The sequence below is a fragment of the Amblyomma americanum genome, chromosome 11, assembly GCF_052857255.1.
Source record: "Amblyomma americanum isolate KBUSLIRL-KWMA chromosome 11, ASM5285725v1, whole genome shotgun sequence".
Taxonomy (NCBI): Eukaryota; Metazoa; Arthropoda; class Arachnida; order Ixodida; family Ixodidae; genus Amblyomma; species Amblyomma americanum.
In genome coordinates this window covers 133,863,007-134,007,185 of record NC_135507.1, presented here as the reverse complement: position 1 = coordinate 134,007,185, position 144,179 = coordinate 133,863,007, and the positions used below count along the sequence as shown (strand labels likewise).

Below are 144,179 nucleotides of genomic sequence, written 5' to 3'. Positions count from 1 at the left end.
ATCGCTTCACTGACGTACTGATATGCGCTGGCGACCGGGATACACGAATGGCAGAAGCAGACTAGCGCGCGCGCTGTCACAATCTAACTCCCACCATTCCTTTGGAAAGCAAGAACGGGAGGTGCTGCGCATACGCAGGTGTAGTGTCGGCTGCGCTGCCGTGCATGCATAACCCTGACTGCTCATTCTTGCTGCATCGAGATATGCAGATCAGCACAGTGCGCTCCGTTTACTGGTGTCCGCGCCTGTACGAGAATTGCCATTGCAGCGCCCATTTCGCGAGTCTACCGCCCAAGTAGACACTCTTCTCGTCTCTTTTACGTTTTCCGGCACAGATCTCACATAATTACCTTTCTGTAACGAGGAGACGCGTACGGAGGACGGTCGTTAATTTTTTTTTCGGCATTTCTTGCACTCACTACAGCACGTCATATGGATATTAAATACCTACATGCCACACGGGTCCAATTGTGTAAAAAAGTTACTTCCTCTTGATACTAGATTCACACATTTAAAAAAATTATTGGACCATTGTGGTTATGCAAGGAACATTTAATTGCAGCATACACCATCGGCATTCCTGCAAGCTTTAGTGCATTTCTCGTGTTCCACAAAATTAGTTACTGCTGAAACTTGCTTTCTGAAATAACAGAGCTTTAATTGTGTTTAAAATCTCACCCTTCGGCTGATTGCACAAAGAATTTTTCTCATCAATTTTACCTGATGATTCTTGCATACTGGCAGCTTGTGATGAAAAAGAGAGTAATACACATTTTTAAACTTCAGTTCTTCATTATTTTCTTGGCAGGCATCAGTTCCAGACTTTTCGCTGGAAGATGGCAATTGCTCCTGTAAGGCAGGACCAGGTGGACGATGCAAGCATGTTGCTGCTTTAGTGCAGTACATAAACAAAGAAGAAAATGCATCACGTACACGTGGACCAAGAGAATGGGGGAAGCCTTCAGTACGGTCACGGGGGACGTATAAAAAGGGAGCTTGCTTGGATGATTTTCTTGGGAAGACGGTTGAAGACATTGAACCAATGGCACCAGCAGTACCGCCGCCTCAAGATGCAACTGCTGTAGCCGCATTACTTGATGAACTGTGGGACCATAACTGCTCACTCGTTACAGCCATCAAGCATGAGCTATCTGTGAACATCGATAAAGAACCAGTGGAAGAAACAATTGTGTATGGGCCACCAGTGGTGCAAGGCAACTTGCGAAAGTCTGGTCTCTACCGCTGCCTGGCAACCAATGAAAACAACGACGAAGATATGAGTTACTACATGGCCAACATTGTACAAACTGCTGAGCAAATAGTAGAAACTGAAAGAAAAACACGAGAAAAGAGACATTGCAGAAAAGAGACTTTCTGCAATGGAAAAAAATGCGGGCATGCCGTATTTCAGCCAGCAGTCGGCCGCACAACATACTGAAATCAAGAAAGGAGCGCCATTTACTGGCTGAGGAGTTTTGGTCCGAACGGTCATTTTGGTCATCAGCTACAGCGTATGGGAATGCTCTTGAAGAAGAAGCCATAGAGTCATTTTCGAGAGAAATAGAAGCAGAAGTCCACAAGTGTGGGCTTGTGATTATGCTGGAGCAGCCTTGGCTGTGCTGCACACCAGATGCTATTGTTGTACAAGGCCCTACTGCATCGCTTCTTGAAGTGAGGTGTCCCTACTCGTGCAGAGACAAACCTATTGTAGATTTTGAAAACACCATATCTGGTGTTCCATACCTGGTTTTCCAAGATGGCAAGCTGGAGCTTAAGCGTACACCCATGTATGACACGCAAGTTCAAGTTTCAATGTATGTCCTCGGTTTAGAAGTGTGTTTCTTCTATGTGTACTCGAAACAGCAGCACATTACAGTCAAGGTACCAATTGACAACGCCTTCATTGCTCAGGCTGTTCCGCAGCTTGAGAACTTGTATTTTAAGTATTTGTTACCGGCACTAACAAAAGAAGTGATGCCCACTTTCAGGTAAACTGGTGTGTATTCTTCTGTCCATCACAAAGATTTCAATTCAGTGTCGGATATTGTTATAGCGCGTGGTCGCGATGAGCACGCATTATCAGCGCGCTATCAGCCGCGGAAGCGTCGCCACGGTTTGGAGTGCGTGACGTCACCTTATGCTATATATGTGTTCTGTGCCCATGAATAAACGGCTTTTTGTTCCCAGGATGCCAGCGTGATAACTTACTTCAGATATTAATGCAAGTGCGTTAGAGGGACCATGGCGAGAAAACGTGGTGGGGCGGCACGCCAACAACAGTGATACATGGCCACGATGCATGGCCCTGGTGCATGGAAAGGAATAAAGCGCAAGAATGACGGAGGCAGTCAAAACGAAAAGTGTTGCAGAAAAGACAACAAGAAAGTTTTCAACATCATCCAAGCAGGTTTGAAGACATTGGTGACTTTTTTAGGGCTTCTGTCAAGACAGGACAAGAACTAAATCAGCGTGGAAAATGTAAACTAGAAAAGGATTGAGTGCCACTGATGAAATCTAGGGACATAGTGTCAAGACTATTTTCAACACTAAGGAAGTAAGCAAGGAACGAGCACAATGGAAAGGCTAAATAAAAAATAATTTATTGTAAACATTGATCCCTCGGAGAAATGAGATCTTTTTACCAAAAGTTGCATACTTCATCTTCAGCATGGAATCAGCATTGTCTGGTTGCTTCACTTCATAAAAAAATCATACGTTAGCCACGTTTTTTTTATAAATCAACAAAACAACTAATAGATTATCAAACATATACCACAGCCACTGTATTTACAGTCTAGAGCACTGCACATGCAAGTGCGCTTTCCTACAACTGGATAGCTGGCACCACAAATCACTGCCAATGAGCTCATAAGATAGAACAAAAAAAAGGGTGAGGTGTTTTCATTCAATTACTTGAATGTATGGGGCAAAAAAAAGTGGGCTTTTCGTAAAAGCAGTTTGACAAACTCAGTTGCCCTTCAGCTCTCATTGTGCACATACTGCAGAAAAAGTATTTGTACACATAAACTCAGTGTGAAACGCAGAGCACCAAAGAAATGCTTCAAGATGTTCTGAATGCATATGACAGCCTGAAGCGGTGAGTGCTTAAGCAACTCCGAGTAACAAAGCAATCGCACTTCAAGCTGAAACAAAGGAGTGCTCGATGAATTTAAATCCCTACTTTGCATAGTATCACACGAGAGTGATGTCTAGTTTTTGACTACCTGAGAGAAGTTTGGCAACCATGGCAGCTGCATGCACTCTCTCTGCCTGCCCATTAGTTCACAAGTATCCAAAATGTGGCACATTTGTGTTCTAGCTCGAACTGGACGACCCTGCACATATTGTCCGCCTGACTGTGCAATCCACCTGCACAAAACATGCCAAAGTATCTCTTGTATTTAAAATTAAAATCTGTAAATGTTACAATAAAGTCACGCTATAAGTTCAGTCGGGGAATTAAAAGATAGCAATGATTGTTAGTTGCCATGGTCACTCGAAAGTAAATGAAAACAGGATTCTCAACAGGGTAAACCAAAACCTGGATTTTTAAAAATATACATATTGCATTTTGACAAAAAATCTGCTTATTTCCAAATTTGGTTTGTGGTTTATGGGGGTTTAACGTCCCAAAGCGACTCCGGCTATGAGAGACGCTGTAGTGAAGGGCTCCGGAGATTTCGATCACTTGAGGTTCTTTAACGTGCACTGACATCGCACAGCACACGGGCCTCTAGAATTTCACCTCCATCGAAATTCGACCACCGTGGCAGGGATCGAACCCGTGTCTTTTGAGCCAGCAGCCGAGCGCCATAACCACTGAGCCACCGTGGAGGCTGTTACCAAAAATGTAGTTATGGCTGCACTCCAGAGATCTTGCTGAGACATACTCGCATTGCAAGGCTTACCTACTTTTAATGGTATTTTTTTAAATGCCTATATCAGTTATGCAACCTAAGTATAAATGGAAGTTGAGTGCTCATTGTGCTCTCACACAGTCAGGTTTCTAGATTTGTGTAGTAATAGGATCACTGAGCAGCCTAAGTTTTTCGTGTCTCAATCAGATCACTGTTCCCAACAGTCAAACAAGTCCCAAGTTTCTCGATGTTTTTCAATAGATGTTTCAAAATTTTGACAAAGAAATGTATCCTGCAATGCATACCTTTTACTAAACACATCCTGGGTGCAACAATTTTGATAGAGATACATGAAGATCCTAAAAAATTACTGATTTCCTGCAGTAAAAAAAGGTTTTGTGCATTCATGGTAATAACCAGCCCTCAAAAGAATATACTTGCACTGTAACGTCATCTCAGTCTATTTTGTACATGGTGAACATGACAGCTTGCACATTACCACATTACTCTTTAGCTTTAATGATTGGGCTGTGCAAGTTTGTAAGCACACCGCACATATCAATTATTTTTGAGACGTGAGGAAGCAAATCAGCAGACAACTTTTCTGACAATATCCTGAAAAGTTTCATACGTTGAATACATCTTTCAACGTGTATTCTTGCACTTGCCACTTTGTATGAGGTAAAAACTTCCTCACGAGTAAAAGGCTGGTTTGGTTGTGCAAAAGTAGGCATCGGAAATAGCACGCCTCGTTCTACAAGTGCACTTCTGATTTGAGGAAAGCCCTTGTCAGCAAGCACAAGATCTCCTGGGCTAAGCAAGTGCAAAATGCCAGAATCAGTTGTTATGAATGAATCGGTGGCACGGCCACCATAAGGGCTTGATAAGAAGCTGATAATTCCGCTAGGTGTTATTCCTACAAGAAATTTGACAGTGTATGTGCCTTTATAATCAGAAAACATCAGCACTTTCTCATGTACAGTGTTTGGTGCTGAGCAGAAAACCTCAGTGCAATCTATAATGACTCGACATTTTGCATACTCAGGCTTGAAACATTCAGGCATCATGAGCTCAATGGTTGATCGTGAGGGCCAGTAGATAAGACAGCGCATTTTGAGATGTAAAAAATTCAAAATCAGAAAAAAATGTCATGAACAAGTTGTCCTATGCATACCAAAAAAGACTGCTAAAGCCGAATAGGAAAGGTTCAGCTTTAGCTTCATGAGAAAGAGGAGGAGTTTGTTTGATGCATTTACAATTTCCTCTTCCCCACTGACATTAAGCGCCTCCACAACAATGCTCTGCAATTTTGAAAATACTGGCAGTGACACACCAGGAATGGATTTTAAAATGTCAGGCCTTTTCACTGGAGCAGGCAGATACACTTGGGTAGCCTCGAAAGCTACACGTTGATTTCAAGCTGTCGATGTTCATTGGGTCACACGCGCTGTCCCTGACGCCATAGGAAGTGCCCCATGCGGCATCCTTTGTTTCCTTCTTGCTAGGAAAGGTAGCCTGGAAGAAATTATGCACACAATCATTTGAAGCCGTGCTTATTAGAGGGTAACAAAGCTATTTTATGTACACATCTGCATTAAATATTGCTTAAAGATTAATGCAGTGAACAATGACAAAACTGAAAATGTGCTTAAGATAAATACTAACACATAGTTTATTTCCCAAACTGAAGTATTTTATCTGTCATACACGCTAGCTGCTATCTCAAAGCTGTACTTACACAGCCCAACACCCAGTCCACACTTCAAAAAATTGGGGCGCTGCAGAAAGGTATCAACAAGAAAATATATGTAATTTTAGGTACAAGTCTATTCAGGTGCAATGAAATTACAGCAAATATGCATACTAGTTCCCATCCTACCTGTGTCTCAGCATTGCAATCTTGCATGCAGCAAAGGAACAGACTCGGCATATCTGGCTCCATAGTCCAAGTACAGGGGTCTGTTTGTGTTTCTACCTGCATTCATTGAAAGGCACAGTCACTTCTTTTTTGTTCAAAATTTCCTCCCCACATTACACAATGCAGTCATGCAGTGAATCGTAGTGCTTTGTTAGCACCAGTATAAACTGCAATCTTTTAAAGAAAAAATATGAATGACATATATGCAAATGACCTGAAAGAGTGCTGTAATGATTATTGAAGACTTCTGGTGTGTTATGTTCACTGACACGATGTTTTAAAAATGTCTTAGACAACTTTTCTAGATAACAACACAACTGAAAGCACAAAATGTCAGCATGATATGTGCAAACTGATACAAAGAAAGAAACCAATGACTAGAACATCGTCATGTCCATAGACATAAGCATATTAAGGGCAAGGAAACTGGGAGAAAGCATTAAATCCAGCTTGCCAGAAATTCCAAAGCTTTGTTTGTTGTTCAAGTCAACACAGAAATTTGTGAAATCAGCTTAGTAACGTTGATATTGTGAAAGCTTTTCAGGATGGGTATGTGAAGAGACATACACTTATGAGTCCATTTGTGGAATCGTAGCCTTCTTCATCAGTAGCCACTTCCTGCACACAGCTTGATGTGGGTTCTTGGCTCTGTTCACGTGACCACAACCTGGATTAAGACAACTCTTTGAGGATTGCTACACTGTGAATCAATATTCATTGAGAAAAGTCACTACCTAGATAGAACAAGCAAATAAAATTGCTCCACAGTTAATGAATCTTTGGATACTATTGCTGTATTTGGTCTAGCACTAGTTGAATCAGTTTCATACTAGCTGCATAGTTAAAGCCATGACACAATGCGTAGTTATAATCCTACCATCACAACTGCTAGCCACTAGGACCTACAGAATGTAAAACAATCATAACATTTCCAGTATCGCCTTCCCTGTTTGGTTCTCTCTGTCACAGTTCATTCCAAGTTCCGTTCCATTCACATTTAATAATGCCAGCCACAAAGCACACCATTTGATTAAAATATTTTCGCTAGTTCATCTTACATTTCATATCTGTAAGCAGAAGGTGTCTTGGTGCGTCTGTATTCACTTAGAAATAGGGTCGGCAGATATGCTGGACTCCGAGGGTCGTTGGATTTCTCACCATTTACAAAATGGTTGCTGCAGATCCTGCTGTGTTTGGTCCGCTCCCACAGGCTCCCGTCTTTTCTAATAAAATTATGACAGAAGCACACATAAACACAGCCATTACAGCAAAAGGGAATAAATTGTTTGGTTTATGGCTACATGGGCAATGAGGGTCCCCGCAGCGGAAGACTTCAGATTAATTTAGCACCTGGGGTTCAAAACAGTTTGCTGTTGGGCTAGCTGGTACTTTGACATCATATCCATCTAATTTAACAGCACAGGACAGCGTGTTCGTCTTTTATTTTGTCCTGTCCTTTGCGCTAAATTAAGCGATTATGATGTTACCTAAGGGTCTTTAACTTGCGCTGACATCGTACAGCCAACGGGCATTTTTTTTTTTATTTCGCCTGCATCGAAATGCCGCCTCCGGCGGTGGGGTCCAACCCATGTCCTTGGGATCAACAGCCGAATCCACAGGGCTACCGCGGCGGGAGAGACCTGATAATGCAATGTGCTGTCCTGCCTCTAGACACAATTAACTACAAAAAATGGACACAATCACTGCAAGCATGCGGTCATCGCGTCACAAACGAAGCTGAGACCACATCCATGCAAAATGAGCAGAGGTCTTGCACGCGGTAGCAATCTGAAGTTTCAATGCGCGAACACACAGGCCCAAAACATCAACATGCGGAAAATGAAGATCGAGCTTCTAGCGATAGCGAAACTATCTCCATGACGCCGAGGCACAGTCATGCAGGGGACAACATACGCAGCATGCACATATCCTAATCGAAATAAAGCACATTATCACGGAGCAGACAATACCCACAACGAGTGCATTAAAATTATCGCCATTAAAAAAGCAAACGTTTCAACACGAAAACACAGGGGCCGAAAAATATCAACATGCGAAACTTTCGAGCGATAGCGGAACTATCTCGACAGTAACACCAAAATGCACTCATGCAGGGGCAAATTACACACGTATACCGTCAACAACTGAGCGCATAATCACGGTGCAGGCAATACCCGTAACGAGTTCTTTCAAAATACCACCACCAAAGCAACAGCGCCCTGCACATGCCCTAGCTGCGATGCGCAGTCAAGACAATTGCTTACCAATGTGAACTTGAGTTGCAGCAGCATGACGATTTATGATGAGACGACGACTATCCCAAACTCTTCCTAGCATCATTAAAAAAAGAGGCGTGAATAAAAAATTTGACGTTTTAAAGTAAATGGAATCAGTACCTCACCTCTGCCGTCGAACAGCGGCGATCCATTGCTGTCGTCGCTCCCGCTCATAGGGCCGCGCTGGGAACGAGTATAATCGCGTCTCCGGCGTATTTTTATATGTGTTAGAGCATCCAACCACACAACAGTTGTTATTGGACATCCCTTCGGGCTCCTATCGCAATGAAGATGCTCGGACAAACCTTATTTCATCGAAGAAACGACCGAGAAAGATAAAGCCACGTCGCAACAACACAGAAGCGACCGGCAAACGGCGCGCTTCACTCCCGGAAGTTGGGAGCAAAGCCGCCACCTGTGGCGCGGCCGTCGCTTTGCACGCCGCCTATAGAGCAACCTCAGACAGGCCGGCGCCAGCGTGCCGCTTATGTGCAGGAAGGTCGCCAGGCGGGCGGACAGCGTCTCGGCACGCTCCTTGAGCCTCTCCGCGTTAGGAATGAAGGAGAGTGTGCGGTCGAAGACGACGCCGAGCACCTTGACGGCAGGCCTGAAAGACAGGCGGGCGCCACCAAGGTGAACTGCGGGCATGGTGCGGCCCATCCCCCTCCTGGGAGGAGAGATGAGCACACACACCTTCTTGTCGCTCGAGATGGTAATCCTCGCCCCATTCGCCCACGCGGCGACTCGGCCGAGCGCATCGTGCGCCAACAGCTGAAGCTCCTTTAGGCTGGCTCCAGGCACCAGAACGACGCCGTCGTCCGCATAGGCCTAGAGCGACACGCCCTCCGGCATGGGCATCGCCACAAGGCCACGCACTACTACATCCCGCAGCAAGGGAGACAGCGGGGATCCCCGCGGGCTGCCCAGGGTGGGACGCGCTACCGCGTCTCCCGCGAAGGAACGGAAAACCACCTCTCGGTCAGATAGAAATGACCGGAGCAACGCGCAGAGGTTTCTCGGGCACCCCCAGTCGGAGAGAGAACTCAGGACCAGAGGGTGCCACACGCTGTCAAATGCCCCTTGGAAATCTATGGACACGAGCAGTACGTGCAGGCCAGCGTCTCGCATCTGTCCCAATTTTGAGACGAGGGCGTGAAGGGCCTCAACAGCCCCCCGCCCCCTGGTGAAACCGAATTGTGCCTCGTGGTGCAGTCTCCGACGGCTTAGAAAATGGTATAGGCGATCGAATAGCAACCTCTCTAAAATTTTCCCCACGGCAGAATTGATAACAATGGGACGGTGCGACGTGGGGACCTCGGGCGGCCGACCAGGTTTCAATAAAATGATGATTCTTCCCTTACGCCAAAGGCGAGGCAAGTAACCAGGGCAGACCACCGCGTTAAAAACGTACATAAAAAAATTTGGATGCGCCGCCCAAAGCGCACGCAGCATACGGGGAGTGCTCCCGTCGAAGCCCGAGGCCGTTCCCTGCAGTTTGGCTCGGGAGACAGCCAACTCAACCTCGCCAAACCGAAAGGGAACGTCCTCCGGACCACCCAAAACAGGACGAGCCGCCGCCTCGCGCATGGCCACGTGCGCAGGCGCATCAAGGTCCTCGGCGTCACCGGGAACGAGGTGTTCAAGCAGGGTGCCGGTGGTTTCCAATACTGAATTTGGGAGAGCTCCGTCCGGCCTCAATACCGGAGGGAGCAAGGGAGGTCTGCACAAGCGGCCAAACGCCCGCTTAAACTGGCGACCAAAAAGATTTTGTAACGTTGCCTCCCGGGCCAGCTCACGCGCCGCCGCTTCCCTCGCAGCCGCGACGCGGTTCCGAAAACGCGCCAAGGCCGCGTTGAATGCGGCCCTATGAATGGCTCGAAGAGAGTCGTCGTGCGCGCGCTGGTACCGCCTGCGCAGCGCGCGCACCCGTTTACGCTCCAGGGCCAAGTCGTCCGTCCACCAGTACACCCTCCCCCTCCCCGGGGAAGACACCGGACGGGCGGACGAACAACGCCGGCGCTCGCGGTCGAAAATTTGGTGAAATTTGGAGACAATCATTTCGTGGTGTCTCCCCTCGTGTCCGTGTTCGTCTTGCGCTGTGAATGTTAGCATGAAGTACAAACTCGCCCAGCAACTGATTTTAAGCAAAATCATTTCTAGAGCCTTACCAGATTGAAGATTGCCACCGACAACCCTCGGGAAAAATGAGGAATTTCGGACGGCCGTCTCTGCAATGAATGCCAAGGTGACGGGAAGCGGTGCCGCTCACGTTGTTGTGTTCCCGCAGCCGGTCGTTGAGGTAGCGACCAGCAATGAAAGGATGGTAGGCTGCGATAAGAAACACCAAAAAGGTTTTGTGCCACGTAGCAGCAATGTTGTGTACAGGTTTCCGCTTACATGTGGCAAGCACTACACGGGGCAAACTGGTCGTTGCCTCAACTACCGGCTGCGGGAACACAACCACAACGTGAGCGGCACCGCTTCCCGTCACCTTGGCATTGATTGCAGAGACTGCACACAGGAAAGAAAAAAGGACAAAAAACCGCCTGTTATCCTGTTTTCACTCAGTGTCGAGGCTGTCAGATAATAGAACAAAAATCACTCGTGAAATCATTGAAGATCATGAAATCCATAAATTCAAAGATGAATGCGTAAGCGTTGCCTCAATAGCTCTGTCTGATAAAGAACTACGTTTCCTTGATGAGAATAGAAAAACGTGCGCAGCTGGTCTTGTGCCACTGTAGGCCTGTGCTCAGAAATTGTCATTTTCGTCAATCTGTTTTGTGTATCTGTCTTTTCATTTGAGATTGGTTGCCACTGTATTTAAGTAGTGAGAATCACCCCAATAAACCAGTTGTAAGTTCAGCGCCGTATCTGTGCACTTGTCACGTCCTTTGCCCCCTGCGCTGCTGAAAAACCATGTCACACCAACTTGCCCAAGCTTCTACAGTATCAGGAAGATGTGCCTCTCCAAGGAACAGAAGCTGATCTAACGTTGTGTGCCGAGCCAAAAGAGTAGGCATAGGGGCGTTAGTCACTCCTGTGGCGAACGTGCTGTCAGAGCAACCAAATATATAGCAGACCCAGGAGGCTCTTGAGTGTGTTACTCGCGAACAAGAGTTCGGCATCGTGACCCAGTCTATGTGCGCTAACTCTTATGCAGCAGTAAGGGTCGAGGACGAGAAGGCGGATCTGAGTGTGAGAACGTGCTTTACAGTCGATGGCAATCTAGCTGCCAAAAATGAGTTGTCTTACCAGCCGGTACTGACACTGTGCGCACTGAGAGTGACAGCAGACCTGGCTGGAAGTGTAAGGCAGCTAGTAACACCGGAAACACGCGCACTGATAGAGCAGCCAGAAAGGGTGCCGCTGCAGGAAGAAAATGAGAAAGCTGATGTCAAAGAGCATTTCAAAATTCTGCACGAATCTGTTAGCGACAAACCTGAGGCTTCAGTAGAGCAGATCCGCAAGCTGCAAATGTTTCCGCAGCAGATTTGGAGTTAACAGGAACATGTGCAACGAGTTTCGCAACAGTGGTTAGGGCGCTCGACTACTGATCCGGAGTTCCCGGGTTCGAACAAGACCGCGGCGGCTGCGTATTATGGAGGAAAAACGCTAAGGCGCCCGTGTGCTGCGCGATGTCAGTGCACGTTAAAGATCCCCAGGTGGTCGAAATTATTCCGGAGCCCTCCACTACGGCACCCCTTTCTTCTTTTACTCCCTCCCTTATCCCTTCCCTTACGGCGCAGTTCAAGGTGTCCAACGATATATGAGACAGATACTGCGCCATTTCCTTTCCCCAAAAACCAATTATTATTATTATTATTCGCCGCAGATAGGGAACTGGGGGATTCGGATACTGCAACCATCCCTGTAAGCCTAAACATGAAGCATAAGACCTCATTACCAGAAGAGCGGAAACAAGCTGGTCAAGTTAATTGTGAGAAAAGAATTCTTAAGGGCATGGTTTTCTTTGAAGAGAAAGTTGGCTGCCAGCTGTACAGGGAGCTAGCGCTACGTGAAGCGCGATGTAAAACTGCATGTGAAGTAACCGGTGACAGGCCTATCCCAACTGTGAAATTCAAAGAGGGAGAAAATGCAGACGGGATGGCAGCATCAATCTTTGTCGAACGCAGGGGGCTGATGAACTTTGTTGCTTTTGAAGATAACGACGATGTAGACCAGATAGCGGCGGTAACCTTTACAACCGGCGCCGTGCCGGATAAACCGGAATTTTGGTGCAATCTTGTGGAAAAGGCTAAAAAGTAACACGAACTTCTTTTTCGAGATGTAGGCGGCTAGAAATCATTTCTGCCAATTTGGTGCACCGATCTGACATGGTGGATTCTGGAATGTGCAGGTTGGTGTGCGGATTGAATTAACCGCAATGTGCGCGCATGTGTGCGTGTTTGTGGACTGATTGAACAGCCGAGTATATATGTGCGCGTGTGTGTAATTTTGCTGTTCCGGGACACTCTGGCTAGACTTTTATGTCACACTGACAGCAAGTGTCCGCGTGACATTCTTGGTTGGGAAAGGTGGAGTTCGCTGACCTCTCCGCGAACTAGTTGGTCTCGTGTTTGCAAGGAAAGCCACTCCAGTGGGGTCGGAAGTGGCCAACAAAGGGACCCGTCCCGCCCGGGGCTTCCCTGTTTTGCGGCGGACGCCCTTATCTACCCCGCGCCGTCACGGGCATAAGCCGCCGGGAAGAGCCGTAACCAGATACAGCTGTTGACATGTGTGCGCTGCCAGGGGGTTGCCGAGGTTTCGGGAATGAAGGAGATACAGCTGGGTAGGAGCCGAGTGACCATGAAACACATTATTCCCGTAACGACTGCCTTCTTCTCTTTCGATGTTTTGTAAACAACTTGAGTGGTCGTCTCGTCGGCATATGTTTGTCCTGTGTAGGAAAGAGAAAACAAATGACAATGTTAGGAAAGTAGTAACGACTGTGCCATGGGTACCGTGGGAAAGGGTGGTCGCGTTTGTGCTGTTTGTGTATTTGATTGCAACCTCTCCTTTCACAAATGTTTAACCAGTACTCTTCCCCAATCTCTAATTAATTGGCGGAAACCTTATTTTTTTCCCTGACCTCTCATTGGTGAGGTGAGTCGCTTGTAATCTTATCGGCTGCTGTCTCCGCTGAGGACGGAGACGGAGAGTTTGAAAGCAAGCGCCCTGGGTTGAACGAGAGCCGAATTCGTCTGATCAACAGTTTAGTCATGTTGTAAATAGTTTTCTCCTTGCTTTGTATCTTCTTTTTTATTTATGTTTTAAATATACAGTTAACCTGCTTTCTTCGAGTAACGTGAATTTTTGCGAGGGAAACTCAACTGCATATAGAAAGATGAAAATTAAAAACCGCTTTCATCATCTTTTTACGTACACGATTGCATACAACTTTGAAAGAGTTTAAAACCCTTCCCAATAAACTGAATGCAGAGCTGCGGCCCGCGAAGTTTCCAAATTATGAACCAATCTTTGCTAATAGCTCTGAACAGCGCACCAGCGCTGCCTGGAAAGTTATGAATAGTGTTCTAGGTCGTGGAACCAAATATTCGCCGCCAGACACTTTAATGATAAATGGCCGTGAACTTGCCGGCAAGGAGGTCGCTGACTACTTAAATCATTTCTTCGTTAATATCGCTGTCCCAATTCAAGCGCAAATCGACCCCACCGAAAACAGAAATCACCGGGACACCATCACTGACAGCATATTCTTACAACCAACCGATGACTCTGAATTCTACAGTACAGTTATGGCTTTACCAAACCGCAAAGCGTTAGACACCGATAATCTTCAGATAAAACCTGTCAAACACGTCTTGAGCATAACCACGCCTGTACTTGTATATGTATACAACTTTGTAAAAGAGTCCGGAAAATTTCCAGATGCAATGAAAATAGCTACAACGTCAGTTGTCTTCAAGGGCAGAGATCGCAACTTTCCAACAAATTATCGACCAATCACTTTTCTTCCAATCTTGTCCAAAGCACTGGAAAAAATAATCTCTGTTAGAATAACTGGGTTCTTCGATAGACATAACGTTCTGAGTGACGCGCAATTTGGCTTTAGGAAAAACAGGTCGACGGAAATGGCTCTATTAACAATAAAGGAGCGTATTTTCAAAACATAGAAAACAATATGTTCACACTTGCAGTTTTTGTTGATTTTAGCAAAGCATTTGAGTGCCTGAGCCACCGAATTTTAATCAGTAAACTCCAATCTTATGGAATCCGCGCAAAGTGGTTAGATTTACTGAAAACATACCTTAAAAATAGAGCTCAGTTTGTGCACTTAAACATCCACAATTCAGTGATTCTACCTATTAGATATGGAGTCCCGCAAGGCAGCGTTCTTGGTCCGCTATTATTCAAGGCCTATATAAATGATATTAAACACATAGATAGTTCAAAAGATTTTATTATCTATGCTGACGACAGCACTCTACTTAATTCTGGAACAAACATAGATAATTTAGTACCGAAATGTAACGGAGTACTTGAAAAACTGTCTGTTTGGTCGAAAGCAAACCTACTGAATATAAATGCTGCCAAAACAAAAGCTGTGATTTTTCGTGCCAGGAATAAAGAAGTTAAGACGAACCTTATAATTCAGTTCGAAACTCTGCAAATAGATGTTTTTGACGACCACAAAATTTTTGCAGTATACTTCTCTTCTAGCTTAGGCTGGGATACTCATCTCAATTATCTACGCAGAAAACAATCTTCAGTTGCAGGAGCTGTATCACATTACCGCAATATACTTCCTTTGAAAGCCAAACTTCATATATATCAAGCATTTTTATTTATTTCAGAGGTACTGCCAGCCTTCGCAGAAGGCCTTTGGCAGGAGTGAGCATACATGGTGAAGAAAGTACAAAAAAGCGCTACAAGATATGATGATGATAACAGTGGTGTCATCCGCCTGCTTGAGCAGATTAACACCGAGAAGAAAAGAAAAAAGAAAAAATAAGAAATAAAAATGATTTGTACAAGCTCGCGCTGTTCAGGCATATAGAAACAACACTGGCACATAACACAAGAACACTGGCATCAATAGCACGCTTTAGTAAATAAACACTAACGGTAGACATACTCTGATCCATCAGCAATGACAATAATCACAACCACAAAGCGATATCAATAGCGGGAACCAAAAACGCTTAGGTTGAGTTAACTTATGCACTTCAATTTTGATAAGAAAGATTCGACAGTCGGGCATTCCACAGCGTCACAAGGCAAAGCGTTCCACTGACGGACGGTTCCCGGAAAAAAGGAATATTGAAAGGTATCTGTTCGGCACATATATTCCTTTAATTTTTTGGAATGGTTTGATCGTGTACATCACCGTATAACATGTTCAATATAAATGCTACTATCTATACCTACCTTACTATTGTAGAGTAGATGCATGTATTTCATTCGTTCAAAATACCGTCGCAATTGTAATGGTTCTAAATTAGCTTTTTCCACAAGTGCAGTTGCTGAGGTACGCCAACTATATGAGTTATAGATGAATCGAGCTGCCTTTTTTTGGATGCTTTCGAGTTTGGCAATGTTTAATTGAGTGCACGGATCCCAGACTACAGAAGCGTATTCAAGAACGGGTCTGATAAAAGTTTTGAAGTCAAGGAGTTTTATCTCTTGTGTGGAATTGCGCAGGGTTCTTCTCATGTAACCTAGTTTCTGCATTGCCTTTTTTGTAGTGTATGAAACATGTTCATTCCATCTGAGATATGAGGTGAGGATTACACCTAAGTATTTACAGCTTTTAACGGAAGATAAAGGGTGTCCATTGACGGAATAGGGAAATAGGAGGGGTTTTCTTTTGCGTGTTACTGTCATTGTTACCGTTTTCTTCCTGTTTATTTTCATTTGCCACGTTGAGCACCAGTTTTCTATTTGAGCTAGCGAAAAATTTAGGTGAGATTGGTCATTCGAGTTTTTAATTTCTTGATAAATAATACAATCATCAGCAAAAAGTTTTACTCTCACGGGTACTACACTAACAATATCATTAATAAAAACTAGGAAGAAAAGGGGCCCAAGAACAGATCCCTGTGGAACACCCGACTGGACAAACATATAGCTCGAGCACACTCCATCAATTCCCACACATTGGCCTCTACAGGAGAGATAAGCTGCTATCCATGCAAGCAATGTGTCGTTCTTGAGTATGGTTCGCAGTTTTAATAGTAGCTTTGGGTGGGACACGCAGTCGAAAGCTTTTTCAAAATCTAAAGAAATAATATCGATCTGGCTTTGTTTATCGAGAACTGCTGCAAAATCATGCACTGCCTCTATAAGTTGCGTGACCGTAGATACGCCCCGGCGGAAGCCGTGCTGTCGGGAATCGACTAAGTTGTGCTCCTCCAGGAAAGAAGATATGTGTTTGAAAATAATATGTTCCATTATTTTAGCGCTTGTGCTCAATAGAGAACTGGAAGCGCTGCTTGAGATAGGGATATTCTAAAAATAACAGATACGTATTTGGAGCACCACTCTGCGTACCTGTACAGGAAGGCGTTTGGGATCCCGTCAGTTCCGTGTGCCTTTTTTGTATCGATGTTCAGTAAAAGCGATAAGACGCCTTGTTCTGATATGGACACATCACTGATAGCGGAGTTACCATGGCATGCAAAATATGGTCTTTTACCGTCATCAATTGTAAATATGGAACAGAAAAATTTGTTGAATGCGTTCGCAATATGGGACTTGTCAGTCACAGTCGCACCGTCGATACACATACTACAGAATTGGTCTTTTCTGGGTTTAAAATGCCGCCAGAACTTGGCAGGGGATGAGAGAAGGAAAGTTTTCATGGTTACATGATGATAATTATATTTTGCTTTTCTTATGCATTTCTTCAGCTGAAGGTGCATGTCTGAAAGCTTGAGCATATTAGAAGGAGAGGGAGACTTCTTGATTTGTTTTTTAAGTCTTTTTGTTTTCCGCATTAAGCGCACAATCTCTTTGGACATCCAGGGATTTGTGTTATGTACAATTTTTTGAGTACATGGTACGAAATCATTTATACACTTTAACACCAAACTCTTAAAGATTAACCATAAGCGGTCCACCCGACTTGTCTCGGAAAGAGAGAGGAAGTTAGAAAAGGAGCCGTCCAACGCATCCAGAATGCCAACGTCATCGGCACGTGAAACATTTGGCAAAGCACGTTTATGCTTCCTGCAGTTAGGAACAATGTTTAGTTTGAAGGCTAAGCATATCATCTTGTGGTCTGATATGCCTTCCACGATGTGCAGTTCTGGACCACGACGAAGTGGTCCATCGGATCAAAGAAATAAATCTAAAATGGACGCTGAGTCGTTCTGAATGCGTGTGGGCTGCTTTACAAGCTGGGTTAAACTATGGAAAATAATTATGTCAACGAAGGGTTCTGCTGATTTGGACAGAGGTTCAGGAAATTCGCTTTCCCAATAAATGGCCGCAATATTAAAATCGCCGCCGATTAAGATGTTGGGTGAGATTTTTTTGCACTCAGAAAGGAAATCATTTTTTCGAAGAAGATATTATCGGAGTTAGGAGGCCTATAAAATGCTCCTATGATAAGGTTCAGTTCCCTTAAACAAATCTTAGCAACAACGCACTCAATTTCAGGTATGTCAGGCAACCTAACTACTTGCAATGATTCTTTAAACATTATTGCAACTCCGCCACCCCTAGAACTTCTGTCTTTACGGAGTATGCGGTATCCTGGTGGTGTTATTTCGAAATCGCCGACCTCAGGGTGTAACCAAGTTTCTGTTATAATTAAAATATGTGGTTTGTGTGCTATTGTTATGCTTTCTAGATCATCCAATTTATTTAGTACGCTCCGAGCGTTTAGGTTCAAGCACTGAAAATGTAAGGGGTGTCACTATTAGTTCATTGTGTCGGTGATTTCTTGCTGGGGTCTGGGCGTTTACCAACGGGGATTCTTATATTTGCAGTGTCGTCCCATTCAAACAGCTCACCGTCAACCTTTATCTTATCATACACAAATCTAACTTTCCTTCCAGTTTTCCTAATTTCCGACGTGCTGTCCCATAGTTTCTTCCTCTTCTGACGCGTCGCTGCCGAGAAATCTTCAGAAATCGAGATACCATCTTTTAACTTAAAGCAATTCTGCATAATGCGGAACTTCTCGCGATGATCGATAAGCTTTAGGATTATAGGTCGGGCTTTGTCCGGCTGTATTCGACCGATGCGATGTATCCGTTCAGTTGATGACACAGTTATTATGTCTAGCTTCTTTTTAAACACGTCCTCAACTACGCGCGAGGTAAGGTCTTCAGGTGTCTCCTCAGCCACCTCAGCAATGCCAAAAACAAGAACATTATTTCGTCTGGAACAGTTTTCCAAGTCGATAAGCTTGCTCTGGAGATATTGCAAACTTCTTTCAAGGCCAGAAACCCTTGTACCAACTTCGGTTATAGCTGAAGACGTGGCTTCGACTTTTTCTAGTTTTGCCTCAATTTCATCGAGCTTTTCTGAATGTTCTTTTGGCCCTCAAGTATTTCAGTCAGCATTTCTTCTGTCGTAGGCCCAGGGTTGGATTCTATGTCACCACATAGCATGAGCGAGGAGAACAGATTTTGAATTTTGCAAAAAATCACAAGAACACTGTGGGGGCACGTCAGCTGGATGAAACAACGATTATTGGTCCTAACAGAAGTTTGACAACTAACCTGCACAAAAAGGTGAAACGGGTTTTACATGCTGACAGGTGGCCAGCTGGCGTGCCCACTGAAGATCTTCGGATGGGGCGGGCTTTTTATATCCTTCGCTGCCGATGATGATGGGGCTGGACGCAGTGATGCCCAGTGGTCTTGGAAGAGCGGCCAATCTTGTGCGCAGTCTCCGTCGGGGCTAGGCGCAGCGTTGACAAAGCGTATCATATCCTGTGATGCGCTGGACTTCGCTGTCGTGGCTAGCAGAAATATCTGCACAAAAAGGTGAAACGGGTTTGACATGCTGACAATGTGGGCTAGTTGGTTTTACATTTAGTGCGAATAATGCGCTACACACTAGCAAAAACGAGCTTGTCCTGTGTCCCCAGTTACAGTTGTCGTTTTTGTTAGTGTGTAGCGCGTTATTCACACCAAATTATTTAATTCTCATCTAAATTATTGTACTTTAGTATGGGGCACAACAACTAAGAGAAATTTAAACAGGCTTCTAGCAATACAGAAGCGAATAATTCGTCATAATGCGAATATGGAACCAATGGCCACTACAACAATTACCTCCAGATTATTTGAAATACTTCGTACTGAGAATATTTATGAATTTAGACTATTGCAAAACATTTTACTTTTCCTCCCTTACTAGAATCAACCAACTATCATCATTAGCATGTCTGCAGCCCCGTGATGCTAAAAATACAAGAAATAAAGATTTGTGGGATATCCCACGAGTAAATTCAAGATGGTTCTTTTCGTTTCATCGGAGGGGCACAGGACCTCTCCGAACGTGAATTCGACGGTATTGAAGGAGCAGACGATGATTGATGCCAGATGATGGAGACAAAAAGAAAATATACTTACAGGATGTACATTGGCAAACTGCGTTACAAGTTGAGTCACACAGACAGTAAAACTGTAACTTAATAAGGAAAGATCTCACACAGAGAAACTCGACAAGACCTTACTCATCGACCAGAGGTTAGAGTCTATGTCTGTAGAATTACGTGCCATTGCACGGAGCCTCTAGCTCAAATAGACAAGATCCTAACCTCGGGTCGATGAGTAAGGTCTTGTCGGGTTTCTCTGTGTGAGATCTTTTCTTTTAAGTTACAGTTTTACTGCCTGTGTGACTCAACTTGTAACGCAGTTTGCCAATGTACATCCTGTAAGTATATTTTCTCTGTCTCCATCAACTGGCATCAATCATCGTCTGCTTCTTCAACACCGTCGAATTCATGTTTGGAGAGGTCCTGTGCCTCTCAGAAGGAACGCAAAGAACCATCTTGAATTTACTGGCGCATTCACGACAGGATTCGGCACCCTTCCAAAAGCAAGCAAGAAGACCTCGAGCGGCAGCACCAACCAAGGGACGGCAGTGCGAACAACCTTCGAGGACGACCAGCCAAGGCGTGACATCCGGGCTCTAGGCTACAACCTGCAGCGACCCTGGTGCCGGGTGAGTGGGATTTCTCGCGTCTGGTCGAGGTTGGCTTGGCTTGTGTTAGGGATTTGAGGGTGTAGGCGTTTAAGATATCGAGATGCATGCGGCAGTGAGATCGAGTTCCCAGTATGCTGCTACAGATACACTGGGAATTGAAATGCGGCGGCTCGAATTAGAATTCCAGCGGAAGAAACTCGAGATCTTGCGGGAGGAAGAGAGAATAATGAAGGCCGTCAGGCGGCAGCAGGACGGCGGCAGGCAGGCTTCCGCTGCGCCTGACTCAAAGGCGCAGCGCAGGTCAGACCTAGGCCCCGTTGCCGTGCGCTCTACCGTAGGCGGCAACTTGTCTCGCTCCCAGACGGAGGTACAGAACGAGCGTGGGCAGAACATTAGCAGCTCATCCCAGAGAAGAGTAGCGGCTCGCGGCGCAAGGTCGCAGGCGCATTCGGAGAACTTAGTGGCAAGGGGTGCAGCTCAGATAGAGGCCGTGACAGCACTCGAGACACTGCATGGAGGTGGCGGGCAGTCCGACGTTGCATCCTTAACTAAGGAGCAACAGCGGCCAGACATAGGCCCCAGGGCATATCCCACTGGTACGGCAGACAGCGACCCATCCCGGCATTCGACGAATGCACGAAGTCAGGATTAGCGGAGTACGGCCAGCTCTTTGCAGCGATCGATGGATACTAACAGCGTAGTTCCTCAGGCTCAGCTCGAGCAGCCAGCGTCACTAGAGTACGAGCTGAACAGCGCAATCAGCACAGTGGCGCAAATGGCAAATCGCGAGGAACCGACAAAGGTTTCGGAACTATTTCCAGCGATGCCGACCCACCAGTTGCCGCCGTCCTTTGCAAAGACAGTCGACGCTGATGTAACCGCGGTGAGCGCGGAAGAGCAGAAGCCAGGAGCGAAAACGGGCACTCGGGAAGAGAGCCTCTTATAACCGGCGTGTCGCTCAGAACCTGGCAGTTAAGGGCAGCCGTTGGAGGTTGGCGGCAGCGGCGCAGACTCCGCTGTCGGCGGTTACGTTTCTGCACAGCGAGTTCATAAGGCAGAGGGAATGTGCGACGCGCCATTATTTGAGATCCGCGCGAGAACCCCAGGAGAGCTGCTGTGGGAGAAAGGGCGTAATAGAGAAGGCGCAGACGATGCTCTTCGAATTGGCCCCTATTCCGACAACCCAGGTCAGGATAACGGCACGAGCAGCTTCACAGTGCGTAGCCGTAACAACTCGCTACCGCTAGGGGGAAGGTTCGAGTGTGAACTAGTGGTGCCAACGGGGTCGCCGTTAGACCAGAACCAGATCAGGCAAGAATGCGGCAGCGGGATACCGCATGCACCAGAGCACACAATTGTGCTGCAGCCCGAAAAAAGGGGTGTGTGCGCAAGTAGGCGGGCCGCCTTATTGCACGCGAAAGCCAGAGCGTAACCCCTGTCGTGCACTATGACAAACAACTTTACCAGGCAGCATCGACCCGCGAGCTGCCGCGTAGGCCGCGCACGCCGTACCGCAGCACCGGAAGCCTTGCGATCCGTATTTGGGACAGATCCCGATGCATAGCTTGGCCAGCCTCGGCCGGCGTGGACGTTCCCGCTCACCCAAAGGGGGACGTGCACGGAGCTGTTCAGCGCCGCCAAAAATTGTTGTAGAGACACTTTCACGTCAGTGTACTTTGGTGGGTTTCGTGTGCGTGGGTGCCTTGCGTGTAACTGTGCTGTGCGATTGTTAACGGACTTGTGCGCCGCTACCAAATTGTGTGTTTTTTTAAGTGTGTGTTGCGTGTCAGTTATTCTTATGTGACATTTCTGCGCCATGTCCGGATTTGAATGCCGTCATGTTCCAGTGTTGTGTATTCCTTTTTTTTTTTGCTAGTCTGTGTGTCCATAACCCCTGCACAAGCGGATTTTTGTGCCGCGGTGGCAAGAAGTTGTCGCATGAGAAGCTAAGCTTGCAGGCTTAGGTTATTGCGGCCTTTATTTGGTTTTGCGTAAATGAACGGACTCCAAGCTCATTTAGCATCTTAGGGGGGAGGTGTAAGACAGCGCTTCATCAACGCGTACATTTTTTTTATTCCCTTAGCTCGCGGTCACTGCGGGCCTCCGGTCTACGTGGAGAGCTCTCAGTGAAGCTCCGAGCTGCCCCCTACCCGCGTGCCCCCTCCCCCGCAAGCAGTGGCAAAGGCGCAGGAGACACTGGCTGCTTGACAGCACCGCTGTGACGGCCGAAGACACCTGGCTTTGTTAAGCGCACCAAGAAAGCATGCGAGGCACACACAACGAGCACGTGGTGCCGCTTGGTCTTAGGCAGAATTCCCACGGCGGCAGACCCCCTTACTGCACGTCTGCGGAAATATGCAAACCATCTCGCATTCCGCGATGGGCCCTCTTTTTTTTTGGCATTCTCGATGGCACCGAAGCGTCGCGGGTCTCCGCCGTCTGAGATTCCTGCGGAGAGCCAGTGCATTAGTGGTCCCGCCAATTCGCTGAAAAAAAAACTTTTCATCCTTCGAGAGGCGACGCGCGGGTGCGGCAGGGAAGGGGAAAGCATCAAGTAATCAAGCAATAAGGGCGAGAACTCCCCCCGGGGAGAGGGTGTTCAGAATGTTTTCGGTATGTGCTTCTTTTTCTTTTTAGCCAAGCCCCGGGCTCGAAGTTGGTTCCAAACTTCAGGGGCTGCGGCTACCTCTATTGGATATCGAAGCTTAGGGCAGGCCTCGAAATAGGACCGCCCTAAATACTTTGTTCGCAAAAATCTTTAAAATTGAATGTAAAGTCATTGGAGAGCAGCCTTGTCTATTTGAGCTAGAGGCTCCGTGCAGTGGCACGTAATTCTGCAGACCTAGACCCTAAGCTCGGGTCGATGAGTAAGGTCTTGTCGAGTTTCTCTGTGAGAGATCATTCCTTTAAGTTGCAGTTTGACTGTCTTTGTGACTCAACTTGTAACGCAGTTTGCCAGTGTACATACTGTAAATATATTTTCTCTTTGTCTCCCTCACCTGGCATCAATCGTCGTCTGCTCTTTCAACACCGTCGAACTCACCTTTGGAGAGGTCATGTGCTCCTCCGAAGAAGAGCAAAGAACCATCTTGAATTTACTCCACTGTTCCGAACTTTTTATAAATATGAAGCGTTATCACATAACCTCCCAATTATACTAAACAAAAATACACGCACTTTAGGATTGAATAGAAGAGGTTTGAAGTCTTGTTTTTTTGCAATTGCTATCCACTAGTAATACTTTGTTTTGTTATATTTTGTTTTGTTGCACTTTATTATGTTTTTTCTATTTCTGTTCTTGAAATTGAAATTTGAAAATGCCCAGTGTAATGTTTACAGGAAAATAAAATAGTCGGTGAGGGAACAAACACGGGCTAATGACATGCCAGTCGAAATCAAGAGGTAGAAAGGGGCTTGAGTTGGGCACTGTCCTTAAAGGTAGCAATTATGCCCATTCAGAAGTAAGTTGTCAATTCATCTTCTCTCATTAATAAAGGCCACAATAAAAAACATTCCCACGCCTTCTGTGGTCTATAAGAAGGCTGCCTTTTGCACTGCTCCAGCCTCCAAGAATGACTTCTTTGCACCGAATGCTTCCGTGATTGCGCCAATGGCCCGGGCTGCCGATGATGAGGTCAAGCACGCTGTGGCCCGTGAATGCGATGCCGTCGAAATGGCCAACGCTTTCAAACCAACTCAGACGCCGACCGCATGAAAACGGGGACACAGCCGCAGCCAAACAAGCACTTTATTTCTTAGCCCATTGTTACAGAGCGCACTGACGATATTGAAAGAAAATGCATCAACGGTTTGCGGTAGATTCTACAGCCCCTCGAATGCCTTGGTGCAGATTATCTTCCCTTTCGTGGAGTCATTTTCATCGCTTGCCCCATTTCAGGGAAATTCTTAAATAAACAGCGACTGCAACAGTGGCGCTGTGAGATTTTTCTGCGGTAACTTGCTACGGTTCCCTGCATAAATTCACGCATCGCAGGAGAAGGTAAGGATCGGCACAACTGCAATGCAATGCTGTCGCGCATGGCCGAACTATCGGTAAGAACCAGACTGCAGTCTGAGAGAGTAGCGCACCTAAAAAAAATGCACAACACAAGCTCACAGTAAAAGGTCTCGTTTGCTCAACGCTATATACGGCGTGGCAGAAGCGCTCAGGAAATCACTTGTGCCACTGTTAGGAGCCATTTGTGACGCTCCTCTAAGCTTCCTGGACGGATACTGTTCGGAGGATTGCGCTCTTCACAAGACCAGCGGCGTGTGTGAAAAAAAAAAGGCACTGGAATATCCGCGCTAAGACAGCGCTATGGCTCAGAGCTGCGGATGCAAGGCAGTGGACGGGCACTTTTCGCATCCAGTGCGCAAACGGTGCGACACGCTTCGAAATCTGAGCTGCCGACGAAGTCGCACGGAATGTGACTGCTCTTTCAAACGGCGCATTCTCATCCAGCACAGCCTCTCCTACTGCGTCGAAAATAGGGTGTCCCACGTCCCTACTCCATGGGTGTCGGAATGAAACGCCCTCGATGTAAACTGCTCGAACCCCATTAGAGTCGCTGGAATTTTTTTCAGAACCACATTTGTACTCAATCGCACTGCATGGGCACCCAAAACCTGGGCAGTGTGGGGCCGCACCGTGCAGGTCAGACCTGAAGGACCAAATACAGCTGGTTCACTGGGCGCAGCAAACAAAAAAGGAGCCCACTCTTTTCAATAAAACGTTTTTCATCCTCCTCCTCACCATGCCAGCCTACATGGCTATCGCTACCCTAGCGATCGCAGGACAATAAACATATTTGTGGTGCTCTGTGCATATGCATTCGCAACGTCATTACGTGATAACTTTAAAATTATTACACGGCTGCTACAGCCGACTTGGGTGACATCGTAAACACTAAGAATTAAGAAGAGAAAGAATTTTCGCATCCTAGGTACAGCCCATAAAGACAGCAACTCTTGCCTGCAAAATCTGACTGGCGCTGTTCTGGCAACTTGGACTGCGACAGCCGGCGGTGCGAATAAGAAAAAGAATGCGGCACTCTGAAATCTTTTCCAGTGGCTTTATACGCTAGTCTTCCTGTATACGCTCCCCGGGAGAGCAGAGTTGCGCGAAGGCAAGTTCTAAGCTCTGCGGGAAAGCCGCTTCTCGTGTGGCAGGAGCCCTACGCGAAGGCAGTTCGGAGGCACCGCACCGCCTCAGTCGGATAACAATGCAGTCTCCGCTGCTTGGGTTTCAGTCGGCGTGAATTGGAACACTTGACATCAATGGGATGATGTGATCGCCGCTCCGCCAATAGTGTTGTGAGCGGCGCGGGGAAAACAGCGGGTGCACATACAGGAACACTAAACCAGCCCGGCTAACAGCGCCGCGAACGTGTACGGCATGTCTCTCGGACTCCAGTGCGGGCCGTCAAACGTCGGTCTGTCCCCGGTGTGGCTTGTACTCAGGCGTAGGCACGGGCGACGGCGTCTCCGGTTCCCGCACTTTCACATCCTCCATGGAAATCTGCGAGAAATTAAATGGATTTAAAGAATCAACTGGCAGTCCGAAACAGTTTCGACCACGCGGCGTTCTTCAGAATGACACTAGGGACAAAACGAAGTTGAAAAGAACAACTAGGCGGTCGAGTTGGTGATACATGTTAAGAAGTAACAGCGAAAAAAGCGAAGAAACGTGATATATGTTTTAGTTGGTCGGTTATTGCCTGTCACCCCTGAGGTTTTTGTCTGTTTCTGGTGATTAAGCTTCAGTTGAGAGTCAGCGCTTTTCCTGTATATTTCTCCACATTCGTTTTCGTTTGGGCGCTGTTATTTTTGAAAACACTGTTGATCTGTACCCATAGATTACCGCAATGTTAAGTGGAAACGGAGTTTCTATAAGCAACAAAGTTTCACAAAATAAAAAATGAGTGTAGGCACCATCAGCCGATTTAGGAAGCGGTCTTGCTCGTGGGCAAAACCACCTTTTCATTTAAAAACGGTTTTCTTTCCGATGCAGACGCCACGAGTTTGAATCAAATGGGGAGAAACTTTTGAAGTGAAATTTTGTCAGCAATAAATGCACCTTTTACTGAGATGTCGCCGTAATCGAGAAAGAGAAGCACTACGAAGTTATCCTCTGAGTACCACGTGACCACAGCGGACCCTGATGCGTACAGAGCAGCAGTCACTTGGCACTAGCGGTAGCGGCACTGTTTCTATTCCCGTGTATATATACGAAACTATATCCTTTTAATTTGTTCCCTTCCCTTAAACACCTTGCTTTGAAATTTGCCTGTCCTACTTATATTTTGTCACATTTTGTTTACACTTTGTTGAGAACTTCTTCGCCATGACGCCTTTCTTTATAAAAAATAATTTGGTTAGGTAAATGAGTACAAGAAAAACGCCTTTCGATATTTTACGAGCTGCACAACGAAATGAAGGGGCTTCTCTTGACAATAACGAGGACTTGAATCGATGGAGTGCGCAATTGAAAGAGAGATCTGAAAGACCAATGAACGCAAAGAAGCACAGTAGAAATGACAGCAGCGCGTCAGGACACACAGGGAACGACGAGGACGACTTGAAGCTGAAACTTTATTGATCGCCAAAAGATGAATTAAATCACCAAGCAGCAGGCGTGGGAAAACAAAGACCAGAAGAGCCAAGCCCGGTTTGCCACAGGTACCCGAATTAAGAGGCGTATTTCCCATAGTCAACTCCATTGATGCCGTTTTCCTTGCTCGTACCCTCGTCTGGTCATTAAAAACGGCACCGTGTCTAAAAGCTTAAAAAGGCGCAGAGAAAGAAAAACTAACGACCTGACTTGTTTAATGGACGTAAGGAGATGCCTTCCTGGGAATATTTAGTCACAGTCGTTGAGTGAAAAATTATATTTTTCAATGATAACCGAGGAGTGACGCAAAGGTACAATTGCCCCAATTATTGTGACGTCACTGGGTCTAGTGGTTGTTCACGGAAACCTGTGCTTGCCGGCAGCGCCGACGTCATCAGGACTGTGGTAATCCAGGTTGACCGGTGCGCCGTGCCGTCAAGGTGTACTTCAGGACTGGTGCTGACAGAGACCGAAACTGCCGACATGAAATCGTTTGTATTATTGACGCGGCGCACCAAGCTCACTTTCATGTCCACTAGGCCCGTAGGCTCTTTTCAAGCAAGAAATGGACAGCGCCTTTAAGGGCAACGCGGCTACCCCAAGGGTTTCTAGCAAGTTTGTAAGGCGGGTTCAAGCCAAGACACTTGGTAAGAGAACGTCAGGGGCTGCAACGCCACCTTATGGCATGCCACATGGATACCTCCAAGCCACTGCACCAACGAAAAGAATGGCTGCCACCGCTGGCATCGATGTTGCGCTTCAGGTGCTTGCATATAATCAGCAACTGGCTCCTCTCTACTCGATCAAAGAAAGGCAAAAATACGATACTTTTCGACTGAAAGCTGGCAGTTACTGTCTGATTAGCCAACGACCACCGCATACCTGGAAACAAACGACTCTTTACGAAGCCATCATCATCATCAGCCTTACTACACGCACTGCAGGGCAAAGGCCTCTCCCATGTCTCTCCAATTAAACCTGTCATTTGCCAGCTGCATCCACCCTTTGCCTGCAAACTTCTTAATCTCATCCGCCCACCTAGCCTTCTGCCGCCCCTGCTACGCTTACTTTCTCTTGGAATCCACTCCGTCACCCTTAAGGACCAGCGGTTATCTTGCATACGCATTACATGCCCTGCCCAAGCCCATTTCTTTCTCTTGATTTCGACTAGGATGTCATTGACCCGTGTTTGTTCCCTCACCCACTCTGCCGCTTCCGGTCTCTTAACGTTACACCTATCATTTTTCTTTCCGTGGCTCGCTGCGTTGTCCTTAACTTAAGCTGAACTCTTTTCCTTAGCCTCCACGTTTCTGCCCCGCAGGTGAGTACCGGTAAGATACAGCTGTTGTACACTTTTCTCTTGAGGGAAATTGGTAAACTGCCATTCATGATCTGAGAGAACCTGCCATTTGCGCTCTGGTTCCGGCGTCAAACAATGAACACACATCGTGGAAGCAACAAGAAGAAGAGCGTTTATTCCAGATTGCTTCCCAACATGCATAGTCGACAGGCGGCTGCATGATAACAGCCACGTGTTACAGATGGCACGCTGGCCATAGCCCATACATAGCGCGCATGTGCGTCTGATACAATACATCTTCCTGAGTGCAAGATTTAAAAGTCTGCGAGCACAATACGAGACATTTGGTGGAAATTCTGCTCGTAGTGAAGACGACTGGGCTGTCGCTTTTCTCGGGTGGACCGCCTTGACACACACTGCGTGGGCTGGGTTATAGGCTGCGATACTCCGGCGCTTTCCTGGGCTTGCGTGGTCTGTGTTATAGACTGTGGCTCTCCTACGTTTTCCTGAGAAATGTCTTCACTGTCAGAGTCATCTTCTGTTAAGTCATGTCAGAATGGCTCACGTGTGGCTAGAAGATGACGGTGCAACTCATGATCTGCGAGAACCTGCCATATGCGCTCCACCCCATTCTTATCTTTCCAGTTATCTCCCTCTCATGATCCGGATCAGCTCTCACTATCTGCTCTAAGTAGACGTATTCCTTCACAACTTCCAGGCTCTCTCTGGCAGTTGTGAACTGCTGTTCCCTTGCAAGATGTTGAACATTACCTTGGTTTTCTGTATGTTAATTTTTAGACCCATCGTTCTGCTCTGCCTGTCTAACTCATTGATCATGATTTGCAGTCCACCTCCTGAGTAACTCAGCAAGGCAATTTCATCAGCGAATCGCAGATTACTTAGGTCTTCTCTATTTACTCTTATTCAGAACTGTTCCCAATTCATGCCTCGGAATACCTCCTGTAAACAGGCGGTGAATAGCATTGGCGCGATCATGTCTCCTTGCATGACGCCCTTCCTTATTGGAATTTTATTGCTGACTTTATGGAGTACTATAGTAGCTGTGCAGTTGCTATATATATATATATATATATATATATATATATATATATATATATATATATATATATATATATATATATATATATATATATATATATATATTTCTTCCAGTATTTTGATATAAGGCTTTTCTACCCCCTGATTACGCAATGCCTGTATGACCGCTGAGGTTTGCACGGAGCCGAATGCTTTCTCGTAATCAATGAAAGCTACATACAGAGGTTGGTCATATTCTGCGCATTTCACTATCACCTGATTGATAGTGTGAATATGATCTATTGTGGAATATCCTTTACGAAACCCTGCCTGATCATTAGGTTGATTAAAGTCTAAGGTTGACCTGACTCTATTAGCGATTACGTTAGTAAATACTTTGTATGCAACGGATAGTAAGCTGATCGGCCTCTAATTTTTCAAATTCTTGGCATCTCCCTTCTTATGCATTATGATAATGTTTGCATTCTTCCAAGCTTCTGGTACAGTCGAGGTCATAAGGCATTGCGTATACAGAATGGCTAGTTTTTCTAGCACGATGTCTCCTCCATCTTTCAACAGATCTGCTGTTACCTGATCTTCCCCAGCTGCTTTCCCCCTTTTCATTGCTTCTAAGGCTTTCTTTACTTCATCTTTCGTTACTAGCGGGATGACGCATTGCTGTGCACTGCTCTCTCTCAAGAACGCTCTGATTACATTGGCTACTGTACAGGTCTTTGTAGAACTCTTCGGCTATGTTAACTATCTTATCCATATTGCTAATGACATTGCCCTGCTTGTCTCTTAATGCCTACATCTGGTTTTTACCTATGCCTAGTTTCTTCACTGCTTTTAGGCTATCTCCGTTCTTTAGAGCATGCTCGATTCTCTCCATATTAAACTTCCTTATGTCGGCTGCCTTGCGCTTACTTATTAACTTTGATAGCTCTGTTAGTTCTATTCTGTCGGCAGGGTTAGACGCCCTCATGTTTTGGCGCTTCTTAATCAGATCTTTTGTCACCTGAGACAGCTTTCCGGTATCCTGTCGAACTGTCCTACCGCGAACTTCTACTGCGCACTCCGTAATGATTGATGTCAGATTGTCGTTCATTGTACGAACATCAAGATCGTCTTCCTCAGTTAAAGCCGAATATATGTTTTGCAGCGCTATCCTAAACTCCTGTACTTTCTCTCTTACGGCTAACTCGTTAATGGTCTTCCTTTTCACTAGCTTCTTCCGTTCCCTCTTCAAGTCTAAGCAAATTCGAGACCTTACCATTCTGTGGTAGCTACAACGCACCTTTCCGAGGACGGCCACATCCTGAATGATGCCAGGTTTAGCGCAAAGTATGAAGTCGATTTCATTTTGTCTCACCATTGGGGCTCTTCCAGGTCCACTTCCTGGTTTCTCGTTTGTGGAAGAAGGTATTCATGATCCGTAAATTATTTCTATCTGCGAATTCGACTAATAACTCTCCCCTGCTATTTCTAGAACCTATCCTATAGTCACCTACCGCGTGGTTGTTAGCCTGCTTCTTGCCCACCTTCGCATTGAAGTCACCCATCAGTACAGTGCAGTGATTTTTCTTTATTCATTGCCGATTATACGTCCTCATAGAAACTTTCAACGATCTGGTCATCATTGCTGGATGTGGGCGCGTAGGCCTGCACCAATTTCAGCTTGCACCTCCTATTCAGCCTAATTACTATAGTTGCTACCCTCTCGTTAATATTATAAAACTCCTCTACGTTGCCAGCTATATCCTTAATAATGATGAATCCCACACCTAGTTCTCGTCTATCCTCTAATCCGCGATGGCACAGTATGTGTCCGTCCTTTAGTACTGTATACGCCTCACCTGTCCTCCTAACTTCGCTAAGCGCCATCACATCCCCTTTAATTCCGGCTAGTTCCTCCAGCAGCACTGCTAGGCTAGCCTCACTAGATAAAGTTCTAGCGTTGAACGTTGCCAGGTTCAGATTCCAATTGCGGCCTGTCCTTCTATCATGAAACCAATTGCGAAGCCGCCGGCACAAAAAATCGAAAACAGTACCTGTTCCTCTGGATGGACAACTGCCGTGAGAAAGCGAGAAAATCCACCGACCGCCAAGTGTACAGCTTTGCCAATGTGGATAGTCTTTGAACTTTCACGTAAACGAAACCTATGCAAAATCACCGAAAGTATAAGCTAACGTCACACAACTCAACCAAGCCTGCGTTCCACCGCTCAAGTCTGGCACTCACCTTCTTAGCCTGTCTCAGAATTGCAATGACCTGTTCAATTTTTTAACCGTTAGGAATCACAATTTTTAATCGTATGTATTGAAGAAACATGCATATCATACAGCAATGAAAAGTTGTTTGCTGGAGTATGACCATTGTCCTGCTGCATTACCAGGACAGCAGCAGCCGCTAAGCCTAGCAGTTGTCCTCAGCTTTCGACTTTTTTGAAGAGGGTTGCTATGGGCGTTAGCCGGTGACTGCAGCTATTTAAGATTTTCGTGCACAAGCTGCGCACAGCGGTACCTCACTCAGTACTGTGCTATATGCACAAAGCAAGCCTTCATACGCTAGCGCCATGCCATGTACGCTGGTGATATCACGGTGTGGTCAGATTGGCGATCCTTTGGGGAAGAAACTACAAGCTCCAAGCAGCCATGACCTGGATTAGCCAGTACGCAAGGCAATGCGGTCTCTCCTGCTCACCAGAAAAGTCCCAATTTATACGCATGCACTCAAGTAGATACGACTCGGAGAACCTACGACTCAACATTCATCTTGGCGGGCAGGAGATTCATGCACCAGCAAAAGCACGGATCCCGGGAATATGGCTAAAACAAAACCACACAGTGGACCACACTCTCAGACGCAAGTGAGTCGGGTGATCACCGCAGTATCCAGCAGAAGACGACGGTTATGTGGCTACAATCCAACCACAGAGTGAACCACACGTTCAAATCCTCCTCTATATATAGCCCAAATAACACAGATAACCTCACTAACCAGCCGAAGACGAGAATTACGTGGCTACAAGCCAACCACAGAGTGGACCAGACGCTCAGATTATCTTCTACTCTTCAGCCCAAGTGACACAAAAGACTTCCTCAGTAGCCAACAGACGACGAGGGTTATGTGGCTACAATCCAACCACAGATTGAACCACACGGTTAGACCCTCTTCTATCCTCAGCTCACAAAAGATCAACTCAGTAGCCAGCAGAAGACGAGCTTCATATGCCTGCAATCAAACCACAGAGCGAACCTTCATTTAAGACTATCTCTTGCTGGGACTGCGCCCGTCCTGTCTAGCCTTTCTGAGTGCGTTGTGTAAAAATTAGTGCTGTTTTTAATTTTGTTACAGAGTGAACCACACGATCAGATCATCTATCCTAAGCCCAAGTGACACAAAAGATCACCTCAGCAGCCCTTTATGTGGCAACAATCCAACCACAGAGTGAAAACGCTCAGATTCTCTTCTACTCTCCAGCCCAAGTGGCACAAAAGATATCCTCAATAGCCAACAGAAGGCGTGGTTTATATGGATAAAATCCAACCACAGAGTGGACCACACGCTCAGATCCTCTCCTACCCTAAACATCAAGTGACACAGATGATCACCTCAGTAGCCAGTACAAGACAAGGTTTATGTGGCTACAATCCAGCCACTGAGTGAACCACACGCTCAGATCCTCTTCTATCCTCAGCACAAGTGGCACAAAAGATTTCCTCAGTAGCCGAGAGAAGACGAAGTTTATGTGGCTACAATCCAACCACAGAGTGGACCACACGCTGATATCCTCTACTATCCTCAGCCCAAGTGACACAAAAGACCGCCTCTGCAGCCAGCAGAAGACGACCTTTATGTGGCTACAATCCAACCACAGAGTAGACGACACGCTCAGACTCCTCTTCTACTCTACAGGCCATGCGACAATGATCACCTCAGTAGCCAAAAAAAGACGAGGTTTATGTGGCTACAATGTAACTACGGAATGGATTTCTGCGCCCGTCCTTGTCGCCTCGTCTCTGTCCTCGTCTGTTCAGCGCTGCTTTTCCAGAAAACCATGTACCAACACGCCCAACTCGCCGCATTAACAGAATGGACCACACGCTCAGACACAAAAATCACCTCAGTAGCCAGCAGAAGACGACCACTATGTGGCTACAATCCAACCACAGAGTGGACCATATGCTCGGATCCTCTCCTGCTCTTCAGCCCAAGTGACACAAAAGATTTCCTCTGTAGATAACAAAAGATGAGGTTTATGTGGCTACAATCCAACCACAGTGTAAACCACACGCCCAGATATTCTTCCATCTTTCGCCCAAGTGACACAAAAAATCAGCTCAGTAGCCAGCAGAAGACATTTATGTGGATACAATCCAACCACAGGGTGGACCACAAGCTCAGACTCCTTTATAACTCTAAAGCCCAAGTGGCACAAATTATCACCTCAGTAGCCAGCACAACACGAGGTTTATGTGGCTTCAATCCAACCACAGAGGGAATTAAACGCTCATGCCTCTTCTATCCTGAGCTCAATTGACACAAAAGATCAACTCAGTAGCCAACGAAAGCTGAGGCTCATGTGGCTAAAATCCAACGACACTCTCAGATCCTCTTCTACTCTACAGCCCAAGTTACACAGATGATCTCCTCAGTAGTCAGCACAAAACGAGGTTTATGTGGCCACAATTCTACCACAGAGTAAAGCACACGCTTAGGTCCCGTTCTATCCTCCACCCAAATGACACAGATGATCACGTCGGTAGCCAGCATAAGACGAAATTTATGTGGCTACAATCCAACCACAGTGTGAACCACACGCTCAGATATTCTTCCATCTTTCGCCCAAGTGACACAAAAGATCACCTCAGTAGCCAGCAGAAGACGAGCCTTATGTGGATACACCACAGAGTGGACCACATGCTCAGACTCCTTTATAACTCTAAAGCCAAAGTGACACAAATGATCACCTCAGTAGCCAGCACAAGACGAGGTTTATGTGGCTTCAATACAACCACAGAGCGAATTAAATGCTCAGGCCAGTTCTATCCTGAGCCCGAATGACACAAAAGATCATCTCAGTACCCAGCTTAAGACGAGGTTTATGTGGCTACAATCCAAACACAGTGTGGACCACTTGTTCGAATCTTCTACTCTTCAGCCCAAGTGACACACAAGATTTCGTCAGTAGCCAACAGAAGACGAGGTCTGTGTGGCTACAATCAAACCACAGAGTGGACCACACGCTCAGACTCCTTTTGTACTCTAAAGCCCAAGTGACACAGATCATCACCTGAGTAGCCAGCACAAGACGAGGTTTATGTGGCTTCAATCCAACCACAGAGCGAACCACACGCTCAGGCCTCATCTACCCTCGGCCCAAATGACGCAAAAGATCACCTCAGTAGCCAGCAAAAGACGAAAGTTATGTGGCTACAATTCAACCAGAGTTCACCACCGTCTCAGATCTTCTACACTTAAGCCCAAGCGACAAAAACGATTTCCTCAGTAACCAACAGAAGACGATGTTTATGTGGCTACAATCTAACCGCAGAGTGGACCACACGCTGAGACCCTCTTCTACTCTTTACCCCAAGTGACGAAGATTTCCTCGGTAGCCAACACAAGACGTTCATGTGGCACTCTGTGTCCAACAACAGAGTAGACCACACACACAGTTCCTCTTCTATCCTCAGCCCAAGTAACACTGATGATCATCTCAGTAGCCAGCATAAGACGAGGTTTATGTGGCTACGATCCAACCAGAGTGAACCACACGCTCAGATAATCTTCTATCCTTCCCCCAACTGACACAAAAGATCACCTCAGCCGCCAGCAGATCTTTATGTAGCTACATTCCAAACACAGAGTGGGCCAGATGCTGAGATCCTCTTCTACTCTTTAGCCCAAGTGACACAAAAGATTTCCTCAGTAGCCAACACAAGACGAGGTTTGTATGGCTAGAATCCAAGGACAGAGTGGACCACACGCTCAGATCCTTTTCTCTCCTCAGCCAAAGTGACACAAACGATCACATCAGTAGCCAGCAGATGAGCTTTATGTGCCTACAATCCAACCACACAGTAGACCACATGCTTGACCTTTTTCTAGTCTTCAGCCCAAGTGACACAAAATATTTCCTCAGTAGCCTACATAAGACAAGGCTTATGTAGCTACAATCTAACCGCAGAGTGGGCCACATGGTCGGATCCTCTTTAGCCCAACTGACACGAAATATTTCTACGGTAGCCAACAGAAGAGGAGGTTCTTGTAGCTACAATCAAACCACAGAATGGCCCACACGCTCAGACTCCTCTTCTACCCTATAGCCAAAGTGACACAGATGATCACCTCAGTAGCCCGCATAAGAAGTTTATGTGGCTACAACCCAACCACAGAGAGGACCACATGCTCGGATTCTCTTCTACTCTTCAGACTAAGTGACACAAGATTTCCTCAGTAGCCAACAGAAGACGAGGTTTGTGTGACTACAATCTAACCACAGAATTGACCACAGGCTCAGATCTTCTTCTACTCAAGCCCAAGCGACAAAAGATTTCCTCAGTAGCCAACAGAAGACAATGTTTATGTGGCTACAATCCAACGATTGAGTAGACCACACGCTGAGACCCTCTTCTACACTTTACCCCAAGTGACATAGAAGATCTCCTCAGTAGGTAACACAAGACGAGGTTTATGTGGCACTCTGTGTCCAACAACAGTGTAGACCACACGCACAGTTCCTCTTCTAATCTACAGCCTAAGTGACAAAGATAATCTCCTCAGTAGCCAGCCTAAAACGAGATTTATGCGGCTACAATCCAACCAGAGTGAACCACATGCTCAAGTCCTCTTCTATCCTCAGCCCAAGTAAAACTGATGATCATCTCGGTAGCCAGCATAAGACGAGGTTTATGTGGTTACAATCCAACCAGAGTGAACCACACGCTCAGATAATCTTCTATCCTTCCCCCAAGTGACAAAAAAGATCACCTCAGCAGCCAGCAGATCTTTATGTAGCTACACTCCAACCACAGAGTGGGCCAGATGCTCAGATGCTCTTCTACTCAACAGCCCGAGTTAGACAAGATTCCCCAAGGAGCGAACAGAAGACGAGGTTTAAGTGGCTACAATCCAACCACAGAGTGGACCACACGCTCAGATCCTCTTCTATCCTCAGCCCAAGCGACACGAAAGATCACCTCAGTAGCCGGCATAATACGAGGTTTATGTGGCTACAATCCAACCACAGAGTGAACCAGATGCTGAGATCCTCTTCTACTGTTTAGCCCAAGTGACAGAAGATTCCCTCAGTAGCAAACACAAGACAAGGTTTAATTGGCTAGCATCCAACGGCAGAGTGGACCACACGCTCAGATCCTCTTCTCTCCTCACCCCAAGTGAAACAAACGATCACATCAGTAGCCAGCAGAACTCAAGCTTTATGTGGCTACAATCCAACCACACAGTAAACCACATGCTCGATCTTTTTGTAGTATTCGCCCCAAGTGACACAAAATATTTCCTCAGTAGCCAACGGAAGACGATGTTTTGTGGCTACAGTCTAACCACAGAGTGGACCACATGGTCTGATCCTCTACTACTCTTGAGCCCAATTGACACAAAATATTTCCTCAGTAGCCAACAGAAGACGAGGTTCATGTGGCTACAATCCAACCACAGAATGGACCACACGCTCAGACTCCTCTTCTACTCTATAGCCAAAGTGACACAGATGATCACCTTAGTAGCCAGCATAAGAAGAGGTTTATGTGGCTACAATCCAACCACAGAGTGGACCACACGCTCACATTCTCCTCTACTCTACAGCACAAGTGACACAGATGATCACCTCAGTAGTCAGCATAAGACGAGGTTTATGTGGCTACAATCGAACCACAGAGTGTGCCACACGTTCAGATCCTCTTCTACTGTACAGCGCATTTACACAGATGATCACCTCAGTAGAAACAGAACACGAGGTTTTTGTGGGTAAAATCAAACCAGAGTGGACCGCACACTGAGACCGTTTTCTGCTCTACAGCCCAAGTGACACAAATGATCACCTCAGTAGCCAACAAAACAAAAGGTTTATGTGGCTGCAGTCCAAGCGCAAAGTGGACCACACGCTTAGATCCTCGTCTGCCCTACAGCAGACACACATGATCACACCAGTAGCCAACAGATGAGGTTTATGTGGCTTCAATCCAAAAAAAGAATGGACCACACGCCCAACACTTATAGTCCTCTACGGCCGCTTTTCTAACTATTCTAAATGCACGCGCTCTTTTCCAGTCAATTGGGTGTACGCGCATGCAACGCAACTGCGCATGACCGAACAGTTGGTCGCCAGATGTGACGATCGCTGCAGTGAATGTTTGATTAGACCATAGAAAGGGTGCGCGGGTGGATTCCTGCGGGAGCGTTGCTAGACCGTGGACGGATTCGGCGGTCGGCACGAGCGAGAAGGATGTACACTGACAATGGGGCGGCACTGTACCGGGATAAATAGTGCAGATTGAAGTGGCATCTGCAAGGATGTAGCAGCTGGTTGGCGTGAGTGGCTGCTACGCAAGCAGCCAGGATTCACGTAGCATTTTATGTCCTCATAGGTCTGCCTGGCCTTATCCGCGCCTTACTCTATTTTTTTCCGTTTAGTTCTTTTAGCTGCCTTTCCGACTCTATTTTTGTTCTGCCAAGCTCAGGTGTAGCGCCTGTTTTCTTTTTCGAAACTTCAAACACAGATGATCACCTCAGCAGCCAACAAAACACGAGATTTCAAGGAGGAGGACACGGTCAGACTGATAAGAGCTCTCGCTGTCAGTACCCAGGCAGCACAGAACAGTGGTCCAATATTGGGAAGTCATTGGCCCACAGTGGCCCTACATAGGATCAAACTTTCCCGCGGCATGCCAACTTAGGTTAAGCCAGTTCACCGCTTTCTTGACATAGGCCCAAGGTTCCCCACATTCGCCCAAAAACGGCAAGGCCATATAAACTAGGTTCCTACAAATGCCCACGTCGTCCTCTGTAGGCATTGCCGGCTTTTAAAACTGGCCACATTGACCCACGCTGACCTTTGTTCATCCAGCATAGGACTGGCCGGCATTAAAAACTGGCCACTTTGGCGCACGTTGACTTCTGCCCCAACAAAGGAGTAAGCCGGGCTAGATGGTACATTCTTTGCATAGGAAACAGCGCAGCAGACGGGACCAAGAAAGGAAGACACAAGCACGGGAGTGTGCTCATCCAACGTAGGCCTCGCCACATTTAAAGACTGGCCACATTGGCCCACGTTGACCTCCGTTCTTCCAACGTAGGCCTCGCCGAGATTGGAAACTGGCGACATTAGCTCACATTAACCTCAGTTCTTTCATCGTAGGTCTCGCCGATTTTAAAAGCTGTACGAAACGAGTTATGGAAGCACACATTTAATCGCATCATATTTTATTGCCTATGCCATATCGAGAGAGATTAAAGGAGATGCTGTCGCCGCGGTGTCTCAGTGGTTATGGCGCTCGGCTGCTGACCCGAAAGACGCAGGTTCGATTCCGGGCACGGCGGTTCCATTTCGATGAAGGCGAAATGCCATAGAGGCCTGTACGTGTACTGTGTGATGTCAGCCCAGGTTAAACAACCTCGCATATCACTTATCACAGATCACGCGACAAGTGAAGAATGTTCTAACGCACTTTCAAAACTATGCTGAGAGCGGCGCCGCCACCTCGAGACGGTGAGCGCGCACGCATAATTCATTCACAACGCGCTTGAGCAGTGCTTAGTTAGGGTAGCCTAAGTGCGCAATCGTATTTTTTTTCATATTTCGCGGGCTTTTTTTAAATGCTGGAAAAAAAGGCCACGTCGAAGATACCTTGCGACAAAAAACCGGCTTGGTTCTTTCGTGACCGCTCTACAACTTTAGGGAACGCACATGTCTCTAAAGTGAATATTAAGAATTTCTCATAATTATTCTTAGCTAAATAATTAACAGGAATTTAAAAAAGCTCTGTGAGGACTGCCAAAAGGCGGAAAACAAAACGTCGTTGGTTTCACCTAGCTACGCCACTGCACATTTTTCAATCTTGTGTTAAAGTAATGTGAAAAACCCGTCTGGATAGAATAGACGGTGTTAAAGCGGGATTGAGGTTTTATCGCAAATGAAGAACAGCGGATGTGATAGCTTGCTGTACATAAACTGCGTGAAGAGGCAGGTGACGAGGAAGAAAAGAGAAATAGCTTAGATTTAAAAAAGCAAAAACCAGAAAACGCATCGGCCTTCTCAAGCCGTGAAGCTAACGTGGCTAGCTTTTCTATGGTTGTAAATTGTTTCTGTCATTTTACTTTGCTTACGAATATTTTGCTCTTATGGCTCTTGGATACGTTTTTGCTCATACACTTCGCTTTTATATAATAAAAACATCGGAAGTTGTTACGAGTTGCAGTTGCACTCGTTTCTCTTTGCATTTTCTTGGCTACCTCAAACACGCGCGGGCAGGCCGCATGCGCACTGCTGAGGCCGACCTGTCTACCTTGCTGTGCATAAATTTGAAATTTGAAATTGATCGAAATTAAGACAAAATACAATTCGTCTAGGTGAAGAGGGCTAAAGGTGACACAGGAGGTCACCTGACTAGGCCCTCAACACCCTGCATTCATATAGCACAGTGTGGACATGAAAGGCGTTTCAACAAAATTCTCGAAAAATATCGTAAGATATCACATACAGAAAAAAAACAAAAAATTACAACAAAACCCTGCTGGCATACCATATGATTCCGCATACAGCAATTAAAAAAAGACTTAAAAACACACCGTTGTAACAAATCAAAGTAATCGAAAAAAAAAGTAACCACAATGTGTTCCTTTGACAAAACAAAGAAAGATAACCAGAATGGAGGGGATCGCCTGGAACACAGCAGCAAATATACTGACAATGTAGTTCCTACAAACATAGTTCGGATTATAGGAGAGTCAAGAGAAAATCCTTTGCGTGCTTTCGGAAAGCATGCAGAGAAGAACAGGTTTCCATGATGCCCGACAAATTAGGATGAAGGTTCAGTAGGTTAGGAATAAGCCAACTGAATAATTGCTTTCCATAGTTGGTCCTATATTTAGATTTTATAAAAACAGTTTTCTTAAATTCGTATTACGGGTCATGCTTCGTATAGTTCGATATGGATACTTGTGGATCGCTTTTAACATCTAAAAAGGCAGTCTCTTAAAACGCAACTTATACAATGATTCAATATCCAGGATTCTATTTTGCATAAAATATAACGATGTTGAATCGCGTACCTATACCTTTTCAATGAAACGGACACCTCACTACTGTAATAAATATAGGCCTTCCATGTTTGACCTACCGGTAGTGCCCCATACAATCAAACAGTAATGAAGCTACGAGTGAACAGTATTGAAGTAGAGCTCACGCCGTAAATAACGAGGTTACAGCAGACAGAACCTGTTGAGCACACCAATGCATTGTGCAATATTGCGTTTAATAAAGCGAACATGGCTAGACGAGCGAAGGTTTTCGTGAAACCGGACGCCTAAAAATTTCATATCTGAAACTCGTTCTAGCGGTCGCGATTGAAATGTCACTTCATTATAATGAACTGCTCTGTTAACAGAACAAAAAATGTGCTTTGTTTTGCCAACATTTATTGAAAGTTCATTTGCAACAAGCCAGTCAGATAGATTTCTGAGCCATAAATATACAAGAGGAATTATGGAACCAAAATTATCAGCAGAAAAAAAATACACTAATATCGTCAGCATAAAAGATATCGGATGGAGTTTGTGGGATAGATACAGTGTCGTTGATATACAGGAGAAACAGGGTAGGTCCTAGGATTGAGCCCTGAGGAACACCAAATTTGATAAACTCCGGATCGGACGTGCCATTATTAACTAAAACATACTGAGAACGACCTGACAGGTAGTTTTCTAATAATTTAAGTGGTATTCCTCGTATTCCATAATAGGGCAACTTGCTAAGAAGTATATTATGCTTAATTGAGTCAAACGCTTTGCTGAAGTCTACGATAACGCCTAATGTGTACAACTGATTTCCTATGTTTTAGTGAGTTCATCTTTAATACTAAGCAACGCAGATTCAGTTAATTTCCTTTTTTGAAATCCGTACTGGCTAGAAGAAATCAACTGATGTTTATTGACATAATCTTATATCCTAACATTAATCGCTTCCTCTACTATTTTGGAAAACAAGAGAAGGAATTATATAGGTCTACAGTTACTAATTCAATTTGCAGCACCGCTTTTAGATAATACCACCACACGTGCCACCTTCATTTTTTGGGGGCAACTGCCTATTGCCAAGATTTCAATTGTTAGATGACAAAAGAGGTCAACAACAAGTTCAGCAATTGCTTGAATCGGTGTTACTTTAATGCCATCAAAACCACAGGCTTAATATTATATCATTAATCTCTGCAGGAGTAGCGGGATATAAGAAAAGGCTATGCTGAAAATTAGATTCCAGGTATTTTTCAAAATTTCTGGGCGTTGCAGCACAAAAAGCTCCAAATGCCAAAAAATGCCTGTTGAACTCATTCGTAAGAGCTTTATCGCTGAGAATGGTTCCTTCAATCATCGTTTGCATTGGTATATTTTCTTTTCTGGATTTCTGCAGAAGATCTTTCACAGTACGCCAGGTTCTCTGAGGTTCAAAGGAAATATCAGAGAATTTTTTAGCGTAGTAGTGAATTCTCGATTTTTATATTTGCGCCTCATTTATTTCTAATCTTTTTGTACTCTTTGAAAACTGTCAAATCATTGGACTTCACAAACTGGCTGAAGAGTCTATTTCGTTCCTTGATTCGTCTAAGCAGATTTTATATTAAATAAAATAAAAAATAAATAAATAAATCTCGTGTGATCCAAGGCTTCCTTCTTTTTCTGGATTTTGCCATTGTTACAAATGGGAAAGCACGTTCCTACAACTCTATTATTTTGTCCAATAATGCGTCGTACAAAGCATTAGGGTCTTTCTCGCATAGGAGTTTACTCCAGTCGACTGAAGAAACGAGCAGACGAAAATGTTCAATTTTTGTTTGGCTTAGGAAGCGGAAATTCTTGGTCCCACCAGTTTCTTCAGGGATTTGTTTACTTGGCCTTTCTATGAAGCAGAAAGTTGACAGGTGATCACTAATGCCGCTTAGAAGTACACCTGCAGTTGTACCGGGAATACCGCTATTTGTTAGGCAAAGATCAATAAGTGTTTCGCTGGATCCTGTGGTGCGAGTGGGGGCTGTATTATGATAGAGAAACCATTGGCAGATATCATGCCAACAAATTCTTTGACAGAATGCGACTGTTCAAGTATGTTGATATTGAAACCACCCATTATTACCATAGGTTTACGTTGTAACGAAAGCACTCTAGCATAGACACGGTAGGCGGCCGATAAATTGTACCAAAAATAAATGTATTCGTCCCGATTAAAAGTAATTCATTGGAAGGGTTTAAACTTGTGCACTGCGGGAGTAGCTCATAAGGAATGTTGCTTTTATGTACAAAGCTACACCACCTCCCTTTTTAGCTTTCCTAAACAGTGCTTCACACCTATAACCGGGAAAGCGGACAATATCACGCAAATCATTATACCACGTTTTAGTGAATGCCAGTACATCAAATTCATGCTGTAGTGACGACAAAAAAGTATTCACTTCTTTGTATCTAAAGCTACATGCATTGAAATGATAAAAGGAAAAACAACCAGAGTTTGATCTTGCAAGCTTTATACATCTCAGAGAGTTGGCATCATGATAAAAACTGTTATCCATCGTAACTGTCATTTGCAGTGGGATTTCACAACCGCAACAGCACGTCACGTCATCTTATCACGGTCGGTCACTTTAACCTCGGATTTTCGCACAGATATGTGACCATTTTTTTCCCAGACATACCGATATTCTTTTCTTTGCCTTTTCCATTTCTTAGCCAAAGTAGGCGCTCATTGAAAGGGGTAGGCATGAGCGCCTCCGCATCCACTCTTCCTTAAGTCGAAGAGATGCAAACTGAGCAAGAACGATAGACTTCTTTCCCTTTCGTGCTGGTGACCTATGAAGTGCATCAAGGCTATGGTTCTCGAGCCGTGGTAGTTGGAGTCTGAAGGCCAGGTCATTCTTTTTTTTAGGAGAACCTCGTATTCCTCTACTATGAGTCCGTGAACTTCCACGTTGTGTCTCCGACTATATTGTTCTAGTTCACTTATCTGTAGCTTGATTTCGTTAGCGCTCGGTGATGCATCTGATTCAATATCATGGACCCTACTCTCATGGCTGCAATGTGAGTGTCTTGCTTGTCTAATTTATACAAAATTGTATCATATTTTTCAGAAAGCAACTGTATCGAGGCTTCAATGTCATTGACTGTTTTCTGTAGCTGCGTCAAATTGCCAACTTTGGTCACGAGGGGTAGGATAAGGGTAACTTGTTCGTCTAGCTCCTTCAACTGCTTCTGAATATTTCACTCTTCCATTGGTGCGGGGGCGTTGCTAGACTTTTTTGCCCAAGTTCAAATGTTGGACAGCTCCAACTAGAATTCCATGAGTCACGCTTAGTTCGGAAGATGGATGCCTTCACACCAGAGCATTTGGCTAGATGTTACGAGTAGTCGCAAGCAGTGCATGTTATGTACATACCATCATCAGGCAACGAGCCATGACATGTTAAACACTCTATATCATCCTCATTAGGCATCGCAAAGAAATATCTAATAAACTCTTCACGGTGGCAGCAGTGGAAAAAATAAATTTGTGGTTCTAAGAGAACAGGTTAAAAACTGCCACCAACCTGCGAACAAATGAGGAAATGGTTACGATGTGTCTGCGCTGCCATCCACTGCTTCCGCGTGAATGTTGGCACATCCGTAGCTTCCGTCCTTTTGTAGCCAATTTGCGCTCACGTGGCTCGTCTACCAGCATCGATGCGCAGATCGGTACACGACGACCGGATATGAAGATCTGAGCTCCTTCCAGTGTTAGCGTGCTGCACAGATTATAACCCCTCGGCTTCTGTGGTGTCTCAGCGGCTTTCTGCGAATAAATGAGGAAATTGTTACGACGTGTCTGCGCTGCCGTCCACTGCTGCCGCGAGAATATTGGCACATCCGTAGCGTCCGTTCTTTTGTAGCCAATTTGCGCTCACGTGGCTCGTCTGCCAGTATCGATGCGCAGATCGGTAGACGACGACCGGATATGAAGACCTGAGCTGCATCCAGTGTTAGCGTGCTTCACAGATGATAACCCTTCGGCTTCTGTGGGGTCTCAGCGGCTTTCTGCGAAGAATTGTGGAAATTGCTACGACGTGTCTGCGCTGCCGTCAACTGCTGCCGCGTGAATGTTGGCACATCCGTAGCGTCCGTCCCTTTGTAGCCAATTTGCGCTCACGTGGCTCGTCTGCAAGCATCGATGCGCAGATCGGTAGACGACGACCGGATATGAAGATCTGAGCTGCTTCCAGTGTTAGCGTGCTTCACAGATGATAACCCTTCGGCTTCTGTGGGGTCTCAGCGGCTTTCTGCGAATAATTGTGGAAATTGTTACGACGTGTCTGCGCTGCCGTCAACTGCTGCCGCGTGAATGTTGGCAGATCCGTAGCGTCCGTCCTTTTGTAGCCAACTTGCGCTCACGTGGCTCGTCTGCCAGCATCGATGCGCAGATCGGTAGACGACGACCGGATATGAAGATCTGAGCTGCTTCCAGTGTTAGCGTGCTGCACAAATGATAACCATTCGGCTTCTGTGGGGTCTCAGCGGCTTTCTGCGAATAAATGAGGAAATTGTTACGACGTGTCTGCGCTCCCGTCCACTGCTGCCGCGTGAATGTTAGCACATCCGTAGCATCCGTCCTTTTGTAGCCAATTTGGGCTCACGTGGCTCGTCTGCCAGCATCGATGCGCAGATCGGTAGACGACGACCGGATATGAAGCTCTGAGCTGCTTCCAGTGTTAGCGTGCTGCACAGATGATAACCCTTCGGCTTCTGTGGGGTCTCGGCGGCTTTCTGCGAATAATTGTGGAAATTGTTACGACGTGTCTGCGCTGCCGTCCACTGCTGCCGCGTGAATGTTGGCACATCCGTAGCGTCCATCCTTTTGTAGCCAATTTGCGCTCACGTGGCTCGTCTGCCAGCATCGATGCGCAGATCGGTAGACGACGACCGGATATGAAGATCTGAGCTGCTTCCAGTGTTAGCGTGCTGCACAGATGATAACCCTTCGGCTTCTGTGGGGTCTCAGCGCCTTTCTGCGAATAATAACATGGCAGTGGCGACGACGTGAATGCACACCGGCTAAACCGCGCTCTTCTGCCTTGTTGCAGATTGCTTCGCCAACGGTTGCAAGTGCTGCAGCGACTACATAACGTGGAGCATCGGAATCGACAGCAAAACGTCACCGTTCCTATCACTGGTTATCTGCACAGCGCATCGAGCGACGAGAAGAAGCCTATAAAGCCAAGCCGTCACCGCCCACAGCTTCCCATGGCAGTGGCGACGACGTGAATGCACACCGGCTAAACCCCGCTCTTCTGCCTTGTTGCAGGTTAGTGCTTACAGCGTACTGCTGCCGCTTGATTAATTATCTACGTCGTCTCCAATGCCAAAGTTGGAATCTGTTGTTGTTTCAAAGATGTCGAAAGAGCTGACTAAAATGAAGGATGAAATGCGAGCAGAATTTCTTAAGCTTAAAAAGGAGCTCCGACAAGAAATGAAGACGATGAAAGAATCAGTTGAGCGGAGTTTAAGGAATGAAATTCGGGAAATACGAGCTGATCAGATTGAAACAAACAAAGCCCTTACATATGCGAACGAAACACTCGAGGAACTACAGAAAAAACTGGGAAATGAAATTGAAAAAAACTCTAAGCTGGAAAAAGAGAATGAAATTCTTCGTTCCAAATGTGGGACCCTAGAGAAAAACACTGCAGAACTAGAGAAACACCTTGTTCGTTTAGAAATGTACTCACGAAAGGCGAACATTGAAATCCAGGGTGTAGAGCAGAAACAAAGTGAGTCTACTGGAGATAGTTTCCGAACTTGGGAAGGCTATCAGTGAGCCTATTTCCGAAGCTGACATAGAGAGTTGTCACCGTTTGCCCGCTCGACAAAGAAAAACGCCAAACATTCTCGTCCAGTTTAAGTCACGAGCGAAACGTGATGAAACGCTCAGAAAAGCAAAGAAAGTGCGTCTCACAAACACCGATGTAGGAATCGAAGGTAGTGACCCAATATATGTGACTGAACATCTTTGCCCAGTCCTGAGACGTTTGCTTGGCCTGGCTGCCAAAAGTAAACGGGAGCATCAGTGGAAGTCGGTCTGGTCGGTAAATGGAAAGATTTTCGCAAAGCAGGCAGACGGCACTGATGCTGTGCAGATAGAAAATGAAAAGGACCTTGAAAAGATCTGTTAGGGAATGTTTAGAGCAGCACAGCGATACCGCATCAATCGAAAATGCGCTGTCACGAATTTCCTTTTCCCCAAAACATAAAACTCGAACAGTCCACACAAAACCCTGTCTTACATATCAACGCACGTTCTGCTTGTAACAAGGATGAGTGCATTAGTAGTTTTCTAGATGAATTTAATTTCAAGTTTAAAATAATATTGTTGACAGAAACTTGGTATTATGAGCATAGTAATATGCTTTACCTAGAGGGCTATAGAAACCTTTTTATTAATCGATTTGGTAGACGCGGCGGTGGTATTGCTATATATGTCGATTCTGCCCATGACTACGAGATAGTTCCGGAGATTTCAAAATCAGGTAATGATTTTGAAATATTAACTTTGAAATATAAGCAGGACGCGGTTGCAGTTGTGTACCGGCCCCCGGATGGCAAGGTTTCAAATTTTCTTACCTTATTTGACATAATTCTTGACTACATGCGTGTTAATAACCTCAGATTAATTTGCGGGGGTGATTTTAATATTAACATTTCTCAACATAATACTGCGGCAAATGACCTTATCACAACGCTTCACAGCTCTGGTTTCACAAATGTAATTGAAACATCAACTCGCGTCACGTCATCTAGTACGTCTATACTTGATTTACTGATAACAAACATAGAGACGGTCATTTCCGACGCTGGTACTATTACATCAGATATTAGTGACCACTGTCCTGTCTTTATGATCTACAAATCAGAAACAAGAGCTAAAACTGATGCTTCTTGCCCGATTACATTGCAGTACATAAGAGACCTCGCATTGCAGTCATTTAAACATGATGTCGCCGTTTATGATTGATCGTTCATATTTCGCATTAAAGATGCAAGTTATGCCTATACTGCATTCATTCAAATCTTCATGCAGATATACATAAGACACTTCCCATTTAGGAGCTTTAAGAAACCAAGAAAGATAAGGAAACCGTGGGTCACAAGGGCTCATCTAGGCATGATCACAAAGAAGAATACTCTTTATCATGTCTTTCTGCGCACGCGCTCGCCTGCCGATCTAGATGGTTTTAAAGCAGCCAGAAACAGGCTGAATGCTGAATTAAGGCGGGCCAAGAAGGTGTACTTCCAAGAATTATTCTCTGATATCGCGCGAAAGAGCCCAAATATCGTTTGGAAAGTAGTAAATAAGGTCTTAGGTCGCGGAAAGAAAAACACAGAGCCAAACAGAATTACTTTTAACAACTCCGAATTGAATGGAAAGGCACTCGCGGAACATTTTAATGAACATTTCATTAAATCTATACCAAGGGACAATAACCCATTAAGTTTGGATATGGCTATTCAAAGCGTTCCCGAAAGTATGTTTTTGCAGCCAACCAATGAATCAGAAATCTACAGAACATTTATTCATTTGAATAACAGTACAGCATTAGATGTAGATAATATGCAAGTAAAGCCTGTTAAATATGTTTTGGAGGATATTCTTCCTGTTCTAACTCATATCTATAACTTGGTCCTTGAAACGGGTGTATTTCCAGTTGCCATGAAGAAAGCTAGATTAACTGCAGTTCATAAGGGGGGCGATAAAAAATTGGTTTCAAATTACAGACAAATATCTGTTCTCCCAATATTTTCAAAGGGGCTAGAGAACCTAATTTATGATCGGTTAATTCTTTTTCTAGAGAAGCATAATGTGCTAAGCAATGCCCAACATGGATTTCGGAAAAATAGATCAACAGAGACAGCCTTATTGACTCTGAAAGAAAATATACTACGAAATATAGAAAATAATAATTTTACCATAGGTTTATTTATTGACTTCACGAAGGCCTTTGATTGTCTTAATCACGATATACTGCTGCATAAACTTTCACTCTACGGAATTCGGGGCATACCACTAGAACTGTTTCGGTCATATTTGAGTGGCAGAACTCAGTGCGTATGCATCGACAGGGAAAAGTCAAATTTCTTAACTGTTACACATGGTGTGCCACAAGGAAGTGTTTTGGGGCTTTTATTATTTAATTTATATATAAATGATATTGTTACACTAGACCAAACAGAGAAGTTCATAATATATGCAGATGACAGCACAGTTTTATTTTCTGGTTCAAGTGTACACAAATTAGTACTAAAATGCAATGATATGCTTGACAAGCTCTTGCTCTGGTCGCAGCGCAACAAGATAAATATTAATGCAGCAAAAACAAAACCAATTATCTTCCGGGCAAAAAATAAACCACTTCACATTCAACACGCAATTAGATATGCTGATAAATAAATTGAAATTGTGCATGAGCACAAAATTCTGGCAGCTGTTTTCTCGTCTAACCTCAGCTGGGATACGCAGGTGAAAAACATCTGTAAAAAGCTCGCTGCGACAGCAGGAGCACTGTCACGATGCCGAACGCTGCTGCCCACAAACGTTAAGCGACAAATTTATTATGCACTCTTCGAATCTCATATTAATTACTGTAGCTTAATATGGGCAACCACTACGAAAACAAATATCGCGAAGATTCTGCGCCTCCAAAAGAAAACCCTTCGTCACATCGCAAACGTACACTGCTTATTCCCAACAAACCTTTTGTTTCCATTGTATCGCATTGCCCGCATTGACCATATGTATGATTTCCGGATGCTACGTTTGTTTTCTTTCTCTAACAGTTCTTACAAGGCCTTTATAACTTAAACAGCGTCCCTAAAAATTAAACATTCTTCTGCTCATACCCGCAGCACGGACGCTTGGTTTGTTCCCCATTTTAGAACTAATTATAAACTCCAAACATTGCAACACAATCTTCCGCATGTACTTAACAAATATAAACATACTACAAATTTCAGGTTCAAAGAATTGCGACGGTATTTCGTAGAGTTGTGAACTATTTTTTTTTATATGTTATATGTTAAAGATAAGTTACTTCTGATTCTCTAGGTGGCCTGTGATGTACAGAGACAATTTTGTGCATTTATCTAATATTTTGATTATTTCATACAATTTGATGTGTGTATTCTGCTTTTCATGTGTGTATATAGGTTCAAAATGTTTATAAGTGAACATTAAGTGCGTCTTTGAGATTCTATTACATGTACATTTCTTAATTACGTATTATTTTTGCACTAGATGAGCCTAGAAGTTGCAGTTTTAACCATACAATTGCATGTAAAAGTGTATTCATTGTTTGTATTTGACAGTGTGTATATTTGTTCTCCTTTGTTGTATCTTTCTTATGTTCATTTCCATCAGCTGGTATGTCGAAGACACTGCTATGTAAAGGTTTTCCGGGCCCAGTCAAGTTGCAAAAGCAGCTTTTTGCCTGGAAATCCTTCCAGTTGTACTGGAGAAATAAATTCAATTCAAAATTGTTACGACGTGTCTGCGCTGCCGTCCACTGCTGCCGCGTGAATGTTGGCACATCCGTAGCGTCCGTCCTTTTGTAGCCAATTTGCGCTCACGTGGCTCGTCTGCCAGCATCGATGCGCAGATCGGTAGACGACGACCGGATATGAAGATCTGAGCTGCTTCCAGTGTTAGCGTGCTGCACAGATGGTAACCCTTCGGCTTCTGTGGGGTCTCAGCGGCTTTCTGCGAATAATTGTGGAAATTGTTACGACGTGTCTGCGCTGTCGTCCACTGCTGCCGCGTGAATGTTGGCACATCCGTAGCATCCGTCCTTTTGTAGCGAATTTGCGCTCACGTGGCTCGTCTGCCAGCATCGATGCACAGATCGGTAGACGACGACCGGATATGAAGATCTGAGCTGCTTCCAGTGTTAGCGTGCTGCACAGATGATAACCCTTCGGTTTCTGCGGGGTCTCAGCGGCTTTCTGCGAATAATTGTGGAAATTGTTACGACGTGTCTGCGCTGTCGTCCACTGCTGCCGCGTGAATGTTGGCACATCCGTAGCATCCGTCCTTTTGTAGCCAATTTGCGCTCACGTGGCTCGTCTGCCAGCATCGATGCGCAGATCGGTAGACGACGACCGGATATGAAGATCTGAGCTGCTTCCAGTGTTAGCGTGCTGCACAGATGATAACCCTTCGGCTTCTGTGGGGTCTCAGCGGCTTTCTGCGAATAATTGTGGAAATTGTTACGACGTGTCTGCGCTGTCGTCCACTGCTGCCGCGTGAATGTTGGCACATCCGTAGCATCCGTCCTTTTGTAGCCAATTTGCGCTCACGTGGCTCGTCTGCCAGCATCGATGCGCAGATCAGTAGACGACGACCGGATATGAAGATCTGAGCTGCTTCCAGTGTTAGCGTGCTGCACAGATGATAACCCTTCGGCTTCTGTGGGGTCTCAGCGGCTTTCTGCGAATAATTGTGGAAATTGTTACGACGTGTCTGCGCTGTCGTCCACTGCTGCCGCGTGAATGTTGGCACATCCGTTCCAAAAATCTTTTTTCCCATGCACAATCGAACAATGGAATCGCCTGCCTGCTTCGGTTGTTGAATGTACTAACATTAATACCTTTGAGCGTTCTTTGCAAGCTTACCCTTTGTAACCTTCTCCTGCCTGGGCAGCTCTGCTGGCTGCAGTATTTTGAAATAAATAAATAAATAAATAAAATGGTGACGCCGAGTTTTTTGTGACCCTCAACAATACGCATCTTTCAAGTGATACTTATTGACGGTCGGGTAAAATACATGGTCAACTCGAAGAAAATGGACAAACGTGAAGAAAATGAGCGTTCTCGCGTTGTTAGTAAGCAGAGTAGTTTTCAAGACTTCCGGGGAGAAAAGTAAGACATGAAAAGCTGAAAGAATAGAAACTTGTTCTTCGAAGTCTTCATCTGCCTTAGTGAAAAAAACGCGCATTGCACCAGCGTAGTGACCACGCGGTACGGTGCTGCTTTTCAAAACGACCAGGGGGGAAAAACTACACCCGTAGGACTTTTTAGATGCTTGAAAGCCAGTGGCAGGAACATCGAAAGTTTTCTTCTGCGCTTCTGAAGGCATCACGCACTGAGCTCGCGCATTTGTTCTCGGTGCTCCTAACATACTATGAGCGACTGGTTGGGAGCCCGTACTGCTGTCAGACGTTTGTCGAACGAAACTCACAGTTGGTCGTGGAATGGGACTTACCGCTGTTAGGAGACAGCTCAAAACGTCGAGGAAGGGGGGCAATACTTGTAAATCACTGTGAGATGTCGTCTTGTACGTGGTGAATCAATAACAATAATGAGTTTATTTTCTCTCGGTACAAGGAAATGAGCAGCCAGAAAAAGCTTCTTAGAAAAGAAGCTTTTCATAGAAACGTTCATAGAAACTTTTCGCGGATTGCTTGGAAGGAAACGAGTGAAACATTTTCCCCGCTATTGGATCAGCACTTGTTCAGTAAGGTACGAAGCCTGAAACGAAGCATTTGGTTGCCATAGTTCATACGGCAGTCAGTAACGAGACAATGTTCGTGATTACGTCACGTATACTTGAAGCGCCGCTGGTAGTGTTAGCTGTCCTATTTTATGATACCTTCCTTATAGAGTACGGAGAGCCTATAGCTGTACAAAGATGTTATTTTAACCTTTCTGAACGGCCTAAATAATGGTCCTGTGTGCGCGAGGCTTTAGTAACTAGTTTAATAACTTTTTTTGGAGCATTAATAACTTTTTGATGTATTCTTCAGTTGCAGTCACCGACACTAATCAACAATAGTTTAAAATATTAGAACAGGAGCGTTGTAAAGCAGAATATTGACTGAAACTGGATATACTGGGCGATAACTGCATATGGTGTACTGATAATTCGTGATGGGTTGCCGACTACATCAGCAACCCTCTGGAAAGTGAACGCCTAAAGTTTTTCGCCGTGCGAGGTAAAATCATGTTGTCTTTGTTCGCAATTTCGCCTGTTCGCAGAGTATTTTTGCGCAACGTTCATGAGAGTGACACCTGCTCGTAATTGACATTGTTCAGCTGACGACAACCACTGCTGTGAGCCATGTTGCATTAACAATGGACGCCCAGGAAGCAGCCTACTGATGCACCAAATGGCGACGGCAACTGTGTCGGTTTGTTTCTCTGTTTATGTTGAGCAAAATAAATGTTCATTTCACAAAACATGTCATGTCATATCTGTTGGATGTCTTGGCAGATTTCTGGGGTGCGATTGGTCCTACAACCCCAGAATGAACAAAACAATTTCTGCCCTATGAATGTGCACATTCAAATTTGGTAAGAAGATCGATCGTTCACCTTGTCTGCCGTTCTGCCCTAGAAAAGTCATGTGAGCACAAAATGAGTTTAAGTCTTAACCGTCAGACTGAGATATTGTACGCTGCTGGGTATCCGCGGCAACTGATAGCCTGTGTTTGCGAAAGCTTGCTACAGAGCAAGAAGAATACGAACCGCCAAACGAACGAAGAACGAAAACCTGAATGTGTCATGCCGTACGTCCACCGAGTGTCACACAATTTAAAGAAAGTTGCAGGCGTATACGGCGTCCAACTCATGTTTGCGGCGCCGCGTAAGCCTGCTAAAGTGTATGCTATCTTGAACTGAGATGATAGACAGCAAAGATGCGCCTTAAACCACAGCCTTGAGTACACAGGATGTGCCAGAGAAGTTATCTATCAGGTTCCATTATCTTGTGGAAAGATGTACATCGGCCAAACGGGACAATGTTTCAATGAGAGGGCGGCTGAACACGTCCGCAATCTGTCTACCAGCTCAGGAGGAAATTTAGCTTTACATTGTAAGTGCAAAAAAGTGATTGCCACCAGTTTCTCGAAAGCACAAAGTTCCTCGCTACCGCTAGAACCAAAACAAAAAGGGAAGTAATTTAGGCCTTCTTAATCGCAAAGAATGCGAACCATTGTGTCAGCACACCGTTCATTCTGCTTTCGGATAAAGAAATCTCGTTTTTAGAAAGTAATGCTTTAAACTGTCCTTTTTAACCCTGCACATTTACTCTTGTTACTTGTTGTTACTGTTGGTTCCACGTGTCATCCCTTTCGCTTAGTAAGTTTTCGCTCGTAATACATGGTTCGGCCATATTTCGTTCTCTTTAAACTTTCACTTTCACCGTCACGTTTTTTTTTACCTTCCTCTACTTTTGTCTAGTTATCAAGGGTGTTTAAGCAAGCACATATTTAGGGTTTTTTGATTGGTTCTGCAGATTGGCTCTACTCAACTGTTAAACTTATCTGCTGTGTTGGATCCTGTCTGTGTCATGTGGTGGTTTGGTGCGTATAAAAAGAATGCTCGCAGCGTTTTTCGAATAAAAGATGGAAGTCTGCGCTCTGTGTGTGTACGTGTTTCTTGTCTTTGTCCCTGTTTCTTTCGCACACTTTAATCATGAAGGAGAAGCTCCAACTAGCCCGCCAGACAACCCTTCTCGACTATCCCAGCAACAAGTGTCACATGAGTGCACTCCTGTAAACAAACCAATTAACCCTCGGTCCTGATCAGTCCCCAGCGGCCGCGGAACAACTGACCACGGCGGCGGACAGACCTGTGACACAGCGGAGGGTGTTAAAAACATAATGAATGTGGATTACCTCCCCTAATCCAGGACATACAAAGCGAGAACTGTCGGCGTTCACTGTGTTCATTGGCGTTGGCGTTGGCAACGTTCTAGGCGCCGATGATTTTGAGGAAAGGAAGGGCGCATGCGCTATGCTCTTAGCGGCTGCGCCGCGGCAGAGGATATAAGCCGCGGAGTGGCCGCTAGCCTTGGGAAAAAGCGCATTGGAAGAAGACACGGTTGGTGGCCGCGTGTATAGCAGGCGGCATCTTCAGAGCCTATGGGAAACCGATTCTACCGACCCTAAAGTCATTGCCTGGCGTGAGGCAGCCCGCCTACGTAAGCATGAAGCGCGGAGAGGTGAGCGCGTGTCGGAGACGCCCGACGTACATGAAGAACGTCTCGCCAAGCGTCTTACCTTCCACCAGCCGCGTCTTCTTTCATTGCCATTTGCCATTCATTGCCAATTCATTGCCAAGCGAGCGGTCGCTCCGTGGCTTATATCCTGCGCCACGGCGCAGCCGCTAGGAGCATAGCGCATGCGCAGTGAGGCGCATAGCTAAGTGATGACGTCACGCGCGGCGCTGTGCGGAGACGGCGAGGCGCCGGCGCGCGGCGACTTGGCGACTTGACTTGGCAGCAGCGACGTGCCCCGTGCGCACTGTGTTAACAGTTGTACGCTCTTGTCACAGGCACAAACCGCTTGGCTGCACTCAGCGCCCGCACCGGACCAAGCCAGCTCTCCACGCCGGACTTCAGATTGTTACGCCGGATTTTCCGCAAGTTGTACCAGGAGGCGTGACCGTCAGCTGCGCAGAACTACTGCGCTGCCCTACGCCAGTGCCAGGAGCTACAAAAGGAGCCACATCAGCGCAGCTAGCCTCACTTGGCAGCAGCGACGTGCCCCGTGCGCACTGTGTTAACAGTTGTACGCTCTTGTCACAGGTTAGTGTTATCGCCGTATCGATTCCTTTACTTATCTTCTGTATTGTGTGTCGTCGCTGCTGCCTGATTTTGGACTTGTGCTTGTGTGTTGTCTCAAGCTGCAGTGCTTTATTATCTTGTTGCACCCGAAAGGCTGCTTGCTTTCAAATGTCTAAAGAGTTAAATAAGCTGAAGGAAGAAATGAGGGCTGAATTAGTTAAACTTAAAGACGAAGTAAAACTTGAACTGAAGGCCTTTCGAGAGGCTATGGAAAGAGATTTGCGAAACGAAATTCGTGAGCTAAAAACCGAGCAAAAAAGCTTGACCGAGAGCCTTGAGTTCGCGCATGGGACCATAGAGGACATCAAAAAACAACCGGATGATGAAGTTTCCAAAAACGTGTAACTATCAACTAATAATGAGGCGCTGTCTGCCAGATGCGCATCTCTCGAAAGTAAATTGCAAAATGCAGAAAGCAGGCTTACTCATGCTGAACAATATTCAAGGAAGTGTAACATTGAAATACAAGGAATAGCAGAGACTGAAGGCGAATCTCTGAGTGACATCCTCTCTAAAATTGGCAACACCATCTCAGAACCGATAGAAGAAGCTGACATTGAAGTCTGCCATCGCGTGCCGACACGAACTGCTGGGAAATCGCACATCCTCGTCCAATTCAAATCCCGCAGGAAGCGAGACATTGTCCTGACGAAGGCGAAAAAAACACGGCTTACAAGCAAAGACATCGGCCTAGACAAATCAGATGCAATATATTTTAATGAGCACCTCTGTCCCGCATTGAAGAAACTACTTGCAATGGCTGTGAAAAAAAAAATATGAGTGTAACTGGAAATCGGTGTGGTCCTACAACGGGAAAATCTTTGCCAAGCAGGCAGATAACACGCCCACTGTGCATGTGACAGGTGAGGACGTTGTCGACAAGATTTTTTCTACTGAAGCGGGCAACACAGCTCGTGATGCCGATAACGTGTGATTGCCGACATCGTGCTCATCTGGCTATCTGCTTCGTGTTTTCAAGCATTGAAAGATGGATTATCAGGAGCTTACTCTGCCACCTGATGTGAAGTTTGATTATTTATCATGCGAATCAGTTATGCATATCAATGCACGTTCAGTGAACCGTAAAGAAGATGACATTGTCCTTTTATTACAGCAATTTTGCTCTCAATTTTCTGTCCTAATGCTGTCGGAAACTTGGTATACAAACAGCAGCAAAATGTTGGAACTAGATGGTTACAATAACTTCTTTCTTAATCGTAAAAACAGCAGGGGTGGTGGCGTCGCAATTCTAGTTGCAAAGCACAAGAAGTGTGAAATTTTGCCGGAATTCAGTAAGACCACTGTGGATTATGAAATCTTAACGCTGAAAAATAAACAAGAAATAATTTCTGTCTTGTATCGTCCACCAACTGGGAATGTTGCACGCTTCTTAGAATTTTATGAGGACTTCTTGGAATTTATTTGTAAAAACAACCTTAGGCTCATCAGTGGTGGTGATTTTAACATAAACAGGTTAGCGGAAAATAACTGTGTTCGTGACTTTAGCACAAAACTGGTTTCATCTGGTTTCATAAATGTGATTAAAACACCAACTCGAATTACATGTTCTACATAATCCATGCTAGATCTCATTGTTACGAATCTTGACACTGAAATTTACAATGCAGGCACAGTTGCCTGCGACGTTAGTGATCACTGTCCTACTTTCTTAACATATCGCATTGATTCACTGGACAGGAATGTGAAAAGGGAAACATTTTTTGTTCAGCGCATTACCGAAGGAAAGCTAATCTCGTTCAAGAATGAAATCATGAACCAAGATTGGTCTGCCGTGCTAAAAAATGTGGATGCGAATGACGCGTATAACGAATTCATAAATCGTTTTGTGTGCATCTATGCTAAACATTTCTCTTTGCAAACTATCGTGCCAACAAAAAAGATTAAGAAACCATGGGTCACTCGAGAACACTTACAAATGATCAAAAATAAAAATCGTCACTTTCATTCTTTCTTGCGTGCACGTTCAAAAGAAACTCTAAAGGAGTTTAAAATATTGCGGAATAAGCTAAACGCTGAGCTTCGGAGAGCCAAATCTTTATACTATGAGCAGTTATTTGCAGACTGCGCTCGACAACGCCCGGATGCTGCATGGAAAGCAATAAACACTGTTTTGGGTCGTAAAAGTAAAAGTTCCCTTCCGGATGTTTTAACACATGAAGGTGGTGAATTGAGCGGTAAAGCGCTTGCGGATTACCTTAACAATCATTTTGTGAGTATTGCAAATCCTTGTGACTATCCTCCAGATACAAATGGAATCTCCACTAGTACAATGAAAACAATATACCTTCAGCCTACTGATGAGCAGGAGATTTATAACACTTTCATGTTGCTCCGAAACAGTAAGGCGCTTGATATTGAAAACATTCAAATCATGCCGATAAAGTATGTATTGACCTTACTTACATCCGCACTTGCTTACATATTTAATTTAATACTGGATTCGGGCGTCTTTCCTGAAAAAATGAAATGTGCCAGGGTTTCTGTAATCTTCAAGGGCGGCGACCCAAACTTGGCAACAAACTATCGCCCAATTTCAGTCCTCCCTGTATTTTCTAAGGCACTAGAAAAAATCATTTTTGCTCGTATAACTAACTTCTTTAACAAAGAAAACATAATAACAAATGCACAGTTCGGTTTTAGGAAGGACAGATCGACGGAAACTGCTTTACTAACATTAAAAGAAAATATTTTACGAAACATAGAAAGTAATTTGTTCTCGTTGGCTGTTTTTATAGATTTCAGCAAGGCTTTTGACTGTCTGGACCATAACATTCTTCTATCCAAAATACAAGCTTACGGGATCCGCGGCACGTGTCTAGCTTTGCTGAAATGCTACCTCAGCAACAGGTTTCAGAGAGTGTTTGTCAAAAACTGCAGCTCATCCCTTTTTCCAATAAAGAGTGGCGTACCCCAGGGAAGTGTGTTAGGTCCGCTGTTGTTCAATACATACGTTAATGACTTGGTGAATATTGATAATACAGTAAAACTAGTGATATATGCTGATGATAGTACTATTCTTATTTCTGGCCCAAATGCTGATGGTTTAATCATGCAATGTAATGAATTTTTAGCTAAGCTATCCACATGGTCCAAGTTAAACAGACTTCAAATCAATTGCACTAAAACTAAAGCTATTATATTCCGCGCTAAAAACAAATTAGTTGAAATAAATCACACTATAACCTATGAGCACCAAGAAATTGAAATCGTTGACAACCATAAAATATTAGGTGTACATTTTTCCTCACATCTAACCTGGGATGCTCACATTGATCACCTTCGTAAAAAACTTTCCTCGATTACAGGAGTTATATCGCGCTGTCGTACTGTACTTCCACCCAAGATAAAACTTCAAGTATATCATGCTTTGTTTAACTCTCATTTAAGATACTGCAGTCTAGTTTGGTGCACAACCACAAAAACCAATTTAAATAAACTCCTGGTTTTACAGAAAAGAATCATTCGTTACATAGCAAATATTGAGCCCATGCAAACTACAAAGGGTGCATTTGAATCATTCAATATCATAAGTGTAGACAAGTTGTATGAATTTCGCCTATTACAGTCAATCTACTTTTCCTCCCCTGAAGTTACTAACCTTCTAAAGTCCTTGGCATCCTTAGAGCGACGAAATATTAGCGTGCAAACAAGAAATGTTGATGCGTGGGCAGTTCCTCATTTTCGTACATTTTATAAATATCAGTCACTTACCCACAACCTCCCTACAATACTAAACAAATATAGACACACAGTGGGCTTGAACAAAAAACAATTACATTCCTGTTTTGTGCAGTTGTGATCCGTTAATTTTTGTTTGTTGTTTCCGCGTATGTGCTTTTCAGTTGTTTTATTTTGGTTTCAGTTCATTACTGGTAGCTTTATGTGATTGACATCATTATTACCTGTCACAGTAACTGTTTTATTATTTCCCTATTACTGTCTACCTATGTACTATTCATCTATTATGTTTCTATTCTTTACGCTGCTGCCTTGTAATGGTCTCTTGGGCCTCGTCAAGCTTTTGTGTAGCTTTTAGCCCAAGAGACCATCCAGTTGTCTTCTGGAAATAAAGATGTACTGTACTCGGCGCAGCTGGTTGCCATGCATGGTGACTAGCCTAGTGTAGCTTTCGCTACGAAATCTCTGGCTCCGGACAGGCCGCCATTGGAAACCGAACCTGGCAACGTTTAGGGCTAGGACCTTATCCAGTGACGCTAACCTTGCAGTGCTGTTGGAAGAACTAGCGGGCATAGGATGTCATGGGCTTAGTGAAGCTAGGAGAAATGGTGAGGCATATACAGTAAAAAGGGTGGGCACATACTGCGTTACCGTGGATTAGCGGAGAGACGGCAACTAGGTGTGGGATTCCTCGTAAAATAAGATATAGCTAGCAACGTAGAGTGCTGCTGAAGGTGGTGCAGGCCTACGCGCCTATATCCAGCCATGATGAGCAGATTGTTGGAAACTTCTGAAGGCATGGAATCGGTAATGAACACAGTAAAATTACAGTACACTGTACTGATGGGCGACTTGAATTGGAAGGTGGGAAAAAAAGCAGTCTGGCGACGAGGCGGTAGGCGACTATAGCATATGCTTCAGGAATAGCAGGGAGGGTGGGGGGCATTTAGTAGAGTTCGCGGAGAGAAATAATTTATGGATTATGAACACGTTCTTTCAAAAACCAAAGAGCAGGAAGTGTACGTGCAACAGCCGAATGCGCTGCCACAAGAAGTCGGCTAGGGAGGCAACAGTCAGTCTGTATAGGCGCTGAAAAGTTTAACGCCCGCTGAAATGTTTGAGCAAGTGCCAACTGGCCGGACGTTCTACAGTGCTGAATTATTTCACTCCCTTTGGGCTCTTTCATGTCTACACAGCCTCTCGGTGAGCAATGCGTTCTGCGCTCTTGGCTTCTGCGAGGTGTAGAGCAAGGTCCTATGCCTGCTATCTTCGAAAGATCTGTTGCCCTCGGATGTGTCCATGATGGTTGGTGCCTCAACTTTTGGGTGGAAAAGTTTTTTGTAGGTCCCTCAATTCCAAGTGCTGGCAACAGTTAGGGCTGCTGAACGACTGGCTGAAGACTTTATGCTTCGAGTGGGATGGCCCGGATGCTCCAGGCGTTAAACATTTTAGCGCCTACATACGGACTGTTGCCTTCCTGGCGGACTTCCTATTGCAGCACATTCGGCTATCTTCCACAACACAGTATGCCGGGCGAGTTGGTTTTTAACTTCCATATCTACAGCGCTAAAGACGGGACAGAAGGAACACACACAAATCAAACAACAGTGCGCTGTTCCACAACACAGTATGCTGGGCGAGTAAGTTTTTCAGCTGCTGTATCGGGCGTGCACTATCTGCCTTATCGTTACAGCGCACTGACTGCCTTATCATGTCGTGCCGGTGCCCCGCCCCATCATCTATATAAAGGCGTACCAATAAACCCTACGGGTGCTTCTTGTTCCTGCCACCATGTAGTTGCCTCCGTTCCTTAGTTCGACACACATCACGTTACATGGTGTCAGAAGTGGGATCGACCGACAACGATGGAACTTCTGAAGGCGCCGCCACCCATGCGAATGACCGGCAACCTCTCTGAAAATTGGAGACGCTTCAAGCAGAAGTTCGACCTGTTCCTGCAGGCAACCACAACGAAGGAGCAACCTCGAAGCGAAGCTGCAAAAGCCGCGCTCCTGCTAAGCATAGCCGGCGATGAAGCGCTCGACGTGTTCAACACGTTCAAGTTCGAAGCCGCAGAAAGCAAGGACGACTACGCAACGCTCGTGGGGAATTTCGAGTCCTACTGTGCCGAGGTGAGCAATGAAGTTCACGAACGTTATGTGTTTCGCTCAAGGAAGCAGGTAGAGGGAGAACCATATGAGAAGTTCGCTCGTGACCTTAAAAATCAAGCCGCGCAATTCAATTTCGGAGAACAGCGAGATTCATTGATCAGGGATCAGATCGTCTTTGGCACGAATGACTCAAAGCTACGCGAGAACATGCTTCGAGAAAAGTCTTTAACATTGCAGAAAGCTGAAGAACTGTGCAAGGTGGCAGAATGTCTGGCTCAACGAAACGTGGTCTGGAAAGCTGCGGACGACCGCGTCGATGCTGTTACAAGGCACGCGCCACCATCGCGAAGCAAAAGTAGTCATGAGTGCAATAAGCAGTACCGCTGCAAAAAGTGCAATCGACGGCACAGGCCCAGACAGTGCCCAGCCTATGGGAAAAGGTGTAATGAATGTCGCAAGCTGCACCACTTCGCGTTGTGCTGTCAAGGAACGTCTAAAGTTGGTCAATTGAGCAAAGACAGCAGTGGCGATGACTTTGACATTCTAGAAGTTGGAACTTGCAAAGCAAGCACCAAAGACTGGGTAGTCGAAGCTAAAGTTGCTGAAAGAAATATTTTTTTTCAAAGTAGACACCGGGTCGCAGGCATGCCTGCTACCGTTCTCTGTGTACCGCAAGCTTCGCAAGACTGAAAGGTTACAGCCTACAAGTGCGGTGCTGCAAGCTTACACCGGAGGCGTTATAACTCACTTCGGGACGACGACACAGGAAGTAACTATTGGTAACGCTTCCACTACCGTGAAGCTCTTCGTCGTAAAGAATGACCGTCATGCCATTCTTGGACTGGATGCAAACGAAGCCTTAGGACTTGTCCAGCGCACGGTGGCCACTGTAAGTGCTTCGGAGTACGAAGCAATTAAGAATTTCAGACACGTCTTCCAGGGGTTAGGCTGCCTGAAGCGACCCTACAGCATGGTCATGCAACCGTCTGCGGTGCCAGTCGCCCAACCAGCCCGGCGGGTTACACTGTCCCTGCGACAGCCACTTCGGGAAGAGCTGCAAAGAATGGAGCGTGCGGGTATCATCGTGAAAGAGGATGGTCCCACAGACTGGGTAAACCCCTTGGTCTTGGTCAAGAAAAAGGATGGCAAACTTAGGGTTTGCATGGACCTAAGAAAATTAAACGAGCACGTAAAAAGGCAGCATTACCAGCTCCCAAAGCTTGAAGACATGGAAGAAGAATTGGCCGGCGCAGCCAATTTTAGCTGTTTGGACGCTAATTCTGGCTTTCACCAGATACCACTTGACGAGAAGACGTCCAAAATATGCACTTTTGCTCAACCTTTGGAAGATATCGTTATCTCCGATTGCCGTTCGGCATTTCATCGGCTCCCGAAGTGTTTCAACAACAAATGAGCGAAATCTTCGATGGCCTTCCAGGTGTACATGTGTACATCGACGATATTTTGGTCTGGGGCGTAACCAAAAAACAACATGATCAAAGACTAAAAGCAGTCATGAAAGCTGCTGGGAAAGCTGGACTAACGTTCAATGCAGAAAAATGCAAGTTTGGCGTCACTGAAGTGCAGTTTCTAGGTGATATCATCACACACAGGGGCATCTCGCCAAACCCGAATCTTGCTAAAAGTTTGCTGCAGACGCCCGTGCCCAAGACAAAATTCGATGTTCAACGCATGCTCGGTGTGCTGAACTATTTTGGTAAATACGTTCCGTGCCTCTCCGAGCGAACTGCGTCACTTCGAGCGCTTATCAAACCGCATTTCGAGTTCGAGTGGACTGAAAACCACATGAAGGAGTGGAAAAGTGTCGTGCAGATTCTAAGCACGACGCCCGTGCTAGCCATTTTTGGTCCCCGAAAAGAATCGAAGATCACTTGTGATGCTTCAAAAGACTGCATAGGTGCAGCGCTGTTGCAGTGTCACAACGGCCAATTGTGGCCCGTGGCATATGCATCTCGTGTGCTAACGCAAACTGAGCAGCGTTATGCACAAATTGAAAAAGAGGCGCTCAGCATTTCATTTGGCTGCGATAAGTTTTATCAGTTTGTTTACAGACAAAAGATTATCATCGAGACAGACCACAAACCTCTCTTGTCCATAGCTGCAAAAGGAATATGTGACATGCCTCCCCGTCTCCAAAGGTTCTTTTTAAAACTTCTCAAGTACGACTTTGTATTGCAGTATGTCCTGGGAAAGCACCTCATCTTGGCAGACATGCTGTCACGATCGTCTCTGGTTGCTCAGGACGACAGCACTGGCGCCACGGACGACGTGAAAGTACACGCAGTTGCTGTTCTGGGCTACATGGTCACGGATGCAACACGTCAAAAGCTGGTAAATGCAACCGCTCAGGACGACTACCTGCAGGAGGTCATCTCTTGCCTGTTAACTGGCGAGAGCATCGAAGGGGAACTAATGCCATTTTCATCTGAGCTTTCTGTCGTAGATGGTATTTTGTTAAAAGGCACGAAAGTGGTCATACCAAAAAGCATGCGGCGTGATATTTTAGCAGCAATTCATGCTGGGCATCTGGGACTGCAGAAATGCAATGAAAGGGCTCGTCGTCTTGTTTTTTGGCCCGGTCTCAGCAGTGACATCACGATTTTGATCCAGACTTGCCCCACTTGCCACGAATTTGCATACAAGCAACCGCAAGAACCACTGCTGATGCGCCCAGTCCCTGGATGTGCGTGGTATCGAGTTGGCGTAGATATTTTTTCTTTTGGAGGAAGTTCGTACATCGTGGCGTTTGATGCTCTTTCCAACTTCCCAGAAGTCGAGAAACTTGCGGATACTACGACAAGGACGGCAATCACGGCACTGAGTGCTATGTTCGCGAGGTACGGCGTACCGCTCGAAGTGTGCACCGATAATGGGCCCCAGTTTGCAAGCCACGAGTTCGCAGTCTTTGCAAGAAATTTCGACTCGCTCACATCACATCCAGTCCTCGCTACCCACAATCCAATGGACTGGCAGAGAAGGGCGTCGAAGCTGTGAAGCGTATCCTGAAAAAAAGTGAACGCTCACGGGAAGACTTCTGGCTAGGTCTGCTGGCCTACCGCTGTACGCCGCTGGAAGACGGCCGGTAACCTGGGGAACTTCTTCAAGGGAGATGCCTGAGAGCTAATCTTCCAGATTTTGCTGCTGTGCCGACAACTGCCGTGAAGAAGCACCTTCAGAAAAAAAGCGGAAAGCCACTACCACCTCTGGCTAAAGGATCAGTCGTGAGGTTCGGGGATAAATCATGGTCAAAAAAGGCATAGTCGTCGCCACTACTGCACCCAGGTCCTACGAAGTGCAAGCCGAGGATCGTCGGGTCTTTAGGCGCAACAGACATCTTCTGCAAACCCGTGAGAGGTGTGCAACAGACATTAGTGACGGCGATAGTGATTCGCTCGAGCATGAACCTGTCGACCCCGGCCCAACTGCTCCAGACATCACGACTGCTGCCACAGCGCCATCCCATGCTCACTCTCACCAGCAACAGCCCGCCGTCAACAGCGCAGCGTCCGCAAGTGCTGCGCGCCACATGTCAACACCTCCTGAGCCAACACCGGCCCCAAGAAGGTCGGCTCGTACAGTGAAGCCACCGCAACGACTTCATTAGGATGCTGAATTTAATCAAGTATCCTGAACTTTGTTTTCATTACACCTCAGGGGATGTATCGGGCGTGCACTATCTGCCTTATCGTTACAGCGCACTGACTGCCTTATCATGTCGTACCGGTGCCCCGCCCCATCATCTATATAAAGGCGTACCAATAAACCCTACGGGTGCTTCTTGTTCCTGCCACCATGTAGTTGCCACACATCACGTTACAGCTTCCATATCTATCTTTGCCATGCGCTTCTTTCCTGTCGTCTGTTCTCCTTTTTTCCTGCGAAAGTAGGCATTCATGTTCCTGCCACCATGTAGTTGCCACACATCACGTTACAGCTTCCATATCTATCTTTGCCATGCGCTTCTTTCCTGTCGTCTGTTCTCCTTTTTTCCTGCGAAAGTAGGCATTCATGTTCCTGCCACCATGTAGTTGCCACACATCACGTTACAGCTTCCATATCTATCTTTGCCATGCGCTTCTTTCCTGTCGTCTGTTCTCCTTTTTTCCTGCGAAAGTAGGCATTCATGTTCCCGCCACCATGTAGTTGCCACACATCACGTTACAGCTTCCATATCTATCTTTGCCATGCGCTTCTTTCCTGTCGTCTGTTCTCCTTTTTTCCTGCGAAAGTAGGCGTTCATGTTCCTGCCACCATGTAGTTGCCACACATCACGTTACAGCTTCCATATCTATCTTTGCCATGCGCTTCTTTCCTGTCGTCTGTTCTCCTTTTTTCCTGCGAAAGTAGGCGTTCATGTTCCTGCCACCATGTAGTTGCCACACATCACGTTACAGCTTCCATATCTATCTTTGCCATGCGCTTCTTTCCTGTCGTCTGTTCTCCTTTTTTCCTGCGAAAGTAGGCATTCATGTTCCTGCCACCATGAAGTTGCCACACATCACGTTACAGCTTCCATATCTATCTTTGCCATGCGCTTCTTTCCTGTCGTCTGTTCTCCTTTTTTCCTGCGAAAGTAGGCATTCATGTTCCCGCCACCATGTAGTTGCCACACATCACGTTACAGCTTCCATATCTATCTTTGCCATGCGCTTCTTTCCTGTCGTCTGTTCTCCTTTTTTCCTGCGAAAGTAGGCGTTCATGTTCCTGCCACCATGTAGTTGCCACACATCACGTTACAGCTTCCATATCTATCTTTGCCATGCGATTCTTTCCTGTCGTCTGTTCTCCTTTTTTCCTGCGAAAGTAGGCGTTCATGTTCCTGCCACCATGTAGTTGCCACACATCACGTTACAGCTTCCATATCTATCTTTGCCATGCGCTTCTTTCCTGTCGTCTGTTCTCCTTTTTTCCTGCGAAAGTAGGCGTTCATGTTCCTGCCACCATGTAGTTGCCACACATCACGTTACAGCTTCCATATCTATCTTTGCCATGCGCTTCTTTCCTGTCGTCTGTTCTCCTTTTTTCCTGCGAAAGTAGGCGTTCATGTTCCTGCCACCATGTAGTTGCCACACATCACGTTACAGCTTCCATATCTATCTTTGCCATGCGCTTCTTTCCTGTCGTCTGTTCTCCTTTTTTCCTGCGAAAGTAGGCATTCATGTTCCTGCCACCATGTAGTTGCCACACATCACGTTACAGCTTCCATATCTATCTTTGCCATGCGCTTCTTTCCTGTCGTCTGTTCTCCTTTTTTCCTGCGAAAGTAGGCATTCATGTTCCTGCCACCATGTAGTTGCCACACATCACGTTACAGCTTCCATATCTATCTTTGCCATGCGCTTCTTTCCTGTCGTCTGTTCTCCTTTTTTCCTGCGAAAGTAGGCATTCATGTTCCTGCCACCATGTAGTTGCCACACATCACGTTACAGCTTCCATATCTATCTTTGCCATGCGCTTCTTTCCTGTCGTCTGTTCTCCTTTTTTCCTGCGAAAGTAGGCATTCATGTTCCTGCCACCATGTAGTTGCCACACATCACGTTACAGCTTCCATATCTATCTTTGCCATGCGCTTCTTTCCTGTCGTCTGTTCTCCTTTTTTCCTGCGAAAGTAGGCATTCATGTTCCTGCCACCATGTAGTTGCCACACATCACGTTACAGCTTCCATATCTATCTTTGCCATGCGCTTCTTTCCTGTCGTCTGTTCTCCTTTTTTCCTGCGAAAGTAGGCATTCATGTTCCTGCCACCATGTAGTTGCCACACATCACGTTACAGCTTCCATATCTATCTTTGCCATGCGCTTCTTTCCTGTCGTCTGTTCTCCTTTTTTCCTGCGAAAGTAGGCATTCATGATTCGTAAGTTATTTCTCCCTGTGAACTCTACTAATAACCTCTTCCCGCTGCTCCTACAGCCGATGCCATAGTCGCCTACTTCCTGTTCTTTAGCCTGCTTCTTTCCAATCTTGGCACTGAAGGCGCCCATCAGTACAGTGCACAGTATTTTTACTGAACTAATAGCCGATTCCACGTCTTCACAGAAGCTTTTGATGACCTGGTCATCATGGCTAGATGTAGACGCGAAGCCAGTACCACCTTTAGCTTGTTCCAAGAGTGAGCGATGTGGAGCTAGCTTGTATGACATGATTACAAAACAAAATAAAGCAGGCACCGCGGTGGCTGAGTGGTTAGGGCGCTTTGCTACTGATCCGGAGTTGCCGAGTTCGAACCCGAACAAGGCGGCTGCGTTTCGATGGATGCGAAACCCATTCATTTTGTCAAGTTTTTGCGTTTTATAATACATCAACAAAGCCGACTTTTTTGCCTTAGATAAAAGCACTGTAAAGCAAGTAAAACGAAACTACACCACCAGGGGCTCTGGCTACTTTTTGCATTAAAGTACTTTGCGCCTCTCTGTAAACATCTTACGACTCAGCACACAACACTTGCAGCTACTCTCTATGTATCTGCGAGCGGCTTTGCGGCATCGATTCGATCAAGCCATTGCATTCTATGAGCGTTCGTTTCGGTCCCAAGGAAGGATGCAAAGGAAAAAGCCATCCGTTTAACATTTAGCAACGCGTGTCGTCAGCATGTGGAAGATCACCGGGCGGCGGCGCCAGAAGCGCCACGTTCCCGTCAACAGCGCGCGCGCCTTGCTCGCCGTGACTAATAAGCGCGTTCCTAGCGGTGGGCCATGGTAGGCGGTAAGGGGTAGCGGTACGCGCTATGCTAAATGTATCTAGCATCTTGCGCAGGCCGTCACACCGTCGCAGTATGTCGCGCTCGAGTTCGGATTCAGTTCGGATCGCGTTCGGATCCATAAGAAAGGGAACGTCACTGATCCGTGTTCCCTTCTGCGCCATCGACGTGACGATGAAGCATCGCTGGGTCAACCGGGCGTTCAAGTGCTTGTTGTAATCATGAAAACGACGCTACCAGCCTTGGCTTAAACGAGTTACAGCTATTAGGCAACCATGGTGTGCAAACTTCCGCGACGGGTTCAGATAGGCTGTTTTGATTGGTACCACCCCCCCCCCCCCCCCGTGTCGTCATTGGGAGAGTGAACTGAGAATGGGAAGTAGCGCGAAAAATCGAGTTGAGGGCAGCTTTTTGTTTGCTTGTATTTTGAAATTTCTTCGTTGAATAACTCCCGTTCCTATGCATCAATTCCTGTAATTATTTTTGAGCCAGCATCTGCGTGACGTAAAGAATTCATCTAAAGTGTAGCCGGCATCCGTTCACGCGGTGTTTCGCAGCCCCTTTAATGGTAGTCAAGATGAATTAACGGTGGATTAAGGTGAATTAAAATCGAATTACGAATTAATCGTGAATAAAGGTCAATTAATTGCGAAAATGTGAAAACCCGAAATGGTTGCCGGGATGAAACGAGGGTATAATCAGAATTAATCGATAACCAATCAATCAAGTGAACGAAAAAACAACCATGGCGCAAAATTTGAAAGGCGACAAGCGCCGAGTTGGCATCAAAGCTTTCGTATTCTTCCAATGAAGGTAGCCGCAGTGATCTCTATTTTTTTTGTTTTTGTACTTTAAACGGCATAGACGAGGCAGCTTGCAGGGCGTGGAAGAGAGGACATTCACATCGAATTTCTTCCCCATATTCTTCAGTCCATGAGATATATTGTGCACATACGGAAGAACTCTCTCTTATTAAGCTTAATTTTGAGAGTAGGTGCCCGTTAGCCCCGTATGTGCCTTCTGTCCTCTTAACCTCACTAAGCCATATGACATCCCATTTAATACTCATTAGTTCCTCTGGCAACGCTACTACGAGCAGACTACCTCACTGAATAAGGTTACAGTGATAAACGTGACCAAGTTCAGTTTCCAATCGCAGTCTGTCCGCAGCCAGAGATTCCTACGCCGTCCGCTGGGTACAAATCTCACCACCGCCTTGTTCAGTTGCTCCGCAGCCGCTGGAGACTGGGGGCCGACGAGTAATAGACCGATTTCACAAAGCCCACTGCGCCGAATGCCACGTTTACTGGAAGTAGCTAGCCCTCGTCGTGGCGTCGTATGCACGCCAGACCATTTTACTTTGCACATTGTTAGGCATTACACCCGGTCGCTGCAGCTTTCCGCCGTTTCATTTATTGTGTTGAGCTAAACGAAACAGGGGCGCGACTACGAAGTTTCGATGGGTGTAGTGCTAATCGCAGCATGGTGTTCAGTTGCTGCATGGCGTGGAGTGACCGCGGCGACGACGCTGCGCTTCTTGCTCGAACCTTGAAACTTTTTCTTTAATTTTGCAGGTGACGACGCAAATGCGCTTTACCGTCACTATCGTTCATTTTGTCAGCAGAACGTTTCTTGCCGCCTCATTTTTACGTTTTAATATTCGCTGTATCCATCTAGGCATTAACCATAGCCGTGTCGCACTGCTTTTGTTGCCTTTATTTTTTTGTCATGGTCCTTGTTTAAAACTGGCCATGCGCTAGTTTTTCTCACTCGTGTAAACACGAAAATATATTCACGATGTGCTCGGCGGGTCACCAGGAGAGCTGAGCAGTATGAGCGATCCATGCAGTTTTTCTAAATGTAGCAGTGACAAATGCTTGTGTTGAGTGCAAAATCAGAAAAGGAGAAGCCTATCGGGAAGGTTTTGAGTTGGCCAAACTAAGGTTTATTGGTTTTTAATTTTGTGACCAGCAATTGTACTTTGACCAAATTGTTGCAGCACTGAATACTTTTTTATTCAGGGTAATATAATCTTTGCTGCAGGGCACCCCTGTATACATATAACTCACGCTATACTGTCAGTACGTGTCTGAACACGTTTATTGATGGGTACACACTAGACGGCCTTTTTTCGACAATACTGAGCAAAATTGGGTGTTATCCCGGTATAAATGACATGTTGGTGTAATGGCAATATTGCGTATGCTTAAAGACAGATGTGCAACAAAACGTCAGGGATTATTCAGCATTTCCACTGTTTTATAGCCACGCTTTCTCCTTTCACGAAGTGGAGAAAACATTATCAATAGTATGGCAGCTTGAGGTATCAGGTGTGACTACGCGCATCAAACGCACATTGTGGATTTGTGAAGATAACAGTAAAACGTAGCACAGTTGCTCCCTTACAACCTTACATCGGGCAGAAATCGCTGCAAAGACAGCTTGACAGCGCAGCATAAAGGTAAATACGATCGCCTTCTTCTTGGCAATTTAAGGGAGTGCATCAAAGCTGAGCGGCGCATAAAAGTCATTTCAGAACTTCAGACCTTGGAAATTTACCATTTGCCGATATGCACTGCTCACCAGGGACAAGCCGGCTAAATGTGCTGAACAGGACTTGTTCAGCTCGCTCTCCTGAACAGCTCCTACATACGCCATGCCTTGGGGACCTTCTCCTTTCGAGAAAATGATAAATCCGTGACCCTCTGCTTCGCACAGTAGTCGGAGCTCATGGCACCTCTCAGGTCTGCCTACTTCTCTCACAAACCAGACACCGGCTGGCGACGCAAGCGGGACTGCTTCTCGCGCGTGTGCCACGCCGACGCGGCCGCAGGCCCGAGTACCACATCGGGGCGGCCGTGGCGTAGCGCAGCTGCTGGTGAAATGGGTGGCCAAGTACTACACAGAATACTGCTCTGGCGAGGGTTGTCGGTTCTGGTCACCGAGGTCCCCGGGGTGGGGGGGGTGCTGTTTACGGAATCCAGTTTGATTCCTTATACGGTAGGGCGGCACCGGGACCTTCAGCCTTCGGTATGTATGTTCGAGGAGGGAGACGCACCATGACCTCGGCCGAGCTGGAGCGTGCAGGGGAGGGCCGGCGTCTCTTGCGTCTGAAGCGGGCCAGCACGGGGCAGGGGTCGTAGCCTCCGGGCAGCGGGTACGAGCAGTACATGGCACAGTAGATTCCCTGCACCACCACCGTCGACAGCACCCTGCAACGGTATGCATGCACGACCGTCAGCTGACCAGAGCAACAACAAAGCTGCTCACGAGATAAAGGAACCGCGCCGCAGGGAGGGAAGGGAAGCATTGCACTTAAGTCTGCTTAAGAGCGGAAATGCGAAAGCTTTTCCCTTTTCTATGTGTCCCCCTTCTTCATTTTTCTAGCTTTTATGCTTTATTGTTTCTTAAAATTTTGTTTCCTTTGCTTTTGGTGTAATTTTTCATTCGGTTTTTACTCTTATTTTCACATTTTTGCTTTCTTGTCTATTTTATTTATTTATTTATGTTATCTCAGAAGGTGCAATTTCGCTCGATGATCTCGACAACTTGATTATTCCAGCTGCATTAATCAATTGCCAACCAACAGCGAACGCAGTTGTTGTCTGGGAAAGACCTCCATAATGTTCACTCTATTTATTGGATCAAGTTCATTCTGGCGACCAGCGAGAAATTCGACGAGGGACTCTTCTCTCTCTGACCCTTGTCGCATTTCAGGCTGGTCGCCAGAATGAATGTCCACTCTAATTTTAGTGCCACATTTTCAGTCGCAGTGAGCCTGCTATGTGCTTAGCGGTAATAAATTGTGAATAGCACTGAAGAATGCCTGCTCCCTGCGTACTTATGTGTGTAGGGTACAGCACAGCTTGCAGCTCCTCCGCTCTCGTCACTTTTCTTGTAGGATACCGAGAAATAGCCTACACGTGTATACAAGCTGCACATTTATTTCAGAACAATACATGCCAGTATTGTGGCCCAAGTAGTAGCAGTAGAAAACATATGCACATATATTGGAGGCCACTTAAGCTTCGCCTTTAAGAACCGGAACGCGGCCGCATGCTGCAGCGCTGCCAGCGAGCCTACGGAACGCCAACTATCGTTCGGCGCGACGTCTTGCCGGTTGGACAAATCCATTCAGAGCTGTTTGACACCTTTGAACTTATTTTGTTTTTCACTTGTTTCAATTAATTGATGAATTACACATACTGAACTTTCTTAATTATCATCATCAAGCACTGGCCTTTTATTCTGAGCATTTGACACCTCTGAACCAAACGACAGCCCAGCGAGGTATGAAAATAAAGATGATAGGTGTAACGTTAAGAGACCGGAAGCGGGCAGAGTGGGTGAGGGAACAAACACGGGTAAACGACATCCTAGTCGAAATCAAGAGCAAAAAATGGGCTTGGGCAGGGCATCTAATGCGAAGGCAAGATAATCGCTGGTCCCCAAGGGGTTATGGAGGGCATTCCAAGAGAAGACAAGCGTAGCAGGGGGCGGCAGATGGTTAGGTGGGCGGATGAGATCAAAAAGTTGCAGGCATACGGTGTGCGCAGCTGCAAAGCACACGGTTAATTGGAGAGACAAGGGATAGGCCTTTGCCCTGAAGCGGGGGGTAGTGAGGCTGACGATGATGATGATGAGCTATATTTTTCCAATTGTTTCGTTTTTCATTCCTTTAATTAATTACTTAATCAATTAATTACGACTTCATTAACTCATCATCGCCTTTAACACAACAATCAATCATCAACAACCAGGATCAGAAATTAACATGACACGATTTTTTTACGCAGCCCCCGATTATTTCCGACACGTGGTGCCGACTACGCCGACAGCTTTTTGGCCGAACGAGCTGCATGCTCTGCCGCGTAAAAGGAAGAACAGACGTTTTTAGCATACCAGAGACGTATTAGCGGAGGCCGGCTGCGCACACGCAGTGTCCCCGCCTGGCCCCACCTACCTCACTGCGCGTGCGCAGGAGGTATCCGGTAATACGCCTCTGGTATGCTAAAAACTTCTAATATATCGGCCACGGCGGCTTCGTTTCGATGGAGGCGAAACGCAAAGGCGCCCGGGTGCTGTGCGATGCCAGTGCACGTTAAAGATCCCCAAGTGGTAGAAATTATTCCGGAGCCCTCCACTACGGCACCTCTTTCTTCTTTCACTCCCACCTTGCTCACTTACCTTACGGCGCGGTTCGGGTGTTAACCGAGATGTGAGACAGATACTGCTCCATTTCCTTTCCTCAGAAACCGATTTTCACTACCTTCCGAACATCCGACGAGACCACGGAGTCGCGCCAGCAGCCAAGGAATACTCGGCCATACTAGAAAACTATGGAGGCAGAAGAATGCGATATCTCCCACCGCACAAATCTCTCAAGAGATAGGAAGCTGTCACTTGAAGACAGTTACAGACAGGATCTGACCCCAAAAAAATGCCTCCTACGACGTACGCGGACAAATGTCCCTGGTGCGACGAAAAGCGCAACACATCACATCACATGGGCCTGTCAAAATATAGACGCGATCCCCAAAATACAAAACCTGAGTGAGCAACAGTGGGAGACTCTGCTGTCCAGCGACCGCTGTGAAGATCAACAGGGTGCGGCACACTGAGCTCAGCGGGCGGCAGTGGCCAGCGGAGCCCTGGCCTGAGGGCAACCGACCACTGAATAAAATTGGACGAGCTCGACAGAGAAGACTCCTGGGGATACAAGCAAGGAGAGAACATCTCCGAAGGTGCCCCGAAACACAAGAAAGAAGACGCAAAAGAGTACAATAAAAATTTTTCTTCCTCCACCAATTGTATTCCTGCATCTGTACATAGGCCAACCTGCCCCTATCGTTTCTTACTATCACTCTCCCCTTTCTTTCTCTCTCCCTGTCCTTTTATTCCCAACAGCCGCAGTTCAGATGCTACGGGTTCCGATGGCAGATGCCGTGGCTAGACACATCTTTTCCTTCCATTGTTAATATTATTAATAAATAGCCCCTAACAACAACAAGGAGGAGAAAACACGATTATAACTTGTAGTTGGCCTAGTTGGTACTTGGTTTCAGGCATAAGAAGGCACAACATAAAACGGACACCAGAAATGTGGACAGGACGACGCACTGCCCAACAGAGAAAATACAGTTTTGGCCAGAGTCCTTATCTGAGCACCATAATGGCCATCGCAGTTGCTCTCGCTTGGGATAACAGGTTAAACTGTCCCTCAAAATTAGAGCTGTGTAGGGCCCCTTCCCACTGTTCATCGGATTGACGTTCGTCTGGCCCTAGCATAAGAGGCATACACAAATATTCTGCACAAACAAGAGAAGAAAATTAACCGAGGCAAAGTGATGGCACAAATTAAGAACCAAATAAAACAAAAAAGTGGCTGTGGCTCAACTGAGCTGAGCCCGGATATACACGCGAAAGCTATGTTAAGTACGCCTAAACACAGTTTAGCTTTTGTTCGTCCTTATTTTTTTAAGACTTCAGTCAGAAAACAAAAAATAAAGCTTCAATGAGAGGAAATCACGTGATAAATCACGTGCCTCTAGTTAAAGAGCGAGCGTCCAGGGCGGCGGTCGGCGCCGCGGCGGACGTGAGTGCCAAGCGCGAAGCTGTGGCGACGCAGGTGCAGATCGAGGCACCTGCCGCGCGCGATTTTGCACATGCGGCGAGCCTCCCGTTAGAGGTCAAATCTAAGAGCCAGATGACCTTCAGTATCCGCATGGGAGGACTAGAGCTTTTCGCTCTAAAAGAAACCCATGCACCAAATCAACTGTAAGAGAGACAGTTCACGCTCGTGACAACCGCGGCCAAAGCCGACGGAGGAGGAGTAGCAGAACGAAGACGAAGCTCAGCCTTGCGCTCAAGAACACTGGTTTACTGAGCCACAGTGCTTTTGTAACAATTGCGGTTTTTCACATTCACTGTAGGATTTGCGTCTTTACTTTTGCTAATTGTTGCGCCTGATCCCGCCCTGGAGCTACGCCATTCGCTCTACCACGATGACTGACACCCCAATCCAATTTGTCCCCATCGCTGTCAATTGTTCCGGTACCGTGCGTCAGCGCGACCCTGCCATCTTCAGCAATACGGACGACACCGACGAAGAAGACGGGCTGGCCTCCTGCGAATAACCTGATCAGTAGAATGGAGTGGTGATTGCAGAAATAAAACCAGCGCTAACGACGGAGACACAAAACACAGCGTCGTCGTGCTTTCCTTTCTACGAACCTGTAGGCGCCCGTAACAATTGGAACCATGTCGTAAAGCTCACGAACGTCATTTTTTACTTGAACAACGTCGCCAACCTATGGTTCCGAAACCACGAAGCCGATTTTTATTCTTGGGCAGCCTTCAGAAATCATCTTGACCGAAGTGTTCGGCCGCCCCGCAAACTTCTCACCGATCAACAGTTGCAGAGTCGGCCCGAGCAGAACGCCGAGAATATCACAAGTTATATCGACTACGCCGTCGACTTAGGTAACCGCCTGAATCGATATATGAGCGAGGCGGAAAAAATTAAGCACATTCTTAAAAAGATTGAGGACGACACGTTTCAGATGCTAGGGTCCAGAAGTCCCCTAACCGTCTCTGACGTTGTCTCTATGTCAGAGATTTGATGAGCTCCGAAAACAGCGTCTTGTCACCCACCTCACCAGCTGTCCGGACGATGTCCTCTTAAACTTGGCTCTAGGCGATCAGCCGAACATTCTTTAGCACGACAAGCCGTTAGTGCAGGATCAGATCACCCGCCAGTTATCGTTGGTTACCTGCCAAAACACCCCTGTCAGCAACCCGACGCCATCCCTGACGCCTTTTCTGCAACGTGTTATCCAGAAGCAGGTTGCTGAGGTGCTGCCACTCAGCAATCCACTTTCTCTGGTGCGGGATGAGATACCCCTGACATACTCGGAAGCTCTGGTCCGGCAAAGACCTCAGCCCGTTTTTCCAGCTTCTGCGTAATCCGGCACCGCATTCACTCGACTGCAGCTTGCGCCTATAGTGTCACTCGCTCAACACTCTGCATCGCCCCGTTCCGCACCCTAAGAATCCATGATGCAATAAACATAACCGCCCGATTTGCAAGACCTGCGGTGTCACTGGCCTCTTAAAAGCCCGTTGGTGCCGCACACTTGGATCCAATCCTCACGACTACGGCCGCGGCAGCGGACTACTTCCAATAGCTTTACTGAAGAAGATTGCCCGACAGGCGACGACAAAGGAGCCACTCAAAACAGCACGACCGGCGCCACTCCGAACTGGCAAGTAGATAAGGCGATGAGCTTGACACAGACCATTCCACGTTCAGTGCGGGAGTTTCGAAAACGTAAAGGGCGCATTCTAGACGAAATGCTTTCAAGTAGAACTCTTCTATGGGCTGCTTGGTACACGAGACTTACAAAATAAGGCACCGCGACCGACGCAGACAAAGGAAGCACACAAAAAGACATGGCCGGCGCCACTCGGTACTGGCAAGTACAGACGGCGATGAGGTTGACAAAGACAATAGCAGGTTCAGCATGGAAGCTTCGGAAGAGTGAAGGGACCGTTCTAGAAGAAATCGTCTCAACTAGAACTCTTGACTGGCTAGACTCTAGATGTGACTTACAACAGAAGACAGCCCGACAGACGAAAACAAAGGAAGCATACAAAACGAAATGGCCGGCGCCACTCAGGACTGCCAAGTATAGACGGCGATGAGGTTGACAAATAGCAGGTGCAGTATGGAAGCTTCGGAAGAGTGAAGGGACCGTTATAGGAGAAATCTTCTCAACTAGAGCTCTTGACTGGCTAGATTCTAGATGAGACAACAGAAGACAGCCCGACAGACGAAGACAAAGGAAGCACACAAAACGAAATGGCCGGCGCCACTCCGGACAGGCAAGTATAGACGGCGATGAGGTTGACAAAGACAATAGCAGGTGCAGTATGGAAGCTTCGGAAGAGTGAAGGGACCGTTCTAGAAGAAATCTTCTCAAGTAGAACTCTTGACTGGCTAGATTCTAGATGAGACTTACAACAGAAGACAGCCCGACAGACGAAAACAAAGGAAGCACACAATACGAAATGGCCGGCGCCACTCAGGACTGGCAAGTATAGACGGCGATGAGGTTGGCAAAGACAATAGCAGGTTCAGTATGGAAGCTTCGGAAGAGTGAAGGGCCCGTTATAGAAGAAATCTTCTCAAGTAGAACTCTTGACAGGCGAGATTCTAGATGACACTTCCAACAGAATACCGCCTGACAGACGAAGACAAAGGAAGCACACAAAACGAAATGGCCGGGCGCCACTCAGGACAGGCAAGTATAGACGGCGATGAGGTTGGCAAAGACAATAGCAGGTTCAGTATGGAAGCTTAGGAAGAGTGAAGGGCCCGTAATAGAAGAAATCTTCTCAAGTAGAACTCTTGACTGGCTAGATTCTAGATGAGACTTACAACAGAAGAAAGCCCGAAAGACACAAACAAATGAAGCACACAAAAAGACATGGCCGGCGCCACTCATGACTGGCAAGTATAGACGGCGATGAGGTTCACAAAGACAATAGCAGGTTCAGTACGGAAGCTTCGGAAGAGTGAAGGGACCGTTCTGGAAGAAATCTTCTCAAGTAGAAGTCTTGACTGGCTAGATTCTAGATGAGACTTACAACAGAAGACAGCCCGACCGACGAAGACAAAGGAAGCACACAAAACGAAATGGCCGGCGCCACTCAGGACTGGCAAGTATAGAATCTGAACCTGGCAACGTTTAACGCTAGAACTTTAGCTAGTGAGGCTAGCCTAGCAGTGCTGTTCGAGGAACTAGCGGGAATTAAATGGGATGTGATAGGGCTTAGCGAAGTTAGGAGGACAGGTGAGGCGTATACAGTACTAAAGGACGGACACATACTGTGCTATCGCGGGTTAGAGGGTAGACGAGAACTAGGTGTGGGTTTCCTCATTAATAAGGATATAGCTGGCAACGTAGAGGAGTTCTACAGTATTAACGAGAGGGTAGCAGCTATAGTAATTAGGCTGAATAGGAGGTACAAGCTGAAAGTGGTGCAGGCCTACGCACCCACATCCAGCCATGATGACCAGACCGTTGAAAGCTTCTATGAGGACGTAGAATCAGCAATGAATAGAGTAAAATCGCAGTACACTGTACTGATGGGCGACTTCAATGCGAAGGTGGGCAAGAAGCAGGCTGACGACCACGCGGTAGGTGACTATGGGATAGGCTCTAGAAATAGCAGAGGAGAGTTATTAGTCGAATTCGCGGATAGAAATAATTTACGGATCATGAATACCTTCTTCCGCAAACGAGAAAACAGGAAGTGGACCTGGAAGAGCCCCAATGGTGAGATTAAAAATGAAATAGACTTCATACTATGCGCTAAACCTGGCATCATTCAGGATGTGGCCGTCCTCGGAAGGGTGCGTTGCAGCGACCACAGAATGGTAAGGTCTAGAATTAGCCTAGACTTGAGGAGGGAACGGAAGAAGCTAGCGAAGAAGAAGACCATTAACGAGTTAGCCGTAAGAGGGAAAGCACAGGAGTTTAGGATAGCGCTGCAAAACAGATACTCGGCTTTAACTGAGGAAGATGATCTTGATGTTCATTCAATGCACGATAACCTGACATCAATAATTACGGAGTGCGCAGTAGAAGTAGGCGGTAGGACAGTTCGAAAAGATACCGGGAAGCTATCTCAGGTGACGAAAGATCTGATTAAGAAGCGCCAAAACATGAAGGCATCTAACACTACCGATAGAATAGAACTAACGGAGCTATCAAAGTTATTAAATAAGCGCAAGGTAGCCGACATAAGGAAGTTTAATATGGAGAGAATCGAGCATGCTCTAAAGGACGGAGGTAGCCTAAAAACAGTGAAGAGGAAACTAGGCATAGGTAAAAACCAGATGTATGCATTAAGAGACAAGCAGGGCAATGTCATTAGCAATATGGATAAGATAGTTAACGTAGCCGAAGAGTTCTACACAGACCTGTACAGTAGCCAATGTAATCAGAACGCTAATGAGAAAGACAGCAGTGCACAGCAATGCGTCATCCCGCCAGTAACGAAAGATGAAGTAAAGAAAGCCTTAGAAGCAATGAAAAGGGGAAAAGCAGCTGGGGAGGATCAGGTAACAGCAGATCTGTTGAAGGATGGAGGGGACATCGTGCTAGAAAAACTAGCCACCCTGTATACGCAATGCCTTATGACCTCGACTGTACCAGAAGCTTGGAAGAATGCAAACATTATCTTAATTCATAAGAAGGGAGACGCCAAGGACTTGAAAAATTACAGGCCGATCAGCTTACTATCCGTTGCCTACAAAGTATTTACTAAGGTAATCGCTAATAGAGTCAGGGCAACGTTAGACTTTAATCAACCAAATGATCAGGCAGGCTTTCGTAAAGGATATTCTACAATAGATCATATTCACACCATCAATCAGGTGATAGAGAAATGCGCAGAATATAACCAACCTCTATATATAGCTTTCATTGATTACGAGAAAGCATTCGACTCAGTGGAAACCTCAGCAGTCATACAGGCATTGCGTAATCAGGGGGTAGAAGAGCCTTATGTCAAAATACTGGAAGATATATATAGCAACTGCACAGCTACTATAGTCCTCCATAAAGTCAGCAATAAAATTCCAATAAGGAAGGGCGTCAGGCAAGGAGACACGATCTCGCCAATGCTGTTCACCGCATGTTTGCAGGAGGTATTTCGAGGCCTGAATTGGGAACAGTTGGGAATAAGAATAAATGGAGAATACCTAAATAATCTGAGATTTGCCGATGACATTGCCTTGCTGAGTCACTCAGGAGGTGAACTGCAAATCATGATCAACGAGTTAGACAGGCAGAGCAGATCGATGGGTCTAAAAATTAACATGCAGAAAACCAAGGTAATGTTCAACAGCCTAGCAAGGGAACAACAGTTCACAATTGGCAGCGAGAGCCTAGAAATTGTGCCGGAATACGTCTACTTAGGGCAGGTAGTGACAGCTGATCCGGATCATGAGAGGGAGATAACTAGAAGGATAAGAATGGGGTGGAGCGCATATGGCAAATTCTCGCAGATCATGAGCGGCAGTTTACCAATTTCCCTCAAGAGGAAAGTGTACAACAGCATAATCTTACCGGTACTCACCTACGGGGCAGAAACGTGGAGGCTAACGAAAAGAGTTCAGCTTAAGTTAAGGACAACGCAGCGAGCCATGGAAAGAAAAATGATAGGTGTAACGTTAAGAGATCGGAAGCGGGCAGAGTGGGTGAGGGAACAAACACGGGTTAATGACGTCCTAGTCGAAATCAAGAGAAAGAAATGGGCTTGGGCAGGGCATGTAATGCGAAGGCAAGATAACCGCTGGTCTTTAAGGGTAACGGAGTGGGTTCCAAGAGAAAGTAAGCGTAGCAGGGGGCGGCAGAAGGTTAGATGGGCGGATGAGATTAAGAAGTTCGCAGGCAAAGGGTGGATGCAGCTGGCAAAGGATAGGGTTAATTGGAGAGACATGGGAGAGGCCTTTGCCCTGCAGTGGGTGTAGTAGGGCTGATGATGATGATGATGACAGCCCGACCGACGAAGACAAAGGAAGCACACAAAACGAAATGGCCGGCGCCACTCAGGACTGGCAAGTATAGACGGCTATGAGGTTGGCAAAGACAATAGCAGGTTCAGTATGGAAGCTTAGGAAGAGTGAAGGGCCCGTAATAGAAGAAATCTTCTCAAGTAGAACTCTTGACTGGCTAGATTCTAGATGAGACTTACAACAGAAGAAAGCCCGAAAGACACAAACAAATGAAGCACACAAAAAGACATGGCCGGCGCCACTCATGACTGGCAAGTATAGACGGCGATGAGGTTCACAAAGACAATAGCAGGTTCAGTACGGAAGCTTCGGAAGAGTGAAGGGACCGTTCTGGAAGAAATCTTCTCAAGTAGAAGTCTTGACTGGCTAGATTCTAGATGAGACTTACAACAGAAGACAGCCCGACCGACGAAGACAAAGGAAGCACACAAAACGAAATGGCCGGCGCCACTCAGGACTGGCAAGTATAGAATCTGAACCTGGCAACGTTTAACGCTAGAACTTTAGCTAGTGAGGCTAGCCTAGCAGTGCTGTTCGAGGAACTAGCGGGAATTAAATGGGATGTGATAGGGCTTAGCGAAGTTAGGAGGACAGGTGAGGCGTATACAGTACTAAAGGACGGACACATACTGTGCTATCGCGGGTTAGAGGGTAGACGAGAACTAGGTGTGGGTTTCCTCATTAATAAGGATATAGCTGGCAACGTAGAGGAGTTCTACAGTATTAACGAGAGGGTAGCAGCTATAGTAATTAGGCTGAATAGGAGGTACAAGCTGAAAGTGGTGCAGGCCTACGCACCCACATCCAGCCATGATGACCAGACCGTTGAAAGCTTCTATGAGGACGTAGAATCAGCAATGAATAGAGTAAAATCGCAGTACACTGTACTGATGGGCGACTTCAATGCGAAGGTGGGCAAGAAGCAGGCTGACGACCACGCGGTAGGTGACTATGGGATAGGCTCTAGAAATAGCAGAGGAGAGTTATTAGTCGAATTCGCGGATAGAAATAATTTACGGATCATGAATACCTTCTTCCGCAAACGAGAAAACAGGAAGTGGACCTGGAAGAGCCCCAATGGTGAGATTAAAAATGAAATAGACTTCATACTATGCGCTAAACCTGGCATCATTCAGGATGTGGCCGTCCTCGGAAGGGTGCGTTGCAGCGACCACAGAATGGTAAGGTCTAGAATTAGCCTAGACTTGAGGAGGGAACGGAAGAAGCTAGCGAAGAAGAAGACCATTAACGAGTTAGCCGTAAGAGGGAAAGCACAGGAGTTTAGGATAGCGCTGCAAAACAGATACTCGGCTTTAACTGAGGAAGATGATCTTGATGTTCATTCAATGCACGATAACCTGACATCAATAATTACGGAGTGCGCAGTAGAAGTAGGCGGTAGGACAGTTCGAAAAGATACCGGGAAGCTATCTCAGGTGACGAAAGATCTGATTAAGAAGCGCCAAAACATGAAGGCATCTAACACTACCGATAGAATAGAACTAACGGAGCTATCAAAGTTATTAAATAAGCGCAAGGTAGCCGACATAAGGAAGTTTAATATGGAGAGAATCGAGCATGCTCTAAAGGACGGAGGTAGCCTAAAAACAGTGAAGAGGAAACTAGGCATAGGTAAAAACCAGATGTATGCATTAAGAGACAAGCAGGGCAATGTCATTAGCAATATGGATAAGATAGTTAACGTAGCCGAAGAGTTCTACACAGACCTGTACAGTAGCCAATGTAATCAGAACGCTAATGAGAAAGACAGCAGTGCACAGCAATGCGTCATCCCGCCAGTAACGAAAGATGAAGTAAAGAAAGCCTTAGAAGCAATGAAAAGGGGAAAAGCAGCTGGGGAGGATCAGGTAACAGCAGATCTGTTGAAGGATGGAGGGGACATCGTGCTAGAAAAACTAGCCACCCTGTATACGCAATGCCTTATGACCTCGACTGTACCAGAAGCTTGGAAGAATGCAAACATTATCTTAATTCATAAGAAGGGAGACGCCAAGGACTTGAAAAATTACAGGCCGATCAGCTTACTATCCGTTGCCTACAAAGTATTTACTAAGGTAATCGCTAATAGAGTCAGGGCAACGTTAGACTTTAATCAACCAAATGATCAGGCAGGCTTTCGTAAAGGATATTCTACAATAGATCATATTCACACCATCAATCAGGTGATAGAGAAATGCGCAGAATATAACCAACCTCTATATATAGCTTTCATTGATTACGAGAAAGCATTCGACTCAGTGGAAACCTCAGCAGTCATACAGGCATTGCGTAATCAGGGGGTAGAAGAGCCTTATGTCAAAATACTGGAAGATATATATAGCAACTGCACAGCTACTATAGTCCTCCATAAAGTCAGCAATAAAATTCCAATAAGGAAGGGCGTCAGGCAAGGAGACACGATCTCGCCAATGCTGTTCACCGCATGTTTGCAGGAGGTATTTCGAGGCCTGAATTGGGAACAGTTGGGAATAAGAATAAATGGAGAATACCTAAATAATCTGAGATTTGCCGATGACATTGCCTTGCTGAGTCACTCAGGAGGTGAACTGCAAATCATGATCAACGAGTTAGACAGGCAGAGCAGATCGATGGGTCTAAAAATTAACATGCAGAAAACCAAGGTAATGTTCAACAGCCTAGCAAGGGAACAACAGTTCACAATTGGCAGCGAGAGCCTAGAAATTGTGCCGGAATACGTCTACTTAGGGCAGGTAGTGACAGCTGATCCGGATCATGAGAGGGAGATAACTAGAAGGATAAGAATGGGGTGGAGCGCATATGGCAAATTCTCGCAGATCATGAGCGGCAGTTTACCAATTTCCCTCAAGAGGAAAGTGTACAACAGCATAATCTTACCGGTACTCACCTACGGGGCAGAAACGTGGAGGCTAACGAAAAGAGTTCAGCTTAAGTTAAGGACAACGCAGCGAGCCATGGAAAGAAAAATGATAGGTGTAACGTTAAGAGATCGGAAGCGGGCAGAGTGGGTGAGGGAACAAACACGGGTTAATGACGTCCTAGTCGAAATCAAGAGAAAGAAATGGGCTTGGGCAGGGCATGTAATGCGAAGGCAAGATAACCGCTGGTCTTTAAGGGTAACGGAGTGGGTTCCAAGAGAAAGTAAGCGTAGCAGGGGGCGGCAGAAGGTTAGATGGGCGGATGAGATTAAGAAGTTCGCAGGCAAAGGGTGGATGCAGCTGGCAAAGGATAGGGTTAATTGGAGAGACATGGGAGAGGCCTTTGCCCTGCAGTGGGTGTAGTAGGGCTGATGATGATGATGATGACAGCCCGACCGACGAAGACAAAGGAAGCACACAAAACGAAATGGCCGGCGCCACTCAGGACTGGCAAGTATAGACGGCTATGAGGTTGGCAAAGACAATAGCAGGTTCAGTATGGAAGCTTCGGAAGAGTGAAGGGCCCGTAATAGAAGAAATCTTCTCAAGTAGAACTCTTGACTGGCTAGATTCTAGATGAGACTTACAACAGAAGAAAGCCCGACAGACACAAACAAAGGAAGCACACAAAAAGACATGGCCGGCGCCACTCAGGACTGGCAAGTATAGACGGCGATGAGGTTCACAAAGACAATAGCAGGTTCAGTACGGAAGCTTCGGGAGAGTGAAGGGACCGTTCTAGAAGAAATCTTCTCAAGTAGAACTCTTGACTGGCTAGATTCCAGATGAGACTTACAACAGAAGACAGCCCGACAGACGAAGACAAAGGAAGCACACAAAACGAAATGGCTGGCGCCACTCACGACTGGCAAGTACTGACGGCGATGAGGTTAGCAAAGACAATAGCAGGTTCAGTATGGAAGCTTCGGAAGAGTAAAGGGCCCGTTATAGAAGAAATCTTCTCACGTAGAACTCTTGAGTGGCTAGATTCTAGATGAGACTTAAACCAAAAGACAGCGCGACAGATGAAGACAAAGGAAGCACACAAAACGAAATGGCCGGCGCCACTCAGGACTGGCAAGTATAGACGGCGATGAGGTTGGCAAAGAAAATAGCAGGTTCAGTATGGAAGCTTCGGAGTGGGCTTGGCGGCACCGGCGCGAACAGAATGAACAATTCACTCCTCACCCTTCTCCAGGTGGTGGCCTATTCTGCACAAGTTCTACCGGAACATGGCCTCGTCAACGTATCGTGGAACACGGCTTTCCTTTGCGCCGCACAAGAAACAGGAGCGGCTGCAACAAGCTTTGACGAATGGCAATGGACCGGCAACCGCTGCGTCGACACAGCACCAGGAGCATCGACATTATCGGCGGAGGCGTTTTCCTTGAACCTGCCTGTCCCTGATTTCGGCAGTGGGCTTGGCGGCACCGGCGCGAACAGAATGAACAATTCACTCCTCACCCTTCTCCAGGTGGTGGCCTATTCTGCACAAGTTCTACCGGAACATGGCCTCGTCAACGTATCGTGGAACACGGCTTTCCTTTGCGCCGCACAAGAAACAGGAGCGGCTGCAACAAGCTTTGACGAATGGCAATGGACCGGGAACCGCTGCGTCGGCACAGCACCAGGAACATCGACATTATCGGCGGAGGCGTTTTCCTTGAACCTGCCTGTCCCTGATTTCGGCAGTGGGCTTGGCGGCACCGGCGCGAACAGAATGAACAATTCACTCCTCACCCTTCTCCAGGTGGTGGCCTATTCTGCACAAGTTCTACCGGAACATGGCCTCGTCAACGTATCGTGGAACACGGCTTTCCTTTGCGCCGCACAAGAAACAGGAGCGGCTGCAACAAGCTTTGACGAATGGCAATGGACCGGCAACCGCTGCGTCGGCACAGCACCAGGAACATCGACATTATCGGCGGAGGCGTTTTCCTTGAACCTGCCTGTCCCTGATTTCGGCAGTGGGCTTGGCGGCACCGGCGCGAACAGAATGAACAATTCACTCCTCACCCTTCTCCAGGTGGTGGCCTATTCTGCACAAGTTCTACCGGAACATGGCCTCGTCAACGTATCGTGGAACACGGCTTTCCTTTGCGCCGCACAAGAAACAGGAGCGGCTGCAACAAGCTTTGACGAATGGCAATGGACCGGCAACCGCTGCGTCGGCACAGCACCAGGAACATCGACATTATCGGCGGAGGCGTTTTCCTTGAACCTGCCTGTCCCTGATTTCGGCAGTGGGCTTGGCGGCACCGGCGCGAACTGAATGAACAATTCACTCCTCACCCTTCTCCAGGTTAGTGAAAAACGTTATTACAGCAGTATTAGGGACGATTGTCCTGGTTTGCTAGTGCTGCCGAGCCCACATGCCCTCTTGTCTATTGCTGTTGAGTGTTGCGATGTCATTTCTGGCATTCTGCTGTGCTGTGGCGATATTGAAACGAACCCGGGGCCCGACACGGCGGCTTTGTTACAAACTATTCTTGATGGTCAAAACGAAATCAAGGCGGATATATCAGAAATGAAGCATAAGCTGTCTAACATGGAAACGGTGGTATCTCATGTGACCGAATTGGCTAAAAGGCTTGAGGAGTCTGAGAAAGAACTATCTAGTTTGCGTGCAAGCATGGATAACATGATGAGAAAGATCGACGACCTCCAGAATCGTTCTCGTCGAAACAATGTTGTCATTCACGGTATTCGTGAGGTTCCAGATGAAACGTACGAACAGCTAAGAACCAGTGTAGTAAGCGGTGTTTTTCATGAAAAACTGGGCGTTTCCGTGGCGAGCACCGAACGTATTCATAGGATAGGACGACCAAGCACAGCGCGTCCCAGGCCTGTAATTGTGCGTTTTGGCAACTACAATGAAAAGGTAGAAGTACTAAAAAATACCAAGAAGTTGAAGGATACAAATTTTTCCGTTCACGAACATTTCTCAAGTAACGTCAGGAACAGAAGGAAAAACCTTTGGAAGAGTGCTGCAGATAACCGAAAGAACGGACAAAAAGTGGCTTTAATTTTTGACAAGCTGAAAATAGATGGTGTCATGTATGCTTGGAATGACGTTACAAGCGAACGTTATCAGGTTCATCAGCCGCTATCAAATGCTTCCACGTATGCCCGAGAGAGTGCTTCTACCCCTACCCGGGGGAGTGCTCCTCCATCTGTTCAAGACTGACAGACAAGCGGAAATGAATTTCATATACTAAACATAAATGCACGCAGTCTTGTTAATAAGGTAGAGGAGCTGGAGCACGTTTTATTAGAACGCCAACCTGATGTCGCAGTTGTCACGGAAACTTGGCTTCACCCTGATATTTTGGATACGGAGATATGCCCCCCTGGGTATGGCGTCATCAGATTTGACCGCAGCAGCCGAGGGGGAGGCGTAGCTATTTTCATTGACAATACGATACAGCACACGGTTATTTCAGGCCCTCATAACATCGAATCCGCTTTTTGCCGAGTCTATCGCGGAACACATGAAATTTTAATTGGCGCTGTGTATCGTCCTCCGGGCGCAACTTCAGACGTCATTGGTGCATTGAACGACTTTCTACACAATTTGCGAATTCAAAACAAAAACGCGATAATCGCGGGAGATTTTAACGTTGCGGATGTGAAATGGGATGAAATGATGCCGGGGCAACGTGAACGAGAGGCAGCGCTCGGTCTTCTAGATTTGTGCTTTTCTCATGGGCTTCAGCAGGTAGTACGAGAGTACACAAGAGTACAGGGTAACAGCAAATCAGTTTTAGACCTTCTTTTTCTAACTCAAGGTCTTTTGTCACAGCCGGTGGAGGTAGAAGTGTTGCCTGGTCTTTCCGATCATTGTTTAGTTAGTATGAAATTTTCCTTTGCCTCTTTTCGAAAGAAAACGATTGAAGTGTCATCTTACAGAGATTTTAACAGGGCAGACGACACCGCCGTACTTGACGAGCTAGATTACTGCTTTGGCCCGTTTGAAGAACTAAGCTGTAACGAATCAGTGACTGTTAATGAACTATGGTTAGAATTCAAATCTTTAGTCCATAGGTGCATAACTCGTTATGTGCCACTGGTCACAAAAAAGAAACGTGCGTGCAGTCCGTGGATAACAAGGAACATTATTCAACTAAAAAGAAAAATCGGCAGGCGTAGGAAAAAGTACCGACGCACACTCGATCCGGGTGCGTTGAGTGACATGCTAGCTCTAAGTAGTAATATGAGGTCACACATAAAGGAATCTAAATTTAAGTTTTATAACGTTATATTGGAAAAATTTCTAGGAGAATCACCTCAAAAGTTTTGGAGAGACTTGGCAGTACCAAAGAAAAAAGTCGCGGAGATAAGCTCAGAGAGCGGACCTATAAGTGAAAAGACTGAAATGTGCGATCTTTTCAATAGATACTTCGCAAGTGTTTTCAGTGAAGACGATAACAAGCCAGCGGATACTAGGTTCGCTGCTGAAACACGCGCAATTGACGACATAAGCTTATCGATAGAAGGCGTACTGAATTCATTGTTGAGCCTAAACACATCAAAATCAATGGGCCCTGATGATATTCCTAATCTGTTTTTGAAGCGATACGCAGAATGGTCAGCTAGATACCTCGTACTAGTGTTTGGGAAGTCACTATCAACAAGCACGGTTCCCGATGATTGGAAAACTAGCAAAATAGTTCCTATTCTCAAGACTGGAGATTCAAAAACGGTCAGTAATTATCGTCCCATCGCACTAACGTCAACCTGTTGTAAGCTTCTAGAGCACATTGTCTCAAAGCACATTCGACAATACTTAACAGATATTGAATTCTTGAACAGGTGTCAGCATGGTTTTCGACAGGGCATGTCAATGGTTACACAATTAATAGAAACTTTGCATGATTTTAGCGAAATCATTGACCAGAAAGGGCAAATTGACATAATATTCCTAGACTTTAGGAAAGCCTTCGATCAGGTAAATCATAGAAAACTTTTAAGCAAATTTCAATCAGTACTCAAAAACTCAAATATAGTTCGTTGGCTGGAAAGTTTTCTTGTGGGCCGCAGGCAATTTGTAAGTATTGACGGGAGCGCATCCCAAGTGTGTGACGTGACATCGGGAGTGCCACAGGGCTCGGTACTCGGACCGTTATTGTTTCTTGTTTACATAAACGACCTCATTGAAGATTCAGAAATCAAGGCCAGATTATTTGCAGACGATTGCATTATTTATACTAATGTTAATTCAGTTGAAGATCAAGTTAAGCTTAATGGTTACCTGCTCAACATTAGCGAATGGTGTAGAAAGTGGCAAATGTCTTTAAACCCCAGTAAAACAGTATGTATGACAATCACACACAAACATCAGCCGCTCGAATTTGACTACTCATTACAAGAAAACAAACTTAATCGAGTAACAGAATATACATACCTGGGAGTGACAATTACTTCAGACCTGCGTTGGAACACTCACGTACATAACATTGTTGCTAAAGCAAATAAAAGATTAGGATTCATTAGGCGGTCACTTAAGCATGCTGCACAGGATACTAAACTTACAGCTTATAAGATGCTCGTACGCCCGATAATGGAATATGCGTGTGACGTGTGGGATCCCTACATTCAAAGACTTGCAGCTGAACTGGAGCGAGTGCAGCGACGTGCACTTCGCTTTATCTATTCTCGCTTCCGAAGACAAGATCAGGTAACCCCACTTTACACTTTAGCGAACTTGCGCCCTCTTCAATGTCGCCGGAAACAAAAAAGACTCATTCTTTTCTATAAGATTATGAACAACATGGTACATATCGATAAGCAGCAATGCATAAGCGAAACTACTTCACGTATCACTTGGGGTAAACATTGCAGACACGTAAAAGAACAAAAGTTTTCTAAGCACTGCCACAAGCATTCCTTCTTCCTGTCCACAGCGAGGGAATGGAACAGACTGCCAGAGAATGTGGTGCTCGCATCGGGTGTGGATGTGTTCTCTGCCGGAGTTCGTGATTGTTGGCATAGTGCCTGATATAATGCGCCTTGCATTTGTGTTGGGCATGGTGTTTTCACATTTTTTTCTGTTTCGTTGCAGCGATATTTTTGCGCATTTTTATTTGTTGCTAGAGGTCAGTTCCATTTTTTGATATGTTAAAACTTGGCACCCACTGGATGGTGCTAGTGTTTTGTTTGTCGCGTTCCGCCTTTGTAATCTGTACCCTGTATCGCTCCTATCTTGGTCCTGACCGGACTGATAGTATCTCTAATAAATAAATAAATAAAAGAGTGAAGGGACCGTTCTAGAAGAAATCTTCTCAAGTAGAACTCTTGACTGGCTAGATTCTAGATGAGACAACAGAAGACAGCCCGACAGACGAAGACAAAGGAAGCACACAAAACGAAATGGCCGGCGCCACTCACGACTGGCAAGTACAGACGGCGATGAGGTTAGCAAAGACAATAGCAGGTTCAGTATGGAAGCTTCGGAAGCGTGAAGGGACCGTTCTAGAAGAAATCTTCTCAAGTAGAACTCTTGACTGGCTAGGCTCTAGATGTGACTTACAACAGAAGACAGCCCGACAGACGAAAACAAAGGAAGCACACAAAACGAAATGGCCGGCGCCACTCAGGACTGGCAAGTATAGACGGCGATGAGGTTGACAAATAGCAGGTGCAGTATGGAAGCTTCGGAAGAGTGAAGGGACCGTTATAGGAGAAATCTTCTCAACTAGAGCTCTTGACTGGCAAGATTCTAGATGAGACTTACAACAGAAGACAGCCCGACAGACGAAGACAAAGGAAGCACACAAAACGAAATGGCCAGCGCCACTCCGGACAGGCAAATATAGACGGCGATGAGGTTGACAAAGACAATAGCAGGTGCAGTATGGAAGCTTCGGAAGAGTGAAGGGACCGTTCTAGAAGAAATCTTCTCAAGTAGAACTCTTGACTGGCTAGATTCTAGATGAGACTTACAACAGAAGACAGCCCGACAGACGAAAACAAAGGAAGCACACAATACGAAATGGCCGGCGCCACTCAGGACTGGCAAGTATAAACGGCGATGAGGTTGGCAAAGACAATAGCACGTTCAGGATGGAAGCTTCTGAAGAGTGAAGGGCCCGTTATAGAAGAAATCTTCTCAAGTAGAACTGTTGACAGGATAGATTCTAGATGACACTTCCAACAGAATACCGCCTGACAGACGAAGACAAAGGAAGCACACAAAACGAAATGGCCGGCGCCACTCAGGACTGGCAAGTATAGACGGCGATGAGGTTGGCAAAGACAATAGCAGCTTCAGTATGGAAGCTTCGGAAGAGTGAAGGGACCGTTCTGGAAGAAATCTTCTCAAGTAGAACTCTTGACTGGCTAGATTCTAGATGAGACACAACAGAAGACAGCCCGACCGACGAAGATAAAGGAAGCACACAAGACGAAATGGCCGGCGCCACTCAGGACTGGCAAGTATAGACGGCGATGAGGTTGGCAAAGACAATAGCAGGTTCAGTATGGAAGCTTCGGAAGAGTGAAGGGCCCGTTATAGAAGAAATCTCAAGTAGAACTCTTGACTGGCTAGATTCTAGACGAGACTTACAACAGAAGAAAGCCCGACAGACACAGACAAAGGAAGCACACAAAAAGACATGGCCGGCGCCACTCAGGACTGGCAAGTATAGGCGGCGATGAGGTTCACAAAGACAATAGCAGGTTCAGTACGGAAGCTTCGGAAGAGTGAAGGGACCGTTCTGGAAGAAATCTTATCAAGTAGAAGTCTTGACTGGCTAGATTCTAGATGAGACTTACAACAGAAGACAGCCCGACCGACGAAGACAAAGGAAGCACACAAAACGAAATGGCCGGCGCCACTCAGGACTGGCAAATATAGACGGCGATGAGGTTGGCAAAGACAATAGCAGGTTCAGTATGGAAGCTTCGGAAGGGTGAAGGGCCCGTAATAGAAGAAATCTTCTCAAGTAGAACACTTGACTGGCTAGATTCTAGATGAGACTTACAACAGAAGAAAGCCCGACAGACACAAACAAAGGAAGCACACAAAAAGACATGGCCGGCGCCACTCAGGACTGGCAAGTATAGACGGCGATGAGGTTCACAAAGACAATAGCAGGTTCAGTACGGAAGCTTCGGGAGAGTGAAGGGACCGTTCTAGAAGAAATCTTCTCAAGTAGAACTCTTGACTGGCGAGATTCTAGATGAGACTTACAACAGAAGACAGCCCGACAGACGAAGACAAAGGAAGCACACAAAACGAAATGGCTGGCGCCACTCACGACTGGCAAGTACAGACGGCGATGAGGTTAGCAAAGACAATAGCACGTTCAGTATGGAAGCTTCGGAAGAGTGAAGGGCCCGTAATAGAAGAAATCTTCTCAAGTAGAACTCTTGACTGGCTAGATTCTAGATGAGACTTACAACAGAAGAAAGCCCGACAGACACAAACAAAGGAAGCACACAAAAAGACATCGCCGGCGCCACTCAGGACTGGCAAGTATAGACGGCGATGAGGTTGGCAAAGACAATAGCAGGTTCAGTATGGAAGCTTCGGAAGAGTGAAGGGCCCGTTATAGAAGAAATCTCAAGTAGAACTCTTGACTGGCTAAATTCTAGACGAGACTTACAACAGAAGAAAGCCCGACAAACACAGACAAAGGAAGCACACAAAAAGACATGGCCGACGCCACTCAGGACTGGCAAGATTAGACGGCGATGAGGTTCACAAAGACAATAGCAGGTTCAGTATGGAAGCTTCGGAAGAGTGAAGGGACCGTTCTAGAAGAAATCATCTCAAGTAGAACTCTTGACTGGCTAGATTCTAGATGAAACTTACAACAGAAGACAGCCCGACAGACGAAGACAAGACAAAGGAAGCACACAAAACGAAATGGCTGGCGCCACTCAGGACTGGCAAGTATAGACGGCGATGAGGTTGGCAAAGACAATAGCAGGTTCAGTATGGAAGCTTCGGAAGAGTGAAGGGACCGTTCTAGAAGAAATCTTCTCAAGTAGAACTCTTGACTGGCTAGATTCTAGATGAGACTTACAACAGAAGACAGCCCGACAGACGAAGACAAAGGAAGCACACAAAAAGAAATGGCCGACGCCACTCACGACTGGCAAGTACAGACGGCGATGAGGTTAGCAAAGACAATAGCAGGTTCAGTATGGAAGCTTCGGAAGAGTAAAGGGCCCGTTATAGAAGAAATCTTCTCACGTAGAACTCTTGAGTGGCTAGATTCTAGATGAGACTTACACCAAAAGACAGCGCGACAGATGAAGACAAAGGAAGCACACAAAACGAAATGGCCGGCAACAATCGACATTGGCAGGTACAGACGGCGATGAGGTTGACATAGTGGCAGTTTCAGTGACGAATGTAAGAAAAAGTAAGGGCCCATTGTATAATAAATGTTTTCAAGTAGAATTCTTGGTGTGAGCTATTTGGTACATGAGACTTACAAAAGAACGCGCGACAGACGGAGACAATAGAAGCACACGAAACGACAATACTGGCACCACACGGCACTGGCAAGTAGAAATGGCGATGAGTGTGGCAATCAGAGATAGCGATGGGAGAAATGGTGTCTTTTTTTGTCCGTCGTCTCTGCGCGGTGCCTTGTAGCCATCATTGTATGAGCTAGTTGGTACATGAGACTAACAAAAGAATAAAGTGCGACAGACGGAGACAAAAGAAACACACGAAACGTCAATACCGGCACCACTCGGCACTGGCAAGTAGGTATGGCGATGAGAGTGACAAACAGAAATAGCGATGGGAGGAACGGTGTCTTTTCTTGTCCGTCGTCCCTGCGCGCTACCTCGTAGCCATCATTGTATGAGCTAGTTGGTACATGAGACTTAGAAAATAAGAAACAGCGACAGACGGAGACAAAAGAAGCACACGAAACGACAATACCGGCACCACTCGGTACTGGCAAGAAGAAATTAATGGCGATGAGAGTGACAAGCAGATATAGCCATGAGAGAAACGGTGTCTTTTCTTGTCCGTCGTCTCTGCGCGCTGCCTAGTAGCCATCATTGTATGAGCGAGTTGGTACATGAGACTTACAAAAGAACGCGCAACAGACGGAGACAAAAGAAGCACACGAAACGAGAATACCGGCACCATTCGGCACTGGCTAGTAGAAGTGGCAAGGAGAGTTACAAGCAGAAATAGAGATGGGAGAAACGGTGTCTTTTCTTGTCCGTCATATCTGCGCGCTGCCTCGTAGCCATCATTGTATGAGCTAGTTGATACATGAGGCACAAAAGAAGAACGCACGACAGACGAAGACAAAGGAAGCACACAAGACGACAGGACCGGCGCCAGTAGGGACTGGCAAGTAGAGACAGCGATGAGGTTGAGACAATGGCAGGTTCAGTGCAGAAGCTTCGAAAGAGTAAAGGGTCCTTTGTTGAAGAAATGTTTTCAAGTAGAGCTCATGTATCACCTATGTTAAGACGGCTACTTGAGCTAGTTGATATAGACTCATTGCTACGTGGCAGAAGCTGGAAAACCTAAATAAGCATTACCGGTGAGTAGTATGCTCCGTATCTAGTAAAGAAATGATACATTCTGTCGCACTTTGCATACTCTGTAGGCACAGGCGCGCGAGAGATGCTCGCCGCATTGTTACCACTAGTACAATTCAGGCCTTCCCGGCTGTCTCAACACCACGCTGCCGAGTTGAGAACAGAAGATGCGCAGCTTTTCTAGACTCAGTTTTCTTGCATTCACACCGTTATTATATCATTTCTAGAGATTTGTGCATGCTTCATTGCTTTATAGGCAGCCACCAATGAGCTCTGTGTAGTTAGCTCGATTTGAGTTCGTACGCAAAACTCTCGCGAAGGCGACGAACGCGATGGCCTCGCAGCCACGGATCCGGACGACTGGAAAACGGCGCCGCGCTTGTCTCTTGCCGCCGTAACCTGCATAGATGCAGCTGTCCTTAAAATTGCTTGAACGATATGCCTTTAGGTCATGGCATCGGTGCGCCGGACAAAAATGGTCGATTTCTCGTACTGAAAGAGTCATTATGGATGGTGTCATTCCTTTCCTGTAAATATTTATGTACTTTGACAGGTAAGAGACTGCGCATTAAAATGTACATGTCCTTATCTATTTCGGAATGCGTAATGTTTTAACGTTTACACGATACATGTGCTAAATGTTCCTGCAACAGCAAGTTATTGATTTGCATTTTCTGAGCCCTTTTTGTTCCTGGCTCAAAAGGTAGGCGGGTGCCTCTCTACTTTCGAGTACTTACATGCAAGACAGCCTCTTCGTTTTCGATACATTGCTTCTCATAAAATTATAAAACTGCAGATGTACGTATTTGTATGCTGCAGAATTTCATGCATTTAAGAAAATTTTCTTTGCAGAAAGCTGAGGCGCCGTGGAACGACAACAGACGCCAAGGGCATCGAATGGCCCTATTACTCAAGCCTCCCATATTTTCATTGCTCACTGCCAATAAATGACAAAGACCTTGTCGAAGAAAGTTTGGAGGTAACGAGATGTTTTCATCATTATGCTAGTACTGTTCATTGCGCAGCTAATGTTGTAAGCTGGATTTTTATACATAATAAGCACATATTCTCTTCAGCATGTTATACCAGTTTCCATGAGTTGTCACAATAGAGTACTATTCTGGAAATCATTGCAACAGTACTGTGCCTTCGAACGTCATTTTTTGTGATTGGTTTTGTGTATGTAATCGTTACCTGAAAGGTGGCAGGGAAAGTTGGTTATCATCATACACATGCATGACTATTATACATTTGTTTTGAAGACAAGCGTACTTCACGCAAGGTGGGCTGAGAAGTGAACGCCCAACAGTTTACTACACTAGAATTAATACAAATAAAGTGTGTACCAAAGCCTCCAAAGCACTGTGATGCCAAAGATGCAATATGTATAGTGCCACTACTGAAGAAAAGAGCCTGACCCTTGTATAGAATTAACACAAATAAAGTATGTTCCAAAGCCTCCAAAGCACTGTGATGCCAAGGATGCAATATGTATAGTGCCACTGCTGAAGAAAAGAGTCTGGCCCTTGAATAGAGAGAACGTTATCTGGGACTCGCTCAATGCTTGCAATTTTTCTAAACTTGAACGAATTCAGTGTCTTTGAGCAGTTTATGAACATAAATGAAATGATTCTGCTTGCCTGCTAGTGTGTCGAATTTTGCTGAACTTTGATGGCAAGTGTTTTTCTCTGACATATAAAGTGCCAAAGGTTTAAGTCACATGTGGCATAAAAGTACAGCTTGCTTTCGTATTACAAGCTTTCCCTTTTTGTCACGCACAGGTTCCAGTCGGCACCTGAAGACGGTGAAATCATGGCCAGCTATGAAAGTGAGGCTGACGTGTAGGCTGCGAGCAGTGGCTCAGACATTGAAAATCAAGCGACTGCTGCGAGTGAAGCCCCTGCAGCAGTACCTGGCCCATCTCGTGCCAGAACCAGCAGCAGCAGGATTACCAGGGCAAACAGAAAAATACCGGCTGCTTCAGTGCTTAGCAGCCTGCTGATTCCACACCAGGAAGCGGAGGGGAGTGCGGCCAGGGCCGCCTCTGGCAGCCATGAGCTCAAGAAGGAACTGATCGAGCTGCAGAGGGATTCCAGTGACATTCAAAAAGATATGCTCAAGATGAAGCAATCGTGTTTGTCATCTAAGCAGAAGGATTAATAAAGTTCCCATCCATCATCTCCTTTATGCGCTAAATGAAACAATATCAGCTGAAACAGGTCAGCGCTAAAAAAGACAAACACGGCGAGAGAACGACGACACAAGGGATGAGCGCTTCGCGCTTAGCGCTCATCCCTTGTGTCGTCGTTCTCTCGCCGTGTTTGTCTTTTTTAGCGCTGACCTGTTTCAAACGAAATGCTTAACCAACTAGCCCAGCACCAAGTTTTGCTAAAATATCAGCTGCAGTACTCCGAATGGCAATCTGAAAAGTTCTTTCTGTGTCAGTGCAGGATATTATGACATCTTATTTTATTTAAAATGCAACGGTTTCATTAAGTGTCTCCCTCCAAACAAAAAAAAATGACACTTGACTAAAACGCAAGGTGTAGCCCAACGTACACAGAAACACTAAAATTCGGCTGGTTAGCAACCTTCCTGCGAACAGCAGAAATATAAGCTATGGTTAGTTCAATTCCAACGTAAATCACATGTTAAAACAATAATTTTTCATTTCTAAAAATGACCATGAGATAGAAGCGCACAAGTATTCTCTCCGGTAAGAGCACCACATGAAGCAGCTAAGACTTTTCCAAAAAGCCTGAATTGGCAGCTATTAGGCTAGGCTGTGAAAATGTATTGGCATCCGTAAAGTAGCCCGGATTCTTCCTGCATGGTACACTGCCTGCCTGTTGCACAAAATAAAGTCGAGCCAATGCTTAAACAGACACATAAAGAAGGGACTAAATGAACGGAATAAAAGTTTATGTTTTCCAGGTCTGCTTCTCTACTTATGGTTCTCGGGTAATTATACACTCAATAGAGCATAACATCACAGTGAATCTTGGGCAGTGTAAGCACTGAGAGACAAGGAGCAAAATATTTAACAGCAAGGGGAGAAGCAGTAGAAGTTATTACTGTGCGTAGAAAAAATAAAAAGTATTTCCAGTACATTTTACTCAAAGAAAAAAGCTGTAGTGAAAGGATTTAGACAAAGTTCAGCTTGAGACAAAGTAATCCATTAGGTCATTTTGAGCTGCAACACCGGATGACTCTGCCCGGCTGCTGGTACAAGTTGGCTGAGGTCAGCCATTATCTCGAGCTCGTACCTCATCAAAACAACTTGCATCACAGCAGTCGGACATTTCCTCATAGATGTTGTGTATCACAGAACATGTGCGGATTACACTGTTGACATTGGTTATGTCGCATTCAAGTCCTTTAAGAAGGATACGGAAACGAGCCTTTAACCTGCCAAATGCATTTTCAACAATGCGTCTAGCTCTGCATGAGTGGTGATCGAACACTCCAGTAGGCGAACTTGGTGGGCCTGGATTTGTAAACGGCTTCATGATGTGACACTAACGGGAACGCTTGATCGGCGCGCAAAAGCGATTCCGCTGTCACTCCTGCCACAACGTTTCCTTCAACTTGGAAAAGAGGACTGCCAGTATATCTGGAAGGCTTGAGCTTTCAAGTACACCGGCGTCGTGGTTTCTTCCCTGAGATCCCACATTTGTATACAGAAATCTGTAGATGTCGTCGGCGATAGCCAAAAGGATGGTACTGCACCATCCTTTGTAGTTAATATAATCCGCGGCGTGCTCTTCTGGCGGACACACCTCAAGATGACAGCCGTCGAGGGCTTGCACACCTTGCGGAAAGCCGGTAACAGCAGTACACTGGCGTAGGTGTTCTGCCAACTCACTTTGCTTGGGAAAGCGCACCAATTCTGCGCCCAGCTGACGTACAACAACGGCGCAAAACTCGCGATATATAGTGTTGACCGTCGACCGACCTAGGCCAAAGCGTTGGCGATTGTTTGTTCTTCCGCAGATGACGCGAGACGATACAGGCTTACAGCCACGCGCTTGTCCAGGGGGATTGCTCTTCGCATGGTCGTGTCTTGCCGCTTCATGTACTCACACAAACTCAGGAGGTACCGGAAAGTACTGGGGGTCAGTATGAAATGCGCCCTAAACTCACTGTCTGACAAGTGTGGCACCGTAGTCTCGTACCAAGACTGGCCTCACGGATAAGCCAACGACCGCCATTCGGAGGAACAGAGCCGCGCCGCTGTCGCCATGATGCGGCGACACATTCTTTCGGCGTGTTCACGCTCCTCCTCTGCTGCGTCAATTTCTTACAGTAAGCGCAACTGCTCGATACGACGCTGATGAAGCACCGCTTGCTGCATGGTGAACATAGCCATGAAATCGTCCTCATCATATCCAGTTTCCGCACAACCACGCTGTGGCATCGATTTTCACGCAGCTTCCCGCTGAGAGGTGCGGCCTCACCAACTTGGTAATCACCAGCGCGCTCTGTAATTCTTGCCGAGGCGCACTTCGCTCACTGTGCCATTGACGCACAACCAAAAGGGTAATATCGCAATTGCAGCACGTTGCCTCGAACCACCCGTTCGGCCTACACAACCAACAAACTCCGGCTATAGTGAACTAGATCTCGGGCTATTTGCGGCTAAAAATATGACTACGCAGCCAACAAAGACCACTGTTGAAAGACTGCTTTTATGTTTCTCGCTAAAGTTTCTAAAATCACAATTTGATGTAATTCAGACATAAGAAAGCTATTTATTGATACATTTATATTAAATTTCTTGCGGAATGCTCTGTTCATTTCATGTTTACAAGTTTGAAAACTTCAGGAAGAAGTGCGAATATGTCAAGACCACGTGATCGTCCTTGCTGCTCTATATGAGAGCGTGTAGCAGCGCCGCAGTTTACGGTAAAAGTGCTTAAGTCCGGTAACTGTAGTTTGGTGTAACTGCGGTTAAGTCTGCTCGTGTGACAAGGGTATAAGAGGCCCATTGTAGAAGAAATGTTTAATATAAGAACTCTTGTAGGGGCTACCTGGTACCGAAGACATACAAATGAAGGCAGCGCGGCCGACGAAGACAAAGGAGGTGCACAATACAACAAGGCCAGCGCCAATGGGGACTGGCAAGTAGAGACGGCGATGAGGTTGAGACAATGGCAGGTTCAGTGCTGATGCTTCGAAAGCGTAAAGGGCCCATTCGAGAAGAAATGTTTTCCGGGACAGCTTCCTTATGGGCTAGCTGGCACATGGAATTTCAAAAGAAAACAGCGCTACAGACAAACACACAGGATGCGCACAAAACTACTAGGACGCCGCTACTAGGGACTGTCAAGTAGAGACTGCGATGAGGTGGACACATACAGGGGAAAGTCCACTGCGGAAGCTTCGGAACAGTAAATGGCCCATTGTATAAGAAATGTTTTCAAGTAGAGCTCATGCATGGGTTAGTCGGTACATGAGAGACAAGACGGCGCAACTGACAAAGAGAAAGAAGGCATATAAAACGACAGGACCGGCACCAGTCGGGACTGGCAAGTAGAGACGGCGATGAGGCTTATGCAGGCAATGGGGAATTCAGTGCGGAAGCTTAGAAAAAAAGGGGGCCCATTGTATAAGAAATGTTTTCAAGCAGAACTCTTGTATGAGTTTGTCGGTACATGAGATAAAAGAAGACAGTGCGGCACACGATGACAACGGAAGCACTCAAAACAACAGGGCCAGCGCCACTCGGGACTGGCAAGTAGAAACTGCGATGAGGTTGACAAAGACAATATCAGGTTGAGTGGGGAAGCTTCGAAGGAGTAAAGGGTCCACTGTAGAATACATTTTGTCAAGTAGAACTTTTGGTTGTGCTAGATGGTACATGATCGGGACTTGCAAAAGAATGGGGTGCGACAGATTTAAGAAGCCATACGAGACGACACGGCGCGCGAAGCACACCGCTGGACTTGCTCAATTTTCAAAGTTAAAATTTTGGTATGCGGATGCCATGCTTCACATCCGTATTTCGATATGGGACGGACCAAGACCTTGTATGCAGATTACCTTGTCTTAGAGGAGGCGTGTTAAGCATTTTCCTGATGTATCCTAATCTTTTCTTAGTTTTCCCAACTACTTCATCAATACTACTACTTACTACTTCTACTGACAGTAACCGCGAGACCTAGATATTTGTAGTACTTAGTTTTCAGTTTTGCGTATTTCCATGTAGGCACTGTAAAAAGTTTAACGGCTGAAGTTGTGTAATGCCGACATAACCGCTGTTTTGTCTGGGTTTAAAGACTATTGTCGTTCGAAAACCATTTATCAACTGTGGACAAACCTTACCCTGGAGGCTCTCAACTTAAAGCCTGGATGGTCTCCTTAGATTCCACAATTATCTGCAAGATACTATACGTCAATGTGTGACTTGAATTCCCTGAAGAATGGAGGAGGAATGACGTCGTATCCACACTGAGCGCATTCAAGTTGCTTATAATTGCAGTACCTACTAGTACTGTTTCTCTGATTGCCGCCGGTACCGTCATTTTCAGTATACAGTCCGCACCCAGTGTATACTTGGAACGAGGACAGCCACAGAAGAGAAGCCACAAAGAAAGCTTCGTCTCTTCTGTGGTTGTCTTGTTTGAGCTGTCTTCGTTTCAAATGTGAATCACCAACACGCTAGTCCAGCACCATGTTTTATTAACCCGGTGAATAGTGCGCAAGACTGAATTCAGGATCAAGAAAAATTTTTTCACAAGATTGTCAGCACCCGCTAATAAAACTGGATTAGGAATTTGGCAATATTTGCTTTTGCAGTCTCCAACACTCCCCGAAAAGCAGAATGTTTTTAATATTAGAAATATATAGGTGGCGAACTGTATACCAAAGAATCCGATAAATCTTCTTTGCTGTAACCCAATGGTACAGTCTCTTGGCAGGCATTAAGGGGGAGAACCGCTATTCCACGACCGTTGCGCCTTGTTATGCGTGAGATTATTCCTCCTTACCTTAACAAAGTGGCTTGTTGGGCGAGTTGGCTATGCATTTATCAAAACCAGCGCTTGAAAGCACGGACAGAAGGGTGAGACACCTACAGTTATGAGCAACCCTGTCTAGAGCGCGCCAACGGTACCCAGCGGAGCAAGTCAGCGCCATCTAACGTTAGGCTCTGGGTTTGAGTTATGTGTCTCTTCACGCATCCGTATTTCCAGTCAAAGATTGTTTTTACTTCCTCGATAATCAATTGTGTTGTCTAGCCTCGGTTTCCACCAATTATCACTCGCTTTTTAAAACAGTCTTCACACTTGCAGTCCCAGCAATGCATGACGAGGTCCCCGTCCTTTGCGTTCCTGCAGTTTCTCTTGTGCTGAATGAGCCTATCATTCAAAATCGGCTCGTTTGTCCAACTTTACCTTTCCCGCACGTCAGTGGAATGCGGTACACAACTCCTTCAGCGCATGCGGCCATAGGGACTGCTGTTTCTTGTTGCAGCTTTTGGCTTTTTTTTCGAAAACGAAGCGATTATTTAAATTTTTGACAATTTATCAGATGCCGAAAAGATGGCGGTTGTCACGAGAATTGTACGATAATTTATGGATGTATGGCGTAATCATCTACTTCACTCTAGCTGAGTCTTCGATGGTTGTTTGCCTGCCACGAAGATGCCTAAACACACCTTCTGTCACCGAGACCAAAGCATGGCCGCCGCGGCGGCTCAGTGGTTATGGGGCTCGGCTGCTGACCCCAAAGACGCTGGTACGATTCCGGCCACGGCGGTCCAGTTTCGATCGTGGCGAAATTCTAGACGCTAGTACTGTGCGATGTCAGTGCAGGTTAAAGAACCACATGAGGTCGAAATTATCCGGAGACCTCCACTACGGCGTCCCTCATAGCCAGAGTCACTTTGGTACTTTAATCCACCATAAACCAAAACCACAACATGGGAAGGATACCCCGCATTTTTCCCTTTCCGCCAGCTGCCAAAATCTTTCCGGAACAATATGTGGGCATCCTTTCCCCAGCGCATTACGAACACATAGCTTCACAATGCGCCGAAATGAATGGCAACGAGCCTCTGTTGCCACGAGGCTGGTACGTCCAGCATGCATGATCTTCAGAGAGCAGAAGCTTTATATCCTAGAAACGAATAACTCTATTAGTCACTGTTTCGTATGTGACGGTCAATGTTAGTAAGTTATATTGATTTTAGTGACGCAAAAGCAGCTGAGGCTATGATGCGCCAAGCACACGGTTAGAGCTTTTGTTAAAGATTACGCTTTTTATATCTTAAGTTTGTTTAAAACATTGGCTTCTCCGAGAAACTTAAAAATGCTTGAAAAATCAACCAGTGCATGATCACCCAAAAGTAATATGGGGTGTAGTGGGATGTATTCATTGTAGAATGTTGTGAAATATTTTTTCCTCAGTTGTTTCAGTTTTGTGCATACAATTAAAATGTGGTTTAACGTGAGTTCATCGCCACACATTTCGCAGAGAGGTTTGTCTTTTTTGGTCAATAGGAAGTTGTGTGTACGGTGTGTGTGTCCAAAGCGTAGTCGACACAAAATAACTTCTGTAAAACGTTCCTGATGTTTAGATCATCTCCACTCTCCCAAAAGGGGTTTTATAGAGTGTAGTTGTTGTTTGTCTGTTCTTTCCATGCAGCCTGCCACTTATGCCTGAGTTTACTGTGCAGTAAATTAGAAAAATCCCTCTGTGGTATGTTAACTTGTTTTATATGACCAATTCGAGCTTGCGCTGCGCAAGCATCTGCTCTCTCATTACCTAAAATTCCAACATGGCTAGGGGCCCAGCAGAATATAATGTTACGTTTATGCTTTGTGATTTTAGCTATGTATGATTTTTCCTATTATGGGTTCAGCAGCACTTGTAGAGTGCAGCGCTTTGAGCACACTCAGTGAATCGGTGCAAATGATGGTATTTTTTGTTCTGTTTTACTATTTGTTATACGGCTACAAAGATGGCATAACACTCCGCAGTAAATACCGGCGCATACTGCGGTAATAGTTTCATTTTTTTTTCATTTTTCCTTTAATTACTGCACTTCCGACATGACTTTCTGTTTTTGAGCCATCAGTGTAAAATTCAGTGTAGGTGTCTATTTTTCTTGTAAGGCAAAGAACTCTTGCAGTATGTGCTCGTGTGGGATTTGCTCTTTGCTTACGTGTGTCAGTGTGAAGTCACACACCGAAGGGAGGCTGTACCATGGTGGCAGATATTCATGTCTTTGTGCAATATTCGGTAGGGCGTCCAGCACTGCTAACTCTACACATTTATCTTCAAAGCGCATTATCAGTGGCCTGATAAAATGTGGTTTATTATTGAATAATCTTCTAGATGGGCACTTGGTAACAATGGGATAGCAGAGATGTTTAGGAAGAGAACGGGTTTTTAGGATGTACGTGCATGTAAGGGTGACTCTTCTATCCTCTAGTGTGGGCTCATTAGCTTCAACATAAAGACTATTTACCGGGGATGTTCTATATGCTCCAGTTGATAGGCGCAGACAAAGATTATGAACAGGGTCCTGTCGTTTTAAGTAGGATGCTCTTGCTGAACCATATACTATGCACCCGTAGTCCAGCTTGGAGCGCACCAAAGAGCGGTATATTTGTAATAGGCATGCTCTATCGCACCCCCGCCGTTTTCGCGAGAGTACCTTTATTACATTGAGGGCTTGGGATGCTTTCTTTTTAAGGTTGTTGATGTGTGGTAGAAATGTAAGTTTCTCGTCAAAAGTGACGCCTAAAAATTTATGTTCCTGTTTGACTGGCAGTGTGGTTTGATTCAAGCACAGATTGGGATCGACCTGTAGGCTTCGTCGTAATGAGAACAGAACAGCTACGGTTTTTTGAGGAGAGAATTTGAATCCATCTTTCTCTGCCCAAGCAGCCATGGTAAAAGAGTGCAGCGCGAAAAAAACAAGGACGAACAGAAGTGGACAGGACAGGGCGCTGACTACCAACACATTTATTCAGAAAGATGAGCAGCTTATATAACGCAGTCCAACACCCACGTGACAAAGAAAATAGCAAACGCGTTCAACTATCTAATACAAAAAACAAAACGGAGTACACAATATCAAAGTGATACATATCTAGGTAACGCAAAGTCAGCCAAGAACCGATAAAACCGAGAGGACCACGACGAACCGTAAGGTGCACGCATGGAAAATGATCAGTCAGCGACCTTTGCCGCCAATGCAGCACGAGGCAAAACGAAAACGAAAATAACAATATAGTCACCGAACACTAAGTAAAAGTCGAAGCAAAAAGCAGGGTCGGGGCCAAACGCATAACAAAACAATACAAAACGCAACGCAAAAGCTCAGTCAACCGTTCACAGTCAAACTGAGTCAAAAAAGTTGAGAGTTCTCTAGAACAAGAATTAAAAGCAAACGTGATTAAAAAAAAAACTCTTTTACCATGTTCACTGACCAACAAGCCCAAACAGCCGCTTTAGTCCAAGCAGCCAGTTTATTTAGTGTGATTTGTATTTATCTCTCGCAGGACAGTATGCTGGAAGAAGTGTATGCTATCTGTAGGTCATCTACATAAACTGAATACATTACGGACTTGGGTATTACTTTGGCCAAATAATTCATTTTTACTATTAAGAGTGTCGCACTTAAAATGCATCCCTGGGGTACGCCATTCTCGGGTGAATGTCATTGACAGCGTTGCTCCTAGACGGACTCTGAATGTCCGGTCGGTCAGGAAGTCATTCAAGCAGTTCAGCATCCTGCCGCGGATCCCTACCTCTGCTAGGTCATGGAGGATGCCGAACTTCCACGTGGTATCATAGGCCTTCTCCAAATCGAACAAGACCCCGATACAGCGCTGTTTGTGGACGAACGCCTCTCGGATGGTGTTTTCTAGGCGGACAAGGTGATCAGTGGTCGAGCATGCTTTCTTAAATCCACATTGATGTACATCTAATAGTCGACGAGATTCAAGCGTGAAGGTCAGTCTAATGCTTATTATGCTTTCGAAAGACTTAGCAATGCAGCTGGTGAGTGCTATCGGTCTGTAATTGTTAGGACTTGTTGGTGGTTTTCCGGGTTTCAGAAAAGGTACTATTATTGCTTTCTTCCACTCCTCCGGTATATACCCAGTTGTCCATATTTTGTTAAAGAATTTCAACAATGCCTGCGCGGCAGCCTCAGAGAGATGGGCGAGCATAGTGTAATGCACAGTCTGGGCCTGGTGCTGTCTTTTTACCCGAAGATAATACCCTAGTCAATTCTTGGAGTGTGATGGGTTGGTTGTAGTCCTCGTGCAAACCGGCTGCAAATGGAAGTTTTTGTTTTTCTGCTATTGCTTTGAGCTTCTGGAACGTGTTTGTGTAATTGGACGAACTGGAAACTTCAGCAAAATGCTCACCCAGTATGTTCGCCTCTTCCTCTAAGAATTTTTGTGTCCCAGGTGTAGTCAATAGAGGAAGTGTGAAAGGGGTATGGTCACTACTGAATCTACGAATTCTTTCCCACATCTTTTTTGAGGTTATTGAGCTGTTTATTATTTTCGCCTCTTCCTCTAAGGATTTTCGTGTCCCAGGTGTAGTCAATAGAGGAAGTGTGAAAAGTGTATGGTCACTACTGAATCTACGAATTCTTTCCCACATCTTTTTTGAGGTTATTGAGCTGTTTATTGAGGACACATATATCGCGCTCTGGCCTTGGCCCTCTTAAGCGCAATCAAGTTCTCCGCTGTTGGATACCGACGCAGAGAGCCCCAAGCTTTATTTTGTTGTTTTTTTGCTAATGTACATTCTTGTGTCCACCATACTTTATGTTTTTTTGTGCACGAGTCCTTTTGTTTGTGGTATGGCTAGTGTAGCGGCCGATATTATGCATGTAGTAAACCTTTCGTTAATTTCGTCTATGGTGAGGTCTTCACAAAATTATTTTTCTAACGTGGCATTACCTGTAAAAAGTGACCAGTCGGCGAGGTGAAGTTTCCAGCGCCGTGGACTTGTGGGGATGACTGGAGTAGACGATGAGAGGCTGATGATAACAGGTAGGTGATCACTTCCCAGAGGGTCATTTAAATTATCCCATTTAAAATCGGTAAAATGCGATGGTGATGTGAAAGCTAAATCGAGGAAGCTCATTTTTGCCGAGCTTGGGCAACAATAAGTGGTTTTTCCTGTATTTAAAAGACAGATGTTATTTGAGAGGATAAAACATTCTATTGTTTGGCCCCTAGAGTCGCAGCGCTCGCTTCCCCAAAAAGGGGAGTGAGCGTTAAAATCCCCAACTACCAGATATGGCTCTGGAAGTTCATCTATCAATTCTTCTAGGTCATGGACTGTTAATGTAAAATGTGGAGGAATGAATACGGAACAGATTGTTAGTGTTTTATAGCTAACGAAGCTGACTGCAACCGCCTCAAGTTTTGTATTGAGCTTGAATTCTCGAGCAGGGACGCCGCTTTGGACGACAATTGCGACGCTTCCCGAGAGTCGATTTGCCTGCTCGCGATCGCGTCACAAAGTTTTATAATGTTTCAGGATATGCACATGTTGTGGACCAAGATTGGTCTCCTGAAGACAAAACTATGGGTAACCTTGACCTTAAAGTATGTGTTATGTCACGGTAATTCCGCGTAAGTCCTCAGCAATTCCATTGAATTAAAAAAGCCATGTTTGTGTTTTTGAGAGGAAATGAAAGGGGATTTACTTATGTGGTGGGCCCGTTATGAAGGACCTGTCATTTTTTCGCTCAAGAGAGCTGTTCCGCCGCTGTAATGGAGGCGGAGTGGGTGTTGTATCCATCACCTCAACAGAAATGCTGGAGGACCGCGCAGCCGCGGTTGTGTTAGTTTCAGGTTTCTCCCGACGGGGGGAGGTCCTGCGGGATGCCGACCCATGGACCGGCGGTCCCTGCTTTGGCAATGACAGGGCAGCTTTCGCTGACCCTTCCTGGGGCGTGGATGGCCTTGCCATAGGCTCGGTGGGAGCGGCCTTGGCAGGTGCCGGAGTGCTGTGTGGTGCTACGCCCCTGCGCACCACATCGGCGAAGTTTTGTTTTGCTGTGAAGGAGAATGTGTTTGTAAGCGCAAAACGTCTTCTCGCTTCTTTAAATGAAATGTTTTCTTTTGTCTTTATGGTGATTATCTCTTTTTCTTTCTTCCAGGACGGACATGCCCTGGAGTATGCAGCATGTTCTTCACAGTTTGCACAGCACAGGGCTGCGTCACATACATCAGACTGGTGATCGTTCGAGGCACATTTTGCGCAAGTTTTGCAACCGCGGCAGCTCTGTGAGCCGTGGCCGAACCTTTGGCAGTTGAAACATCTGCGAGGGTTTGATATGTATGGTCTTACATTGATTTTCAAATATCCCACGTCGATTGTGTCGGGCAGGGTGCTGATGTTGAACGTCAGGATCATGTGTTTTGTGTCTATTTCCTTGATGTGCTTCCGGATTTTGATTCGGTGGACATCTATGACGTCTTGGTCGATGAGCCGTTCGAGCATTTCTTTTTCAGTTATGTGAAGAAAATCATTTTCCGATAATACGCCTCGGGCAGTGTTAAGGGAGCAATTAGGAGTCACGGAGACCGGGATTTCCCCTATGGACGTTAGGTTGGAGAGCTTAGAGTGTTGGACATTGTCACACAGTTCGAGCAATAAGTCGCCGCTGGCTATTTTTGACAGCTTATAGCCAATGCCTAAGGTTTCAGTAAAGCACTTTGACACAAGGAAGGGGGATATTATTCTTGCTTGTTTATCTTATTCTTCACTGTGGATCACATGATATTTGGGGAAAGTTACTTTTCTTTCTTGAAAGAAGTTGTCTGCCTCGTTCCGCCCTCTTTTGAGAGAGCGAAGGTTTTGAAAGTTGGGGGGCCATAAAGAAATTTAGTTTTTCGGTCATGGTGCCAGCCACCCACCACGGAGTCCAACAAGGGGACGGGACAGGAACTTGATAGCAAGTCCTGCCCACGCCAGCTGTACACCTCAACTATAACCAAATATGACGCAACTCAGGGTAGTTGGTCACACAAGGTTAACCCTCGCCGCCAGGAAAAAAGGAAAAACCAAGAAGCGAGTAGAAGATAGGAGAGTTGTGAGAAAGGACATAGGAACGTGAAAGATGGTGATGATCAATGGACTGAGGTAGTCCCTAAAAAGAGCACGTAACTCTAGAACCTCATGGCATTGTTACCTTCATGAGTGCTAAAGAGCACCAAAAAATACTCCACGTATCGGAACACCTTTACTCATTTAGCTTGTTTTGGTTCTGCAAACGGTCACAATATGCAACAACAATGTCACTTAAGACTGGCGCTATGCATGACACCATGCATACTCCCTGTTTTTGACGGTAGATCACATCATTCCAAGTGGCACACGTGGAAGCAATATAACCAGCGAGCTGTTCAAGAAAACTCTCGATATACATACCTGCTACATTCTGAAAGGAAACGTTGCCAAAGTGATGAATGGGTTCCCTCACGCATTTAAGCAATTTCTGATGCGGTAGGGAATAAAACAATTATAATAATTCAAATGAACACGTTTTCAACCTTTTACTTGTGTCCCTTCAGAACAGTTACATCATGAAAAATTTTTACCAAGTTCCTGACTGAAGCTCTTAGTCGGCACCCCGTCTTTTGGGTCTTAGCTGCGAACATCATTTTAAGGCTGCTGCATTCACTTTTTTTCTATACCTGAAACAAGAGAAGTCAATTCTAGTGTCTTGCAAAGCCTCTTGCCTTCTGCTTTCAGCTTGCGAAGGGACTAACTGGGAAGCTTTTCGAACACTGCACTAACGGCGTCTACAGCTTTTGGCCCAAACTCTTTCGTTAAATCAAGAAATCCATCAACTTTGTCAGCTGGTAGCAGTGTGTGTGTGTGTGTGTGTGTGTGTGTGTGTGTGTGTGTGTGTGTGTGTGTGCGTGTGCGTGTGCGTGTGCGTGTGCGTGTGCGTGTGTGTGTGTGTGTGTGTGTGTGTGTGTGTGGCGCCGCTGGCAGTCCTAGTTTTGATGATGCCACATCAGCACTGCTGACATTACTTGGCTATCCGTAAGCGGTTGATTGCTGAAAATTCGAAAAAATAGCAATGCCGTTGGATTCTCCAGAGCCTGGAATCGGCTGCTAAAAGTACTTTAGCAGCTGTACTGAACTACGAGCGCTAGATGCGGAATAAAGTGACATGTTATGGGCCATATTTCGTACAACTGCTCCTTAGAACATGCTGCTAAGTCGAAGTAAGTATTGTACGTCCGTTACGCAAGCCTAGCAGGCCATAGTTACGACAAGAAAACGCATGAGGAGCTGACATGGTGACATAGTGAAGCACTACGAGGGCATGACACGTACATAATATTGCCAGGTGGCATCCAGGCAAAAAAGACGCTGACGCTGGTGGCGCTCGGACTGAAGGGCGTTGAAGTTCGCCGGCTGCCCTACTGAAGGACGTCCTGCCAAGCTGCCTGTCTTCTCACCAACACCGTGCCAAATCTGGTCGTGGTGGGATCGGTCCCATGTCCCGTACTTCAACGGGTGGGCTCAGTAGCTGTGCCATGACACAGCCTCCTCATCCACTGATTTTCGCAATGCAGGTGAGTAAACCATATTGCCTTTTTGCTAAAAAAAACTAATAACTATTGTCTGGTACAGCTGCCGAGCCTGCAGTGTTCCATTTTTGTCGCTGATGAATGCTTTGGTGTTATAAAATCCCTCCTGCTCTTGCCGGGCGATATAGAGACGAACCCTGGTCCTGATAAATTGGACTGTATTCTTGCTAAGCTGGAGACATTGTCAACTGGTCAAGACCAAATAATCACCGATGTACAGGACCTTAAATGTCAGATGCGTTCTATTGACATAGCAATTTCTCATTTGAGTAAGCGCGTAGCAGCCATAGAAAGTGCTTTCCATGGTTTCTCTACTCTCAAAACCGATCTACAATCTGCCCAATCTGTGTCCGCTAAGACTGCTGTTCTTGTTACTAACCTTGAAGCTCGGTTAGATGACACCGAAAATAAGTCACGCCGTAACAATTTTATATTCTATGGCCTTTCGGATTCTAATTCACGCGAAACGTTCGTCTAATCAGAAGAATGTGATAATCCACCATTGTCATGACAAATTACAGATAACCTTGGACCGAAGTCAAATTGAGCGTGCACATGGTTTGGGCCGCTATGTGGAAGGCCATCAGCGGCCGATTATGGTAAAACTTTTGTCCTCTAAAACAAGAAACAAAACTCTCAGAGGGGCCCAAGTTGAAGGGCACCGAATTTAGCATCGGAGAAGCCTTTTCCTTTCCTGCTCGAAAAGCACGCAAACACCTTGTCGCGTTTGCAAAAGCAGAAACAGGACCGTTCTCCCTGCGGTACAAGACACTTTTTCTCGGAAAAAAAACGTTACACCTTTGATGCTGCCACAGAAACGGTTACAGAAATAGCATAGCGCTTACCTCGCCATCGTCACAAATCTAATCTTTGCTATACCGCCCCTCGAGAGAATATTTGTCTGTCGGTTATCTGCACCAATATACGCAGCCTGCTTTCAAAGAGCGATCTTCTGTCCAGCCCCGTGTCTTCGACAGGCAGCAATCTGCTCATTTTGACAGAGATATGGCTGACTGATAGCATAAGCGACGCTGAAGTTCTTTGAAACTTACCAAACTTTAATCTTTTCCGTGCTGATCGCACTAGCTCTCGAGGGGGTGGCGTCCTTATTGCTACAAGCAATCAGTTAGTGTTCCTACATCAACATCTCATCAGACCTTGAAATATTATGGCTCCTTTCCCGCGCCACACAGGTATCTATATTAATTGGAGTTTGTTATAGACACCCTCATAATAGTCCTGAATTCCTCCGTAAACTGCAGAACATTTTAAACGAACTTAAATCTAGACACCCTAAGGCACACATCCTCCTTTTTGGAGATTTCAACTATTCTGGCATAAATTGGTCTACCCCTCACCAACCTGTTTTTATACAGGATGAATCCCGTTGATTTATGGATTTCTGCCTAAAGTTTAACCTAGCCCAACTAGTAACACAGCCTACACGCATCGCCGGAGATACTGCTAACATCATTGACCGCATACTATCTAGCCACCCCGACAGCCTCAACGCTGTTACTTATCTCCGTGAAATCAGCGATCATAAAGCTATTCATGCATGCTTTAACTTCTCTCCAATAACAAAAGAAACTTTCCCAAAAAACGATTTCTCTTTACAACACAGGAAACTATGAGGCCTTCAAGGCGGAATTGGAGGCCTTTTTTCCATCTTATCAGGAGTCATTTGGCGAACAAGACATCCACACAAACTGGTCAGTGTTTAAACATAAAATGCATGAATTAACTAATAAATATATCCCCAAATGCAGCTTCCGCGCTAACCACCACAAACCATGGTTCACCAAATCTCTTGGATGATTAGAAAATAAATCGAAACGCCTCTTCTGAAGTGCCAAACTGAGCAGAGCAGACTGCGCATCGGAAAAATATTGCGCCGCTGAAAAGGCATGTTTGGTCGCAGTAAAAAACGTTAAACGGTCTTTTTATCATATCGACTTGCCGAATATACTTACAAATAACCCGACTGAATTCTGGCAGCTTTTAAATCTCCAATCTTCGCGCGTTGTTACCCTGACTGACAATTCTAGACGTGTTATTTAGGGCGCTGAGTGCGCTAACAAATTCTGCCTTCGCATCTGTATTTACTAAAGAACAAGAACCACCACCCCTCATGACAACCAATGACCCCACAACTGCAATGCCAATCGTTACGTTCTCAGAAACCGGCATATCCCTTCTAATAGATAAATTAAACTTTCTTCATCTACCCGCATTGATGAAATTAACACAAAAGTCTTAAAGAACACTCGCCATACGTCTGCCAAGTTTTTATGCTTGCTGGTCGCGCGGTCTATTTCAACGGGTATCATACCCCATGACCGGAAAGTGGGAAAGGTCGCTCCAGTCCTCAAGACGGGTAAAAAAGATTCACCACTTAACTACCGCCCCATATCACTAACCAACATAACCCTGCAAGCTCATGGAACACGTCATTTACTATTTAACAATGCAGTTTCTGGACTCAAATAATTTCTTTCAGTCATCACAACATGGATTTCTTAAAGGATACTCCTGTGAGACTCAATTAGCCCGCAGAACTTCTGAGCCTGGTGAGGCAGGTGTCCAGGTTGGCACCGGCGGCAGAATCAGATAGGTGTGTGTCTGAAGGAGTTGATGCGCTACTGCGTTGCAAGGCCCCAGTGAACACCGTCTCGGTTCGGCGAACTGTCTCGTATTTGAAGGGAAATTCGCTGCGTTTGCTCCCAGCTGACAAAGAAGGGGGATTCCTAGTGCTACCCTCTCAATTGTACGTCAATAAGGGTAGGGAAGCTATTTTGTCTTCATTTTATGTGGCCAAGAACCTTAACCTGAAAAGAATTAAAGCTAAGGCCAAGAGAGTGTGCAAAAAACTTAACCTTGAACTGTTAACGAAAAGAGCCGATAAAAGTAAAGGACTTAGTTTACAAGTGTTTTTTAGCGCAAAAACCCACAAACCAGAGTGTCCCTTTCGTGTGATCGTATCTGGGAGAGGCACATGGCAGAAAACTGTAGCCGTTTTTCTGAAGAAGATCTTAAATTCGCTTACGTTGGACGATCCTTTCCAGGTAAAAAATTCGCAGGATGTAATCCAGTTTTTAGAAACTAACAAGAACAAGGGACTGAAGGCCTGCTCTTTTGACGTCAAGGACTTATATTATTCACTACCACATGATGAGCTTTTCGCGTGCTTAGCAGAATGTATTGACCACCAAGGATTAATTGAATTCCAAAACAAGAACGGGATATCCGCTGAGGGCTTTTCAGAACTACTTCAAGTGTATTTAACTTCTACCTTCATTTCCTGGGATGGCGAGTTTTACCTGCAAAAACGAGGAGTTTGCATCGGGTCATGCATAGCTCCCGTGCTTAGTGACTTGTTGTTAGCACAAAAGGGTAGAAGGCTTCAGGAAAAATTGAAAGGGTCAAAGGTTGTACAAGGTTTCGCTATGTTGACTTTCTTGTTCTTATAGACTCTAATGTGGAAGAATTTGACGCAGTCTTTACGCAGATCAAAGCTAACTTTGTTGAGTGCCTTCACCCCCTCATACTAACTACTGAAGTGCCAGAAAACAATGTCATCAATTTTTAGACCTCAAACTCAGATTAATGCACCATCACATGTGTTGGTCTTACCAGCCACGAAGCAGAAAGCCATTGCTCTCTTTTATGTCATCTCATTCTAAGCTGGTAAAACGTGCCGTGGCGAAGTCATGCTACCACAACGCGCTTAACAAATCTTGCATGCACTCCATGCAAGATAGTTTCCTTCTCCAAACTGATCGGCTCGTTAAGGCTGGTTATCCCAAGCAGCTACTAGTATCAGTGTCCGAATCTATTCTCAGTAGTTTAAGCAAAAATGGAAAAGGGGAGCAGGCAGAGACGCGGAAGGAAAAAGAAAAAACTACTGTTGTGCCTTATATTCATCAATTCTCCCACAGACTAAAAAAGATAGCGAATAGAGCACGTGTCAAGGTTATGTTTTCGGCTACGGATAAGATTGGGAAGATGTGCAAAATGGTTAACACTGAATACGTTCCCAGAGATTGCGACATCAAGCATGAAAATCAATTCATATCATGTGAAGAAGGTGTAGTGTATGCCATTCCCTTGTCATGCGGCAAGCTGTATGTGGGTCAGACGGGGAGATGCCTCAATGAACGCCTGAAGGAGCACAATAACAACGTGCATAACACAATAAAAGGGCATCTCGGAATCCATTGTAGAGACTGTGAAAGCAAAACTTGCCACCCTGACTTCACTAGCACACAAATTTTAAGTAAACACAGTGACCAATTAACACGCGAAATAATCGAAGCAGCGCACATCGCCTGGTCTAATGACGCATGCGTCAGTAGCCCCTCTTTATCAATCAGTCCTAAAGAATTGTCATTTTTAGCGAAGGGAAAATGATAATGTTGTTATCATCCTTGTTCAGTGCGACATGCATGAATTGACTATGAATCTATGAATGGATGGTTTGGCTTCCTTGTGTTGTTGGAACTGTATATATGCCTCGTTCCAAACAATAAACACCAGTTGAAAGTCAGCGCTCGTGTGTGTCGTGTCTCCCTTCGTGTCCGTGTCTTAGTGCGCGCTGTTCTGGTCATAATGAGTTACCAACTCGCCCAAGCATCTGTTTTAACATTGTCACAACGCAGCTGGCGTACGTCGTGGTAAGGCGTGAGGAGGGTCGCCGAAGGGGAGCAGGGGAACGCGCCGACAAAAGGGAGAGGCTCTCAGGGCGGCGACGCGCGCGAGTGTCGGGAGCCTCGGCCTAAGCGAGGGGGAATGGTCCGATCAGACGCATGTGTCGTAAAGGGTTTCTCTCCGCTCGTTGTGGCATGTTTCTAGTTAGCCACGGCCGCTTCCTCGATGGGCCAGCGCCGGAGGCGAGCGGGTATCCGGGCATCCTAGGCCAGTGCGGCTAACAGGACGCATGTGTCGTAAATGGTTTCTCTCCGCTCGTTGTGGCATTTTTCTAGTTAGCCACGGCAGCTTGCAGCGAGCCGTGTGTTCGATATTTTGTGCTTTTCTTTTGTGTTGCAAGGCGTGTGTTTTATATTGTGTGCTTTTCTTTTGTGTTGTGATATGTTGCGTCCGAAATGTGGCGGGAAAGTCACCTATTGGCTGAGGGTGTAGTTTTGGCGGGAGGACAAGGAGATGGGTGCGCGCTAAGGAGAGCGCGGGAGGTTGGTTGGTGGCAGCCGGACAGATCAGTCGTGTGCGGCCGGTGGTGGTCCCGGGGTCGTGGAGTTGGAGAAGCGAGTTCCTTGAGCGGCGGCCGGGCGGGTTGGCCGTGTGGTGGCCGACGGTGGTCCGGAGTAGCGAGAGTGTTGGAGTTTTGTCTTTTTTTTAGTTAAAGTGGAGAGGCCGAAATCTGTCGGCATATGTAAATAAGTTTTGTAAATATTGTAATAAATAATTTTTTGAGGAAAGCCTTTCCAAGGGCCAACGTCAGAAGACCTGCACGCCCGTCTCAAACTCACCAGTCGCGAAGTACGTCCCCCGGGTCACTCACGAGACCCGCCCTCTACCACTCCACGTTAACATCTGGATGCAACAACAACATCGCACAAGAGAGAGAGGGAAAATCAATATCGTGACTGGCGCAGTCGACAGGATTAATTGACCGCTGCTTTGCGACGGGAATGAGGAAGACAGAGGCAACGCAAGTTGAGAAGGCGTCGAGCTAGTCAGCTCACCAGCAACGTTTGCCCTGGGGTGGCGAAGAAGAGTGGAAAAACGAACAGCAAGAAAGAAGAACGCCAGCACAAGAACAAGAGACAGCAGACGGATCTTCACCGATCTTCGCAACTTCGGCACCGATGTAGGTGTGGAGAACAATCGTGGACCCGAACAGAGCAAGGGAGGACGGACTCAATTGCAGCGGGACTTGACAGTGTGGCGGCGATTCGTACCAGGACTGGTGGCATGTTAAAACGAAAGTGATTGTGAGAGAACTCCGGAACTTGGACCGATCTACGATCTTTGAAGACAAGACGACGAAAGAAAACGGTGAGCGAACAGCGCTGCTCTCAGCTTTTGTTGCTTTATGCTCACGAGGGGAAAGAGTAAGCTACTGTCACTAGAGATGGACGATAGCACGACTGGGGGAGTGAGCGAGGCAAGCACGCAAAGGGGCGAACCTGGACCCAATATGCAATTCGAAATGAAAATTGAGAAGATGAGGCTAGAGAGGGCCAAAATTGAATTCGAGACAGAGAAATTACGCAGACAAGGCACAGCTGATCTTTCAGAAGGGAAAGAAGCAGTAAAATACTCCATAATGCTGAGCAGTGTACTGCACCGAATGCCGAAAGAGGAGTCACTTATTCCGGGGTGGTTTGATTTCGTGGAGATGCTGTTCCACTCCTTCAGTGTACCGGAAAGCGTGCAATCCATCACCCTGATTCCTTACCTCACTGACCGCATGCGATCAATGGCGATGCAAAATGGGACAAAAGAAATTCTTGAATACAAACAGCTAAAGCAAGTAATTTTGAGGGAACTGAGACTATGCCCGGCAGAGTATAAAAGAATGTTTGACAGGGCTAAGAAAGGACCGCAGGAATCGTGGCGCCAGTTCGGCTACCGGCTTCGTAGTTACTACTCATATTATATCAGCAGTAGAAAAGTGACCGAAATGGAGGAGCTGATGGAACTGGTAGTGGTGGATAAACTGAAAGAGGTCCTGCCCAATGACGCGCTGCGACAGATAGCACTTCAGGAGAACAAAAGCTGGCTGAAATTAGACGGACTTACAGAAGTAGTCGAGGCTGTGGAGAGCAGCCGGGGGAAACCATCGGAAGCTAGCGTTCCGCGCATGGGTATGGCCAGTGGTGAAGGACGTTGAAGAGAGATGGGTGGGGCATCGCCACTCCATAGGCAACAACAGATAGAGGGGAAGAATGCGCCATTTAAAGCACATACGACGATGCGCCAGTGTTACCGTTGTGGCCGACCAGGTCAGATGGCTAGGGAGTGTCTAGAAACTGAAGAAAAAATAGGGAACGGAGGTATAAGTGTTCGTAACGATGCCACGGAGGGGCATTCTGCCGGCAGGCAATGGGAGCACGAAAGAGGAAAGAAGGCTGCGTCAGCTTTTTGCTACCGCTGTGGCCGTTCAGGGCATATGGCCCGAGAATGCCTAGAGACAGAGGCTAGAAAGATTACCGCCACGGTGATAGAAGTAACCCCTCAAAGCGCTGAAATCGGGTGCCAGGATCAGGAGCCAAAAGGGAGCACTAGGTTGGCGGGGACACATGCAGCCGATGTTCCTCTGTGTTCGGGCGAATCAGCCATCTTGGCGCGTTTGGATTCGGGCGCGGACATCACAGTGGTCAGGAAGTCACTGCTGTCGCAGGAATTGGTAGACTCACGAGGCAAAGTAACATTCAAGGGAGCCTTCGGACATCAGACTGAAGCGGAGCTGGCGCATGTACCACTAAGAGCGGATCGGAGGGGCCCACATGTGGACATCTTGTGCGCAGTGACAGAGGAACTGGCGAGCGAAATTGACTGCTTGTTAACAGTGAAGGACTATAACGATCTGGTCAAGCAGAAGGAACCCCTGAGCACCGAGCATGAGAGCAGCGATGTTCGAGGCTCGCCTTGGTGGACTGTTGTTGATTGTCTGTTTATTTTTATGCATGCTTCTTGTATACTCTGCTTTAACTTTAAATATGCGATACTGTGGCGTATGGTGTGGTGTGTAGCAGTGTATCTTGTTTTCATGTACTTGTATGCCTGTATTCCTTTTCGGAGTGTATCTCGAGGGGAAGATTTAGTGCATTCTCGCAGTGGATACAGGCGCGGTGTCCTGAGCCAGCCTAGTGGGAAAGAAGTACTTTGATTTGGGCTAGTTGGTTCATATCTTGAAAGAAGTTAGGACGGCGCTAAAACGACAAAGACAAAGAGGCACGAACACAACAGGACGGGCGCCAACTTACAACTGAAGTTTATTGCACCAAACCCCTACATTTTATGCATCAACTGAGCCGTATCACAACAAGCTTATCACACAACAAAACGCAATTTCTTCAATAGACAAAACATCGGAAGTAGGCGCTACCTTTACAGACCAGAGACGCCATCTGCACTATCCACTTGATAACAGCATTATTCTTACTTTATAAGTCCCCAGGTTAAATGAGTGCCCAACCCACATGAAAGCAATTGATCATCCAAATGATACACACACGCTTGGGCAAGGCAACCAGCACGCAAACTGAACAATCGTGATTTAACACAAAGAGTGATAAAGAAAGAATGACCAACAACAAACGCGGAAAATTTGGCGGACATGAAAACTTAAACCTTCGGGGGAACCTCCCAGCGTCAATGTACACAATTATCGTCAAACATTTATCGTCAAAAATTTTTAAAACCTTTGAGAAAACCTCCCAGCGTCAAAGTGCTACAATATTGGTTTCTACACAATCGTCTTTTCGGCCGATAAAACACATCGATGAAAAACAATGTATGCAGAAAACTTGCCAACGTTGAAACCTAAAGACAGCTTTCGAGAAACGCCACCTCAGCGTCACTAATTGAAAAGCACGGCCTACTAACGCATGCGCTTCCCGCTTTCTTAATAAAAAATGCCTCCACTACTTCTCGCTCAAATCTGTCTTTACCGCTCTTCAAAAATATTGTTTTGCTCAGATCCGGACTACACCCCTTGCACGTCTTGCAGTGATCTGCAAGGAAACTTCCATGATGTTGGCGCACATTCCGCAAGTGTTCACTGGCACGTTCATTAAAACATCGACCGGTTTGCCCTATGTAAACTAAAGCGCAGCTTAGAGGAATCTGATATACATCTTGTGATCTGCATTTCGTGAACAGTTTTTGATGTTTAATAGGGCAAACCGGTCGTTTCTTTTCCGGTTTTGACATTGTGCAAATCTTTGACAACTTTGATGGGGCCGAGAACACAACCTGCACCTGATGTTTGCTTGCGACTTTTTTTATACCATGGGACACCTTATGCATGTACGGAATCACAGACACCAATTTTTTTGCTTCCGGAAGTTTCTCATCACAAGACCGCTTGAATTTCTGGATTAACATTTCAGAAACGGCCAAAATCAAATGGGGCGGGTAACCCGCTTCGTGCAACCTCTGAATTTGGGCGCCAAAGCTCATAGACATCGTGTGATGGCACGACTTTCTTAAGGCACTCTGAAGGGAATTAGCGATTATTGCTCTTTTTACAAGTTTAGAATGAGCACTATCAAACGGTAACAGCCCTTTCTTAGATCTGGGATTGTACGCCCTGCATAGGTGATCCTCCATAAAAACCAATCTAATGTCTAAAAACTGCAGTTCGCGATTCACTGGTAACTCCCACGTGAACTTGAGGCCCTGGCTGTTACTGGTGAAGACTGATAACACACTTCCTGTCGCCGAAGCTACATCGGACTCATGAACATTCTTCATGATAACCAAACAATCGTCCACGTATCTAAAAATGGATACTACACGTGGATCTCTAAGTTGAATTTTGATTTGATTCCCAACAGCTGACAAGAAAATATCGCAGAGTACCGGTGCCACTGAAGACCCTATGCATACACCTTTTTTCTGGACAAAGAAGCTACCTTCAAATGAAATGGCTGTCGAGCCTAAGTAGAATTCTAACAAGGCTACAAAACTATCACCGCTAATGCCAGCTGCATTTTGAAACTGAACTTCACCTGTTGTGATGATCTTTTCTCTGACCGCGCTTAGAAGTCCATGATGAGGAACAGAGTAATATAAATCTTCAATATCGATGGAGAAACCCATGTACTCGAGGGAGGGCAAAACGTCCAGCTGCTGCACGACATACGAGGAACTACGGACCACGAAAGGATCATCTTCCACCAAAGAACCGAGGTGCTTCTGAAGGTAACTACTGACAACGCACTGCCATGTCCCTTTTTCCGACACGATGGATCTTAGTGGCATTCCAGGCTTGTGGGTTTTGACCGTGAAGAATATTTCAAGGAAGCCCCTCTCTTCACCTTTTGCTCGCTTCTTCATGGCATCCAGGTGCAAGTCATCCAAGATTTTTAGTCCTTGTCGTTTCCTGGTTCGTGCGTTGAACTTGACCGATTTGAAATTTTTGTTGATGGCTGCAATTGCCTTTTCTCGAAACAAACCCACGGGTAGGACTGCAAAACCACCATCCTTATCTGCTTGGAGCGCCAGGAGACCTTTTTCTTTGAGGGCATTGGACACCTTTTCAAGACGCGGGTTTTTCGGGGGGTTAGCCCCGACGCACCTCATCAGGCAGGCGACACCGTCATCTATAATCCTCTCTTTTCCACGCTCCGTCGCATGGCCGGCCACCCTTCTAACCATGGCAAGCATCTCCTGCCGCTTGGCATGCACCGGGAAGCAGAACTTTGGGCCTTTCTCCAACACTTCTTTCACTTTTTCTGGAAGAACCGCATCTCCAAGGACGACAAGCTTGCTGGGGCGAACACAAGGAGGTTCCTTAGGTCGGTAAAGCAGGCTCGTCACCGCACGTTGCCAGAGAAACTCTGTAGTCCTTGCTGACAGCCTTTTCACTTCTTCTAACAGCCTGCGCTCTTTCGTCGGGTCTCTTCCAAGCAATACAAGGACACGTGCCCAATCATGGAACATGCGGACCTGCCTCCAGTACTCAGACTTGAGTATCTTGCAAATGCGCCTGATGTGGCCCCAAGATGGCTGCACAACACCGATGAGAGCTTGAACCTCAAATGGAACGATCTTTCGCTTCAAGCAGAAGGAAAGCACCCGAGACTGGCAAGTAGATACGGCAATCAGGTTGGTACAAGTAATGACGGGGTCGGTACAGAAACTTGAATATAGGAAAGGGCCCAGTGCAGAAGAAATATGCTCAAGAAGTACTTTGATTTGGGCTAGTTGGTTCATATCATGAAAGAAGTTAGGACGGCGCTAAAACGACAAAGACAAAGAGGCACGAACACAACAGGACGGGCGCCAACTTAAAACTGAAGTTTATTGCACCAAACCCCTACATTTTATGCATCAACTGAGCCGTATCACAACAAGCTTATCACACAACAAAACGCAATTTCTTCAATAGTCAGAACATCGGAAGTAGGCGCTACTTTTACAGACCAGAGACGCCTTCTGCACTATCCACATGATAACAGCATTATTCTTACTTTATAAGTCCCCAGATTAAGTGAGTGCGCAACCCACATGAAAGCATTTAATCATCCAAATGATACACACACGCTTGGGCAAGGCAACCAGCACGCAAACTGAACAATCGTGATTTAACGCAAAGAGTGATAATGAAAGAATGACCAACAACAAACGCGGAAAGTTTGGTGGACATGAAAACTTAAACCTTCGGGGGAACCTCCCAGCGTCAATGTACATAATTATCGTCAAAAATTTATCGTCACAAATTTTTAAAACCTTTGAGAAAACCTCTCAGCGTCAAAGTGCTACAATATTGGTTTCTACACAATCGTCTTCTCGGCCGATAAAACACATCGATGAAAAACAATGTATGCAGAAAACTTGCAAACGTTGAAACCTAAAGACAGCCTTCGAGAAACGCCACCTCAGCGTCACTAATTGAAATGGACGGCCTACTAACGCATGCGCTTCCCGCTTTCTTAATAAAAAATGCCTCCACTACTTCTCGCTCAAATCTGTCTTTACCGCTCTTCAAAAATATTGTTTTGCTCAGATCCGGACTACACCCCTTGCACGTCTTGCAGTGATCTGCAAGGAAACTTCCATGATGTTGGCGCACATTCCGCAAGTGTTCACTGGCACGTTCATTAAAACATTTGATTTTGGCCGTTTCTGAAATGTTAATCCAGAAATTCAAGCGGCCTTGTGATGAGAAACTTCCGGAAGCAAAAAAATTGGTCTCTGTGATTCCGTACATGCATAAGGTGTCCCATGGTATAAAAAAATGTCGCAAGCAAACATCAGGTGCAGGTTGTGTTCTCGGCCCCATCATAGTTGTCAATGATTTGCACAATGTCAAAACCGGAAAAGAAACGACCGGTTTGCCCTATTAAACATCAAAAACTGTTCACGAAATGCAGATCACAAGTTGTATATCAGATTCCTCTAAGCTGCGGTTTAGTTTACATAGGGCAAACCGGTCGATGTTTTAATGAACGTGCCAGTGAACACTTGCGGAATGTGCGCCAACATCATGGAAGTTTCCTTGCAGATCACTGCAAGACGTGCAAGGGGTGTAGTCCGGATCTGAGCAAAACAATATTTTTGAAGAGCGGTAAAGACAGATTTGAGCGAGAAGTAGTGGAGGCATTTTTTATTAAGAAAGCGGGAAGCGCATGCGTTAGTAGGCCGTCCATTTCACTTAGTGACGCTGAGGTGGCGTTTCTCGAAGGCTGTCTTTAGGTTTCAACGTTTGCAAGTTTTCTGCATACATTGTTTTTCATCGATGTGTTTTATCGGCCGAAAAGACGATTGTGTAGAAACCAATATTGTAGCACTTTGACGCTGGGAGGTTTTCTCAAAGGTTGTAAAAATTTTTGACGATAACTTTTTGACGATAATTATGTACATTGACGCTCCCCCGAGGTTCCCCCGAAGGTTTAAGTTTTCATGTCCACCAAATTTTTCCGCGTTTGTTGTTGGTCATTCTTTCATTATCACTCTTTTTGTTAAATCACGATTGTTGAGTTTGCGCGCTGGTTGCCTTGCCCAAGCGTGTGTGTATCATTTGGATGATCAATTGCTTTCATGTGGGTTGCGCACTCATTTAATCTGGGGACTTAAAAAGTAAGAATAATGCTGTTATCAAGTGGATAGTGCAGAAGGCGTCTCTGGTCTGTAAAAGTAGCGCCTACTTCCGATGTTCTGACTATTGAAGAAATTGCGTTTTGTTGTGTGATAAGCTTGTTGTGATACGGCTCAGTTGATGCATAAAATGTAGGGGTTTGGTGCAATAAACTTCAGTTGTAAGTTGGCGCCCGTCCTGTTGTGTTCGTGCCTCTTTGTCGTTTTAGCGCCGTCCTAACTTCTTCCAAGATATGAACCAACTAGCCCCAATCAAAGTACTTCTTGAGCATATTTCTTCTGCACTGGGCCCTTTCCTATATTCAAGTTTCTGTACCTACCCCGTCATTACTTGTACCAACCTGATTGCCGTATCTACTTGCCAGTCTCGGGTGCTTTCCTTCTGCTTGAAACGAAAGATCGTTCCATTTGAGGTTCAAGCTCTCATCGGTGTTGTGCAGCCATCTTGGGGCCACATCAGGCGCATTTGCAAGATACTCAAGTCTGAGTACTGGAGGCAGGTCCGCATGTTCCATGATTGGGCACGTGTCCTTGTATTGCTTGGAAAAGACCCGACGAAAGAGCGCAGGCTGTTAGAAGTGAAAAGGCTGTCAGCAAGGACTACAGAGTTTCTCTGGCAACGTGCGGTGACGAGCCTGCTTTACCGACCTAAGGAACCTCCTTGTGTTCGCCCCAGCAAGCTTGTCGTCCTTGGAGATGCGGTTCTTCCAGAAAAAGTGAAAGAAGTGTTGGAGAAAGGCCCAAAGTTCTGCTTCCCGGTGCATGCCAAGCGGCAGGAGATGCTTGCCATGGTTAGAAGGGTGGCCGGCCATGCGACGGAGCGTGGAAAAGAGAGGATTATAGATGACGGTGTCGCCTGCCTGATGAGGTGCGTCGGGGCTAACCCCCCGAAAAACCCGCCTCTTGAAAAGGTGTCCAATGCCCTCAAAGAAAAAGGTCTCCTGGCGCTCCAAGCAGATAAGGATGGTGGTTTTGCTGTCCTACCCGTGGGTTTGTTTCGAGAAAAGGCGATTGCAGCCATCAACAAAAACTTCAAATCGGTCAAGTTCAACGCACGAACCAGAAAACGACCAGTACTAAAAATCTTGGATGGCTTGCACCTGGATGCCATCAAGAAGCGAGCAAAAGGTGAAGAGAGGGGCTTCCTTGAAATATTCTTCACGGTCAAAACCCACAAGCATGGAATGCCACTAAGATCCATCGTGTCGGAAAAAGGGACATGGCAGTGCGTTGTCAGTAGTTACCTTCAGAAGCACCTCGGTTTTTTGGTGGAAGATGATCCTTTCGTGGTTCGTAGTTCCTCGTATGTCGTGCAGCAACTGGACGTTTTGCCCTCCCTCGAGTACATGGGTTTCTCCATCGATATTGAAGATTTATATTACTCTGTTCCTCATCATGGACTTCTAAGCGCGGTCAGAGAAAAGATCATCACAACAGGTGAAGTTCAGTTTCAAAATGCAGCTGGCATTAGCAGTGATAGTTTTGTAGCCTTGTTAGAATTCTACTTAGGCTCGACAGCCATTTCATTTGAAGGTAGCTTCTTTGTCCAGAAAAAAGGTGTATGCATAGGGTCTTCAGTGGCACCGGTACTCTGTGATATTTTCTTGTCAGCTGTTGGGAATCAAATCAAAATTCAACTTAGAGATCCACGTGTAGTATCCATTTTTAGATACGTGGACGATTTTTTGGTTATCATGAAGAATGTTCATGAGTCCGATGTAGCTTCGGCGGCAGGAAGTGTGTTATCAGTCTTCACCAGTAACAGCCAGGGCCTCAAGTTCACGTGGGAGTTACCAGTGAATCGCGAACTGCAGTTTTTAGACGTTAGATTGGTTTTTATAGAGGATCACCTATGCTGGGCGTACAATCCCAGATCTAAGAAAGGGCTGTTACCGTTTGATAGTGCTCATTCTAAACTTGTAAAAAGAGCAATAATCGCTAATTCCCTTCAGAGTGCCTTAAGAAAGTTGTGCCATCACACGATGTCTATGAGCTTCGGCGCCCAAATTCAGAGGTTGCACGAAGCGGGTTACCCGCCCCATTTGATTTTGGCCGTTTCTGAAATGTTAATCCAGAAATTCAAGCGGCCTTGTGATGAGAAACTTCCGGAAGCAAAAAAATTGGTCTCTGTGATTCCGTACATGCATAAGGTGTCCCATGGTATAAAAAAAGTCGCAAGCAAACATCAGGTGCAGGTTGTGTTCTCGGCCCCATCAAAGTTGTCAAAGATTTGCACAATGTCAAAACCGGAAAAGAAACGACCGGTTTGCCCTATTAAACATCAAAAACTGTTCACGAAATGCAGATCACAAGATGTATATCAGATTCCTCTAAGCTGCGGTTTAGTTTACATAGGGCAAACCGGTCGATGTTTTAATGAACGTGCCAGTGAACACTTGCGGAATGTGCGCCAACATCATGGAAGTTTCCTTGCAGATCACTGCAAGACGTGCAAGGGGTGTAGTCCGGATCTGAGCAAAACAATATTTTTGAAGAGCGGTAAAGACAGATTTGAGCGAGAAGTAGTGGAGGCATTTTTTATTAAGAAAGCGGGAAGCGCATGCGTTAGTAGGCCGTCCATTTCAATTAGTGACGCTGAGGTGGTGTTTCTCGAAGGCTGTCTTTAGGTTTCAACGTTTGCAAGTTTTCTGCATACATTGTTTTTCATCGATGTGTTTTATCGGCCGAAAAGACGATTGTGTAGAAACCAATATTGTAGCACTTTGACGCTGGGAGGTTTTCTCAAAAATTTTAAAAATTTTTGACGATAAATTTTTGACGATAATTATGTACATTGACGCTGGGAGGTTCCCCCGAAGGTTTAAGTTTTCACGTCCACCAAATTTTCCGCGTTTGTTGTTGGTCATTCTTTCTTTATCACTCTTTGTATTAAATCACGATTGTTCAGTTTGCGTGCTGGTTGCCTTGCCCAAGCGTGTGTGTATCATTTGGATAATCAATTGCTTTCATGTGGGTTGCGCACTCATTTAATCTGGGGACTTATAAAGTAAGAATAATGCTGTTATCAAGTGGATAGTGCAGAAGGCGTCTCTGGTCTGTAAAAGTAGCGCCCACTTCCGATGTTCTGACTATTGAAGAAATTGCGTTTTGTTGTGTGATAATCTTGTTGTGATACGGCTCAGTTGATGCATAAAATGTAGGGGTTTGGTGCAATAAACTTCAGTTGTAAGTTGGCGCCCGTCCTGTTGTGTTCGTGCCTCTTTGTCTTTGTCGTTTTAGCGCCGTCCTAACTTCTTTCTAGTGGTAAAGCTTGTTTTTTTTCGAACTGGCAAAAAAAGATATGGGGGGAAGGAATGGAGAAGAAGAGGGAAGGTGTCACGACGAAGCTGGGGTACGTCGTGGTAAGGCGTGAGGAGGGTCGCAGAAGGGGAGCAGGGGAACGCGCCGACAAAACGGAGAGGCTCTCAGGGCGGCGACGCGCGCGAGTGTCGGGAGCCTCGGCCTAAGCGAGGGTGAACGGTCCGATCAGACGCATGTGTCGTAAAGGGTTTCTCTCCGCTCATTGTGGCATGTTTCTAGTTAGCCACGGCCGCTTGCTCGATGGGCCAGCGCCGGAGGCGAGCGGGTATCCGGGCACCCTAGGCCAGTGCGGCTAATACCCCTGTCACACGGGACGTTGAATGTCATTCGCAGCGAATGACATTCACAACGAATGTCATTGCCTGCTGGCGTTCCCGTTCTACACGGGTACACAAAACGGCATTTGCAAATGATGGCGATGTCCATCAGCTAACTGCTATGACAGCAGAACGTTACAAATCATGTTTTTCATACACATATTTTATGTTTATTGCTTGTATCACACTGTTACACATTAATAGACTCTTTAAAAATTTTTTGCAACGCCTTGCGGCAGCAATAGACAACAAGCAATCCACTGAAATATCCAAAGCAAGACAGGCTCAAAGCCGCTCACGATCCCTCCCGTACATGCCGCCCGCACTTCCTCCCGCTGTCGGCACTATGGAGGGCTGCGAAATTGGTGCCGAATTCTTGACAGTCGCTGATGAGCAACAGTGCAAGCGAACATTGCTTGTTCACACGCCTTCTGCTGGGCTGGCGAAGCTGCAGAGTTGTTTTCCATTGCGAGCACTGAAGGCAAATGGAGTGACGACCAAGCTACTCAGGCAAGATGAAGGACGGTTTGTAAACAAACGCGGCCGTCTCTACAGTAACTGGCGGCGACTGGGAACAAGAGTGTAGTTGCGCAAATCGCTTCAAATACCTTATTTTACATCAAAAAATGATTCAAAAGTTCATTGCAGCAATTAAAATAAAGTTTTCTTTGAATACGTTTTGTTCTCACTAATCAGTTTTGTAATTTTTCGCCAAGCCGCTGTCGTCGAGATTACACAGGTCGCGCTTGCATGAGTTCGGGAAACTCGTTCAATGGGCGAATGTCGTTAGCTGTGAATGTCATTGACTGTGCCCGTGTAGCAGCGAAAAAAACGCCATTCAAACGTAATGTCATTCGCTGCGAATGACATTCAACGTCCCGTGTGACAGGGGTATAACAGGACGCATGTGTCGTAAATGGTTTTTCTTTCGCTCGTTGTGGCATGTTTCTAGTTAGCCACAGCAGCTTGCTCGATGGGCCAGCGCCGGAGGCGAGCGGGCATCCGGGCACCCTAGGCCAGAGCGGCTAACAGGACGCATGTGTCGTAAATGGTTTCTCTCCGCTCGTTGTGGCATTTTTCTAGTTAGCCACGGCAGCTTGCAGCGAGCCGTGTGTTCGATATTTTGTGCTTTTCTTTTGTGTTGCAAGGCGTGTGTTTTATATTGTGTGCTTTTCTTTTGTGTTGTGATATGTTGCGTCCGAAATGTGGCGGGAAATTCACCAATTGGCTGAGGGTGTAGTTTTGGCGGGAGGACAAGGAGATGGGTGCGCGCTAAGGAGAGCGCGGGAGGTTGGTTGGTGGCAGCCGGACAGATCGGTCGTGTGCGGCCGGTGGTGGTCCCGGGGTCGCAGAGTTGGAGAAGCGAGTTCCTTAAGCGGCGGCCGGGCGGGTTGGCCGTGTGGTGGCCGACGGTGGTCCGGAGTCGCGAGAGTGTTGGAGATTTGTCTTTTTTTTAGTTAAAGTGGAGAGGCCGAAATCTATCAGCATATGTAAATAAGTTTTGTAAATATTGTAATAAATAATTTTTTGAGGAAAGCCTTTCCAAGGGCCAACGTCAGAAGACATACACGCCTGTCTCAAACTCACCAGTCGCGAAGTACGTCCCCCGGGTCACTCACGAGACCCGCCCTCTACCACTCCACGTTAACATCTGGATGCAACGACAACATCGCACAAGAGAGAGAGGGAAAATCAATATCGTGACTAACATTTTCTTTCTCCACGGATGCAGGCGCTTTTTTCTTCTTCCACAGTGGCACATATCACTGCCCCCTCTTCAGCAGCATCGCCACGATGCTACTAGGAGAGAAATATCAGCAAAATACAGCTGCAGTGAACCGATGTTCAGTCAGGGAGTCTGTCGTGGTAAGGCTTCATGCGAACAATGTGCACGACGTCAGTAAGGTGCTACCGGCGCGATGAGCAAGCCGCTTGGACGGGAGCAACTGCATACGTCACATCACTGATGCGGCGCAAAACTTCGAATGGGCCGATGTACCTGCGAATCAACTTTTCAGAAAGGCCGAAGCGACGAACAGGTGTCCACACCCACACCAAATCGCCGGGCGCGTAACTGACGAAGCGGCGTCTGAGGTTGTACCTAGCTGCGTCAGTCTCCTGTTGGCGGTTAATTCGCAGGCGTGCCAATTGCCGCGCTCCCTCAGCACGCTGAACGAAGGTGTCTGCGTCGAGGTCAGCGTCAGAGTCGCAGTAGGGGTCAACGGGCAACATAGCATCCAACGGAGTGGTCACTTGCCGACCGAAGACAAGCTGGAAGGGGGTCAGTCGGGTTGTCTCCTGCAGGGCGGTGTTGTAGGCAAACGTTACGTACGAAAGAATGGTATCCCATGTTCGATGCTCGACGTCAACATACATAGAAAGCATGTCGGCTAGAGTGCGGTCGAGTCGCTCCACCAATCCGTTTGTCTGCGGGTGATAGGCCGTAGCACGTCGATGGCTGGTGTGCGTCAGAGTCATCACGGACTGGGTTAAGCGGGCAGTGAAAGCAGTTCCCCGGTCAGTAACAACAACGGCGGGGGCTCCATGACGCCGGACAATGTTGTGTACGAAGTGTGATGAACCAGTTTCTTAAAATGGCCCAGGGTCCACACTGGGCATGAGGGGATTGATGCACAGACTCCAAAATGATTTTGAAGTGATTTAATTAAAGCATCTGGCTCGATGCCGCTTACGGGACAGAAGCTGGGCTCGTCGTCGCCGGGGCTGAGTCAGCGTGGTGTGGCACGGGCTCGACGAATGGCTGGTTGTCTGCAGCGGCCGGGCTGGGAGTTCCTCGTGGCTGTGCTGCCCTCGTTCTCGGCTGGTCGTTGGATGAGCTGCCAGGCGTGGAGGCGCGTTGGCGAAGGTCGAACGTTAGCGACGGCTAGACCCCGGGCTCAGGTCAATGCGCAGCCCCAGTCTTCTGCCTCGCTCCGTCTTCGGCCCTCTCGTCCACTCGCCCCGATCGCTCTCCTCTCTTCCTCCCGTCGGCCTCCGCTTTTAAAGCCTTTGCTTCTTTCTTCAGCCGTGGCCACGCCTTTGTCCACTCCCCCGTGGCTCTCGAGGGGTGCATAATGACGGGGACACTCAAGCGTCGTTCGACACGGCCGTCGACGGTTACCATATATGGTCATGTTTCTCCGCCACAACCAAATATGGTCATGTCTCTCCGCTGCGACCCGACGCCAGGACGGCGCGGCCAACCGTCTCCAGGAAAAGTCACTGACCGGCTCGCCGTGGCACCGGTGCATGTGCACGAATCGTCACATCCGCTCCTTCTTAAAAGGAATGTTCATTGAACATTAGGAATTCGTCATACACACACACGCGCACACACACAAGCCGCGCTGTTCGGGCCAGTATGCCGCACCAGTCGCTCCTTTCTTCCCCACGAGCACCGAGCCAGAGCGGAGTTTCAGAACAATTCTTCACCGTAGATACCACTCGAGTGCACAATATAAGACCATAATTAACAGTATGTACAACATCTCAAACAAGAGAACGAACAAAAAATGAAACTAAACGAAGCGCACTTGTAATGTACAAAACAAGGAAATGTAGTCTTAACGAAGTACCTCCCTGTCCACTACTCGGTTACGGAGGTAGTACCTAGCGGCTTGAATATGTCTGCCAGATTGCAATGCCTCCTCCTCGAGAAGGGCGCCTCCGAGCTGCGACTGCATGAAGTGTTCCAGTTCATCACATGGACTGAAATTTTTGTGCCGGCCGCTCTGACCGCTTTTCTGCAGTGCAGGGTTATTTACAATGGCGGGCTCCGTGCGAAGGTTATCCTCCCCCTCCTGTTCCCTAGAGGCAGCCGTTTCAGAAAGAGGCGAGCATGTTGGTGCTTGCTTTAACCGGTTAGCATGGACCACAGCGGTTGAGGCCCCTGCGATCTCCCGAATCCGAAAATTAACCGGCGATAGCTGCTCTACTATGCGGTAAGGTCCTTTCCATTTGGGCGTTAACTTACGGGCAAGCCCTGCCTTGACCTGCACACACTCAAGGTATACGCGGTCTCCCACCCTGAAAGGAACCGCCCTAGCCCTAGTGTCGAACCGCCTTTTTCTTTTGTCGGCTGCTTCCCGTAATGCTTCGGCTGTTACGTCATGGGCCACTTGCAATCGAGACGTCAGTTCGGCTCGATAATCATCTAGTGGCCCGTATGGCACCCGTCTCTGTCCATCAACCACCGCATTCGGTGTGTCTGGGTCGCGACCGTACAAGACGTAGAAAGGGGAGTCACCGGAGCTCTCGTGCACCGCCGTGTTGTAAGAAAAAACAGCAAACGGTATCCAGAGGTCCCAATCCTGTTGGTCTCGCGAAACATAATGGGATAACAGTTTGCTTGCTGTTTGATTAAGCCTCTCCACAGCACCGTTACAAGCCGGGTGGTAAGGGGTGGTCTGTCTTTTGTCAATTCCCAGAAGGTTATACACATCTTTCATCGACCTCGACACAAAGTTTGACCCTTGATCCGTTAACAACTGCCGCGGAACGCCGTGCCGCAGAACCACTGTTTCTACAAAGGCACGTGCCACAGTTTCTGCTTTTTGGTCGGGCAGTGCTGTTATCTCAGCATACTTCGTTAGGTGGTCAACGCACACCAGAACATATTTGTTTCCTGTTGTCGTAGTCGGAAGTGGGCCTAGGATATCCATGCCAACCCTCTCAAAAGGCGTCGAGACTTCCTCGAATTCCTGAAGGGGGGCCGGCCTGCGGTTTTTCGGAGTTTTTCTTTCCAGGCAAGATCATGTGCTGCCCCTGACATGCGACATTTCGCCATTCCCAGCTGTTGTGCATCCGTTAACCCGCCCATTTTGCACACCTGCTCCAACATGTCAAAAAATTAAACAATAGACGGCCCCTGACCGCCGCCAGTGAATCTCTCCACCATGTTTGCTAATGCAAGTACGCTTGCCCCAAAGGGCTGTGCACTCGAGTAGGCTTCTTCCGTATTAGACCAAATATAGTCAGTGCCTCAAGCTCCTCTCGCCGGGGGTGCAGTCCAGCTTTTGCCCAATGATTTAAGTGTGGACCCCACTTCTGACACCAATGTGATGAACCAGTTTCTTAAAATGGCCCAGGGTCCACACTGGGCATGAGGAGATGGATGCACAGACTCCAAAATGATTTTGAAGTGATTTAATTAAAGCATCTGGCTCGATGCCGCTTACGGGACAGAAGCTGGGCTCGTCGTCGCCGGGGCTGAGTCAGCGTGGTGTGGCACGGGCTCGACGAATGGCTGGTTGTCTGCAGTGGCCGGGCTGGGAGTTCCTCGTGGCTGTGTTGCCCTCGTTCTCGGCTGGTCGTTGGATGAGCTGCCAGGCGTGGAGGCGCGTTGGCGAAGGTCGAACGTTAGCGACGGCTAGACCCCGGGCTCAGGTCAATGCGCAGCCCCAGTCTTCTGCCTCGCTCCGTCTTCGGCCCTCTCGTCCACTCGCCCCGATCGCTCTCCTCTCTTCCTCCCGTCGGCTTCCGCTTTTAAAGCCTTTGCTTCTTTCTTCAGCCGTGGCCGCGCCTTTGTCCACTCCCCCGTGGCTCTCGAGGGGTGCATAATGACGGGGACACTCAAGCGTCGTTCGACAGGACCGTCGACGGTTACCATATATGGTCATGTTTCTCCGCCACAACCAGATATGGTCATGTCTATCCGCTGCGACCCGACGCCAGGACGGCGGGGCCAACCGTCTCCAGGAAAAGTCACTGACCGGCTCGCCGTGGCACCGGTGCATGTGCACGAATCGTCACAGAAGAACTGCGCCACATTAGCAGCAGTGCCTTTGACAAAAGACGTTGTCTCATCGTACCGTGTCAGGTAGTCGGTGGCAACGACGATCCAACGCTTTCGAGATGAAGACTTCGGAAAAGGGCCAAGGAAATCCATGCCCACTTGGTGAAAAGGGGTCAGTAATTTTTTTTCATGGTCCGTTGGGTTCTTCGGAAGGGTGCAGACCCTTCCAAACGTTGTTGTTCGGCGGTGATGAAGTGAGATGTGCAGATGAAGGTCAAAGAGAGAATATATTAACAGTATGTACAAGGGCAAACTGCGTTACAAGTTGAGTCACACAGACGGTCAAGCTGTAACTGACGAAGACAATTCTCACACAGAGAAACTCTCTACAAGCCCTTACTCATCGACGCGAGGTTAGAGTCTAGGGTTGTAGAATTACGTGCCACTGCACGAAGCCCCTAGCTCAACTAGACAAGACTGCCCTCCAATGATTTTACATGCAGTTTTAAATCTTTTGCACACAAAGAAATTAGGGCGGTCATATATCGAGGCCCGCCCTAAGTAAGCTTCGATAACCAATGGAGGAGCCACAGCCCCTGAAGGTTGGACCCAATTTCGATCCCGGGGCTTGGCTATAAAGAAAAAGAAACATATACAGAAAACATTTTGAAAACCCTCTCCCCGAGGGGAGTTCTCGGCCTTAACGCTTGATGCTTTCCCTTTCCCTGCCGCACCCGCGCGTCGTCTCTCAAAGGATGAAGCGTTTTTTTTTTTAGCTAATTGGCGGGACCACTGACCCACTGGCTCGCCGCAGGAATGTCAGAGGCGGAGAACCGCGACGTTTCGGTGTCATCGAGAATGCCAGAAAAAAGAAGAAAAAAAAGGGGGCCCATCGCGGAATGCGGGGTGGTTCGCATTCTGCCGCCGTAGGAATGCTGCCTAAGATCATGCGGCCCCACGTGCTCGTTGTTCGCGCCTCGCATGCTTTCTTGGCGCCAGGTGTCCTCGGCCGTCACAGTGGCGCTGTCAAGCAGCCAGTGCTTCCTGCGCCTTTGCCACTGCTTGCGGGGGTAGGATGGGGGGGGGGGGGGAGGGGGGGCGTAGACCGGAGGCCCGCAGTGACAACAAGCTAAAGGAATAAAAAAGTTATGCGCGTTGATGAAGCGCGGCCTTACAGGGTCTTGGGTGGTTCGACGGGGTGAAGAAATCCGGCTGGTTTCAACGGAGGAGACTTACGACGTTGGCAGCCGCCACAGTTTTTACGTTTCGTCTCCGGAGGTTCTCCTTCGAATTGCTCGTAACATTTGGTGGAGCAGTGCTGGGTAACGCTTCCCGACTACCGCACTCCGCACAGCATCACAACGGACCTCACACATGCCCACCAGCGACCCAGCCGCCGTATCCGCAGAGAGTCGCCTGAATTTGGTCCCCTTCCCCCGCCCAAAAGAACGACGCAGCCTCGGCCACCGAGCCTAACTTGCATGGCCACTGACACCGGGTCCCCAGCGCCGACCCAGCCTAGCCCGGTGAGTCCAACTGCCATGGCCCCTGACCCCCGGCTCCTGGCGCCGATCCTTTGCCACCCACCGCGAACACCGCCATCTTTTCACGGTGACGTTTTCGAAGACGCTGAGGATTGGCTGGAGACCTTCGAGCGGGTCGCCCGCTTCAACGGCTGGAGCGACGAGAGCAAGCTTTACAACGTATATTTTGCTCTGGAAGAATCTGCCCTGACGTGGTTTGAAAACCACGAGACTACCCAGCACCTCCACCAAATGTTACGAGCAATTCGAAGGAGAACCTCCGGAGACGAAACGTAAAAACTGTGGCGGTCCCTAAGAGGTCCGAGCGCGCGAGCGGGAAAGCAACACTTTCTTTCTCCACGGATGCAGGCGCTTTTTTCTTCTTCATCCACAGCGGCACGTATCAATATTATATTTTGTCTAAAATCGCTGCGTCTTTCAAAAAACTAAAAACAGATGATGTTACATGTGGATTATCTCCTAAATGTAAATTTGGTTGGAAGGGAACGCGTAAAATACAGTAAAATATTTTTCCTTAGCCGTTCGAGTTGTGTGCACGAGGATAGGATGTGATTTACTGTCAGCTCATCTCCACATTTCTCACATAAAGGTCTGTCTTGCTTTGTCATTAGAAAGTTATGTGTTAGGTGCGTGTGTCCAATACGGAGATGGCATAAATTAACTTCACTGAAACGTTTTTCGTGTGAGCATGACTTCCGTTCTTCTATTATGTGTTTTACTAAGTGTAGCTTATAATTTCTTTCGGTGTTCCATTGTGACTACCATTTATATCTGATTTTACACTGTACCACTTCATGCCAACTTTGTATGGAATCATCACGTTCTTTATTTCTTTCAACAAGGTTGAGGACTGGGCGAGTTGGTAAGTATTCATTTTAAACCAGCCAGAAGACGCGACACAAAGGAAGAAGCAAACAAGACGAGGCTGGACTAACAACTGAAGTTTTATTGAAAGGAAGAAAACAACGAAGACTCGCACTGAGATGCGCGCGCACATAAGCCGTATCAGTGAAAGGGCACACACACAAAAAAAAAAAATTTCAATGTCAGGGTCTTACTAACAAGTTATCTAAAAAGGCAAATTCCTTAGCGTGAAGGTTTACCGACGGCTTAGCCACACACGTGTCCTTAGCCTTAGCAATGTAGAAGGCTTAAACTATCTCGCGACAGATTTGTTTTTCATTTCTATAAACTACAGTAGTGTCGCTGAAGTCAGGCGTGCAAAGAGACAGATCATCGTCCGATTTGCATTCTCGAGATTGCACGTGCAACGCCAGATTAGAGTTCGCCTTCCCACCTAGAGAGTTAGAATGCTCCGTCAGGCGCACATTTAGACATCTGCCCGTCTGCCCGTAGTAGCATCGACCACAAGGCAGCGGAACGCGATACACCACATTCTTTCTGCAAGGGGTGAGCCGTGTCTTATGTGACACTGTGCATCGGGAACGATCACTTGATGTTTTATCAAGCCTCCTTTTTACGCTGGCGCACAAGCCTCCTATCTTGTTTTTAGCTGTGAAGACAACGCCAACGTCATACTTCGCCGCAAGTTTCTTGAGTCGGTGTGAAACACCATGGAGGTAGGGAAAGGCGGCCACCTTTTTTCGCCGCACCTCCACGTCAGCATCTTCCGGCCCCGTGTTGCTCTTTCTCAAGCGAGTCAAAACACGTTCAGACAAGCGGGCAAGGTGGGCAGTTGGAAACCCAGCTGCCATTAACTTTGAAACCTGCTGCGAGAATGAGTCCTCAACGCGGTGATGGCAAGACTTACGTAAAGCGGACTTGATGCATGCGACTGCCAAGCCATCCTTTACCAACCTCGAGTGGTCAGACTGATAGCTAAGCAGAGGCTTCCCTGACCTGGGGCTGTAGCCCCAACATACGTGATCGTCCCCAAAGCACAGGTCTAAATCAAGAAACTGCAAATGGTTATCTTTAGGAAATTCAGACGTAAAAGACAGGCCCTGACCGCCCTCCTTGAACATTCCTAGAACATCTTGTGCCAACCTATCAGAGTCATCCTTGCCTAAGAAAATCAAGTAGTCATCAACGTAGCGAAACGCTACTACGCCGATGGCTTCCAAACCAGGCTGTAAAGCAGTGTTCCGAGCTTTTGCAGCACATGCACCCCCCTTTTCATTGCCTGTGACTCCGACGTGGCTTGGCACCCAGCAAACTTTTCTCTTGTCCCTGTGTTGTGGCTCTTCTTATGTTATGAATGATGTCACCAATTAGTGATGTAACTGTATTTGTGTGGTGAAGTGAGGTGAGTGCGCTCAGAGAATCAGTGTAAATGATACTATTCACAATGTTCGCTTTTATAATTTTTTCTACAGCCCCAGAGACTGCGTAACACTCTGCCGTGAAAATTGGTGCGCACTGTTTTTTCCCAATTATTCTGAACCACAGCACTTCCGACGTAGTGTGCAGGTTTTGATCCATCAGTATATAATGCTGTGTATTCTCTGTATTTTTCGTTTAGGGTTAAATATTCTTGTAATATATGCTCATGTGGTGTTTGTTTTTTTCTGAAACTGTGTTAATGCGAAGTCGCACATAGAGGGCAGGCAAGGCTGGAGTGGTTCAGGTTTGTGGGCAATGTTAGTCAAAGTATCCATCACATCTATTTCTTGGCATTTCTCTTCAAAGCGCAGAAGAAATGGTCTGATTGTCAGAGGTTTGTTGGTAAAGAGTGTTCGAGATGGGCACTTTGTAACTATTGGGCAACATGTGTTTTGGCATGGAACGAATTTTAAGAATTTTAAGCTCCTATTTCTTCTTTCTTTGCCTTCATTTTTCGGAGTAGCCTGTTGCACGCAGATAATGAAATGTTGCACGCAGAAAAATGAAAGCAAAGAAAGAATAAGAGCTCAAGATTGCAAATGCAGTAAGAACAAAGGGGAGGTGATCCCATATGTTCATCGCCTATCGCACAGATGGAAGAAGATAGCGGAGAAGTTTGGTGGCAAGATCCTGTTTTCTGCGCCAAACAAATTGAGCAAGGTTCCGGCGTTAGTGAATCGCAAGAAAGAAATTGGTAACACCAAAGAAGGGTGTGGAGTTCATCATGGCACTCAGGAGTGGTTTACAGGATTCCGTTCTCGTGCGGCCATTTCTACGTGGGCTAAACAGGCAGGTGCCTCAATGATCGCCTGTTGGAACATCCTAATTCTTTGGGGGGCTCTTGTTCATCAAAGTTGGTTGCACATTGCAAGTCCTTATCATCATAAAGAGCAACTAGTACGAGAAGTAGTAGAGGCGTATCATATCTTCACAGAAGCTGACTCGTGTGTGAGCTGCGCTTCGATGGCCTTGTCTAAGCGCGAGATATGGCTGATGGAACAACGTGGGAGCCTGTAGGTGCTTACGTTTCAGCAATTGTTATTTGTCTTTCTGTTTAGGTTGTAGTTTGTGATGATGACATGAGGCTCTGACGCGCCGATTAGAGATTATAAATATGTGTTTTTCCGATTAAAACAGACAGTTTTAAGTCAGCGCGTGTCCGTGTTTCATCTTATTCTGGTCCTTTGTGTTAGTTGCGCTGTTTCGTACCTTAAGATACAATACCAACTCGCCCACTTTGCTGTGTTGTTACTTATGGTCTGGACCCGTTATGAGGGGTCTGTCTTTTTTTTTCGCTCGAGAGAGCTGTTCCGCCGCTGTAAAGCAGGCGGAGCGGGAGTTGTATGCATCACCTGACCAGACGTGCTGGAGGGCCGCGGAGTGGCCGCGGTTGTGCGAGTTTCAGGCCTCCCCTGACGGGAGGAGTCTTTCGCTTCCTCGTCCAAAGTGCGCCACAATACCAAAACCATGCATCACATCGTGACGTTCGATGATGTACATCCAATCCTATCACGTGTCGTATACAGAGCGCGAATTCAGTAAGTCGCAAGTTAAGGCGATGCTTGAAGATGACGTTATCCAGCGTTCCTTGGCTTCCATGGTCCTCGCCCGTCGTCCTCGTTAAAAAGAAAGACGGCACCCTGAGGTTTTGCGTCGATTACCGGAAGCTGAACGCATTCACGAAGGAGGACGTTTACCCATTGCCACGTATTGACGATTCTCTCGACCACCTTCGGCGCGCTGGGTATTTTTCGTCCATCGACCTAAAAAGTGGCTACTGGCAAATCGAGGTCGATGAACGGGATCGTGAGAAGACGGCCTTTATGAATTTAAAGTTCTACCTTTCGGTCTTTGTCCTGCGCCTGCCACAATTCTGCGGATGATGGACGCTATCCTCGCCGGTCTTAAATGGCAGTGTTGCCTAGTCTACCTCGACGACGGGGTATTTTTCGCCGACTCGTTTAGTCAACATCTTGAACGCCTGCGGACGGTTCTCGAAGCCTTTCGTTCAGCTAACCTGATATTGAAGCCACAAAAATGAAACTTCGGTTACCAGGAGCTGAAATTTCTCGGCCATGTCGCTGGCGCCGCCGGCATGAAGCCCGACCTCGACAAGCTTGCAGCGGTTGCGGAATTTCCACCCCAACGTGACAATAAAGCTGTTCGCCGCTTTCTAGGCCTCTGCAGTCACTATCGGCGTTTTATGGAAAATTGCGCTGTCCTCGCAGAACCGCTCACTCGCCTCTCCTGCAACGCCACACCTTTTGTTTGGTGCCACGAGCAAGAAAGACGTGGCTTTCGACGAGCTCCACCTGCGTCTTCAGACACCGCCCGTTCTTGCCCATTTTGATGAGCGGGGTGACACCGAAATACACACCTACGCCAGCAACATCGGCCTCAGCGCGGTTCTCGTACAACACCAGGATCGCTTATGCAAGGCACACTCAATCGCGCGCAGAGATTTATTTCACGACAGAAAAAGATTGCCTCGGCATTATTTGGGCCGCTGCGAAATTTCGCCCCTATCTTTATGGTCGCCCTTTCAAAGTGGTCACTGATCCCCACTCCTTGTGCTGGTTGACCATCCTGCGTGACCCGTCTGGACGCCTGGAGCGATGGAGCCTTCGCCTGCAGGGGTTTGACCTCACCATCGCCTATAAGTCCGGACATAAGCATGAAGACGCCGACACCCTCTCTCGTGCTCCTGTCGAACTCGCAAACCCCGACACGGACAACGACATCAGTTTCCTTGGGGCTGTCCATTGCTTCTAACTTGTCAACCCAGCAGCGCACCGATCCAGTGTTGCGACCACTCATCGATTATTTAGGTCAACTAGCCACCATTCCTAAATATTTTTCTCTACACCTGTCGTCGTTTTTCCTGAAACAAGGCGTGCCCTATTAGAAGAACCTTGGTTCCAGTTCGCGAGCTTACCTCCTCGTCGTCCCCACAACTCCTCCACAGGAAGTCCTTTCTGCGTGCCACCATGAACCAACCTCTGGCCATTTGGGATACCCTCGCACGCTTTCTAGAATACGCCAGCTATTGTACACGCCCAAACTTGCCACCGTTGTTAAACGCTATGTGCAGAGCTGTCGGCAATGTCAGCGCCGTAAGGCCCCGGCCACCAAGCCTCCAGGGCACCTCCAGCCTATTGCACCACCACGTGCCCCTTTCGACCAGGTCGGTGGTGAAAAACATTTATAAGCAATTAAATTTTTACAGAAAGGTGATCGCATGGACCTTCTAGGCCCTTTCCCTTTGTCCTCGGATGGCAACAGGTGCATCATCATTGCCACAGACTACCTCACTCGATACGCCGAGGCCAACACCTTACATCGTGCACAGCGTCCGAGGTTGCGGCTATCTTTACAATCAGATCGCACTTCGGCACAGCGCCCCGACCTACGTCGTTACCGACAGAGGGACCGCCTTTACTTCCCAGATCACGGCCGAAAATTTTCAGCTAAGCGGCATGACCCACCGTAAAACTACTGCTTACCACCCGCAGACAAAAGGGCTGACAGAGCGGCTTAATAAGACCATGGGGAACATGCAGAGGAGAAAGAGTTTGAAAACCAGTCAATACGCATAAAACGGAGAAAAAAAAGCTTTGAACGCGGGGACAAAAAGGCTGACAGAAAAGAATGAGAGCCGTGTATAGAAAATGGGAAAGGAAAGATCAGTTTTTAAAGCGAGATCAGGGTGTCCTAGAAAAAAAAGAAACATGCCCGAGACAATGACATACGCAGTGTGTAGTAAATCACAAAAAAAACAAGGAGCTGAGCATATTGCGCTAGAATATAACAGTTACTGTGTAGATGTCGAGGCCCGCGCACGCAGGGCCTGTGGTTCATAAGTAACGGAGTTAATGTGAATGTGGACGTTAGTAAGAAGCGCATGGAGGAATGATGCCTTAAAAAGTAGACATAAGCGGTCAATATTCAGTCAGTACGCGTTGAAAGTCAGTGGAATCTGTGGTTTCAAAAAAAGGGGGGGGGGGGGGGGGGGGGTAAAGATACCACCTTGCAAAGGTGTGGGGCCAAAAAAAAATATTTTGGTGCCTAGTAATCACGCAAAATTAGCTCAAAACACCAGTGCGTAGCGCGAATAACTGTTCTGTGCCGGACTCGGTCGGCGTCAGCTCTGGAATGAATGTCACGGTCTACCTCCACGTTCTGGTGATGTTGCCAGCAATTTTGCTCTGAATAACCAGTAAGTTCAGTGAGCTCACAAAAATCGGGTCAGATGAAATCACTCGATTAGAGTGGAAATGCAACATTCAAAATAATTTTAAATATGTTCCACTAAACTGTTGCGACTGGTCTCTCCTTGCGCCCACCAAACAAATCATATCGTTTGTCTGCGTTCTGTATATCTCTGAAACGACCGGGAAAATACCGAGACCTACCTACAACTGCGCTTCAAAGGGAACGCTCCTAACAGCGTTATCCACTGGGTGCAGTGAGGCAGACAGCGGATGAGATTGATCGAATGTGATTCGAGATCGAATCAACTATGTGCTTAGATGCCATTTCCTAAGCTCGGGATGTTCTCAAATGCCAAAAGCGCAATTGATGCAGCAAATAATTTGTTTTCCAATATCACACAGCATTTTACCATTGGCCGTGAACTCTGCTTTCAGCAATCTGCAATCATAATGGACACGCCCCATCGGACAGTGCTATAAAGGAAGATCAGCTACCATCGGCTGTAACACAGGCAGCGGCAGCGGCAGAGCACCGTTCTAAGAGGTGTTTTCTGATATTGCAGGTTGATTACTAATCTCTCAATACTTTTACCTGCAGTTTTTCTCTGCTGCTGCCGCTGCTGCCAAAGTATTTTTCACCAATGTCAGTATGCCTCTTGATAGACAGTGTGGAGAATGTGGTGCAGAAATTCAGGAACTGGATTCCATTACAGAATGCAGTGACTAAATCAGTACATCACACGGGGAATTGTGCAGGGATTTCGGATAGCACTATCAAGTCAAAAGGAGAACAGTACCGCAGTGCGTGGCGTTGCGCAACTTGCAGCCGTTCCAAAAATCGAGCTACACAACTTGATAATTCTAGCAGTACTTCCGATGAACAAGATGTTGGAGGACTTTTGAGAGCCATAAATGAAAAGCTGGAGTGGGGCAGCGTTGAAGATCCCATCCGGTACACGAGTGACCAGTATGAGGCGCTATTCTCACCGGTGGAAAGCAATGAACGAGAGGTCAGGGAACTGAAGTGCAAGATAGACAAGACTGAGAGGCAAGGTGCTGAAATGAAATGGATAGTCTTGAATGGAGGAACCGTAAACTTAACCTCAAATTTCATGGAATCACACAAGCGCAGAATGAGAACCTGCTTGTCGAGATAAATAAGCTGGCTACCCTAATCAAACTGGCGCAGCTTTTGGAAAGTGACATAGTGGCCGCTCATCGCCTCTTCTCAACGCCAGCTAAGATACCTGGCATAATCTGTCGCTTCGCCAAGCAATCGGTCCGAGACCAATGGTGGCAACATCGGAAAGTTCTGTCTGACAGAAATGAAGGTTTATGGTTTTTGGGGGTTTAACGTCGCAAAGCGACTCAGGCTATGAGGGTCGCCCTAGTGAAGGGCTCCGGAAATTTCGACACCTGGGGTTCTTCTACGTGCACTGACATCGCACAGCACACGGGCCTCTATAACTTCGCCTCCATCGAAACCCCACCGCCGCGGCCGGTATCGAACCCGCGTCTTTCGGGCCGGCAGCCGAGCGCCGTAACCACTCAGCCACCGCGGCGGCAGAAATGAAGGTTTCTTCATATCCAAAAACCTCACAAAAAGGGCACGTGCCTTGTTGAGCGAGACTAAACTCTGGGCAAAGGCAAAGAGCTACAAGTATGTTTGGCACTCGAACAACAAGGTGCTGGTCCGGGAGGCTGATGGTGCGAACGCAGTGGTCATTTCCTGCGCTAGTGACCGTGGAAAACTACTGTAGAAAATGTAGACGAACACGAAGTCAAAATGGCACACACACTTAATCAGTCCTATGTACTACCACATTTATTTTGCAGTAACTTAGGTACCGTGTTTTCAAATAGTTTCAACTGTTTTCACCTCAACACACGGTCATTAACTCACAAGCAACAGGATCTTGAGCTATTTTTTGGACAGACAGAGCAATCATTTGATGTTATTATGCTCACAGAAACTTGCTGTGTGGATTACGTGAACATCTTTCGGCTACCAATGTACACCACGTTTTACCTCAATCGATCAACCGGTCGTGGTGGCGGGATATGTATCTTCGTTGGTTGGTTTGGTTTTTGATTTTTGGGGGAAAAAAAAGGCGCAGTATCTGTCTCATATACCGGCGGACACCTGAACCACGACGTAAGGGAAGGGGTAAAGGAGGGAGTGAAAGAAGAAAGGAAGAAAGAGGTGCCGTAGTGGAGGGCTCCGGAATAATTTCGACCACCTGGGGATCTTTAACGTGAACTGACATCTCACAGCACACATGGGCTCCTTAGTGTTTTTCCTCCATAAATACTTAATCAGTTCTCATTAATAACGCACGACTATGGAACTTTATCATTGAAACTAAATAACATTATTATTTCTGTTTGCTATCGTCCGCCAAATGGCTCAGCAACATCATTCCTGGATTTTCTAGACACTTTTCTTGCCTTTGTAAACAACAACAAACGTCAACATCAATATGATGAAAAAGATCAAATACTTCGGCTAAATATTAATTTAAAATTAATGCATGTTAGAATACTATCAGTGTGCCTACAAGAGTGACTAAAAATTGAACGTCCCTAATTGATGTATTCATTACAAATTTCCGTTCTGAGGCCGCTAAAGCTGGCACCTTAGCATCGAGTTTGAGTGACCACTTGCAGATCTGCATGTGTTTCACGGGACATGCACATAAAAAATAGTTCACTCCCAAACCAAACAGTTGATCTTATAACAGCACATACTCTTTCTGTTTTGCGTGAGAGAATAGCACACAGTTCTTGGGCAGCTTTATATGGTCTGAAAGACGCGAATTTGGAGTGTGAAGCTTTTTGCAAGGCATTAAAACTTAGTTACGAAGTTGGTTTTCCGATAAAGTGCTGTAAACAAAAAAAAGAAAATATGTAAACCATGGTTAATTACAGAGCTTTCTAACAGGATAGGTAGGAAAAATGTCATATTCAACGAAAATGTCATACTGAACCGACTAAAAGCACAGTCCTATTTCAATTCTTTAAGACATTTAAACATAGTTTAGACGAAGATATAAAAAAGGCGAGGCAATTTAGAAGAACTTTTTGTTGGGATAGATGGTGCATGTTGTAACTAAAGAACTCTAGCGCAGCGAAGACGAACACGAGAAAGGGGCACACAGGACTAGCCGTAAACTTCATCTAACTTTATTCACTGGCAGCGCTGCAAATATAAGGAAAAAAAAACAGAGCACGTGCAGATACCAATTCACACACACCGCTATCAACAGAACCGTTCAAGATATATCTGCTGCTGTTGCTACTCGCCTGGGCGCGAAATGATCACCACCGGGGTCCGAGTTTCTGCACTTTATATCGCTGTGGACGCCAGACATGGAGCTCAGTGCATAACCACCAAGCCCGATGAGTGGAACGGGAGTTACAATAATTAACCCAAACTCCGCCAACGAATCGAACGAAGCAGCCCCCGCGGCTGGGTGGGCGCATGGGTGGGGTCAATGCCCCTTTTCAAACATCGGGTGGAGAGCCACTCGCATCGCGCTAGCCTCGCAGAGGACATTCTCTAAGAGTGCTTAGGGGGAACATCAAATAAGAGCAGGCGCCCGCAATCACTCCGCTGTGTTTCAGTAGAACATGTGGCTCGTGCATAGTCCCGGTGTAGCTTCGGCCCGTAAAACTACATTTTAATATTTTTTGTGGAATATTCGTTAACATTTTCGAATCTAACATTTGAACTTTTTTTAATAATCGTGGTCATTGGTTACACCACACAGATTTTCCTCCTCGCAGGACTGCACTGAACACCTCACGAAGGAAATCACTCACGGCATGAACTCCCGAGTGGGAGCACTGACGATCAGCAAGCAGAGCGGGTGGCAGCCGCCCAACGAAACAGGCTTTGCTAACATCCGGGATGTTTCGCAAGACGCTTTCGTGAACAGAGAGTAACAAAACACGCGTCCAGACGCTACTACTCACAGCACGCACACCAGGCAGAACACGTAGAGCTCCATGGGTGTCGGGTCACAACAAACGCGAGTCGCGCACCACCAGAGCACAGAGAGTGGCCGCTAAACGCCGTCCACGCAGCAACAGCAGGGCGCCGCCATTCTCCCTTCTTTTTGCTGTTCGCTTCGAGGCGTGGCCGACGAGTTTTGCCCCAGGTGGCGTCGGCGGCGGCGGCGCGTGTTTCCGGTGGTTTCTGCTGCGCCTCTTCTCAGGCCAGCGCTGCCGGGCGCTGAGAGGGGGGCGAAGCGAAGCCGTCGTCCTATTTTGGGGAAAACGCAGGGGCCACTGGGCCTCGGACATCACTGTGGCCCAAAATTCGCGGCCGTCGAGAAGGTAAAACCGGTTACGTGACCGCCTGGTGACGCGTGCCTAAAAGAGAGCCTGCAATAAGAAGCAGCCGGCACCATGCGAGGAGCGAATGCGCTACTTTTGTCGCTTGCATTTGAGCGCTTTTTTTTCTAGCGCAGTCGATGAAAAACAAAACAAAGTTGCCCAATATCAAAGCGCATGGGCAAACTGATCGTATACTAGCGATAGTACATAGTGAAGCCAAATTAAAACGGCAAATTATCACCTTATCGATCAGGCCAAAAGCTCCACGCATGGGCGACCAAAGTTTGCAAAAAAATAGACGTTTGTTATCTCTGCGCAGTGCCGAAGTACAGCACGCGAAAAAGCTGCTCTTAAAGCAGCCCAGACGGAGACGATATCGCGGAAATATACTCCCTCGAAAATAGGAATAATTCTGCTAGTGCTCACGTTCGACTGCTTA

At 46.4% G+C, this 144,179-nt stretch overlaps 2 protein-coding genes across 5 annotated transcripts; both read right to left on the bottom strand.

The window, feature by feature from the left end:
- Positions 1 to 2,581: 2,581 nt before the first annotated feature.
- LOC144110143 (uncharacterized) lies at positions 2,582 to 8,590 on the bottom strand. 4 transcript variants are annotated; one of them, XM_077642981.1, is made up of 7 exons: positions 8,177 to 8,590; positions 8,040 to 8,105; positions 6,934 to 6,998; positions 6,343 to 6,442; positions 5,737 to 5,832; positions 5,596 to 5,635; positions 2,582 to 5,372 (listed from the first exon to the last, which is right to left on the bottom strand). In XM_077642981.1, exons 2-7 carry the CDS (start codon positions 8,064 to 8,066, stop codon positions 5,359 to 5,361), a joined length of 342 nt encoding a protein of 113 aa, XP_077499107.1. In that variant the 5' UTR covers positions 8,067 to 8,105; positions 8,177 to 8,590; the 3' UTR covers positions 2,582 to 5,358. The 4 variants fall into 4 exon arrangements, with proteins under 4 accessions (XP_077499107.1, XP_077499104.1, XP_077499103.1 ...); XM_077642978.1 differs by lacking the exon at positions 5,596 to 5,635 and having other exon boundaries at positions 8,172 to 8,589; XM_077642977.1 differs by lacking the exon at positions 5,596 to 5,635 and having other exon boundaries at positions 8,177 to 8,587.
- A 15,306-nt stretch (positions 8,591 to 23,896) lies between these two features.
- LOC144111367 (uncharacterized) lies at positions 23,897 to 143,548 on the bottom strand. The gene is made up of 3 exons (XM_077644648.1): positions 143,378 to 143,548; positions 70,593 to 70,746; positions 23,897 to 25,698 (listed from the first exon to the last, which is right to left on the bottom strand). Exons 1-3 carry the CDS (start codon positions 143,410 to 143,412, stop codon positions 25,603 to 25,605), a joined length of 285 nt encoding a protein of 94 aa, XP_077500774.1. The 5' UTR covers positions 143,413 to 143,548; the 3' UTR covers positions 23,897 to 25,602.
- Between the last annotated feature and the right edge of the window lie 631 nt (positions 143,549 to 144,179).

Coding starts and splice junctions, on each gene's coding strand:
- LOC144110143 (XM_077642978.1), bottom strand. CDS start 8,066: ATGCTGCTGCAACTCAAGTTCACATTG. Junction 6,999..8,039: donor TGCAACTCAAGTTCACATTG/GTAAGCAATTGT, acceptor TAATTTTATTAG/AAAAGACGGGAGCCTGTGGG. Junction 5,373..5,736: donor ATTGCAATGCTGAGACACAG/GTAGGATGGGAA, acceptor AATTTCTTCCAG/GCTACCTTTCCTAGCAAGAA.
- LOC144111367 (XM_077644648.1), bottom strand. CDS start 143,412: ATGGAGCTCTACGTGTTCTGCCTGGTGTGCGTGCT. Junction 70,747..143,377: donor TTCTGCCTGGTGTGCGTGCT/GTGAGTAGTAGC, acceptor ATACCGTTGCAG/GGTGCTGTCGACGGTGGTGG. Junction 25,699..70,592: donor CCAGCTCGGCCGAGGTCATG/GTGCGTCTCCCT, acceptor AATTTCTCGCAG/ATTTCCATGGAGGATGTGAA.